General features: G+C 38.7%; 2 protein-coding genes across 14 annotated transcripts; one reads left to right on the top strand and one right to left on the bottom strand.

The window, feature by feature from the left end:
- Positions 1-25,852: 25,852 nt before the first annotated feature.
- TNIP1 (TNFAIP3 interacting protein 1) lies at positions 25,853-94,485 on the top strand. Of its 13 annotated transcripts, none has more exons than XM_087887512.1 (19): positions 34,116-34,225; positions 36,547-36,624; positions 56,748-56,924; positions 58,508-58,630; positions 65,382-65,470; positions 66,062-66,133; positions 76,222-76,413; positions 79,414-79,508; positions 82,740-82,830; positions 83,596-83,685; positions 84,379-84,444; positions 85,377-85,508; positions 87,011-87,139; positions 87,345-87,473; positions 88,381-88,506; positions 89,479-89,559; positions 90,638-90,829; positions 91,829-91,919; positions 93,163-94,485. In XM_087887512.1, exons 3-19 carry the CDS (start codon positions 56,786-56,788, stop codon positions 93,204-93,206), a joined length of 1,881 nt encoding a protein of 626 aa, XP_087743638.1. In that variant the 5' UTR covers positions 34,116-34,225; positions 36,547-36,624; positions 56,748-56,785; the 3' UTR covers positions 93,207-94,485. The 13 variants fall into 13 exon arrangements, with proteins under 13 accessions (XP_087743640.1, XP_087743635.1, XP_087743636.1 ...); XM_087887515.1 differs by having other exon boundaries at positions 34,131-34,225; positions 56,748-56,918; XM_087887508.1 differs by having other exon boundaries at positions 34,156-34,225; positions 56,748-56,918; positions 76,222-76,428.
- A 1,508-nt stretch (positions 94,486-95,993) lies between these two features.
- On the bottom strand, positions 95,994-107,454 carry GPX3 (glutathione peroxidase 3). The gene is made up of 6 exons (XM_034402255.3): positions 107,196-107,454; positions 104,024-104,116; positions 101,070-101,220; positions 99,653-99,770; positions 98,536-98,635; positions 95,994-97,680 (listed from the first exon to the last, which is right to left on the bottom strand). Exons 1-6 carry the CDS (start codon positions 107,280-107,282, stop codon positions 97,474-97,476), a joined length of 756 nt encoding a protein of 251 aa, XP_034258146.1. The 5' UTR covers positions 107,283-107,454; the 3' UTR covers positions 95,994-97,473.
- Between the last annotated feature and the right edge of the window lie 24,125 nt (positions 107,455-131,579).

The following is a 131,579-nucleotide window of genomic DNA, read 5'->3' as shown; positions in this document are numbered from 1 at the left end:
TAAAACAGTCATGGAGCAGAATTAGAACAACTAATTGTGGGCAGTTAAGAAGTTTGGTATATATAAATAAATACACCACTCCGGGCCCCTTTGTGAGGGAGATGAGTGGTTAAGAAGTTTTATATATAAATTCCACGTTAAAATATCCAGAATAGATTTTAAAATAAAATTGTAAGCATTTGTGATGTGAAATAATAACTATTTTTAATGGCATAGGACCCATGGTGGCGCAGTGGTTAGAATGCAGTATTGCAGGCTAATTCTGACGACTGCCAGCAGTTTGATTCTAACCAGCTCAAGGTTGACTCAGCCTTCCATCCTTCCGAGGTCAATAGAATGAGGACCCAGATAGTTGCGACAATAGGCTGACTCTGTAAACCACTTAGAGAGGGCTGTAAAGCACTATGGACTGATATATAAGTCTAGGTGCTATTAATATTGCTATTCATACACCGAGGAAAATCTTATGGAAGAATTCAATCTTTCTTTGATACTTATTTCACCTGAATGTAACAATCCATAAAGAATAAGAATTAGCAAATCTCATCAAATCTATGATGTCATTGGGATTGGAGTAGGTATAGTCAATCCTTTAAACTCATTTTCCCTATCTGAAAAATGGGTTTAATAACAACAGTCCCCGGGTGGATATGGAGGTCTGTATTTACATAGGTTCCTAAGAATAGTATTACTGTTCATAGGGCTGTTATGAGTAACCAGCAACTTTTGATACTTGAGTAACTCAGCTTCCTCATATCAGAAGCATCAAAGTTTGTTTTTTATCCCATCTTCTTTACTGGTCAGGCAAGCTGAATATTAATTATCAAAATGAGATATACAAGTTTTCTCAAATTAGGAAAGAGCCCTACCCCTCCAAAAAGAAAACCTTCTAAGGAGTTTAACTTTTCTTAGTTCTGCCCATAGTTAGAAGCAACAAACTCATTTGTCCACTGAGTTTATGCAAAAAAAAAAAATCATCTCTATATTAACTTGAATGTTTTTCTCTTCCTCACGATGATTTCCGCTCTCCAAAATAAAAGTAATAATAATACATTCAAAACCTGACCTATTTCTGGTTTTGACGAGAAAGAAAAAAGAAATCATACATAAATGGGATTGATGACAGGTTATTTATAATAGCTTCTCAGTAAAAAAAGTTACTAAACTAAAACTATTTGTTCCAAGGAGATTTTGAAGATAACTTGCCATGTCTGGCTTCTTTATATATCTTAACCCATAAAATAAAAGGAAGTGAAAACCAATGGAGTTGAATAGTTTAGAATAGAATAGAATAGAATAGAATAGAATAGAATAGAATAGAATAGAATAGAATAGAATAGAATAGAATAGAATAGAATAGAATAGAATAGAATAACAGAGTTGGAAAGGACCTTGGAGGTCTTCTAGTCCAACCCCCTGCCCAGGCAGGAAACCCTACACCCTACATCAGACAAATGGTTATCCAACATCTTAAAAATTTCCAGTGTTGGAGCATTTACAACTTCTGCAGGCAAGTTGTTCCACTGATTAATTGTCCTAACTGTCTGGAAATTTCTCCTTAGTTCTAAATTGCTTCTCTCTTTGATTAGTTTCCACCCATTGCTTCTTGTTCTATCCTCAGGTGCTTTGGAGAATAGCTTGACTCCCTCTTCTTTGTGGCAACCCATGAGATATTAGAACACTGCTAACATGTCTCCTCTAGTCCTTCTTTTCATTAAACTAGACATACCCAGTTCCTGCAACTGTTCTTCATATGTTTTAGCCTCCAGTCCCGTAATCAGTGGTGGGATTCAGCCAGTTCGCACCACTTCAGGAGAACCGGTTGTTAACTTTCTGAGCAGTTTGGTGAACTGGTTGTTGGAAGAAATCATTAGGGCAGAGAACCGGTTGTTAAATTATTTGAATCCCACCACTGCCCATTATCATCTCTGTTGCTCTTTGTACTCTTTCTAAAAACATCTTTTTTCCATCATGGTGACCAAAACTGAATGCAGTATTCCAAGTCTGGCCTTACCAAGGCATTATAAAGTGGTATTAACACTTCACATGATCTTGATTCTATCCCTCTGTTTATGCAGCCTAGAACTGTGTTGGCTTTTTTGGCATCTGCTGCACACTGCTGGCTTGTGATGGGTTAGGGATTGGGATGTTCTAATCCATAGCTATGGAGGTCTGCTGGGTGACCAGGACCACTCACTCCCTTTCAGCCTAAATATAATCAAATTTTGCAACAAGCCAGCCTCAAAAAAACAAACCTCATATCATGTATTGGTAAACTTTCCTGTTAGAAGGCAAGTGCAGAGTCTAGTGGATTCTGCAACAAAGCACAGCAAATGCTAAGAAGAAAAACATCATCAACAGGGGAAGTCCAAAAGACCCCAATGAACGCAATAGAAAAAGAGATGATATAACAGAAGCTGATGTGGGATTATCCTTGATGACACAAACACGTTACAAGAACTCAGTGCAGAGACCAACCTGGCAAAATGATGCCCATTGAAAGAGTCAGAAACACAGCGAACAACTGAAAAACAACAGCCCACAGAAACTAATGATGGCCCTAATACAACTATTCTCACACTTATCACATTTACTTCCGTCACTACTTGGGCTTTGTGGTTTAGAAGCTTTTATTTTTCTTCAAAAGGCCAACCAAACTGTAAACAAGTATTCTAGATGGTAGATTCAGTTTGGTGGGAGGACATAAAAGTTACTGAGTTCAATTTCTAATTCGAGGAGCATTTCATCCTATTTAAATCATTCCCTTCATAAGGAATGTTTAGTCAAAGCATCGTTGCACATTGCTAAATGTTTATGTTCTATACTTTAAGAAAGATTCCTATATAAAATCTTGAAAATTGGGTCCTTTAGACTAGGCATACTTTCATTTTTATTATTATATTTTGGGAAGCAGGATTACATTCAACCAGTGGTGAAATCCAAATTCTTTTACTACCGGTTCTGTGGGCGTGGCTTGGTGGGCATGGCTTGGTGGGCATGGCAGGGGAAGGATACTGCAAAATCCCCATTCCCTCCCCACTCCTGGGAGAAGGATATTGCAAAATCTCCATTCCCACTTCACTCGGGGGCCAGCCATAGGTGGTATTTGCCAGTTCTCCGAACTAAACTTTCTGCTACTGGTTCTCCAGAACCTGTCAGAACATGCTGGATTTTGCCCCTGCATTCAAACAACATCAGAGATACAAGTTAGTGGTGCACAACTCTTCTGGCTGTATCTGACCCTGTATCTGAGGGGTAAGATAAAATGGGTAGACTAGACCAGAATAAATACAAGCAATTGATTTCCCTTCTGTCACAGGAAAAATAAGGGCCTGGCATTATTGGAAAATAAGGGGCTCTGGAAGTCACACAAAGTTTTGAAAGCTGTATACAACCTTGGGGGTTCTGGTTGTTCATCCTAATGGAAATATGAAGTTTCGAAAGATGCTCTAATTAATTCATGAGCCACGAGCCAAACTTCAAAAGAAATACAGTCATTTATTAGGAGCACCATTTCGGCAATATTCAGATATATTTAGAACTAATCCCACGTAGATTTACGTTCCTCCATGATCCAGTCTCTCCCCTCCTCCCTGGCCATGTCATAAATCACATCCTCCAATTAACCACTTTGGCTGGCTGTGAAACCCAGAGCTCTCCTATTGATTGCAGTAGAAAGGCATCTGTGGAATGTAATTTCAGTTACAGTTAGGGAAATTTCAATCAGCTCTATCAGTTCCCCCTCCCTCCTGCTCAGGGCAACTTGAAAGCTTTGCAAGTTGACAGTAAGGGTTAGCGAAGGAAAGTCTTCAGACCCTCACATCCAACCTAGTTTCTATATATATCAATGTCCTACTTAAACAGTGAGTAGGGGGACATGTGAATGATACCACCAATGTGCTATGCTTATGTAATATGGGATATTATTCTCTCCCATCGGTTCTAATTTATACTCTAAATAATTATCTGAGGGAATTTGAAAGATGGCAGCCTGGCTCATACTTTGCACTAATCCAACACACGACTTATTGGGTTCTGTTTGTTTTGTGAATTCAAACATCGTGGTTTGCAAAAACTATAATTTATGGCTTAGAGTGATGAATGAAGGTGGCCAAGTGTTAATTCAGTAAAGCATAATTAAACAAATCAGTGAACAAAACGAATGTCTAAGGTTGAATGGAGATTTGAACCATTGAATTTGCGCTTAACAAGGAAACATAATGTTTTTATTCTGTGGAGGTTTAATAAAATCAAGTGAAATAAAAATGAATCTTTATTTTAATGACTTTGTGATTCAGCTTGATTCTGAAGTTTAATTAAAGTTAAAACTACCTAGTACAATAATAGGAGACCTATTCCAATTTTATATTTCTCCAGTTGCTTTTCTTTTTAGCTGATCTCTGATTTCAGATATACACTTCCTAATGCTTTTCTTTATCCACTCACCCCACTTCAAGAATGTATACAATGTATAATATATACAGTTAGGTTAGACTTATATTTACTATCATTATTCCAAATGGACATTAAGGAGTTACTCTTCGCTTCTGAGGATTATTCTGACCTATTCAAAATTGCCAGATGACTTCACGCCAGTGATCTATTTCTGTATCCCTTAAAGATTTTAAAAAAGGATCCAAGAGCTAGATGCATTTTCCACACTCAATTATACAGGCGGTGTGAATAAACATGACATGCTTGAACCCAAAATATCATTCAATCAAAGTGTGGAAAACTTTATTTTTAGAAGGATCACATAAAATTAAAACAAAATTCACAAAATTCTTAATTCACAGAAGACAACCTTTATTCTTAAAAGAACAATTGTTTATTATATTCTCTGATCTTGAAAAATTGATAGTCCAAATTTAATTCACAGGAAAAAACCCAAAGGGAAAATGCTGAGAGATCAGTCTGAATAGGCACACAAATCAATTGATCACATCTTCCCAATAATGTTGCACACATCTTGTTTCAGTCATGCTACATTCATTGTTTCTTTTTTTTCTTGAAAAAAGTTTTTATTATTTTTTTTAAAACATAAACATAAAACACATCTTTTCCAAAACGAAGCATTGATTCGGTCACAGATTAATACAAATCACTAACAAATCTTAATTTTCAATTAACACAACTTAATATTTTACTCAGTTATTTCCCTCAATTCTATCTATTTAACTGTGCCATTATCCCAAAAACCCGTTACTTAAATCTTAAAACCTAAACAAATATCATTCCATTTTTCTCTTTCTTTTTACTTAGATGGATATATTTTAAAAATATAAATCATTACAATTATTATAAGCATTCAAAAAATATTTAATTCCAACATAATCATTTTATTTTTACTATTAAACTAAACATTATCATCTTTGTTTCTGTTATTAAACCCAATTTATTTATTTTAAACCCAGCATAATCATTTCATTTTTACTATTACTCCCCGCAAAATCCTCATTATTTTGCTGTCCTACCCATCATAATCGTTTTTATTTTTTGGCTGTTACACAGCATAACCATTTTTGTTTTTTTGGCTGTTAAACACAGCATGGTCATTTTTGTTTTTTGGCTGTTATACAGCATATCCATTTTTGTTTTTTGGCTGTTAGACGCAGCATAACCATGTTTGTTTTTTGGCTGTTAAATACAGCATAATCATAGTTAGTTTAATTATTAATCCCTACATAAGCCTTTCTTTGTTGTTTCCATCCATCTATACATTGCTTATTTCCAGTTAATCATATTTATCTTTATCCTTTTTCATGACAATTTAATATTGAGACATAGTTCTTACTTAAAACATACCTTTGCATATATTTATAAATCTCTTTTAATATGCTTAATTTCTCTTATATTTGTATAAAAACCTCCTTTTTATTATTACTATCCATCTACACATTATTTTATTTTTAATCACGTTGTTTTAATCTTCTTTTTTCTTTTTCCAGCCATGTATTCCTTATTTCTTCATTTCCTCACCTGCTGGCATATATTTCCTTCCATTTTCAAAATCTTTGAATTTGTCCTCCATATGTCATATTAAATCTTTTTCTTATTTTTATTCTGGATAAAATGCATCAAGTTCCCTTCTCTTGAGCCTGCACTAGATCCTTCTTTTATTCCTGAGCCAGTTTTTAAAATTATTGTTATTTCAGTTATAGGAGTTCCATTATAATTTCCTTTTCTTTTCACCAAAGTCAAACTGTCTGCAGACAAGAAAAAAAATCTCCTCCGCAAAATCCCTGGGCTGTTATCTGTAAAGCTCAAAATTTTCCATAACAAAGGCGAGTTACAATGTTACTTTTTAAACCAGAAGGTGTCCCTCTACAATCCACATTTTCCATTAGTCATGCAAGTATCTATTTTGCTGCAATTATGTAACAGTCCAATTTATTTCTTCTTCTTCTTCTTTTAATTTTAAAAATATCAAGTCTTTTTTTTTAAAGATCCAATTCAAATTTTAAAGTATCCAGTCTTTTCACCATGTCTCGGTATTTGATTCCATTAGTTCTATTCAAGAGTTAGTTGTTTATCGGGTCTTTGTCTCTTTAAATTTGCATTTTAAACTTTCCATAGGCCCTTTGTTGTTCAGCTGCTGTTTTATGGCTAGGGGTCTGATAGTTAGTAATATTGCTCTAGACGTTGTTACAAGCCTGGGTTGGTTGTCAGTCACCCGGCTTCAAAAGGCTCTGTTTCAATCCACTTTCCTCCAGCACATCTCTTAGCTCAGTTGTCCCAGCTTCGTGGTAGTTGCCATGGCTGCCTCCCCCGCTGCCAACTCACAGAGGATTCCCTCTGACTTCCGAGGAACTTGCCTGTTCCTCTTGGTCATCGGAGGTGTCCCTCCTTTTTCCCCATCTCTGCAGGACGGTTCTAGTCCGAAGACCCATTGGCAGAGGTTCGGAAGCCGGGGGTTTTGTGGCACTCATCAGAGCCCGTTATTTCCCCAACTGTCTCGCCGCGACGCCAAACCGGAAGCTCCACTACATTCATTGTTTTTTGATGTCTGTCTGTCTATCTATCTATCTATCCACTCATTATGTCAAACATTATCCACTTTTATCCTCTTGTGGGATGCATAAGTAACTATTCTGGTATAGCTACTGTTGGAAATAATTACTTTTAGGGGTGACATTTGGGTATCTTTTTTTTTTTTTTTTTTGCTTTTCCTGAAGCCCACAAGGGTCATAGTGCCAACTCTAAAATTCAGAAAAGCATCTTCCTTAGCTCATTGTAGCCTGACCAAGAGTTGTAGAAGAGGATGGAAGCAACAAAAAATAATGGCTTAATATTTAGAAGAGGTGATGACACCAAAAGAGAGAAAGGAAGGAAGGAAGGAAGACTAGTTATGAGGCAACAAAATAATGTTCTAAGTGATTTGCACAGGAAAAACTACATTTGCTAAAGTTCAGAAGCTAAGAGATGCATACAGAGCTGTATTGCATGGTTTTGTCTCAGTCCAGTGAAATATCCAGGAAAAACAAAACTGTGTTTCAAAAATTGCGACATTTTGGGAAAAAAATACAACCCAAATAAGTCTAACAGAGATTGAATCCAGATGTCTGGCGCTTAGTTATTTAGCAGAATAACAAAAGTATTTCACATCCTCTTTTACTACCGTCTGATTCCTGAAAAAAATTTGGCTTTCAGCTTCATGTTGTACTTTTGTAGACATTTTTGCTTTGTTTCTACACAATAGAAGCTAGTACTAAACTTCTAAATAATAAACTTTTTATTATTCTCCCCTCAAGTGAACTAAAATTATTGTACTTATATTTTGGAGGAGGAGGAGGAGGACTAAAGAGAAAAAAGGATGAGGAAATATGTGTGGAAATCTTTGATGCTAGATTCTAAACACAAATCTCAGCCCAAAAAAACTCCCAAAACTCTACATACAAGATACAAGAACAATTATTTGGGGGGCAGAATCGAAAACCTAATATAGTTGGAATGTTGACCAAACCAGACACCTTATTAAGTTGTTGGAATTTTTTTTTTATAAAAACTGCAGGATAGATATTATTGAAATATTTGCTGCAAACTACCCTGTTTTCCCCCAAAATAAGACATCCCCTGATAATAAGCCCAATCGGGCTTTTGAGCACATGGCAATAAGGCCAAGTGCTTATTTCAGGGTTCAAAAAAATATAAGACAGGGTCTTATTTTCAGGGAAACACGGTAGAAATGTATTATTTCTACAGGTAGGTAGCAATGTCCATACACAGCATTACCTCTGATTACTGTTTCTTTTCTTTTCAGATTTCAGATTCCATCATTCATTCATTCATGTATACATACTGGTAGTCCTTGACTTACAACAGTTCATTTAGTGACTTATGACCATTTTTCACACTTATGACCATTGCAGCATCCCCATGGTCATGTGATTTACCTTCGGATGCTTGACAATTGGTTCATATTTATGACGATTTCAGTGTCCTGGGGTACATGTGATCCCATTTTGCGACCTTATGACAAGGAAAATCAGTGGGGAAGCCAGATTCACTTAACAACTGTGTTACTAATTTAACAACTGCAATGATTCACTTAACAACTTGGCAAGAAAAATCATGAAATGGGGCAAAACTCACTGAACAAATTTCTCACTCAGCAACCTAAATTCTGGGCTCAATTCTGGGTGTAAATTAAAGATTATCCATACTGTTTCCCAAAGGTAATTTATAAGAATACAGTAATTTAATCTAGAAAAAGAAACATCTGATTTTATCTAAGAGAAAGTAAAAACTAAAGAACATATGTTCCTTAATAATGAAAAATTAAACAGTATCAGAATGGAGAAAAAAAATACAACAGACTACATCTGGGTAGGGCTACATCAACAGACTGCCTGTCAACCACCCCTATCTAAAAGTAATAGTCCATCCCCACATAATAAACATTTAGTCTCAGTTTGCCACCCTATGAACAGATTTGATTTCTGTTATCTCAACTGAGGCAAAAAGCCAAAGAACATACAAACTGTAGTCTTGAGCATTTTTCTTGATTACTTAAAACAGATAATTTCATGCATGTGAAAATATGTGTTTTAATTACCTACATAGGTGGTGTAGAATTTCTGATTCACTAATCACAAAATGAGACTACTATCTATATAAATTCTTTGGAATAAGTTCTAAAGAACTCAGCAGGTTTCACTGCTAAGTATATATACATAAGCGTGTGCTGCAACTCCCTACGAAACCATTCTGCCTATTTCCACAGCTATTTACAGTTCATTTCACCAGAGTCATTCTGTTGCCATTCTTTGTCTCTGCCCTCATTTGGGAATGGGGAAACACAGGAAAGTCATCAGAAAATCTTTGTAGAGGATGAGGGTTTAGAACAAAGATTGCTGTGGAATCTGACTAGAAAAAGGTCTCTTTGCTCCCAGTCATGCCGGAGGCGGGGAGATTTCAATAGCTTTTCCACGTTCTAATTTAAGAAGCATTCAAGCCTTTTAACCTGCCTCAGGGCTTTGCTATGAACCTGCTCACCCTGACAAGGGCATTCCAGTCAATGAATGTAATTGTTGGACCCAGAGGGCTCCATCTTTCATACTGAGATAAAAACAAAAGCTAAAAGATCATAAGGAGGATTGACTTCTGGATGAACTGATCTGTCAGGTCAGATTATTGACCTGGTGAATAGTCCTTTGGAATGATCTAGAATTCTGAATTCATAAGTAGGCATTTCTCAGTAAACAAACAGTGGGAAAATATGGTGTCCGTTGACATATTTCTCAAGGACTAATCTCAGAATGAACAGAATAACAGAGTTGGAGGGCACCTTGGAGATCTTCTAGTCCAATCCCTTGCTCAAGCAGACTCTATACAGGGGTGTCAAACTCAAGGCCCAAGAGGCAGATCTGTCCCGCGGGGTGCTTAGATCTGGCCAGCGGGGCCACCCTGGAAACAGTGAAGGACCAGCCCGCATGCCCCTGTCAGCAAAAACAGAGCTCGCAAGGGCTGCGCACAGCCCTCCCGAGCTCCATTTTCACTGGCAGACTGTTGCAGGAGGCTGTCCTGGCCAAAAGCAGAGCTCACAAGGGCTGTGCATGGCCCCCTTGAACTCTGTTTTTGCTGGCAGAGGGTTACAGGAGGCCATCACAATTGAAAATGGAGCTCGGGAGCTTGTTTTCACTGGCAGAGCGCTCAAGCCACCACAGGTGTCCCCGACACGAGTGACATCATGCTGGCCATGCCCCCCTGCCCCCCCCAAGATCAAACACAATCCTGATACGGCCCTCAATGAAATTGAGTTTGATACACCTGCTCTACACACTCAGAATAGTCCCTCAATAGTTTATCAACAGAAAAATTCAATATTTCTTATCCACTCAGCAGCATGACATAATTTATCTAATCTTTTTGTTGCTTCCCTTTACTTGTTTTATTAATAATTAAGTAGAGAAACCACTGTAAAAGCAAAAGGAAAGGGAAAGGGAAAGGGAAAGGGAAAGGGTACATATGCATACATAAAAATACACACATAACATTTAATCCCTAACTCAACTATCTTGTTATTGATTTTTTGTTGTTAATATTAATATTATTAGTTCACAAACTTCATACAAAGGTTAAAGCTGAAATAAAAATTCAAGCAATGAGATACAGTAATGAAAATAAAACCAAAATAAAATTGTACATTATAGGAAAAAGCATTCAGTTTGCTCTCCTCTCCTACATTTTCCCTTTTTTTCTCTTGTTTTTCTTCCTCTGGCCATTAGCTACTACTTAAATATTTTTATATGCTTTAAACATCACTTATCTAATCTTAACATAAGCAGAAGGCCTGCTCCTTGAGATTTAATTAGTAGTGTACTTGTACACATACGTACACAAACTTACAACTCTTTCACGCAACTAAACATGTATAGAATTGAAACAACTTAAGTATCAACAATATTCCTGCAAGGATTAAAAAAGAGGATTCGTTTTCTGGCCCTTTCGCCATACGTGGCCTTTGAGGTTGCATTCGAAAGAGCAAAAGGATCAGGACAATAGCTACATTTAATTTGATTTATAGTTTAAATTCGATTAACTTAAACATAATTGATGTGTTTAGTCTCTGTTAATATATAAAATAATTTAATGCCTTAAAGTGGCAACTGCCAGGACAAATGGTTTGCCATTACCTGCTTCTAAAGAGAGAATATCTGATCCAAGCTCCCCTAGATGATTTTGTTACCAGATCTTGGGGTCTCTTAGTTTCTAGCCTGGTAACTTAACACTACACCAAATTGAAATACTATGTTCCATTAGTACTGATTAAAAACAAATTGTCAATTAAATTAGTGGACCAGAGGAATGCTGTCGATATAATTTACTTGGACTTCAGTAAAGCATTTGATAAAGTAGACCATAACCTACTACTAGATAAAGTAGAAAAATGTGGGTTAGACAGCATTACCACCAGATGGATTTGTAACTGGCTGACCAACCACACTCAACATGTAGTCCTCAATGGAACTGCATCTACATGGAGGAAAGTCTTCAGTGGAGTACCCGAGGGTTCTGTTTTAGGCCCAGTGCTCTTCAACATCTTCGTCAATGACTTGGATGAGGGGATAGATGGGGAACTCATCAAATTTGCAGATGACACCAAGCTGGCAGGAATAGCCAACACTCCAGAAGATAGGCTCAAGATACAGAAGGATCTTGACAGACTTGAACATTGGGCGCTTTCTAACAAAATGAAATTCAACAGTGAAAAAAGCAAGGTTCTACATTTAGGGACGAAAACCAAAATGCACAGGTACCGTATATGTGGTACCTTGCTCAATAGTAGTAACTGTGAGAGGGATCTTGGAGTCCTAGTGGACAACCATTTAGATATGAGCCAGCAGTGTGCAACAGCTGCCAAAAAAGCCAACACAGTTCTGGGCTGCATAAACAGATGGATAGAATCAAGATCACGTGAAGTGTTAATGCCATTTTATAATGCCTTGGTAAGGCCACACTTGGAATATTGCATTCAATTTTGGTCGCCACAATGTAAAAAAGATGTTGAGACTCTAGAAAGAGTGCAGAGAAGAGCAACAAAGATGATTAGGGGACTGGAGGCTAAAACATATGAAGAACGGTTGCAGGAACTGGGTATGTCTAGTTTGAAGAGAAGGACTAGGGGAGACATGATAGCAGTGTTCCAATATCTCAGGGGTTGCCACAAAGAAGAGGGAGTCAAAGTATTCTTCAAAGCACCTGAGGGTAGAACAAGAAGCAATGAGTGGAAACTAATCAAGGAGAGAAGCAACTTAGAACTAAGGAGAAATTTCCAGATGGTTTGAACAATTAATCAGTGGAACAACTTGCCTCCAGAAGTTGTGAATGCTCCAACACTGGAAATTTTTAAGAAGATGTTGGATAACCATTTGTCTGAAGTGGTGTAGGGTTTCCTGCCTGGGCAGGGGGTTGGACTAGAAGACTTCCAAGGTCCCTTCCAACTCCGTTATTCTATTCTATTCTATTCTATTCTATTCTATTCTATTCTATTCTATTCTATTCTATTCTATTCTATTCTATTCTATTCTATTCTATTCTAAATTGACAACATTCCTCTACTATCTTTTACTGCTGCAACATGGAAGTGGGGCTGTAGTACCAAAAATGTTTGACTGACGTATTGCCCTTTTTACACGTATCCCATGTACAATGCACATTAAAAAGGGATGGGGCTTCAATTACATAGTAGCAGCCACACCTTGACTGTTTCGACTCAGCTACGGACAGCCATTAACCTTTTGCTTCCAGCAGTCCCATTTGAGCCATGGTGGCACAGTGGTTAGAATGTAGTACTGCAGGCTAATTCTGCTGCCTGCCGGCTGCCTGTCATTTGGCAGTTCGAATCTCACCAGGCTCAAGGTTGACTCAGCTTTCCATTCTTCCGAGGTCGGTAAAATGAGGAGCCAGATTCTTGGGGGTAAGATGCTGACTCTGTAAGCCACTTAGAGTGGGCTGTAAAGCATTGTGAAGCAGTACTTAAGTGCTATTGCTATTGTTATTGATTGCAGCAAGAAAGCTATTAAGTAAACACCCAGCTTTGAATCCCACAAATGAACTCTGACTTGGATTATGATGCTATAATGACAAATTTTTGATCCCAATTCAATGCACAAAGCTATTACACCTCTGCCAACTGAACAGCTGTTATGTAAAACAGGACTTTTCGTCGGGCCCTAAAAACTTACTTTTTTCAGTTAGCCGGTCTGTCTTGATTTTAGGGTTGGTTTTTAAAATTTTGATACTGATTTTAAATTGACAAATTTTAAATTATGGGCCAAATTTATTAATTATTTTAAATCTGTTTTTAATTGTAATGTTATGTATAAATGTTTTTATTTTGGCTGTTCACCGCCCTGAGTCCGAAAGGAGAAGGGCGGTATAGAAGTTTGAATAAAAAAAATAAAAAATAAAAAATAAAAAAATAAAATAAAAAAAAGACCCAGCTGGGTAATATTTAGAAGGGCAAACACTTAGTGCTACCACAGACTGACAGAGCTCTCCTTCTACAAGGTCTCAAGTTAGTCTAGTTTGCATTATTTTTGTATTCTAGTTTGTACTATTTATATAAAATCAGTTGTTTGTTTTAAAGCTGGAAGTGGCCTTGGTACTTTCATGGAATAAAGTATATTTCTACTTTTGACTACCCATGATGTAGAAGTAAGGTTGAGCCTTGATTCCTTGATCTTCAGATAATGGCATAAGCAACTAGTAGGTTAGTTTCAGAGCAAAGGATTAGGCCGATGCTTCTTCCTGAGGCATGACTTAGATTGATGATGAGTTACTGGATGATTTTCAGATATAGGCCAATTTCCCACTGCGTGACTTTGAATGTCAGCCAACCAGGCATTGCTAAGGTGATGCAAAACTTGTCCTCACTGCTCTTATTGCAGGACCACAATGATTGTAAGATAATTTGAGAATGTGCTGGAAATTACGAGCAGGGATCCTGCCTTAGACAACTAATCTGGGGCAGGCATTGCTCTGCAGCTTCTAATGATCCAGAAGAGCTTTCCCATTCTGTGTGATCCTTGTACGGTTTCTCAGTGTCACCTTCCCTGGTTTCCCCTTTGTTTTTTGGGGGTCCTTTTTGTTCTCCAGTGCCGCAGGGCCACCTTTGACTGTGAAAAAGATTCAGGCTTGCTCAAATGTACTCGGATTAACCCTGAGTATATGATTTGCATACACAGTAGAGATCTCAATGTTCTGGAAATCCCCTTTCCTGACCAAAACTTCCTCCCTGGACTCAGAAAGCGTCATCATTTTGTTTCACTGCTTTCTTTCAGTGCAAAGTAATGCAACAGAGAGGTCTGAAGGGGTAAACAAAGAGCCCCCCAGATGTCAGAAAGGAGAATGTCCTGGGAAATTTTCAGAGCTACCCTTTGTACCCATTCTTGGCCAGCAACTAGTTTTCCTGCCTTGTTGCCTCTTGCTTCGAGCCTTGCTTTATAGAAGACAGCTTTTCCCTCAGTCTCTTTTTTAATCATATTGAGCAGGGAGAAGTGATCTCCCATCCTACTACATGCTGCACAGTAGTGGGATTCAAATTCTGTCACTACCAGTTTGCTCATGGGCGCATGCATGCTTGTGCATGCACTGAGACATCTGGGTGGGTGGGAAGAGCCTCCTGCCATCGCCGCTACCGGTTTGCCCAATCCAGGGCGAACCGGTAGCAACCCACCACTAATGCTGCACGTATATTTATATTTATATTATTATTCATATGTACATGCATAGCTTTCTTTGCTGAGAATTTACTGGACACTGCTGATTTATCAAAATATTCAAGAACAGTAATGCATTGGGCACCCTATTAATAGGCTGATCTTATTTACAGCTTGAATATGAAAACTTCCTGGACTTCCTTGAACTCACTGGGACTGATTTCCAAGTAAACACTTCGAGATTCAGGGATATTGTGGGTTTTCTACATGCACTGAATAGTGGTTAAAGGAGAACCAATAAGACCCAGGTTCCAATCCACTCGCAACCATAAAAGGCTCACTGGATAACTGGACCAGTCATCCCTGTGACATCAAACCTACCACACAGGATTGTTGCTGTGTGGAAAACGGGAGAGGAGAACACTACGTATTCTACCCTCAGCGCCCAAACAAAAAGCAGGGCATAATTTTTAATAAGTAAACACGTCTCTTCCTCTCTCTCCCTCTCTCCCTCTCTTTCTTTCTTTTTCTCCATGTTTGTTTTTAATGTTGTCTTCCAGGTTTTCAAGAACTGACTTATAGACATTGTAATTTATTTTGTAGTTAGAATATTAGCCTAGTAAAACACTACCAAGATTTTTCAGGGCTTTCTTGCTTTTAATCAGTAATTTCTTGGTAGTGCTTTACTACGCTAATATTCTACTTACAAACTAAATTTCTGTTTCTTTACTTATTTGATTCATATGCAATTCACCCCAGCCTTCCAAGGCATTCAAGGAGGGAGGGAGGAAGGGAAGGGAAGGGAAGGGAAGGGAAGGGAAGGGAAGGAAGGAAGGAAGGAAGGAAGGAAGGAAGGAAGGAAGGAAGGAAGGAAGGAAGGAAGGAACTGAGCAATCACTATTTTCAGATAGATAGCTGCAAAGTGTCTTTTTCCTCTAGAATAATTCTGGATCTAATCTAACCCTAATTCTAAATCTAGGAAACACAAATATTACCCATTTGAAAGCAAGCACCAGTTGAGCTTCCAATAACACAAACAGGCATCTGTAAACAGCGCAGACAAACATTCCCAGCAGCATCTGTAGCAAATTCCAGTAATGGCAAAAGAATGACATGCATACAATAAGATTTCCAGGCACATATTACCCTTATCTACTTGTGTCTTAATGTCAAGTGCAATGTATCATTTGCGTGATGATATCAGACATCATATTTTTGCTGCCTTCCTGCAGATGTGCACGTTCATATTCAAGATCACCGAATGAACATTAATTGCCTTTGAGTTGGGTTAAACATTGTGTCATACTGATTGTGTGGGATGATGATTTACAGCAGGAATAGGGAAGTATGGATCTTCCAGTCTTTCTCATCTCTGGTTGGAGTTGATTAGGTTTTTGGTCCAGAGATATCTGAAAAGCTACAGATTTTAAGAATGAAAAATTGGGAGTTTAATATATTTGGAATGAATTCCTTTATAGCTGATTTGCATGATTCTAAATCTCATTCTAGAGAGACGTGCTGGCTCAGTGGCTAAGACACTGAGCTCGTCAATCGAAAGGTTGGCAGTTCAGCGGTTTGAATCCCTAGTGCTGTGTAACGGGATGAGCTCCCATTACTTGTCCCAGCTTCTGCCAACCTAGCAGTTCGAAAGCAGGTAAAAAATGCAAGTAGAAAAATAGGGACCACCTTTGGTGGGAAGGTAACAGCGTTCCGTGCGCCTTTGGCGTTTAGTCATGCCGGCCACATGACCACGGAGACGTCTTCGGACAGCGCTGGCTCTTTGTCTTTGAAATGGAGATGAGTACTGCCTCCTAGAGTTGGGAACGACTAGCACATATGTGCGAGGGGAACCTTTACCTTTACCTAAATCTCATTAGCGATAGTTATGAGTGCAGAACTGAACGGTGAGGGTTTATTCCAGTCTCAGTTATCAAAAAAGCAAAATTACTTGTGGATAGTCACTGGAACAGGGCCTTCATAACTGTATGTTAATTATTCAAAGCTGGTACAGACACAGTATTCCCTGACCTTGAGATATAGATCCAGATCTGATTTTGTGAGGGCCCTGGTACTTCCTGAGCTTGGTTGTTTTCTTATAGACGTTTCATTAGCAAACTAGGTAACAACATCACTGATCAAATCATCACGTTGCTACCTAGTTAGGTAATGAAACGTCTACAAGAAGACAACCACTCTCAGAGAGCACTAAGGATCCCACAGTTCAATCTGGAACTACAGATATTCTCTTAGATCTGATTTTGAACAAGACAACCATTTTCTCTAAAACATATAAATGCTCCTAGCTCTTATGGGAAGGTCTATCTTATCCTGTCACCTAAGAACTGGATTTTTGTATCAGCAGACCCTGCTATGGCATGAAGCAGTCTGATCTGTGTCTGTCCACCTTGCACTATGCTTTGCACTACTTTCTTTTCCTGTCATCAAGGCTTCAGAATGGCCTATAAAATACCATGGGGACAGAATCTGGGTTCGTATCTGCCAGTGTTCCCATTTTACTGAAGATGAATTTTGACGTTGGATGACAATTCAATACATATATACTGTACACAGAGACATCTAGGGAGATTCTCAGTCATCCAGGTCATGATTGTCCCAAAGGTGTTTTTCCAAGAGGCAAGTCCAGTTGTCCAGTTGCCTCTTGAAAAAGCACCTTTGGGATGTACACAGAGACACACATCTTGACTGTGAGAAGAGAAAGTCTTCTCCCTGTCCTCCAAATCAGAAGTGGGACTGATTATAGAATGGGAATGTGATGAGGCTTCTCTTCTTCCTATAATGACTTTGGGTTGATATCACATGAGAAAGTGATGCACTGTCATGGCCTCCTCAGAGCCCAGTTTGGGGGAGGAGGAGGAGCAGTTGGAACTGGGACTCTCCGACAGGGAAGGCATGCCAGAGGCTGAGGACGATGTTGTCCCGGGATCCTCAGGCATTGAGGGAGATGTTTTGCCTTGACCATCTGGCTCATAACATGCACATATGTACGCATATGTGCAGTCCCTTCATCCTGTATATCTTCCAGACCAAAGATCTTAGCCAGTCCATACTAAGAATGATGCTCTAGAAGGCCTGTGAACTGGGCAGTATCACATTTTGCCTTTGGACAGATAGTGATTTGGGCACAGATCAATAGAAGACATTTTATACATTTTTATGTATAAAACTTATTTCCCATTTGCTTATACAACATCTTTACTTTTCAGTTGCATTCACATCATATCCTAAGCTTCGTTAGCATTAACTGATGGATTATTTTTCTTTCTTTTTTTTCATAGTTTATGATATTTTTTTGTTTGTCCAATTTATATGGCCACCCCTCTCAGTGAGAAACTCTGAGAAATGAGCAGAATTAAAATAGAATAAGAACAATAACAAGCATTATAAAAATAAAAAATATAGGCAGCCAAGAAAGAACAGTCCAAATAATGAACAAAACCAAGAAACAAATCCCTGCACATATAGTACTTGGGGCCTTAGGCCCAGGCACATTATAGTTTAATATACTATATTTTGAAAATTCAAAAAATTAATGCCCTAATCAAGTTGAACATTTAATACAAACATAATTTTTAGGTTCCCCTTGTACTATTTATAGTGCTCTCTGAATTTTGTTGATTTGGAAAGAAAGCTAGAAGCAAATGTTTTTGCAACATATCTATCTAAAAAGAGACTCACACACGTGATATTGTAGATAAAAGTTCAGTCTTGGGCCCAGTACTCTTCAAATTTGCAGATGACACCAAGCTGGGGGAACTGCAAACGCTTTGGAAGAAAGACTGAAGTTTCAGAAGGAGCTTGACAGACTTGAGCATTGGGCCCTATCCAACAAGAAGCAGTTGAGCGGTGAGAAAAGTAAGATCCTGCACTTAGGCAGGAAAAACCAAATGTATAGATATAGAATAGGTGGTACCTGATTCAACAGTAGTATCTGTGAGAGGGATCTAGTGGATCACCATTAAAGTATGAGCTGGTAGTGTGCTACAACTGCCCAAAAAGCCAATGCAGTCCTAGGTTGCATCAAAGGAGGGATATCGTCAAGACAACAAGAAGTGATAGTAATGTTTTACACTGCATTTGTGTGACCACACTTGGAATATTGGACACCATGCTACAAAAAAAAATAATGTTGAGACTCTGGAAAATGTGCAGAGAAGAGCAACAAGGATCTGGAGGTTAAATTGTATGATGAATGATTGAGGGACCTAGGTATGTCTAATTTATTGAAGAGAAGGATCATGGGGACATGAAAACTATCTTCCAGTAGGAAGAGCAACCCTTGAAGGGCTGTCATAAAGAAGGGGGGATTGATTTATTCTCTCGGACAGGACAAGAACTAATGAGTGGAAGTTTATCAAAGAGAGATACAGCCTAGAAGTAAGGAGAAATCTTCTGACAGTGAGAACACTGTCAATGGAATGGTTTGCCTCTTGTGGCTGTAGGTGCTCCATCACTAGAGGTTTTCAAAAATAGACTGGACAACCATTTGATTGGGATGGTATGAGACTCCTGCCTTGAGCGGGACTTGGATTAGAAGACCTCCAAAGTCCTTTCCAGCCCTATGATTCTGTCTTCTATATTCTAAGTTTTGGGTTAATTATTTAATTTTTCTGATTGTTACTTTGAAAGTTGAAGGAATAGTCTGCTGATAAATAATGAATAATTTCCTGATATTGCATTTTATTCAAATATTTCACATGATTCAGTGGGGACAGATTTAATGTTTTCGTCCAGTAATAGCAAAGCAAATAGTATCCTAGTTGTTGATTCATGCTTGACTCCTGCTGACACTACATATCCTTGTAGTTTTCTTGGAAATGATGTGGAAGTTACTTTACATTTCCTTCTTCTGAATTATTTTTCCTGCTTCCCCTCCAATTCTAATATTTCTTAGAAATACTTAATCTGGTCTGGCACACCTTAGCTCTCTTGACATCAGTCAAGATCTGCTGGATCCTACTATACATTAACACAAATTTTTCATTTCCATAGTTGCACACATGGCTTAAAGTAGCTGCCAATATGCATTCCCCATCCAATCATTTTAGATCTCGGGCTTAAAAGTGTAGAGTTTGATGAAATAGCCCTATTTATAGTTCCTTAGATGCTGATGGAGGAACCTGTAAGAATATACCGACTGAAGCTTAAATCTAGTTCTATAACCGAAAAGGCTTTCCCAACTGTTCTCCAGGTATTCCCAGAAAGGCTGACTGCATGGCCAGACTTAGGAAACTGAAGTCTCAGATGGCAGGAATTTCTGGTTACTGACACCTCAGTATATCTGGGGTGGAACAAAATGTCGCAGAAAGTTAACAAAGGTTTCCTTTGGGATGAAAAAGTGCTTAGTCAAGAGCTGTGTTTCTCAATCTTGGCAAGTTAAAGATGTGTGGACTTCAACTCCCACAATTCCCCAGTCATACCTCAAGTTGCCAAGGTTGAGAAACATTAGAGGATACCAAAAAGCAGTATTACTGTCAGTATTCAGTCGGAGCTACATATCCTGCATTGCAATAAGGTTCAAGCAAACCTTTATTAAGTCTTTGATCTTCATATCTTAGCAACGGAAGGCACAAGAACAAATCACCCACCTCTATTGACAACTCTGTGCTTAGAAAATGAGTTATCTGAAACTCTCATAACTTTTGCCTGAGAAATATAAATGATTTTAGATTAAATTACTGTACTCTTATAAATTACCTTTGGGAAAGAGTATGGGTAATCCTTAATTTACACCCATAATTGAGCCCAAAATTTCTATTGCTAACAAAGTAGTTATTAAGTACATTTTGCCTCATTTTACAACTTTTCATGCCACAGTTGTTAAGTGAATCACAGCAGTTGCTAAGTTAGTAACATGGTTGTTAAGTGAACCTGGCTTTCCCATGAACTTTGCTCAGAAGGCCACAAAATATGATCACATGACCTCAGGACACTGCAACCATCTTAAATACATGCCAGTTGTCAAGTGTCTAAATTTTGATCACGTGACCACGGGGATGCTGCAATGGTTATAAGAATAGCAGGGATGAAATCCAGCAGGTTCTGACAGGTTCTGGAGAACCGGTAGCGGAAATTTTGAGTAGTTCGGAGAACCGGCAAATACCACCTCTGGCTGGCACAGAGTGGGGTGGGAATGGAGATTTTGCAATATCCTTCTCCCAGGAGAGGGGTGGGAATGGGGATTTTGCAGTATCCTTCCCCTGACGTGGGATGGGAATGGAGATTTTGCAATATCCTTCTCCTGCCACACCCACCAAGCCACGCCCACAGAACTAATAGTAAAAAAAATGAATTCTATCACTGGTTATAAGTCATTTTTTTCAGCATCATTGTACCTTTGAATGGTCACAGAGCAAATGGTTGTAAACTGAGGACTACCTCTATAACCAACTTGTGAAGAGTCTTGAAGTACTTCTTGCATGAAGAGAAAAATCACAGATTTCATAAATCAGGGGAAAAATATTAGTTCATCAAAAATGATCTCAAAAAAGAAATGTCATAATGCTTTTCTATAGTTGGACAGTAAAGATACTCTTGAAATACTGTCATTACCATGTTTCTAAAGCAAAGATCAGCAGATCAGTTAAAGTACTAAAAAGGGCAAACTAAAATAATCAGCAAGACTTGACTAATTCCCCATGAGAAAGTAATGGCATTTGTGCTATTTAAATTTAGAAAAAAAAGATGTGCAAGGAGCTTGACAGAAATATTTAACATTATGCATACAACAAAGACAATAGACACATTTCTCTTTTATAGCACTATAACAATTGCTCATCCAGCAAAGCTGAACAATGGAAGAGAATAAAGTACTATTCGTAACAGATAGTTTAAACCAGTGTTTCTCAACCACTGTAACATCGGTAGACTTCAGCTCCCAGAATTCTCCAACCAGCTTGCTAGGTGGCTCAGTGGCTAAGACACTGAGCTTGTTGATCAGAAAGGTTGGCAGTTCGGTGGTTCGAATCCCTAGTATCTCTTGCGTGAGCAGGGGTTGGACTAGATGACCTCCAAGGTCCCTTCCAATGCTGTTACTGTTACTTTACTTGTTGAACTATGGAATTCATTGCCGCATGATACAATAATGGCCAACCATATCTATTCTTAAACTGAACTATTAGGCAAAATCCAGATGGCTGTTAGATGTCAGCAATGAGTTAGATTTCCTGTACAGTATCTCTTTCCTGCCATCTAGTGCTTTAGCAGGACACCTGACCTTGTAAGGAAATGGAGGTTCATACTCTTTTCCTGGAAGCCCTCAGTGTCATCACACCTCAGCTCTCCCAGCCTATATGTTGTGGGTTACTAGTTGTATCTGTGTCACCTCTTCTTCATGGAATGCCTCTATTCACCATCCTTCCTCATAAACCTGCTGTGCAAAGAGAATTAAGACCTCCTTATCCTAGGACAAGGGACACAGTGGCTCAGTGGCTAAGACGCTGAGCTTGTTGATCCAAAGGTCGGCAGTTCAGCAGTTCGAATCCCTAGTGCCACGTAACGGGGTGAACTCCTGATATTTGTCCCAGCTTCTGCCAACCTAGCAATTCGAAAGCACCTAAAAATGCAAGTAGAAAAATAGGGACCACCTTTGGTGGGAAGGGAACAGTGTTCCGGGTGCCTTTGGCGTTTAGTCATGCTAGCCACATGACCACAGAGATGTCTTTGGATAGCGCTGGCTCTTCAGCTTTGAAACGGAGATGAGCACCGCTCCCTAGAGTCAGGAACAACTAGCACATATGTGCAAAGGGAACCTTTACCTTTTTATCCTAGGACAAGTAAAACAAAAAAATGAAATAAATTCCACAGCACCATACTGTATTTTTGTCCTTTGTATTGAAATGTGTAACTGGGTAAATCAGTTCTAAGTTGCACAAAAACCATACAATACCAAGCTTAGGTAGAGACAATTATAGTTACCAGAGACAGTAATATCTTAACCTACAGAACTACAAACTACATGAAACATGTTAGCTAATTTCTTCTTCTAGACAATGAACCAATGTCTGAATGGATCAGACATTCCCTGTGCCAATCCTGTAAATACCATCTTTAATTGGACTTTGGAGAGGATCTTAGCTTGGCATCTCCATATCCTTCACAACAAATCTTGGATCTTTTCTCCAAGTTTCCAAATGAGCAAAACCTTTTCTATCTGGAAAAAAAAGTACCAAAATCTTTTTTTTTAGCTGCATGCTAAAGTCAGCATGTTGAGCCTCAGCTAGGGTTGGCAGGCTGGCTTGGCCTGTCACTACAAATGGTCAACTGGAATTCTGTAGCCAATATTTAACACCTACTGTATTTTCAACAGCCAATTTCATGGAAGGGAGAATTTTCAGTGGCGCCTATTCATAGGAATAGCTCATTGGAAGCACTCAAGTGGTCATTTACTCCCATTTTGCTGGTGGCCTTGTAGTGATTTCTGGCTGATTCCTGAGAGGAAATACTCAATAACCCCGGTTGTAGGATGACTTTTGTTTTTGGCTTTTTTAGAAAAACAAATTGAGACATGCTTTTTCCAGGAAAAATATGCAGGCATTAAAAATAAACCAACAACAGATTACATCTGAATACAGTATTTTTCCCCCTGAAGACAGGCATAACCTATTTGAATTTCAGTGATCCACAAAATAACTTTCCCTTGCAATACACAGCAGCTTGATGGTTGGAGTGAGCCGAATTACAAAAAAATATGACAGAGAAACAATTGTGAACGTTGATATATCTTGTTCCTTTCAATTTTATTCCCTAACATATTCCTGCCAGGAGCCCCATTTTTGCCTAGAACTTTCTTCAGGCATAATTCATAGGGGTCATTAATGGAGAAGGAAAAATTCATCCTACCAGGTCAGATAGGTGAGGCATGCTTCTAGTTCCTTCCCCTAAATACTGCCTGATGGGAGCTAGGAAATAGCTCTTCATTATGGCAGCCCCTGCCCTATGAAACACCCCACCCCTCAGAACTTCTACAGGCCTCTGCCCTCCCAGCCTTCCATAAAGCTTTGGCTTTTCTCCACACCCTGGTATAAGCTGTAATGATAGCATGTTAGAACAGATAGGCACTAGGATTTTGTTGTTTTTAATGTTTTAGTTTGTTGAGTATTGTTGTTGTTATTGTTGTTGTTAGTTGCGAAGTCGTGTCCAACCCATTGCGACCCCATGGACAATGTTCCTCCAGGCCTTCCTGTCCTCTACCATCCTCTGGAGTCCATTTAAGCTTATGCCAACTGCTTCGGTGACTCCATCCAGCCACCTCATTCTCTATCGTCCACTTCTTCTTTTGCCCTCAATTGTTCCCAGCATTAGGCTCTTCTCCAGTGAGTCGGTCCTTCTCATTAGATGGCCAAAGTATTTGAGTTTCATCTTCAGGATCTGGCCTTCTAAAGAGCAGTTAGGGTTGATCTCCTCTAGGACTGATGGGTTTGATCGCTTTGCAATCCAAGGGACTCGCAGCACCATAGTTCAAGACCACAATTGTTTGGCGCTCAGCCTTTCTTATGATCCAACTTCACAGCCATACATTGCAACTGGGTTATTATTATTATTTACTAAATTTATTTGCTGCCTATGTCACAGTGGAACTACTCTAGGCGGCTTACAACAATAAAAAAAATGAAAAGAGTATAAACAGAACTGAAGTAAAATAATAAAAAAATAAAATAAACAATTAAGAACACAATAGGAATGCAGGCCATTCTCAATTTACAATAGTTCAGTTAGTGACCATTCAAAGTTACAACAACACTGAAAAAAGTGACTTATGACCGTTTTTCACACTTACAACCTTTGTAGCATCCCCATATTCATGTGATCATCTTTTGCAACCTTCTCACAAGCAAAATCAATGGAGATGCCAGATTCACTTAACAATAACTAACTTATCAATTGCGGTGATTCACTTAACAACTGTAGCAAGACAGGTTGTAAAATGGGGCAAAACTCACTTAATAAATGTCTCACTTAACTACAGAAGTGTTGGGCTCAATTGTGGTCATAAGTTTAGGACTACCTGTCCATCAATATGATAACCAAAAAGGTGAACAGGTGGAGAGTAGAGAGCAACGGGAGGGGATGGAGTCTGCCATCAATCCATCACTACCTCCAGTGTGCTCCCCAGGCCCCCCTCCCATTTAGTCCCCAGGCCAACAGGCAAGCTCTAGGCTCTAGGCTCTAGAGTTATATTTATAAAATGATTTTATATATCTCTTAATTTTTTATTGGAAGCTGGCCAGAATTGGTTAAAAGATGGGCAGCTATAAAAATGTTTTTAAAAATTGCAATGCAGTGTAATGCAATACAGCCAATCCAGCAAAGAGTGAACCCAGGGTGAACCCATATCTGAAGGATATGGTTAAAAAAAAAATCACACATATAAAAGTTTTAATTATATTGTTGCAGCTGCCATCTTGACTTTTATTGCCATGGCATACAAATCTCTCCAGCTGAGCCTGAAACATTGTTCAAGGCCACCCAGCGAAAAACACAAGTAAAAGGAGAGCTAATCACATGTTTACAACACTGCCTTTCAGATCATTTATCCTTTAAAAACTCTGGTTTCTACAGAATTCTTTTGCTTTTGCTGTTCTTATTGAATCTTTCGTTTCTCCGCAGTGTGGCAATTTTCTGTCAGAGTCCACATGATGCAAAGCTCATAAAGCACCATTTACACAATATTGTCACCCTTGAGTCAAACATGATTTTTCCAATTAGCTTATGATTTCTGGTTCTGCAGGATGTACCAAGTTGTAAATTGGCAATACAGCTTGGGTTCACATAATCTGATAAGCTAAAGTATGATTATTCTGCGCCCAGAGTGTCATATAAACTGAGCTAATAGGAGGAACATCAGTCACTCAGTTTCGCTAGGGAAGAAATAGTAACATACTGTAAAGACTAAACTGATTCTCGCTGCTTGTTTAGATTCCCCCCTCCCCCCAGTTTCTATTGTTTGGACCACAAGTTTCGGGTTTGATATCACATGTAGACATTTCTTTGGTACTCAAGAAAAAAAAACGCAACAAAAAGCCAGTTTCCTAGCAAATAAACATGGGATTCCATCTACCAAATATATTTTCTCAGTGAACTGATTATTCACGTAGCAGTGACGTACTTCAGCATCCCCCCTCTGGCTACAGGGGAGCCCTTTAAATTATCTTTGGATCCTTTTCAAAACCACCAGAAAAGCTGTCTAGGGCCTCCTTCACGGGGAATTCCCCATCTCCAAGCTAAAAGTAAGCCTGGGTGTGCCTTTCTTTCTGCAGTTGATTAAAACATCCTGGAAGGCTCTTTTCGACCCTCTCTCTGGTTTGCCTGAGTGAGTAGTCAACAGGAAAACTTTTGCTACAGATTTTTGAATTTATGGGAGTTTGGGGCAAGATTTGGTTTGGGTATAACAGAGAGATTGCACTTCCCTTAAATTAGGATTTCCATGTTTAGGACTGCCTGATAGAAAACCGAAAGAAAGCAATGTTTACCGATTTCAGCATTCTAGGAGAAAAGAAGAAACTTTGGTTAGCGTAGCTAAAATAAGTTTTCTAAAATAGAGGCAGAAGAAATTCAAATAAAGGTTTGGATAATGGCAGGGCTTGCATTAAACACAATAAAAAAGTGGTATATAATCGTTAGGGGAAAAATGCTCTAGAGTACTCAGAGAGAAGGCACTTTATATAAAGTTATCTTTTAAGGAATATAAAATAGGAGAATTTATTTAACAAAATGCTGGAGAAGAAACCCTGAAAGTATGCTTCTGAAAGTGACTGCAGAGACTGAGCTACTAGATGGGCTATTTTTAGTGGCATGGCTGCATAAGAATAAGCATAGCTTTGCTGGATGGCATTGTCTTTAAAGTATAAATAAATTATAAATTCCTTTAAAGAACAAAAGAAAACACTTCCATCCTTCCGAGGTGGGTAAAATGAGGACCCAAATTGTTGGGAGAAATATAACCACTTAGAGAGGGCTGTAAAGCACTGTAAAGCAGTATAAGTGTTATTGCTATTGCTATCGTGCACTTTGTCAGCCAAAATGGAGGCTTGGAGGGGCGGATCTGTCCCTCCGACGCCTCGTTTAGATCTGCACAGTCCTCACCTGGCACTGCACAGGTCTCAAAGGAACTCCGTTTTGGCCAGCAAACTTCCGGACAAGGCCTAAACAGAGCATCGGAGGGGTGCGCACAGCTGAGAGGTTGGAGAAGAGACAGCTTGCTAGATCTTCACATGGTAAGTGACCTGGTGCTGTAGGTTGGGGGGACGGAAAGCAATTGTGGGGAGCATGAAGTATTTCAGTGGGTCAGGGAGGCCTTGGGTTATCTTAAGCAGGTGGTCTGTTCCATCACTAGCCCCCCCCCATGGCCTTCCCTACCCTGAAATATCTCATGTTCACTTAATGAGCCATGCATTCTATTAGCGAATGTGTGGGCAAAAGGAGGGAGTGATTGCGTTCAAGGTACAAGATTCACTCCCACGAATCCTCGGGTTACGAATGGAATGGGCAGGCTGAATTCTCTTGCATCTCATAAACCCAATATCTCCTGACCAGAACCATTTAGTACTGTTGTTTTTTTAATAGTAATTTTGTTAAAAAGTACAACTGCAGCAATAAGAAACTAATCAACAAATGTTCTCTTCTTCTTATATCTCCTTATCTATAAACAAATCCTTTAAAATCCTTGTCATTTCAGTCCTGATTAGCAAAAGCTCATTAAGAGGTTACCAGAGATAACAAGTCTATTTTAATTCTGATAAAATAAGCCAACTTTATATTCCTTCCTTTTTCTTCTAATAATCTTGATAGTTTCTTCAAATAATGTGTTAAAACAATTTCTTTTCAGTTTTTCTTTGTCCCTTTTTATAAAATTTTAATAGGCCTGTTCTGAAAATCCAATGTAGGAAGGTTATCCAGGCCACACTCTTGATTTGTTTATCCCTTTTAATTATTAAAACATCACCTAGTCTCTTTTGTATGTCCAGTGTAGCATCTTTTTCTGTATCATTCCTGTAGCTTGTCATTTTAAAATCCACTTTCAGATCAGCTTCAGCCTTGTCTAATAGAACCTGTTCCTTTCCATAACATCTTTTAAACATAGTCTATATATAGAGGAAGACACTTTTAAAATTAACTTCTGTGTCTACTGTTCAAGAATATTCTTCAATATGTCAAATGTTAAAATATTTTGCTCCATTCTGTGTAAATCAAATTTAAGTGTTCTTCTCATTTAATTGTAACTTTAGTTCCCTCTAGTTCCCTCCATAAGTATCTTCAACTTATGATCTGTAGTTTAATGACCATTTGAAGTTACATCTTAGAAAGGGTGTTTTATGCCCTGTAAAGTACTTCCAAGTATTGGAATGTCACCTTGCCCCCCATACAGATGGACCACATGAGATACACGTAGGAGGAGAACTTTTCTAAGCCAAATATGTACCTTAAGGGTAGGATCTCCATTGGTAGCCTAAGTTTACACCAACCCCAGATCTCTTGTGAGATTTTTTTTTCTCCATTGACTAAACTAAAGATACCGTTTAAAATGGTGAATAAACCTGATTGAGATTCTTATACTGGTAATCATCAGTTTTTCCCCAACTTTGTATTATGCTTGAGATTTCTTGCTTGATTCAGAATTAAGCCCAACTGAAGAGCTTAATTCTGAAGAGCTTCCTTTCCTGAAGGAAAAAAAAGAGTCAGCTTTAAATTTAATAAACCCTTACAATGAGTTAAGTATTTTCTTAGATGCATTTCTCTCATTTAAACAGGTTGCTTTAATGTTCCTACAAAATATATAGATATATAATGAAGGCAAATTCAGGTCAGATCTTATGAAATTATACAGCTGTTTTCACAATAAACCAAGCCAGTGAGCACACCTGTCATTGCTTCATGGAAGCATCTGATACAGAGATGTACAACCTTGGACCCTTAGCCTAATTTCTAAAACCCTGACCAGCCTGCTGAACAGGGAGGGAAGAAAAATGAGAGGGGTGGGTCACAAAAAGGAAACAGCCACCTGGCTCCACCTGCCAATAACATCAGTCCCATTTTCTACCATTGTGACTCTCCGGATAGATTATGAAATTCTCATCCCTGTTTTACAACATTCACAACATGTGATGCTTCTGGTATAAAGTTTCCCACTTGTTAAAATTCAAGAAAGAAATCCCAAGAATTCTAGATCTACCAGAGGGCAATGCAACTTGTGATCCCAGGTGCAAGGTACATACACAAAAATACTGTAGATTGTCCTTAATGTGAGCTCACATGAAATAACAATTTTAATAATTACAATCCTACAATATTAGTAATTATGTCAAGATTTGGTGTTCTCAGCTACATTCTCACAAGACTGCAGAGCAGAACTCTAAACTTTCATGAGATTTTGTGATCTTATGAGATTTTTTTTTATTTTTTTTCAAAAAAATAATTCCTGACTAATGCTGGCATTCCAACAGGCATAGCAGCATATGCATGATGTCACCCAAAAACAATGTGTCATCAACCTGGTTATGTCATGGCTTTAAAAAATTGCTGTGATGATTTCATGGTCCACATCAGTGGAGAAATACAAAATGCTGGCAGAACACATAAGGGTATTGAGGACTCTTTCAGAATAACAAGACTATAGAATTTATCTCCTAGTACTGTGATGGCGAACCTATGGCACAAGTGCCACAGATGGCACGCAAAGCCATATGGGTGGGCATGCAAGCGTTGCCCTAGGTCAGCTCTGGCGGTCATGCGTGTGCTAGCCAGCTGATTTTCAGACCTTCCGGAAGTTGGCAAATGGGCCATTTCTGGCCACCAGAGGGCATCTGCGGGATGGGGAAGTCTGTTTTTGCCCTCCCCAGGCTCCTAGGAAGGCTCTGGAGCCTGGGGAGAGTGAAAAACGGGCCTTCCGGTCCCACCGTACCATTGCATGCCAAAAGCTGGGGGAGTGCAGGGGGGTCATGTGCGCATGTGCGGTGGGGGGGTGAGGCGCATTGAATTATGGGTGCAGGCACATGTGTGCATGACACACACACACCCATGCTCCCCCCGTTTTTGGCACACAATGGCAAAAAGGTTAGCCATCACTGTCTTAGTACAATGACCATGAGGGATGCGGTGGCTCAGTGGCTAAGATGCTGAGCTTGTTGATCGAAAGGTCGGCAGTTCAGTGGTTCGAATCCCTAATGGCACGTAATGGGGTGAGCTCCCGTTACTTGTCCCAGCTTCTGCCAACCTAGCAGTTTGAAAGCACATAAAAATGCAAGTAGAAAAATAGGGACCACCTTTGTTGGGAAGGTAACAGTGTTCCATGTACCTTTGGCGTTTAGTCATGCCGGCCACATGACCACGGAGACTTCTTCGGACAGTGTTGGCTCTTCGGCTTTGAAACGGAGATGAGCACCACCCCCTAGAGTCAGAAACCACTAGCACATGTATGTGAGGGGACCTTTACCTTTACCTTACAATGACCATGGCACTAGGGGTTCATAATTAAACACCATTTTCATGAGCCTCCTCTCATGGGAAATTGTTGAAAGTTCTGTAGGGAAGGTCAGAATAACAAAATACTAAGCTTACAAGCTTAGTAGTTTCACAAATGATTTGCAGTGACATCTACATATTTGCATGAACAAACATATTACTAAAAAATAAAACTGAGTTTATTGAAATTTAGTCCCAAATACATGGATTTCAAACTAGAATAAAAGAATTAGAATAAAAGAAAAATCCTGCTATTAAAGATATTTATCTTCATTAAAAAAAATCGGTATTAACATGTTTAATTACAGGAAACCATGCTTCTGACAATATCTGTGACAACTTACCTATCTTTTCATTCCTTCATTTCCCATCCATATCAACTAGATTTTTTAAAAAAAATATTCCATCTTTATTGTTTTTATAAATAACTTAAGGTGGCGAAGATATTTAATGCTCCTTTTTCCTCCTATTTTCCTACAAGAAGCCTGTGAAATGAATAGGACTGAGAGTGAGTGAGTGACTGGTTCATAGTCACCAAGCCAGCATTTCCTTTTGAGGGCTAGCATGTTTGAGCTACAAAGCTCTGGGTGACCACTAGATGGCCACTAAGACATATGTACAAAAACTCTAGATCTTTGCTGCCATCTGGATGTTTGCAGCCCAGATCTGTTAGTCCTACTTTTCTTTTTCCCAGGAACTCATTGTGACATTGCAAATGTTTATTTTTTCAAATGGAATTATCTTTTCCTCCAAATTTTCCCCTGCAATGGCTCCCTTTTTCACCTGTTCTGTTTAGCATCTTTTTGACATAGCCAAATTAACATCACTTTAATTCTGGATTGGGTTGCACTATCCCAGACAGACCTGGTTTGTAACTTGGGGTTCTCCTGGACACACAACTCCTGCTCGATAAGCAGGTGAAGTTGTGGCTAGGACAGCCTTTCCACAACTTTGTGTTGTGCGCCAGTTGAGCCTTTTTTTGGATTGGGAATTCCTGACCTCAGTCACTCAAGATCTGGTCATCTCGTGCTTGGACTATTGCAATACATTCTACATGGGGCTACCCTTGAAGAGTATCCGGAAGCTTCAGCTGGTGCAAAATGCAGGTTCATTGGCGGTTCTTGAGGTTCCTAGGGTGGCCCATGTTACATTGCTGTTGTAGATGACCAGGCTGAGCTTGAGGGTGAGGTCAAATACAACATCCGTTTGGAGTCTCTACACAACTGTGAGAGACCGAAGTTCAGCCTTCTTTGCTTCAGGGTCCAATTCAAGGTGTTGATTATCACATTTAAGGCCCTAAATGGTATGGGTCCAGGCTATCTCAGAAACCAGGTCACCTTGATGGGGTTAGCTTGCCCCACCCATGCTGGCAGAAGGGACATGCTGCAGATGCCATCAGCCAAAGAATTTCCACTGGCAAGTTCCAGAAGAGCCTTTTCTGCTGCGGCAGAGCAACTCTAGAACATCTTGTCCCCCGAGGTCAGATCTGCTCCCACCCTTTCAGCCTTCAAAAAAGCCTTGAAGACATGGCTATGTCAATTAGCCTGGGTCCCTTAATGGAGATGTAACACATTGGGGGTGACTAACGGACAGGGGTGGGCTGCTGGAGGTTCAAAGGGTTTCTGTTGTGGTCTGCCAGCAGCCCGTGGAGCTAGCAGCGGAGTCAGACAGCGAGGAGGCTGGGGAGGACCATGGGCCAGTCCTGGAGTCTGGGGAAGGCCCGGACGAGGGCTCTGGGTCGGAGGCAGAGCTGGGTCCAGGGCCATCAGGGAGTGACGTGCAGGCTCCGGAGCCTCCAGAGTCGAACAGCAGAGAGGCAGAAGAACAGGAGGAGCTTGTTCCTAGTGCACACTTGCGCAGAGCTTCCAGAAGGCAAGAGCAGCTAAAGCAAAAAAGACAACTCGGGAGTAAGGCCAGGAGATGATTGGCCCCTCCCATAAGGCTTAAAAGAGCAGCAAGGGCTCTTGCACTCTTTGTAGGAAAGCAATGTTGCTAAATCTGTTTTCCAGTCGGCGTCTCGTTTCTGAATTTTGTGGGGCTTTGCTAAGGCCTTTGGCAGGGTGCCAAAGAAGATAAAGGTTTGTGATAACCCCCTGGACCTTTTCTGTTTTGGAATTAATTTGGACTAAACTGGGAATGAAGTAATTCTCAGCTGTTATAATAAAATAGTTTTGTTTGAGAATAATTGGGTCCTGTAATGACTGAGCTGAGGTCACAACAGGTTCCAGAGAACCCCTAGCTAAGATTCTGTGCAGTTCAGAGAACCCCCAAATCCCACTCCTGGCTGGCCCCGTCCACCCCCTCCCACATAGCCCAGTTTGGATGCAGTTAAATGCAGGGTGCGCGCGGAGGCTCGGGGAGGGCGAAAAGGAAAGCCTCTGGAGGCCAGGGAGGGCAAAAATGCCCCCTCCCCCACCATGGTGCAGGAGGCTGGCTAGGCCATGCCCACCCAGCAACCAGGCAGAGAACCCCTTTTTGAAGCCCACCCCTGCTAATGGAGTATAAACACCCTGCCTCCTCCCTGTGTATACTTTGCTCTCTTTCCGCCCCCTCCCCTCTATCCTGCTTAGCTTTATTTTAACCGAATTTCTAAATTTAAGATCTTTATTGTTTTAACGTTTTACACTGCATTTTATTCAATGTTTGTAAGCCACCTAGGATTGCCTGTGGCGAGACGGGCAGCATACAAGTTCAATGAATAAACAAACATAGCCAAAAAATGTTGGGTGCTTTCAGATAAGGCTTTTATTTTATAACCGTCTTACCACATTCAGAGAATTTGATATGGAAGTCTGAATACAGCCAACTTCCATTTGCTGTTCTCCGAAGTCCTTTTATTGCTTTTGTTTTTTTCCTTGCAGGGAAAAATCCATTAGGAAGGGCCAAGTGAAATTACCGCGAAATGTTTTTTGACAATTAGCATTAGCAGTCACATATCTGGAAACAATCCTTCTTGTATATTATATTTTAGAAGCTGTGGGTACCTTAGGTGACCAGAAGCTGTGGGTACCTTAGGGGGAACACTTTTGAACAAAACCCCCATAATATTAAGTCAGATAATGGCATTTTGACAGATGCAGATTTTACCACCATGAGCATTTGCTTTAAAAAAAAGTACAGAAGTCTACTCCCTATGCAGTCAGTCACACTGCTGTCCCACTTTTTCCTGCCTTCAGCATTTGTACAGATAATTTTTTAAAAATGCATGTCCCTCCCCATTATCAATTCCATGTTGAAGTGGTGCTGAGCTATAGCAATATAACTAGTTGTATAATACTTGAACAAACAAACGAATAAAAATTCCCTGAATATAATTGACGAGCAAGGTTGTTCTGCAACACCAAGCTGCTGTAAGCTATGTTTTTTAAAAAATAATCATGATCTTAGCCCATATTTAACCGACTGGAGATTTCACACAAAATCCCCCCCACTTTTGTAAAAAAAAAAAAAAAAAAGAAACATTGCATTTATTTTGCACATTCACTCTAGCAAGAGGAGGAAATCATCTGGTTGCTATTTTGTCATGGCTCTTCAGTTTGCTGCCTCCCTAACTGATCAAATCCCACTGCAATCGATCATAAACGCTTTGCAAAACGAACGCGGTGCTCTATTTCGGGAAGGGCACACGGAGCACGGGAAAAACAGACTGAAACGTAAAACTGAGGAAACTTCACAACCCCCAAGGGAAAGATCTGCGAGGAACGCACCACAAAGGGCAAGCAACCATATTTCTTGTTTATGCAAGAAGAGCTCCCAGGCTTAGCGTTGAAGGGCGGACTCGGGGTATTAACGTCAGAAGGGCATACTGTTGACTCGCGGAACCGAAGCGCGCCCTAAGACGTTTACCAAGCCATCTGGGCTTCCCCGCTACGGTTCCCCTCTTTTGTGCCTCTGCCGGCGACGGAGGGGAAAGTTTGCTGATTAGCTGAGCGGCTTGTCAATCACGCTTTGGGAAATTCCAAAAAGGGCGGATCTGAGTCAATGTTCCTTCTGGGCAGAGGAGAGGAAGTAAAAGCAATGCCCGTGATGCAAAGGTTTGGAGGTCCCGGAGCTGTTTGGACCTCGATCCGTACAGTTTTTAGCAGGTAGGACTAGCTCACCTCTTCCCCTCTCCCTGCAGGAACTCGAACTCATTGCTTCTCTTTTAAACAGAAGGAGGAGGTGGGAAGGATGGAATCCCGGGTGCTTTCGGTACGTGTCCGAGATGCTCTATGTATGGCACGGCTTTTTCAAAAAAAAAATATATATATATACATATATATATATATATATATATATATGTATGTATGTATGTATATATATATGTGTGTCTGTGTATGTATATATGTGTGTGTGTGTGTATATATATATATATATATATATATGTATATATGTATGTATATGTATATATATGTGTGTGTATATACATATGTGCGTATTTGTATATGTATATATGTATATATGTGTGTGTGTGTGTATCTCACACTTATGGGTACTTTAGGATTTGGGAATAAAGGTGAGACAAGATCAGCTCAGAATAGGATAAACAAGAGTATCGCTGTAAGGGATGCAGGCACAGGCAGGTCTGAATTCTCTCATTTGGACCACTTTCTGGTGAACGACATTTCTTAGTCTCACTTCGTATTGCAGGTAATAAACAGTGATCTTGTAACTGTATTGAGTTTGGGGGGGGGTTATCAGGAAAAAAAGGAGGGGATGTTGTTCCCTTTGATGTTGAACGTAGAGTCTTTTAAAAAAAATATCCTTGTCCAAGTGCACAACCAAAATTCTGTTGTCATATTTTTCTTTGCTGTTAATAGGTCAGATCTCCAGTATGTGGCAACTCTTTTGAGATGCATGAGTGGAAAGATCACATCAGATTATGGTGTCATGTAAATGAATTAAATTACTGACTCATTTGCTAAGCACTGTTCTTGTTTGGGAGCAACTGATGTGTCTGACATCTGGGGCCCAATTCTTTTCATATACACCTATTTGTTCACATTAAAATATGTAGATTCCCAGATAAACATGCACAGGATTTTAACGTTTTTTAAAAAATGTGCTCACAGTATTTTTATTCTACTGTCTTCCATAGATTACAGGTTTGGATATGTGGGAAATATTTTATTTTCTCTTTCCCAGACTGAGTTAGATCCATGTAATTAATGTTAAAATATGATTGGCTGGCTTGTGGCTAGCATGCTTAGTAGGATGGGTGAGTCCAATTGATTGTGTTCATTATATAAACAGTGGTTCAAGTTAATTGTTGGTTGATCAACACATCATGGTCACAGTTGGTGAATAGCTACTAGTGAGCAGGGAATTAAAGCTAAATCTCATTAGTAAAAATAACATCTCCTTCAAATTGAAGGAAGGGCATGGATCTAGCCTCAGACTGGGAAACTGGAAAACAATGTAAGCAGGTACATCTTCAAATATCCTTGGTAACAATATGGTAGTGATTTGCTACTAGAGTATTATGAGGCTTAAATATGATTAGATTTTTTGTTTTTGGTGGTGGTGGTGGTAGGGAAGAATAGTCCAGCATTAGTTAATTTCCATCATCTGCTATAACAAATTTCCAATTATTTTTCGGTTGTGTTATTTTGGTTTGTCAGTTCAATTTCTCATTCTCTATTTCTCAGAATCAGGGAGAATAAGCATAATCACACATTTTCCTATAGGTAGTCCTCAATTTACAACAGTTCATTTAGTGATCATTCAAAGTTACAACAGCACTGAAAAAGTGACTTACGACCATTTTTCACACTTGTAACCGTTGCAGCATCCCCATCCATGGTCACATGATCAAAATTCAGATGCTTGGCAATTGTCAAATATTTATGACAGTGGCAATGCCCAGGATCATACGATCACCTTTTGTGACCTTCTGACAAGCAAAGTCAATGGGGAATCCAGATTCACTTAAAACCATGTTACTAACCTAACAACTGCAGTGATTCACTTAACAAATGTGGCAAGAAAGGTAGTAAAATGGGGCAAAACTCACTTAACAACTATCTTGTTTAGCAACAGAAAATTTGTGATCATAAGTCGACTACCTGTATTGTTTTTTGTTGGCATCATACAGTAGGCACATTTATGTTCAGCAATAGAGTTGTGATACAGCCATTAAAGTGAAAGGCTATATTAAAAAAAATCAACTGAAATCATCACCATTGGCCTGTGTACTGAGTATTAAGATCAAGAGAGAGAAGTAGATTTATGAGAAAGTGTTGTTATGTGGCATATCCCCAGTTTGGTTTCTGTTACTCCATATGCAAAATAACATTGCAGTACATATAGGCAGTAACCTCCACATATGACCATAATGGAGACTGCCCATTACAGATGTATATTGTGATAGTCATAAAAGAAGTTGGTCATGTGACCAACCTGGTTTTATTTATTTATTTTTTTGCAGTCGTCGTAAGTGCAAACCCGGCAATCGCAAGTGTGAGCCTATTGTTTGCTATGGATGTGATTTTGCAAAAAACTGGAAGTAAGTGTTGGGTTTTGGCAAAACCATGGTAAAAACAGTCACATGACTGTGGGATGCTGCAAATGGCCAGGATTGTGGTTGTGTTGCTGAGTGCCCAAAGTGTGATTATGATGGTGGGATGGGTGGGGGTGACCATTAGATTCAGAGTCAAGTCCCCTTTTTCAGGCAGGTGGTACCTTGAATAATTGCTAAGCAACCAATCATAAGTTGAGAACAATCTCTATATGTGTTGGCTTCTACATGAACTAGAATCTGCATTATCAAGTTCTTGGCTCACGTAGAAGCCAAGGTACATGCACTGCATGTGGAAGGTTTTTCTCTCGCACACATCAGTGCTAAACATGCTGATATTGCTTGAGTGATGTTTGGTTGTGCACAGAGCTTTTTTTAAAGAATGTGTGATGGAATTGCTCCATTGTCCTAATAGAATCTCCCAGAATCCATTTAATTTGTCCGTAGATTAGTTTATTTGATTTTGTTGTTGGTGAGCCTAGCCATTGTGGTTTATTCAGTAGCCTGTGGTTAAACTATGGTTTAGTATTTATATGAGCCAAGTCACCAGCTCCTTATGATAACCTTTAGGTGAACTCCTGTATTGGTTACCTGCACTGGAAGTGGTTAGGCTCTCATAGAGTTCCAGGACTCCCTCTGCAGCCTTGAAATACAGAACTGCTTGAGTAATTTTAACCAAAGTGTAAGAAGAAAAGTCAGGGTGAAACCAAATAATTTAGATTTTGCCCTTACTTGTTTATCTGTGTATGTATGTACAGGTAGTCCTCGACCTATGACCACAATTGAGCCCCAAATTTTTGTTGCTAAGCAAGACAGTTGTTAAGTGAGTTTTGCCCCATTTTACGACCTTTTTGCCACAGTTGTTAAGTGAATCACTGCGGCCGTTAAGTAACGCAGTTGTTAAATGAATCTGGCTTCCCCATTGATGTTGCTTGTTAGAAGGTTGCAAAAGGCGATCACATGACCCTGGGACACTGCAACCATCATAAATATGAGTCAGTTGCCAAGTGGCTGAAATTGATCACGTGACCACAGGGCTGCTGCAACGGTCGTTTTTTCAATGCCATTGTAACTTCAAACGGTCATTGAATGAACTGTTGTAAGCCAAGGACCACCTATTCTCACATATTCTATAGGGGTGTGTGTATATGTATTCAGGAGCAATCTAGGCAATAGTGTAGCAATGGTTTGAAGGTAACCATTAACCCACTTCCTAGAAGCCAGGGTACACAGACTGTTTATTATAAACTTTAGTCTATTTTATAATAAGCTTGGAGAATGAGAGGTGCTCTGGGCACAAGAAGAGAGATGGTTTTAAAATTGTGCTGTGTCTGTTTTCTTATTACAAAAAGGAGATGGTTCCAGACATCTATGTACAAAAAAACCCGAGTCATTCAGCATATGGAGTTCTGATCTAATCACTCCTCCTTGAGATGCACTGTCTGTCAGGGTTCCAAGTAATACTCCCAGGATAAATAAAGACTCTGAGGCAAGCAGATTCCTCAAAGAGCTGGTTCATTGGAAATATCATATTGGCACAGGCTAGTGAAAACCGACTTTAAAGGTTCCCGCAGTTTTCACCGAATTAAAAGTAAAAGTTTTTCCCCTTCCCCAAACAATCAGTCACATGGTCCAATCATGATGCCATCTGGTTGCCTGGTAATATCACTCCTCCTCTCTCTGACCTGGTGTGAGAATGTCCTTGGTTCCCAGGAGAAATATTATTTTTTTTTGGCATATATATTTTATTGATATTTTTTCTTTAATAAACATTCTCCCCCCTCCCTAATCCTCAGCTCCATTGTGGCAACACTGAAGCCTGGAAATGGCCTCTCTCAGGCCAGCTTCAGGGTTGATACTGTCTCTACTCTATACCAATTTAATGCTTATTTGGTGCCAGCTCTGGATACATGTTTTCTTTCCCAAGAAAGAAAACATGTGGTTCTTATCTGTGGATAAATGATTTGGACGTTTATCCATTATTCATTAACATTCATCTCTGTTTTCTGGATCATTGGGACAGGCAGAGCAAACAGGTCATGATATGCCCCTCCCCTTTTGTTAATTTTTAAAAAAATTGATGGCATTCATGTTCTATGAATCATGATCTGATGGCTTCCCCTGAAATAGTCTGGCCTAGAATTGGCCTCTCTTTCCTGGAAACAATTCTTGGGTCTTTTTCATACCTTTGGGGACATATGCCAAACTATTATAGCAGTGTGTGTTCTGATACTTTATTTATCGTTCATTTATTGTTTAAAATTATATAGATACATACACACACACACACACACACACACACACACAGATATACATATACAGATATGATTCTGGGTGGGCTTAGAAACAGAACAAATGTAAACATTGGCAAAACAGAACAATACAGTAAGAAAAAGGAAAATGTATATATAAAAGTATGTAAAAACCTCCTGACCTTCCACAAGAGATTGAAGACCTGGCTCTGCCATTTGGTTTGAAGTCCCAATGGGGAACTATCATGCTGGGTGGAGGTGGTTGATGGACTAATAGTGGTACATTCTGCTCTCTTCCTTCCCATCTTTTGGTTATGATTGTATTGCCTGTATTAGGTGGTAGAGAGTCAGAAATAGTGGCTGATCTACTGTAATTCACCCAATGCCTTTTAGTAGCTTCTGTAATCTTATCTCAAAAGATATACCGCATGAATCTTTTATTTGCCATCACTCTACCCATCTACCCCCGCTCAGTTTTCTAACACTAAGGAGAAAAATCCCCCTGTAGCTGCCTTGTATTTTGTATTATGTGTAGTGCTGCTGACAGTGGGTGGTAGTAATCCTGTTATGGAGGCTGCAGTGTCATTTAAGTGGGCGAAGCAGAGAATAGGTGGGCAGAATTACTTTGTGGTTTCTTCTTTTGCACCTGCAGACATGGCTGTCTCATGACCTTAGTGTGAGGGGGAGTGTTTCGTCTTGAAAGTGCCAAGGTGTATGTCTCTTTCCAAATAAGTTCCCTCTCAGCTTTTTTTTTTTAAAGTCATCATTAATTCTAGCTACAGTTGTCACGGCACCAAGCTGATCCTGACTGATATAAAAAAAAAACAACAACTGAGAAGAATTTGAATGAAAATCTACTAGAAAACCCCAGCACTCTTGAATTAGACCGAGAAGTTGAAAAGAAGCATCCCGCCAAAAAAAAAAAAAAAAAAAAAGTGGTAATGAACTGGGCCTTCTACCAGGACCAATTCTATCAAGACTCGAACACTTCAGATCAGTGTTTCTCAACCTCAGCAATCTTAAGATGTCTGGACTTCAATGTCCAGAATTCTGGGAAGTGGTGGCTGAGGAATTCTGGACATTGAAGTCCTGTCATTGTAGATATGCTATGGTTGAAAAACATTGCTATAGGAAATTAAACAGATGTATGTATTCCAGAAATCCAAAAATGAAGCTATAAATAGAAAACTTAATAATGTAACAGAGAAAATGATAAAAAATAGGACAGGAAAGGACTCATTTTATTGGCATTTCAGTAAAATAAATATCAGTGAAACTAAATGAGGGAAGATTTGCAACTGGCACAATGGAAAACTTTGTCACATAAATCACTGTTAAACTGTGAAATTCACTGTCATAGTTACGGTAATGGTAGTTTGGATAGTTTTAAAAGAGACTGGACAGATTCATGGAAAATCAGGATATCAGTGGTGTTTAATACTGATAGCTATTTACTATTTCCTAAATTGTAGGCAGCATATGATAAACACTGCCTGTTGGAAGGTGACTGGAATGGAGGATCACCTGGTAGTCCAGTTTGGTGAGCTTCACTGGTGAGCTTCCCAAAGAATCTAGTTGGATATTATGCAACACTGCCCTATATTATGTTACTCTGTAGGATAAGCCAACAGGGCTTTTACATGGAAGTCTTTTCTGTCTATGGCAGAGGTGGGCAACTGTAGCAACTTTACAACCTGTGGAATTTTGGGCCCCACTTCAAGATAATAACTTTGACCCATAATGAGTTTGATCTTTGAGGCCTATTAAGGCATGGGATAAACACCACTGCTGCGTGAAAGCCTTTTTGGTAATAATGGTGTATTGCAGGTGGTGCAGATTTTATATATATATATTTCTGTAGCATATTTTATGTGAGTTTATTTTATTTGTTGCTGTGAATGCTGTTTTTGCCACTATTGCAATGCTGTTTAAATTTGGTATTTGGTTGGCATATAATTACTGTAGGTCAATATATTTTCAGCCTGCTGTTGGAAGTATATTCTAAGGATTTTAGAGGTGTGCTCTCTCTCCCTCCCTCTTTCTCTCTTTAACTACCCATCTCCCTCACAAAGGGGATCTGGGTGGTGTACATTTTAATCAATACAACAAAACATTACAAACTGAATAAGATAAAAAATGTAAAACAACATTAAAATTGCATAAAATGGAAATTTCCAAGATGGAGGTCTAAGAGTTGGGGGAGGGTTTCTCAATCAGCCTCAGCTGTGTGAGCCCCTGTATTCCCCTCACAAGGCTACACAGCCAAGTTTTGCCCCCACTGCGGGAGGCCAAGAGATTGGGGTTTTTCCTCACGTCTGAGGGCAAGATGTTTCACAAAATATGGGCAGTGGAGAAAAGGTCCTCTTCCTTGACCCCACCAGTTGAAGTTTTCTGACGAATGCGGTCTGCAGCATGCCTTCCCTGCCTGAACAAGTGGGACAAACTGGTAATGGGGCAAAGGTAACCTGGCCCTATGCCATGTAGTATACTCACATACTACATCTCAGGTATGAGAGCTAATGTACTAAGTGGGCTTATTTCCAAGTTATTATGAATAGGAATACAGTAGAAATCCTTATTAGTTTCAATGGAAGGCATTTAGTCATCTGACTGGCATTCCCATGGAAACTTAAAGTGCATTCATTAGCTGCATTGCACAGTTCATAGTTCAGGATGTTATATCAGTTACAGAAGCATACTAGATGAATCAAAATCACTACTAATCAAGTTAATGATTTCTATATACTTTGATTAAATTCCACATGAAAGGAGAGAGATATTCATTTATTACTGAAAAACAAAGTATATTTTCCTTTCAGATGTGGTCTCCTGATCTCTTCATTCTCCTGCAGATTAAGTACTTACAGAAATAAGCATAACGAAAAGCAGTTGTTATCTATAGCATTGCACTGTAAATCAATCTAAATTTTACCCTGAGAGTCTTCATGATATTTTGCAGGAGGGTATCTAAAAAGTTACTGTATATAAGAGCCATGGTGCCACAGTGGTTAGAATGCAGCATTGCAGGCTAATTCTACTGACTGCCGACTGCCAGAAATTTGGCAGTTTGATTCTAACCGGCTCAAGGTTGACTCAGCCTTCCAGCCTTTTGAGGTCGGTAAAATGAGGACCCAGATTGTTGGGGGCAATATGCTGACTCTGGAAATTGCTCAGAGAGGGCTGTAAAGCACCATGAAATGGTATATATATATATATATAAGTATTGCTATATATCTAGTAAATTAAAACTTGTCCTGTAAACTTTATACAAATGCTTACAGAGATATATGTCCTTTATTAACAATATGAGCATCATTTTGAAGTTATCCCCATATTTATGAGAACAATCATATATCAGAATAAGGTTACGCAATCTTAGTGACCCCTAGATAGAGTTTATCTAGCTACTAGTAGCCTATTAAGTATCTCTGTCTGCTTGACTGGTATGTGAATAATGTGATTGTTTGGGGTTTTAAATTCAGAGTGATGGTTCCTTCTTCATTTCCCAAAGATCTATTTTCTAATGATGGTAGTTAATAATGGAATTATAAGGTTATCAAGAGAAGAAGGGCTGGAAGAACATTGTCCATGGGGTTGCGATGGGTCGGACACGACTTTGCAACTGACAACAACAAGGTTATCAAATAGCTTAATTGTAATTAGGATATTTTTAGTTCCTGCAAATTACTACCCCAGCAGGCCATTATTACTAAAATAATTTACAATATATTGTTCTCATTGTAGTTAAGACTGTAGAATTTGCTGCTCAGTGAGATACTTGGAACGTTTGGTGTTCAGGTAGTTCAGTCAGTTGTAATAAAAGGAGAAAATGAATATTGCATTAATATAGATTTGATACTTGATTATCTTGTGGGATTCAGTTACTAATCTGGTACAATCTGTACAGTATTTGCTGATTTCCTCCCTCAAACCCCCCGCCCCCCCGCTCCTCCAGATCATTAAAGGATGGCAACTTCATCATTCAGTGTTCATGCCACATCGTTTCAAACTGGGGTAATTGTAAGGTGTCAGTTGTTATGTTTGGCAGTTGTCTGCTACAAACCTAATCCCCAAAAGTTCTCTGAGTCAGCGATTCTTCAAAAGAAAATATCCTATTATGGAAAATGTTATCTATCCTCCAAGATTAGATTCTTCAAAAGAAAATATCCTATTATGGAAAATGTTATCTATCCTCCAAGATTAGTGCACTTAATATTCTCTGTGCATGCAAACATAAACTGACTATATTTCTTGATCAATTTCCAGTCAGCTGCTGGGAATCTCCAGAAATAGATAGATTACTCATGAACCAATGACTCTTTCTCATTGCTTTGATATGCCTTCTGTTTCATTATCAGCTGAACCTCAATCTATACTCTCCTCCCGGATCTGCTTTTTCAGCTCGGCAAAGTGGGATTACAGTGATTAATATATCATGTGTCAAGCAGATAAAAGGGTTCTTATGTCATCTGCTCCAGGAGGCTGTTGTTGGGGTGGTTGTGTTGAATTGATATAAAGCAAGAAGAATGCAGTTGTGTTTTCCCTTGAAAGTTTGTATGGGATTTGAAGGCAGGGATTTACTTTAGGCTGAGAATATCCACAGCAATGTTTCTCAACTTTGGCAACTTTAGATGTGTGGATTTCAACCCCTAGAATTCCCCAGCCAGCATGAAATCTCATTCTGGAAGTTCAGCTAACTTTATTTTCAATTGGTTACAATTCAGCAAAAAGAAAAATGTTTGTTCTAGTTTCAGCCAAACTCAGATCCCATAGTTAAATGCTCTTCTTTTTAATATTTCTCTGTGCAACATATCCCATCTGCTTACTGGTTCCTGATCTTCTCAGTGCCTTCCTTTCCCACAACCTTCAGCTATTGACATCAGTATTCTTGTCTTTTGCTCACTCTTACCCTCTGAATCACTTATTCCCAAAACATCCCCATATCAGTCCATATCTAGAATATAATGCTCCCATTTCATTCTCTGTACAATTTTAAACACCCAAAACATACATACTGTATTTCAGTTCAGTCATAGACCATGCAAAACCAGCTGTGTCGTGCATGGACTGGTTCACGTATTGAACATTTTGCATGTACCTGTTTCTAAAACATATATTTTGTAAACTGTTTTGAAGACTGTTTTGTAAACTGTCAGATGCCAGCTTCTTTGTTACCAGTGAAAAGATCCATGTCCCTAGTAGGTCACGAGATTGCTATTATTAAAAAACTAGAGTTTCCATTATTACATTGATAAATTGTAATTCACTTGCTGAAATTTTCGTAACCCCATCCTTTTCATTTCAATAAACCTTGCTAAAGAAAAGTGTGATGATCTTGCCTGAAAAGAATTCCATATTTTTTGGAGTATAAGACACACCTTTTTACCCCCTAAAAGGGGGTGAAAATTTAGGTGCGTCTTATACACCAAATGTAGCCCCGCCCACCCACTGGCCCCCACCCTTTGGCCTGTGTAGTTACCTCCTTGCAAGCAAACAGCAAGAAAAAACAGCTCCTTTCAGCTTCAGCACAGGCTAATTAGCACAAGTTGATTAGATGGCCTCCTGACTCTCAGCTGATTTGCTCTCAGCTGTTTTGGGCAGGGCTGTGCTGCTTGCTGCAAAGATGTAAATTGCTGGAGCAGATTTTTTCCCCCTTGTGCTAATCAAGCTATGCTGAAAACGAAACTGAAAGTAAAGCAGGCTGTTTACTGCAATGAGGCAAAATTAGGCAGAGGGAGATTTCTTTTTCTTCTTTTTCCTCACCAGAAAAGGTAGGTGCAAACAATGGGAAATTTAAGGCAAAAGAGGAGAGTTCAAGATTTTAAAACACAAAAGAAAAAAAAGGAGAAAGAAAAAGGCAAAAATAAAAATGGGAAGGAGAAAAAGAAAGAGAAAGATGCTATACATATTTATAATTGAAATATGAATAGTAGTAAGAAATAAATGGGAAATCATGATTGTAAAAATGAAATGAATAATAATTGGAATATTTGTCTTTGTATTTTTGAAATCTAGACAATGATAAGTTTTTATTTTTTTATTTTTTTTAGAAATATGAATAAGTATAAACTGTAACAATTGAAATACCTTTAATGGTATATGGTGGTGAAAGTAAAAAGGATTAAGTTGTAGCTTGGATAACAGCTAGAACATTTTTAAATTTAATTAGGGAAATTGTAATGATTGAAATATTTTTAATTATATATTGTGATGAAAGTAGAAATGATTAAGTTGTGATTTGGAGGATTATATGGTTATTGGGAGAGTTTAAGATGTGAAAATGAGTAACATAAAGGGAAAGCTCTATTTAACTAGGGAATTGTAATAATTGAGATACTATTAATTGTATATTATGTTGAAAGCAGAAATGGTTAAGTTGTGGTTTGGAGGAATTTATGGGGGAAACTATTTGGTTTATTATTATTGGTAAATTAATTGATTTGTAAGAAATTGGATTGCATGGAAATAATTGGAATATTCATGTTCATATTGATTAATATACAAAAAAGATAATTATATAACTAATTGATTTATATTAAAATGTTGAATTTGTATTAAACAATTGTAATATTACATAATTAACCAATGTGAGGATGGATATAAAAATAGATGACAATGAGAAGAAATATAATATAGAATAGAAGGGAAAAATTGAATTTGATTAAGATTAGAGATGAGGATGAAGGGTAATGTTGTTTTTTTAAAAAAATAGATGAATAAATATGGCAAAAAGGAAATATAGAAATTGTAAATTTAATTGAAATGATTAAACACTGTTTAAATTTGTGAACTGGCCAAATACTCTGTTCAAAGAAAATACATTGTATGTTTGTATGTGTGTTTGCCTAAAAAATAAAAAAAACTTTTTATAAAACAAAACAAAACAAAAAAGGTAGGTGCATCTTATACTCCGGTGCGTCTTATACTCCAAAAAATACAGTACTTTCATTCAGGCAGCTGCTAAGGAGCCTGAAGTATCTTATTAGAAATTCAGTATTTTATGGATTAAGGTGGGGAGACATTTGTGCTCATTTTTCTTTTTGGAAACTTCAGTTCTCAAAGAAGCTTTTTTAATATTCAGGATTTAAATTTATACTGTTAAATTTATTTAATTTCTCTCTGGGATTAGTGAATAGTAAGTTTTCCTCACTGGAATTTGCCTTCATGTGCCATCTTGAAATTGGCACATTTAATATCCTTGGAAAATGTTGAGGCCTAACCAGCTTGGCAAGTCCGGAATTTCCCCTCCTACTCTATTAGCTACAGGAGAGGTGTGGTATGTAGTAACAAGCCAACTCCAATTTGATCCTGATGAACGTTGGGAATCCAGATTTGGAAAGAACAAGGTGATTTTTCTGCAGCAAACCTGGGAGAAGTTTGTAACTAAGATCAGTTAGTAAGATTTGAGGTTGAATATTTGATATTTGAGTGGTTGCAATAAGTAATATTTGCCCAAAAGAACAATGGTATTTTCATCTTCATTTTAATGTCTAAATATGGGCCAGTAAAACCCTAAATGTCTCAGAATCTTCTTTTTTGTTAGAGGATTTAACAAACTAGGTGTTATGACCCAGGTCACCTAGGCAGTGGCAGGCTTGGATAGAGTCCTTTATTGCTCTGCTACTTTCATGACAAATGGCCCTACAATGGATGGTAAAGCTGCATCCTTAACTTCCCTGAAGACAGCCACCCACAGTCAGTGCAACTCAATCCCACAAATATAAGCCAATAACCACCAAAGCTAATTCACAAAGGAAGAGAAGAAGTCCAAAAACAAGGTGCAAGTCCACAAGGCAAGGTCTGTAAGTCGTACTCAAGATTCAAGGTCCACAAGGCAAGGTCCAGAGTCCATAAGGCAGAAACACAATTCAAATCAGGATTTTTTCAAGGCTGGGGAAGTATAAGATGAAGTAAAATAATTGTTCCTAACAAAGAACTCTTCCCCCCCAGCTTCTGCTTAAATCAGACCAAGCCAGGTATTCCTTGTGAGGAAGGGCGGGGCGGCCTCCGTGCCAGCAGCCTCGCAGGCCTCCTTTGAACTTGCCTCCACTCCACTCTCCTTGCCCTCAGATTGAGTGGGGGAGGAAGCTGTTCCTCATCGAATTGAGATCTAACCAATTTCATTGTATATATGATGTACAATGGCAATAAAGGCTATACTATACTATCTGCTGCTCTCAACACCATTTCCTGTCTGCAGCTGATCCTCCCACAGGCAGCTCCCTGTTCAGTTGATCACCTCCCCCAATGCTGGAGGGGCCTTGGATAGCATCGACCTCAGTCCCTGAACTCTCCAAACATTCCAGAGAAGATGTGCCATCCCCATTGGATAGTCCCAGTTCCAACTCCTCCTCCTGCTCTGAACTGGAATCTTGACGGGACCATGACACTAGGATACAAAATAGAGCTATTATGGTTATTGCGCTTACCAAAACAGTACTGGAGTGGTGACACTCTGAGTGTGATATTCAGAAATATGAGAGGTCATTAAATAAATTGACATCTTGATCTCCCAAAATCTCCGAAAGGTGCTTCTTGGATGAGAAGCGAAATGTCTTTAAGAAAAAAACAAAGTCTAGTTGCCTTCTGAAAAAGCGTTTTTGGAATAACCATGACCTGGATAACTGAGAATCTCCATAGACATCTTCCAAAATGGGAATCCATTTTGCCGTATATGGATGGCATATAAACTACCATTATTTAATGGATACTGGATATCTTTACATCTTTTTAAAAAAGAAACTGTTGGGCTCAGTAAATTGTTGTAGATAGAGCTTTCATGGATCTCTCTCTCTCTCTCTCTCTCTCTCTCTCTCTCTCTCTCTCTCTCTCTCTCTCTCTCTCTCTCTCCTCTCTCTCTCTCTCTTCTCTCTCTTCTCTCTCCTGAATCTCTAGTCAGTCTCGTTGAATGGCACTACTAAGGTTTGGAGCGAGAGAGAGAAATACTTGATATCTACCTTGTCTATGCCATGAATGATTTTATACACTTTGATCATGCTCTTCCTTGGTTGTCTTTTTTCTCATACATATTTTTTTCAAGCTATCTAATTATTTTTGTTGCCTTCTTTGGCTCTCCCCCCCTCTCTATTATTTTCTCAAGTGCAATAATTAGAATTGCAACTCTACCATATATTTTGTAAAACCCTTTCCTCATGATTCCTAGCATGGCGCTTGCCCTTTTCACAGCTGCTGCACATCAAATTGACATGTTCTTTGAGGTATCTACTATGAACCCAAGATCTTTTTTCTGAGTAGTGATAAACAATGCAGACACCACCGAGTTGTATGTCAAGTAGAGCTTTTTAAGTTTGTAGCAGTTGACCATTATTTCTTTGTTGTTTTGGTAATCCTTCAGCCATTTTAAAGAGCTACTTCTGGAATCCTTCACAACCACTGTGATTTTTTTCATCCCGAGCAAAATTATCTGCAAAGTTGGACAACTCACTGTTAGGTGGAAAGTACACATCTTAGTGAACTTATTGTGCTTTTAAATAATACGTGCTAGTACAGCAATATCTATCTCTCACCTAGGTATCTTCTTAGTTGTTTGGTGACATCTACAGGATCTCACTGCAAGATACTCTTATTTTCAATTTATTGCTATATCAATGATTTATAATTTTTTAATAAATGGGAATACAGTGTATGTATTTTAGTATGTTCTGTAGATGTGAACCCTTTAAGTGCATAAAACTTACCAGAAAATTAAGGCAGAGCAGTGAAAGCAAATCTTTTTTTTTTTGTAAATTTTTTTTAAATTTTTTCCAACATAAACATAAAACAGAAATTTTTTTCCAGTCTTGGTCCAGTCACAAATGGGTACACTAATTTAACAAATGTAAAACAAACAATTTTAATATAAATTTCAACATCTTAATTAATCTTTCTATTATCTCATCATACATCCTAATCTTCTACTAAAACAGATCTCCTTTTTATATTCAATTATAAATTCAATTATAAATCGAAGTTCAAAACCGCTTTATCTAAATTTTTTATCTCTTGCTCCTTTTAGCATCAACATTAAACACAAAAACAATCTATTCTATTAATCTATATATTTACCTTACAATTTTATCACCACAAATCTTAATTTCAAAATATATACAACTCAATTTTTATTTCAATTTATTAATCAAGATTTCTTTCTATTTTTCTCATTTTCTAAACCAATCTATCCTGTTATATTCTTAAACTTTTACACAGAAATCTCAAAATTTACCATTTCATTTTAATTATCCCCCAACATTTTCTTTTTCACCCCTTATTAATAATTATTCTTCAATACGTTCTCATTCTCCTCCATTACTCCACCTATTCTGTGGCTGATTTCCAGCATAGCATATTTTGGCTGAGTTTTCAGCATATTATCCTCCTTAACTCCCCCTTTTATTTGGCTGATTAACAGCATTTTTTAGTTGGCTGATTAACAGCATTTTCCTCCTTGACTCCACCTATTATTTGGCTGATTAACAGCATTCTCCTCCTCTACTCCACCTATTATTTGGCTGATTTCCAGCATTTCATAATTTGGCTGATTTATCAGCATATTCTCCTCCATTAACTCCAACTTCTATTCTACTAACCTATTAAAAATTTATTTTTCCACATATTATCTTTTAATCCACTATCTCAACTATACTCTTCCAGGGTGTATCCCCATTTATTTCTTAATATTAATCATTCCCAATTATAATTTCCATCTGTGTACCTTAATATATCATCTAAAATCATTAACAATTAATCATAATTATCATCCACCACTTTGTTATCAAATTAAAACTAGAGTATGTTACAACAAATTATGCTTTTATGAACATATCACTTTTAGCCACCTTGACTTCCCATTTCTATTTTTATAATATTTCTATCTTTATTTACCATGAACACTTATTTTTATTTAAAGTTCATTTAAGTTTTGTACCATTTAAACAATTAAACATCCAAACATTGCTATCCAATTTATCTGTTTTGCTTCTTCTTTTCCTTATCTGTCCATGTGCATTTCAATTTAAAGTCAATACTTCCACGCTTAAAACTCTGCATATCCTTTTAATTCCATTATAAAGTCTGCTTCCAGTAAAACATCAGTTTCTCAACTTCTGTTGCTGCGCCAAAACTTCTGTTGCTGCACTAGTTAGTTAAAAGTTTATTAAACATTGTATTTCTTCTTTCTTTGTAAAACCATCAAACGACAGAATAGGAATCTCTCAAGTTCAAAAAACCATAGTTCTTTTCAAAGTAATCCACAATATGTAGCAAGTCAAATAGGTTCTTTTCAGGGAAAGCAAATTTCCACAATGAGCACTTTCACTTAGTCACAGTTTCAATCGCCATTTTGTAACATTTATGTAGCAATCCGTTTGATCTCTTTGTCCGTTTGATCTCTTTATCTGGCTTTTAAAGGTGGCAAATCCTTAGTTCACTTTCTTCTTTTCCAGTTCTCAGTTTTAAGAAAACAGTTCAAATATCCAGCTTATTTAGTTAATAAGCAATTCCCTCCAATCAATCAGTGGTGAAATACAGTTCTTAAAGGGTTTAAAACTTCTTTCCCTCCCCCCCCAAATCTTCAAGCCCCTCCAATCTTCAGCCGCTAAGTAAGGCTGAGAGTCTTATTTATAAATATCTTCATTAGCGCGTTGTTTCTCGCCTGGCCTGGTGTCACTCACCCGGCTCCAAAGCGCTTCGTCCTTTCTTCCTTCCTCCTGCACTTTGCTTATCCCGATTTGTCGCAGTCTTGAGGCAGCTGCCATGGCTGCCGTCCCCCGCTGCTGACTTAGAGGGTTGCCTCCGGCCTCCGAGGAACTTGCCTGTTCCTCTCGGCTACCCAGGGTAGGTCCGCAGACCTGTCAGCGGCGGTTAGCCAGACGGGGTTTTGGCAAGGCTCATCAGAGCCCCGCCATTTCCCCATCTGTATCGCCGCGACGCCAAATGGGAAGTCTTAAGCAGTGAAAGCAAATCTGTCATCAGCCTAATAGTGTAGTTGCTAAATATTTGAATTTGAGTGCTTCATCTTTGCTTTTGCTTTGTATAGTAACATTTATTTGTACAGCAATTAAAACCAGCAGGATATTCTCTTGATAAGTTGGCTATCAAGAAAGAAAGAAAGTACTGCACTACAGAACTGAACTGATAATGTAGAAATTTGCTTTGCTTTTACTGTTATGTGTACAATTCATGATGAGGTTTTGACATCTTTTAGAAGAATTGATAACACCTCTCCCCCCACCCACTTTCTATAATATTTTAATATCTTTATATTTGCAAGCACATATATTTAATATTCTTTATAAGGAAGTCAGTCCTTCAGAAACTACCCTGAAATATTCTTCTGAAGCTGGAGCTCATTGAATAGCATAAAGAAAAGGGTTTGATCTCTGCACCAAATACATGCTGATACAAACCAAATACATAGGTTTAGACCAGGGCTGAAATGCTCCCGTATCGGACCGGATCGCCCGGTCCGGTAGCGATCTTGGCCGTTGGTTCAGCGATTCGGTAGCGATGGTGGAGCAAAGCTCCGCCCACCTGCCCGGGTGTCATTACTTCCTGGTTTTAACCAGGAAGTAATCTGTTTTTTACCTTCTGCGCATGCGCAGAAGATTTTGCGCATGTGCAGAAGGTCTGCGCATGCACATGACGTGTGTGCGCTTCTAAACCGGTAAGGAAGGTAAGTAGATTTCAGCCCTGGTTTAGACCTGGGACACAGGTAAATTTTGTAGTCAAGAACTCAAGGTATCAGTAGGAATTTCTCACTCTTTTCTTAGTGCCCCAGGAAGATGCAAGTTGGTAAGTGAAGTTCACTGAAGTAACTGTGCTAAATGAAGAAGATTTAGGTTTGTTTTGTTAGTTTCTGAAATCTCTCTTCTCTAGGGGGGAAATCCCATTCTCTCTGAGCCACCCAAAATTTAATTGCTATTCTAGTTGTTGATTCTGTCAGGTTTCAACTCTTAGCTGGAAAATCCCCAGCATTCCTGAATCCTAATAGGCGGGTTATGTAAACTGGGAAATGCCTCTGAAGTAAAGTTCTTGGATGCCGTCATTCGGTGACAGAGGTTGCTTGCTAATTGTGCTTTCTGAAAATCATTTTTCTAATGGTCCCATTTTTCCAGTTTCTCCTTTTGTGATCTGGGTAGACTAGCATAGCAGTCTGGTTGTTTTTTTGTTTTGTTTTGTTTTGTTATATCCCTAGTAAAAGACATTCATTGTTGAAGGCCTATTTTGTTTTATTTGCTTGTTTTTTTTTGAGGCCGAGCAGACAGTGGCACCCCTTAACTGCATGTACACACAAAGACACACCAGAGGCCACAGTATGAAAGGCCAGTTTGGATGTGAGTAAGCCAAAATAAGGAAAGTTGGTGGCCCACCAAGCCTTGTCTTTATGCAGAAGGGACTTGGTCTGGGGCTTAGGAAGAGCAATTAGGAATTTTTGCTTACGTCTACATCTTCAACCACCTGAGGCAACCACTACAGTCTGTCTAAAGTTAGTGTCCACTTTTCATATTTTGCAATTCAAGAATTGAAACCAAGTTTTGTATTCTGTTCCAATAGTGGCCACCCTATTGCTATGAGGGAGCAGAACTACTTTTTTTAAAAAAATTGATTTATATGCCGCCCTTTTCCGGAGACTCAGGGCGGCTTACAATGTGTTAAGCAATAGCCTTCATACTTTTGTATATTTTTACAAAGTCAGCTTATTGCCCCCACAAACTGGGTCCTCAATTTACCTACCTTAGAAAGGATGGAAGGCTGAGTCAACCTTGAGCCTGGTGAGATTCAAACTTACAGTAATTGCAGACAGCTGGAGTTAGATTACAATGCATTAGTCTGCTGAGCTATCCAGGCTCCATACTTACAGTATGTAGCATTTTGCTCCCAGCATTTGATGCTCAGAGTTTCATCTTTCTTTCCTTCTGTCTCCAAGATTGAGAGGAAATGGAAGAATTTATGAGTCTGGGGAGCCTTTTTCTATCCCCATCCAATTAATTGCCCCATTTCCATTATCTGGTTTGCTTTGCTTATTAGAAGCTAAGTGTCTCTTGAAGGAACTCAATGTGTTTTTTGAAGAATATAGTCTAGCTTAGCACATAGTGAGCACTTAACCAATTGTATGCTATTCCGGAAACCAGGATTAAGACTGGAATTTTGCAAGGATTGAATTTTGCCAGTACCTAGTATTGCTGAATATTTTTCAAATAATCGCTGGTGGAAAACTTCGTGGAGGATTACGGTAGTTTAATTTGCTGTACTGTAAAAACCAGCTCAACTACTTATTGTAAATATTATTTATGCACATTACTTATAAATTGTATTAATTAGCTCTTTGTTTTGATTTTCATTAAATGTATGACTAGTCAGTTACATAAAATAGTTTTTTCAACAACCCTAACTAAAAACTCTGCATGGATTGGAAAAAAGTATCAGTGATATAGAACAGGTGCCATTTGCATCCTTGTAGTCATCTGTCACGGGAGTCCTTATTATAAGTACCTGGATTTGCATGAAATTACAAAGCACAAAAGCATGTAGGTATTCTCAGAGGGAAGAAAATTTTAGAACCTTTTTGTAATTGGCTGCTTTTGTAACAGTTTCATAGAGATGTTTAGGTTACAAATTCAGCTGAGATTGCCATACTTTTCAGAAGTTCAAAGGATCACTAACTGATCTAAAGATAATTTTCGGAGGTAATACATATGAAGTTAAGCCAATATTTTTAAAATGAGGCATTCCCAATGTAAATATTAGTGATCTGAGACTCTGACCTGAAACAGAACTGCACACTTAAATAATAAAAAATACTCCTGTATGGGAACTTGCTGTTGAATATACTGTAATGTAAAATGTGTACTCAAAGAACAATTTATTGGAGAAGAAATGCTAAAGACCTTGATGGGATTTATTTCAAATATAGTTGCATAGAATTGCTCATTAAACAACTTTCCTTAATCTGATGTCCTCTAGAATGTACCTATTGGACTACAAGTCCCATCATCTCCAGCTAACAAAGTTGCTGTCTATATTTGACTTAATCCAGCATAATGGATGAATTATATGCAACATTGACTTCTTTTTGTTTTGAGATTATAGAAGGAAGGAGCGTGGAGGATTTTATCAGAACAAGGTAGAAAGAAAAGTCATGATGATTATATATTATTTCAGTTGGAGGCAACTTAATTGCTGAGGACATGAGTGGGAAGTATGTTTTGTTTTCAGATTTTGTGGCTTTCCCACTGCATCTAATTACTCAATGTGAAAAGAGAATGCTGAACTGAATGGACCTTTAGTCTTATCCAGCATTATATTTCTTACAATTTTATCATTACATGACATGTTCTACTCCAACTAAAGCTTCTTAAACACATACCCGGGCCCCTGCCATAATTCAATGCAGATTAGATTGAAAAAGGGTTCAGATTTCTTAGAGCATTATTTTTGAGGTTCGGTGCCAAGACCTTTAATCTGTAATGTATTTTCGAAGACATTCCTACATCATTTCCCAGGTATCTGAAAATGTTACAGGTATACTGCTTAATTCCTGCGAGTCCCTTGGACTGCAAGGCGATCAAACCGGTCAGTCCTAGAGGAGATCAACCCTGACTGCTCTTTAGAAGGCCAGATCCTGAAGATGAAACTCAAAATACTTTGGCCACCTAATGAGAAGGAAGGACTCACTGGAGAAGAGCCTAATGCTGGGAACGATTGAGGGCAAAAGAAGAATGGGACGACAGAGAATGAGGTGGCTGGATGGAGTCACTGAAGCAGTGAGCTTAAATGGACTCCAGAGGATGGTAGAGGACAGGAAGGCCTGGAGGAACGTTGTCCATGGGGTCACAATGGATCGGACACGACTTCGCAACTTAACAACAACAACAAAAAAAAATACTGCTTAATAATGATTTTTGAGTTAGAAGTATTTGATAATTTAATGCTGATTACTGTCTCTGTGTCACAGTTGCCTGCCCTGAGAATAACAGCTTACATGGAGAATGTGCAAATCAGAAGTATAAATGCAGAATGCAAATTTATTTTTGTAAATAAATCAGAATGGAAAAAGTATGTAATCTGAAACATTGAGCAACATGTGATAGCACGAATGTGAACAATGTAATTCAAAGCCTGTGTAAAAAACGTATGTGGGGAAAAACCTCTAGAGTTCTCAAGAAGTGAGTAGGAGGGCATTGGTGAAACGTCAGGAATTAAAAGCTTGGATCTCCTCAATTGCAGTTGTTTCTTGAGAATTGTCATTCGTCCTAATATGCTAGAATGACTGGAATCGGGAGGTGACCAATGTCAGAAAAATTGAATCAAGGGAGATGCATGGGACATAGCACATTTGGTCGCAAGACTCTTTGGACTTTCCAAAATCTACTTCAGCAATAAAATTTAGATCAGGGTTGCATGTCACAAATGCTGGAATGGACTAATGGTGTCTAAATATTGGCCTTATATATTTCTTAGTAACTTAGAAAAAGTATTTTTTCCTGTTTCTACAGAAGCTACTTATCTATTTGTGATTCACTTACTTTTTTGTGGCTGGTATTGATCAATGGTTGATTTGTTCATACCTGATAACACACATATTTTAAATTCCAATTTAGGTCTCTTTCGTGAACGATTTTTATCAAGTGAGATTTATTCTATGACTGCCTTGGTCCACCTGCCATCAGTTCTTTTTGCTATGTGACCAGCCCATTTCCATTTCAATTCTTTTACTCTTTTGATGATATTGTATACTTTCGTTTGTTCTTTAATCCATGTGCAGGTCTTTCTATCTGGTCTTGTAATGCTGAGCATGTATTTCTCCATGGCTCCTTGCATCATTTGTAGCTTTTGTATTGATTCTCAGTTACTGTTCTCTAAATTTCCTGTTAATCCCTACGGATAAAAATTATCAAATTCTATATGGAGAAAGGCAGAAAAATGTCAACACCCCCCCCACCCCCGGGGACTGTTTGGTTATTACAGAGATTTCCTAACCACATTATGTCCATACCTCATTGATCTAGATCAGGGGTATCAAGCTGGTGGCCCATGGGCCGGATGCATCATGCGCAGGCCACACCCACCTCAGCTCTGTGAAGGGAAAAAATGGTGCAAAAGGTCACGTGACGGCAATGTGACACTGGAAGTTTGACACCCATGATCTAGATCAGCAGTCCTCAAACTTTTTAAACAGGGGGCCAATTCATGGTCCCTCAGTCTGTTGGAGGCCAGACCTGCTGGGTGGGTGTGGCTAGGTGGGTGTGGCTAGGTAGTCGTGTGACTGGGTGGGCATGGCTAGGTGGTCATGTGACTGAGTGGGCATGGCCAATTTGGCAGTCCATTAAACAATACACACAAATTAAACTTTAATTTTTTATGCTCCTGGGGGTGACTGGGGGGGGAGGGACTTCTATTTGTGTGTGTCCCTCCCTTCCTCCCTCTCTCTCTCTCTATGGAGGCTGGGGAGGCTAAAACGGGCGCATTTTTGGCCTCCCAGGGCCTCCGTGCGTCCCATTTGTGGCCTCAGCCTCCAGAAGGCAGGTGCGGGCTGGCAGGAAGGTGGGGCAATGTGGGCGGGGTATCCTCGTGGTCCCGCGTGGGCTGGATTAAAGGCTTCAGCGGGCCATATCAGGCCTGCAGGCTGTAGTTTGAGGACCTCTGATCTAGATGGTTGTCACTGAACAAGAAATTGATATCTAGAAAAATGTAATCTAAATTCAGATTATTTGTTTCTATTAAAGGCCTAGTCTACAGGCAGGATATTATTGGTGACTGTTGATACACCGACTGAAACTGTCCCATGCTGTTAAGTATTTCAACCTTCTTAGATGATTCTCTTCGGGAATGCTAACTTTTTCTTGTTGTTTTTCACATCAGGCAGAAATACCTGGAAATTCAGTAATTAATTTGCAGTCATGGAAAGCAAGGGGCCTTATCGAATCTATGATCCTGGTGGGGGAACACAGGAACAAGCATCTGCTGCCTTTGAACGGCTAATGGAAGAAAATGCAAAACTTAAGGAGAAAATGCAGGGGATTAAATCTCTAGGTAACGGTGAGCATGAAAATGAAGCACAATTGACTCCTTGTTATTATTGTTGATGACTTTGGAATCCCATCATATGTGTGACAACCTAGAGAAAAACAGCTTTTTATCTAGTTCTTATCAGTAAACCCCTCAAATCCGCAACTTCATAAAAGTTAAGTTGGAGCATAAGAGGCCCTTTACCGGTAGGTGCATCTGTTTGGTTGGGTGGAATTATTGTAGAAAATAAGCAGGAGTGGTCTGACAGCAAATGTAATTCAAGTAAGAAGAAAAGTAACTTAAGTGCAATTTGTAATCTTAATATTTGCATTATAAAGGGGTACATTTCTCTCCCCCCCCCACCACTCATCAGTTGATTTATGGGCTGCAATTGGTCAGTTTTTGTAGGCAAAAGAGGATAAAAATCACCTCTGATAGCAGCAGAAGGTATGAAGTTATTTTCTTCTCCTTCACAGTGGAAGAGAAGCCTAGTCTCAAGTAGAAATAGTATATATATAGCTTAAGAAGGAAGACAGCAGCTTCTGCAACTACATGTTTTCCTTTTTCGTACCAATACAAAATAACATTGTTTGCACTTTATATTACAAATTGAAGAGTTGTATGATATCAGCCAGACATTTTAAATACGATGTTGCACATAAACTGGGCATGATAAATTCTCTGGATTGAGACATACATGACCTACATATTTAATGCTTTCATTGCCATTAGCACTTCTGAATGAAAAGAAATGGAAGCATCTTCATAGGCTTCTGTTTCTGTTGATATTCCTGCCTTCTTACCTCACCCTACAGAGCCACATGTACTTTTAGAGAGCCAGTTTGATGTAGTGGTTAAGAGGCTGGCCTAGAAACGAGGAGACTATGAATTTTAGTCCCGCCTTAGTCATGAAAGCCAGCTGGATGACCTCTCTCTCAGCCCAATCCACCTCACGGGGGCGGGGGGGGTTGTCGTGGGGAAAATAGGAGGAATAAGGAGTACTGTATTATATATGTTTACCACCTTGAGTTACTTATAAGATAATAAAGGCAGGATCAGAATCGAATAAATAAATAAATAATCAAATCTCAGTCTAAAGCATTAAAGCTGAATTATGGATATACATGAATGAGGCACTTGTGTAAAGTGAAAAGGTTATCTTTTTCCTACATAGAGATACTTGCTTAATTAACTACCTTGTCAGTGTACAAACATTTGACTGTTTTGCTGAGAAGTGAGGATCATCTCTATCAGGGGTGGGTTCTACTTACCTTTACTACCGGTTCGCAATGGGATCGCATGCACGTGCTTGCTTCGCTCGCGCATGTGCCTTGCTTCTGCACATGTGCTGATCACCGATGATGATATCTGGGGCGGTGGGTGGGGCCTCCTGCTGGTTTTACTACCGGTTCTTGTGAACCGGTCCGAACCGGGGGCAACCCACCACTGATCTCTATGTAGAAAAGGATAAGCTATCAAATATTCATTGGATTAAAATGCAGTACAATGGGGCGAGCATTGTAAACTGGGCTACAAATATGATGTGTTGCTAGAAAAAAAAGATCTGAGTGTGGGTCAGGAAGCTCCGAATGATACCCTTTCTGTTTTGCCAGGAGAGTTATTAGAAGAGTCTCAGTTAGAAGCGTCCAGATTACGTCAAAAAGTGGAAGACCTTGTGAAGGACAACGAAATGCTAAGATCAGCCTCCTCTTTTGAGAAATTTGAAGAAATAGCAGGTATGAGAATATTAGAACAAATATGGGAATGTCCCCTAAATTCATGCATTAATGTGCAAGAGAAAGGGAATGGAATTTGAAAAAAGATCGGAAAAAAAGAGAAGTTTTGAGTGGGGCAGGAAAAATAAATCTGCAATTGTGCCTTTGCCTGTTCTGGCAGATAAATCGGATATAGTAAAATACACTTGAATCTACACTGTGACATATGAAAAGCATTCACACGAATAGGAAAGCTTATATAAAATGAACTCAGCTCTTCTAACAGTTCCGTGTTTTCACCTTTATGAATACAGTGGAATTGAATTATAGCTGTAGGAACAGAGCAATGGAAACTGTCCTAGGTTTTATCCAGTGGAGGAAAAAAATCTTAAAAAGTAAGAGATGAGAAAAACCCTTAGGTTGAAGGGTTAATGCCACCGGGAGTGACCAAGTTGCTAAATCGATGAATAGTTTATTTATTTTGATTTATTTAAAAGATTTCTGTGGCCATCTATTTGAAAAAAAACAAAACAACTCTGGGTGGCGCCCAATGGCAATAAAAAGCAAAAAATGATAATAATTTAAAAATTCCAATAACCAACAACAAACCCAACCCAATAAATGCAATAAACACAAAAAGCAAATGTCTGATGTCCCCAGTCTTTCTCCTCCAATGCAGCCATCACCACCATCTTCAGGTTAGACCTCATAATGGAGGTGAGGATGGCAACATTTCCCTGAACAGGGCAGGGCAACAGAAGTTACGTGGGGGGAGGTGGTTCACATCTAGCATATAGATTCTTGTAATCAGCACCATGAATTGCACTTGAGAACATCCTGGCACCCAATGCAGCAATTGTGTAAGATAACAGTGCTGAGATTTCCTGGTAGCCACATTGGCTGCTATTTGAGATCAGCTGAAGTTTTTGTGGGCATCCCCATGTAGAGCAAATAATAATCCAATTGTGAATAACTTGGAGCATCTGCACTCAAATGTCAATAAGTGACAAGTTGCTTTACTTTCATTGTTTTGAAACTTTATAAAGCAACGGAGTACGCTTAATCTTTGAAATGATGCATTTTCTCTTACTGCATTGCTGAAGCCACAAAACTCTCTCTTCTGTTCTTAAGAAAAGGAAAGAAGCTGACATTGTCAAGACAGGTTCTGCCTATCCGAGATGGAAGGGAATAGATCACTCCAATTTGGCCTTTCAATTTTATCTCTTTTCATAAATGCAATGTCTCCTGTTTCTGCATCAGTTCAGATTTTTTAAAAGTACATGAACATCCACATTTACATGCTAGATAAACATACATTTAAAAACAAAGTTCTAATTATGTACTTCATTATAATTCACATACTTAATTTGGAAAGTGCAAATCGGTCTGATAGATGGATTCTACAAGTGTTCTTCATTCTATGCCACTATGCCGGGTTCTGAAGAGTTCTAGAGTAGTTGAGAATTCACCTGAGTTTCTGCAATAAACCAAATTATTTGTTTGACTGATTGATATCAGTCTAATCAAACCTCTGGCCAGAGAATAAAGATAAAAAAACCCAGTAGAATAAGTATAAATAATAACAACAGAATAAGCAACAGAAACACAGTAATAGGACAGTAACAGCCAAAGACAATCAAACTCTATTCATGTAAAGCCATGTCAGAAAAAAAACAGAATGACCAGTTCGCCCAGCCTACAAGAGCCATAAACTGGAGTTTATCCACATCTTCAAGGCTTTATAAAATGTCATCAGGCTTGGGGTTAAATTAATTTGGAGTGGGAGCCTAATGGGAGAGAATAATATATCTATGGTTCTAGATGAGTAACAATTGAGACATCTTCTGTATCTTGGCATTACCGATTGTAGTATGTGCTGTACCTGTGAATTAATTCTTAATTGCAATATTAATTTGTATGATGAAATACTGTGACCTAGTAGGTTAACCAGAATTTTGAGTGAACTGCCTGTGAACAGGGAATACCATTGAGTTGTCCAATTTAATTTTTCTCTTACTTGAAATGTCTAGGCTTTCATGAGCTTATTTAGGTTCCTTAATATCTTTTTGCCCTTCTTGTTATTCTCCAAAACCTTTGCATGCCACACTCTATCGATGCTGGAGTCTTGAAAATGTTAAGTGTCAACTACTTCTATCTATTGTTGAACTTTAATTCTTCTTGCTTTCCAGTTGATATAATCGGCTTTCTTGATGTTCAAGGAAAGCCTTGCCTACTTGCTCTTCTGTTTTGCTTTTAGAAGACCTTCTTAGGTCTTTTTCAGTTTCTGCAATCAAGGTAATGTTGGCATATCTCAGATTATTGACATTCCTTCCAGCAAAGATTTTTACTCCAACCTAGTACTTCCTAGTACTGTAGTCTATATGTTGTATTCAGTATATAAATGGAACAAATATGGTGATAGAATGCAATCCTGTTTGACTCAGAATTTTGTTCTCATGGTGACTTCCTAGTCATTGCAGAGATTTCTTATCAGGAAAGGATATTGAGGTATACTCATTGCTTTGAAGGACTGCTAAAGTCTTGGATGATTAACACTATCAAAAACTTTTGAATAAAACAGAAATAGAGCTCCTTTTGATATTCTCTTGCTGTTTCCATTAAAACAGTCAATATTATTATAAAGTTTCATATTTCCTTGTTTGTTTTTTTAACCTGCTAGTTTAATTGTCACTTCTCTCTCAATACAGGATGCTGCGGACTCTGATCTCATTTGTAGAATTTTCAACAGAATCTTTCTGCCACGTATTAAGGCTATTCTTATTAACACAGTTAATAATTATTAATTATATATAAAATGATCCTTTATCTATATGCTCTAATTAGGAGATAAAACTCCCTTTTTAAGGATTTGAATCTTTCCCAGTCTTTGATGGGTGCTTTCCCAGTCTTTGGTGGTCCATGGTGCTTTTCTTGATCTTTAATGTTTCCACACCAGCCTTCTTCAAGAGCTCTATGGGGATCCATCCTTGAGGCTCTTCAATTTGCCAGTTGTTTCATATTCCATCTCATTTCCTCCTCAAGCACCATTGGTTCCTCCTCACATTCTTCTTTCTCTAATACATTGTCATCTTAGTTGATCTTTTTGTACAGGTTTTCTGGATATTTCTTCCAACTTTTTCATCTTATGTTCCATCATTAATTCATTTGATGTTCTTTATGACTTGTGTTTTTCTGATTTTCTTAAATAGGTCCCTTGTTCTTCCCATTCTATTATTTTATTCTATTTGTCTATAGTCTGAATTTGTATATACATCGTTATTTCTTCTCACCTGTCACTGGTAGTTTGTATTAGGTTCTCTATTTTCTCTAGATCTGCTTTGGCATTTGCCTTCTTTTCTTAGCCATTTCTATTACCTTGTTTGATAGCCAGCGCATTAGTTGTTTTCTTCTGGCTTTTAATATTTATTTTTTTAGCTTTCTCTTTTACAATTATTTTAACTAACTCCAACAAATCCTTGAGTTTTCTGTCAACTAGGTGCAACCCTTTGAATCTGTTTCTCATCTCAATCTTATATTCTTCTGCAATGGGTTTGTAGTATGTATCCCACTGAAAACAGAGTCTTCTCTAGTTTTTTTCAGACTGGTGTATTTCTATGACTAGAGCGGATGATCTAATTCACAGTCAGCATCCAACATATTTTGCAATTCAGTATAGTTATTTTCCATCTGTTGTTACATAAAATATATTCTGTTGATTATAGTGTTGCCCATTTGGAGATAATCCAGATTAAGAGCTGTCTTTTGTTGTTGAAAAGTAATGTATTAAGGGACATACATCCTATTTTTTATATGGAAAACTATTAGTCATTGTTCTGCATCATTGCAGGTTCCTATTCTGAATCTTCCAATTGTATTGCATATAGTTCCTCTTCAATTTTTACATTAAAACTGACTCTCAGAACCATCAGAAATTCATTGACTCGAAAAGGCTGGAAGAACAGGCTGGGAATTTATATTAAACATTACAACCAGTCCAGATTAATTAATATTCAAAATGTGATCCCCCCCTCCACTTCTACAGCATTTTGTTTTTTTCCCACCCCTTATATGTTACTTTCTTTTGATCTGGAAATTCTGAATGTCTATGGAGGTTCTCAGTCATCCAAGTTATATATGTCCCAAAGGTGCTTTTTCAAAAAGCAACTAGACTTTGTTTTTTTCTTGAAAAAGTTTCACTTCTCATCCAAGAAGTTTCTTCAGTTGTGATTGAATGGAAAAAGATAGAAAGATTTATATTCCTTGAAATCATCTGGTCTTTAGCACTCATTCTGAGAGTTGTTGAGACCACTTGGATGTTCATCTGTGCCCTAAGGGTCACTTTAATAGTGTAAGTGGTGTGGAATCTTCTTGGAACTGCTGAAAGGATTGTGTTGTAAACAGGAGATAAGTGATGTCATATCCCTCCCCTCAGTTGAGAGAGGGCTGTTCAATCTGAATATAGATGGCCTGTTTGACCCTTCTTTTGGAAGTCCTGAAACTTGGCAGAGAATTATATTCCTGAGATATTACTGGTTTATGTATTGTGATATTTTTCTTTTGAGATTGGAAACCTCTTTTGCTACATATTGGGCTTGAGTTACTGTAATTCCTTTAGAAACCATAAGTAAGCCAGAAAAAAATCAGGTTTATAAAGATAAAGGTAAAGGTTTCACCCGTCCAGACATTTCTGACACTAGGGGGCGGTGCTCATTTCTGTTTCTTAACCGAGGGAGCCAGCATTGTCTGAAGACACTTATGTGGTCCTGTGGTCAGCATGACTAGTCCGAGGCGCACAGAACACTGTTATCTTCCCACTGAAATGGTACCTATTTATCTATTCACATTTGCATGCTTTTGAATTGCTAGGTAGGCAGAAGCTGAGGCAAGTAACAGAATAGTAGAGTTGGAAAGGACCTTGGAAGTCTTCTAGTCCAACCCTCTGCTCAAGCAGGAGACCCTATAGCATTCCAGACAAGTGGCTGTCTAGTCTCTTCTTACAAGCCTCCAGTGATGGAGCATCCACAACTTCTGAAGGCAAACCATTCCACTGAACAATCATTCTCATTGTTAGGAAATTTCTCCTTAGTTCTAGGTTGCTTCTCTTCTTGATTAGTCAAGTAACGAGAGCTCATCTTGTTGTACAGCACTCAGGTGCCAAACCCAGGCATGAACAGGGAAAAGTCAGCTGATGACAGCCTATTGGAGGAACAAAGGTGAAAGCTGGAAGGAATAGAGTTCAGAATGGAGGTGAGAGCAGCCTTCCGAGTCTAAGAGAAACCTCCTGGGAGGTGACCTGAAGATTGGAGCTAGAGCCTGAACAGAAAATGAAGCCACCCTTTAAGGTCATAAGGGAAAGTTGAAGCAGGGAGATCTGGCCAAAGGACATTTCTAGCAATATTTGAAATATTTGAAACCTTTATCCAAGGAGCTAGCAGTAGCAGGAGGAAGTGGAGCTAGTGGAAGATTGCTATACATAAATTATCCTTAGTTGTGAGAGACTGACTAAAGGTTAGGAAAATCTCATCTGAGGAAACCACAGTTGAAAGATCAAGTGGTTGGGGAAGATTCCTTATGCATTAGAAAACATAACAAAATGTATGGATTGAAGTAATCTTTGGCTTCTGGTAGAAAATCAAATCCTTATGTAAGCCCTTAATATATATCCCATAGTAAGTATCTTCCTTTTGTTCTATATGTAAACTGTTCTTATGGTGATGTCAGTACTATGTATGTGCCTTATATAAAATAAAAACAGAGTTTTTTATTTTATATAAGGCACACTGTGTTTTTTTGCTTAGAGTAGTTAAACATTTTATGGTTGAGGGAGTGGTCCCTAATGGTAAGGTTGTTTTAACTTTGTTAAACATTGTATCAGAGAATGCTATAAATCCAAGCCTATATTTTCTTGAAAAAACAAAACCAGTCAAGTGTCCACATGGTTTTGTCATGGGATTAAAGGAAACATATCTTACATGGTTTAATTGAGTACTTTTAATAACTGTTGGAGATGTAATTTACAGTTTTCTGCCTTGGGCATCAAAATAACTGAAACCAGATCTCTAGAAAGACACATAGTATGATAGAGATTTGCTTAAAGGCTAAAATGCATGACTAAAATGATAGATCCAAATGAAAAGGCTCACGGGGAAGCCTCGGTTAATCTTAGAAAATGTAATAATTAGTGTACAATTTATTTCAATAGAGAGTACATACTTGTATTTTAAGTAACTTTTAAAATATGTAAAAGGTTTTCAAACCACGATAATTATCTCCTTTTGAAAGATAAATTAACAGCAAATGGAAAAGCTGAGGAATAATTTTGATCTTTCAATATTACAGCATGCTAAGCCCAGGAGGAAAGGGGGGAAATTCCAGCTGACTTTGATCAAATGTCATTTATATACATTTGCATTGCACACAAATGTTGCCCTAGAGACAGCCACTTACACCATATGGGAAGATAATTTGACATGTGGATTTTTGTTACTCTTTAGGGCTTATTAGAACCTCTTAATAAGAAGGTGAAGAGGACTTTAGACTTGTTGGTATATCTGATTGGGCTTTTCTTAAACAAGGAATTGGTTAAGTGCAAATAATGGTCATGTTTGCTGTGAAACCTCAGAATTTATTTCCTGTAACTGCAGGCCATGGCTTTTTCATTCTGTCCAAATATCTATTTAGTCTCCCCGCCCCCTTTCTTTTTCTTCTCATTGTGCTTATTTCTGCTCACAGAATCAGGACTCCGAGGCTCACTAATTCACTCTTTTTATAGGTGAGATTCCAGAACTTTGCTCGTCCTCCGATGTTCCAGCTGAGGGTGAGAAGACCCTAGAAAAAACAGCACAGAAGCCATCTTCCAGTGTAAGAAATCAGTCTTGAGTATTTTTATAGCTATAACCACAAATAAATTAACCAAATGGTTATGTATACACAATAGTTGATGCCTCAATTTATTTGGGGGATGAAGTGAATTGGTTTGCTAGAATGCAGCGAAGATATAGCAGTTAATAATAATTTAGCTGGCAGGATTGGGGCAATTTATTTCACTGAATTAGATACCACATGACTTCTGTTATTCTGACTTGAAATTGACTCTAAGTGGCCAGAGCAGTGCTAAAGTACCTTTAGCAGAAGCATGAGGCTTACAGAAATATATAAAACTATGTAACTCTCCTATCCCAAAATCTCTGTCTTCAGGAGTTGTTGATAGTTATTTGGAAAAGCACAGGATGGGGAAATTGGGTAGCTAAGTCTTTTCTATATCCTGGTACACTGTGTGACTACCTTTAAGAGAAACACTCTGGTTAACAGATAAAGTTCTACTACAACATTTTGTTGTAGGTTGCTGTTTTTGTTATTTGTTCGAAGGCTATCTAACCATCGGTTTACATAATTTAAAACAAAACAAAGCATTTAAATGTGCTTTCTTCCCCCCTGTCTCTTTCTTTTAAGGGATCATCATCTGAATTTGAAATTGTTGGCAATGAAGATAAGAGGTCCTCTCAAGAGACTAGTAGGAAATCTGTAAGTAATGAAACATTTTTCAAAACTTCCTTGTGCAATTTTAGAAATGAAAATAGGGACAGGTAGTTATGGAGCAATTAACAGAAAAGAGGTTAACTTTGATATCTACCTGGAATTGATTGATCGATTACTTTAAAAAAAATAAATTATAACCCAATACTTAAGTGTATTGCATCATGTAGCATCTTGTAGGAAAAGGTTATGCTCATTCTTAATGATCTTAATAGTCTTAACATTTAACAGTGTCAGGCATTCTATCTAGAAACAATAGATGCATATGTGCATAAGTGTATGTGTGTGAAAAGGGGAAAATGTTCCTCTGTAGCCCATTGTTAAGATTCAAAATACTGCCCAAGTGCTTTTTGATCATTGGGGGAAAAGATACCTATGTTCCCATTCTTTTTTCCTTCATGGTGGACAAAGGGTGAGGACGAGGGAGATTCTTCAGTTTAAGGGAAAAGGTGATCAATTCTACGAATTATAGAAGTGGGAGGTGTAATGCGTTCATACATTATGTGCTCGGTTGCTCCATTCATTGCTGCTTTAGTTTCTTTAGTTTCTGTATGCTCTGTCTCCAAGGAGCTGGCTTTTTCTGTCTGGAACCATCAGCTGCTCATAACTGCTGTTGATATTTTTTTGCCCCCCAAAAGCACACAACTGCACAAATCATACATAAGGAGCCCTGGTGGTGCAGTGGTTGAAATGCAGTATTGCAGGCAAACTCTGTCTACAGCCTGGAGTTCGATCCTGACCGGCTCAAGATTGACTCAGCCTTCCATCCTTCTGAGGTCAATTAAATGAGAACCCAGATTGTTGGGGGGCGACATGCTGGCTCTGTAAACCACCCAAAGAGTGTTGTAAAGCATTATGAGTTACTATATAAGTTTAAGTGCTATTGCTATTGTTGTGTGCCAAAGGATTTCTTCATTTGGCCCTTTCCCAGATCAGATTTACAGAAACTGTTAGAAGTGTTAGTGTAAGAAAAATAATCTAAAGGTGATATTGTCAAGAGGGTTTTTTTTCTCCTTTCTTACTTATATATGCAAAACTGCTATCAGTTCAGCTATTTCCTTGTCTTCGGTAGCAATATATATTTACAAGCTTAGGCAATCAGCTAGCAGAATGGCAGGCAACATCACAGGCATAGAGCATAAAGCCTTTCTTTAAAAAGGTGGGGCAAGAACCAGTGTTGCTTGAATAAGTTTATGTCAACAATAAGCAGATCAAGCTCATTCTCCTCGCTGGAAAAACTGCCAAAAATTCATTGACTTGAAAAGGCAGGGAGACCAGACCAAGAATTTAAACTCTGGAGCCATCAGTACAGGGCTTTATTTCTGCATTTTCCATGAGCCTCCACCATATCCATGATGCTTGTGTTGTAAGCAAGTTCCTGGCTGAGGAGCTGAGTCTCTGGAGATTTGAGATTCTCTGTCATACCTGGGGTGAAGTCTGACAGCATGATGTGCCTCCTTCTCTTCTAAACAGTATGGGAAGAAAGCTTCTGCTTTCAACATTCGAGATTGAACAATGCCTGCAGATCCTGTTGTAACTCCATAAACACAAATCAGCTAACCAGTTCCTTGCTCCAGTATCAGAACTCAAGTTGCAACCCAACTGGATCAGTTAGCTCAGATGAGGCATTAGACAGTGGGACAGTTTCTGTGCCAATTCCAGACCAATATTTGTTCACTGTTGTTGCTGCTTCTGCTGCCATGGCAGAAATATCAGCAACCACTTTCCCTGACTGAAAAATCCTGGCAGATTTACTCTCTTCCTTTCCCAATGTGAATTGCACACAGAGTAACAGATCTGCAGGATTGAAATTGGTCTAAAGACCCTCTCGTTCAGGGGTGTCAAACTCAGTCATCACGGTGGCATCATGTGATGTATCAGGACTTTTTCCCCCTTCGCTAAACTGGGTGTGGGTGTGCCCAGTGCATGACGCATCCGGCCCATGGGCTGGGAGTTTGACATCCCTGCTGTAGTCCTCAGGGAAGCCAGTTAATCCAGTCTTGAGAAGTGACTGCTCCAACTCTTCTTAAAACTTCCAGAGATGAGAACCCACAACTTCCATAGGTAGACTATTCCACTGTTATACAAATCTTGTCCTTAAGAAGATTTTTTCTTCTTCTCAATATTAAAATAAGAATTAGATACCTGCAACCTATACCCATTTTCTTATCCTAATTTCTATGATTATCTTCCCCATGGTCCCTTTTTTAGCACACATCTATTCCTAAGAGTGGAGGATTTTGCTTTGGTCTGATTTCAAGTCAGATTTGTATTTGGTCTAATGATCTATCTTACGCCTGAAGCATCAGTTCTGCACTTATGGGAGGAAATGCCCTTTTGCAAGCCAAGCACTCAAGACCTGCAGAGCTGAGACTCTTGCCGGTTGACTCTTCTGGCCAAGGCTCATCACAGAGTGCACTGAATCTCCCCTTCTCACCACCAGCAAAGACTGCAACTTTATGTAGCATCCCCATTTCCTGTAATCTTGGGAAATTGGGCTGGCTTCAGACCCACAGTGTAGGACATCATTGATTCATCAGCATGCAAAACACATGGGTTACAAGGCCTCAAATGCTCACCACTCCGCATCAGGAACTTCTCCTCCCTCTCCTGCCAAAAATAGGGCCTAGTCTCATATGTTTTGAAAGGAAGAAGTACAGACTCTGCCCCCTTCTCCAATTTTGTGGCTACTGTCAATTGCTTTCCTAGAGCGCTGTTTCCTGAAAAACATAAGTATTCAGGGTAAGGGACAAAATTAGTTTGCCTGAGTTCATTGATGAGAACTCACAGTAAAGTTGTATCTTCCCCTCCATTTCCACTGATGGTTTCTCTTTGTTGAGAAAAAGACTGGGACTCCTGAATTCTGTAACCATTAGGGATTGTGATCTACTTCTTCCTACTTTTACACTCTTTGGACAACCCCAGAAAACATAGTTTTTATTATATTGGGTCTTGGGGAGTATATAGCTGGATTTGCGTGAAAGGTTACAAATATTTAACTATTATTGCTGCTTGTTGCAGGAAGTAATGTAAATTGAAATGTGGATTGGTCACTGCATCTTTGGCATTTAGAAATTATATTTTTAATTATTTTTTTAGAAATTCCATGTTTGAACTATTCATTTTTTTTGAAGATCCTGCTTCCAACACTGAACACCTTTGCAATTTTACTTTCTACACTAAACTAGAGATCCGCATCTTTATCTCCCAGTGTTAGATTATTAGGACATCTATATTTCCACAAAAATAATATAAATAACAATCTGGTAGATTAAAATATATTCTGTTTTGGGAGCTCCTCTCTTCAGCAGTATCCAGAAAATACATCATTTCCTCAGCTTTACCAGTTTTAATTATACATTTGATTTTAATTTTGCTGCACTAATCATACCGCTAACTAAATTTACCAAGGAGAGCCCTTTAAAATGGGGTTATGACTCTGAAATAGGGAGTCAGGCAGATGTCAAGGCCTATATTCTTTGCAGCACTTGTTCTGGCAAGCTTCTTGTGAACAAGCCAGCTAGATTGTTGCATTCCTTCCCCTCATACAGGGAGCTGGGGACAATGTTTCCTTGGACTACATATCAGATTTACATATGCCAAGTACATGTTTGGTGTTGTGGTTAAGGCACAAGGATAGAAACTGTGAGATGGGAGTTTCTAATCCTGGCAGCTGCATGACTTTGGACCTTTTTCCCAGACTGAGGAAGAAGGCAAAGGCAAATTATTTCTGAAAATCTTTCCCAGAGAACTGCAGGGACTTGTCCAGGCAATAGAATGTGGAGGCTATTTTGGTGAAAGCTGCCCTCTATCTAACTAAAATAACTTAGTTCATTCTATCTAGTGCCCCTCCCCCCAAATTACTTTATTCAGCAAATTTTCTGGAACCATGATTTGTCCAAGCATTTCATTTCTGGCAGAAACATGTGGTTCATAATTTGTTTTTGGAAAGCTGGGTTTTAGCTCTTAGACATAAAACTCCCTTAGCTCTGTCCATCATCTTCAATCAGACAGAGAAATTGAGAAGATAAACGTCATGCAATTGATGCAAGTTTGTAGTAAATATGAGTGCCTCCTTAATCTAATTAATTATTTTTCCAGGAATTGCCCTGCTGTTTTGCAGGGTCAGGAAAATTTATAGCTTCTTGATGAAGGCCCTGAGAGGTCCAGCATGCTAAATGAAACAAACAAAATGTCAAAAAGTTGTGATATTTATGTAGTTAGTTACCAAGCACATCTAAATTATATTAAAGTAACCAAATTACCTTCACAATCCCTAAAGCATGTCACAACTTTTGAGCACCCCTAATGTTTGAAGATTGAAAGTTGAAAAAAATTGACAAGCCCTAAATTGCTTACCTACACTTATATCTTTTCAACTTGAGATCTGAAGCATGGCACGATCCATACCACAGTGCCCTGATTTCTCAATGCTGTCCTACTGAATAGTAACATGCTGAAATAGGATATGATAAAGCTAGAGGACAAAAGCAACCAGTATGGTTATAATGATTGTTGACCATGAGTTGCAGTGAATGAAAGCCAAGGCCATTGCTTTGGACAGCCAATTTTCTACTAGCAATATTTTTAGGCTGGGATGGAAGATTAGTGTCTTAAATAATAATTTGGAAAAGTCCCATGTGTTTCTTCCTCAACAACATATGATGGCATACCATGTTCATAATCCTCAGCATGATCATAGCCTCCTCCTGTGCTTGGGAAGGCACAGGGTTCCTCCGGAACAATTGGGCTGTGGATTATTGGAAGAGAAAGCTACCAAGCACAGCCCTCTGCTGGTTCTCAGTCCTGTACATAAACAGAATAGCTTTTCTTCCTCCAAGGAGTAATTAGGATACAAGCAAACACTCAACCCTCCCCCCCAAAAATCCTAACAGACCTTCTGATGTTTACATTCTAAAATAAATGCATCCTGTTTAGGGATTTTAGTTTCCCTTTTATCTGCCATATTGCTCCAGTTTAAAACAAGACCTTCATGGTCTCTGTTAAGGAAATATGGAAGGATTCCTTGGATATAATTTATCATAGCTCTTTCTTAACAGTTACGAGTTCTTTATCCTGCCAGAGGTCTCATTTTTATTCTCAGAGGTCAGTTCCATTTACTTGGTATTGCTTGTGTATTTTTCAGGGCTCTTAAGCAGAGGAAAGGGGGAGCCTGTTTTTTTAAAACCTGAAATAGAGCAAGTCTCTTCATGCATTGCTACCGGGCCAGCATGGGCGAGGCTAGTTGAGCAGAAGGTTTAAAGAAACAACTATATTAACATAAAAATAAAACATACCCACTTTTTTGAAATCTGGAGTGGTGTGGAACTGGCAAGAAATCAACTTTGGAGTTACTAAGTTGGGTAAATAGCTATTGTAGGCCTGTCAGATATAATTGGGAGATTGCATTTCCAAACTTGCTGGTGTTTTCTTTGTCTTGTTGGCTGGGGTAGAAATGGACAAAGCAACTTTTCTCAGATACTTAGTTATGTTAAGCATACTGGCCTTTAGCTGGACATTTTGGTAATGACTGCAGAGCTCCTGATCCAAACACATAACAAATGCCAGGCAAACACATAGCTTTATTAATTATTATAAACAATTATAATTAATTATTGTAATAACAACCTTAATGGTGGCCCAGGAATGTTATAATCCACCCTTATGTTATATAATTCCATAAAGCAAGCAGAGATTGTTTATGTGTAGCTACATAGTGTATATGTGAGGGCACACACACACACACACACACACCTACAACATGTGTATTTTAAATCACAGTTGAATTCTCATGAGTAAATATTTCACCATTCTGACATTTTAAAAAAGGAACTCCCGGATTCTGGAACAGGAAGCAAGATTAGATACCAATGCAATTTTTAAAAACTGCACTAGATTTTTAATGATAATATGTTTGGAAATGTATGTGAATAGTTCATGTGGAAATACAGGAGCTTTAGAAGAGGTGAAAAAAATGATTCTTTTAGATTCATTCAAATAATGGAACACTGCTATAATATCACCCCTAGTCCTTCTTTTCAGTAGACTAGACGTACCCAATTCCACTATAACAATATATGTTATATCCTGTATAACAATATAAAAGTATAATAATATACTGTGAGATCTTGCCTGAGTTGAAAGTTCCCCCTGTTTTTAAAACAGCACAAATAATACTGTCATATATATTGCTGACTTGCACCTCCCTTCTCTAGCCATTCCTTTCGATGATACTAGATGACAAAAGTTGATGGGTTTTATGTGTAGCTTGAGGGTGTCATTGGCAATGTTGTAATAATGGGGGAAAGCTTACTTTAACACTGGTAAAGCTAAAAAGGATTTGAGCCTCTTTCACTCATGTACTGTGGATGAGCTGGAGGCCCAAAAGGCCTGGGGTCTCCGTAGAAAAAGAAATTGCTAGAGCATGTTTGCATCCATAATTAAATGTAAAGCAGAGAAAGGCCTTGGATTTTAGCTTGGTATTTCTGGAATCTCACAGGCTAAAACCATAAAAAGCATCTGTAATGAAGTTCTTATCAGGTGCTAGGCAATGGCATAAAAATGGTAAAGACTTCAGTTTCCATAGCAACAGAGTACCTAAATACTCTTTTCATTGTTGCATAATGTAGCTATGATATCTGGGGGGAAAAGATCCATGGGGCCTACATTTACAAATCTAGAGTTACATCTGTAATTTCCCTCACCTCATCCTGAAACCCCCTCCCCCCCGTAACTTAACTTGTTTGTTTCTTACATATAATGGTTGATTATTTGCCATACTGGCAGATTGCAGAAGTGTTAGTCTTGCACATCTTCAGGGCATGAGTTTGAGAAAAACTGCCCAGGGAGAAGTAGATAAAATCTAAAAAGAATCTGCTTTGAGTATAGTTATGTTCATTGAAAGTTCCTTATATTGTGATTTACAAGGCAATAAAGACCTTAGACTGCAAATAGATGTACAGGTTATGGTTCCTTCTTGAGGTCTTTTCCTCATGAATCATCTGCCAGACAAATGGGCAAAGTCTCTTGCAAGACTGGGCTTTTTTTCTCCCTGAACCAAGTTCATTGGGGCAGCCTCTGGAGGGGAGGAGATCATGAGTCAGCTATAGATGCTGAACAAAAGGTTGCATTTCCCTCCTTTTCACTTTCAAAGATTCCTTTTGCATGGGCTGCCCATGAGGTGGCAATCCAAGTTGGCTGTTCTTGCTGTTGAGCAAATGTGCTCAAAACTCTGAAGAGTGAACTGTAGCTTCCAATAGCAAAGGCTTTTGGCAGGCTTCCTAAAATTAAGGAGGTAAATTTAGGAGGGTCCATCTGTCAGTTATTATCTGAGCAACAAACCGCTTGCAATATTGAAATGGAAATGACTAATGCAACTACAAAATGAGATTCTGGAACTGGAGAGCAGAAGGTAGGAAAAGGCATTCTTAATATAGGAGAGAAGGTGAAATGTAAAATTTGTTACTACCGGTTCTGTGGGCGTGGCTTGGTGGGGGGGAATGTGACTGGGTGGGCGTAGCCAACTTTTTTTTTTAACTTTTAAAACCATTTTTCTACAACCTCTTCAGCCGAAGAGGTTGTAAAAAATTGCTTTTAAAAGCCTCTGATGATCCCAGCTGAGTTGCCTGATTATCAGAGACTGTTTTTTCTTTTAAAAACATTTTTTTACAACCTCTTCGGCTACAACCTCTAAGACGTTGTAGAAAAAAATGCTTTTAAAAGCCTCTGACAATGCCAGCTAGCCGCACGATCATCAGAGGCTTTTTATTTTACTTTTAAAAGCATTTTTTTCAGCTGAAGAGGTTGTAGAAAAAATGCTTTAAAAAAAAAGCCTCTGATGATTGCGCGGCTCAGCTGGGCATGGGGGGGGAGAGGGATTTTTGCTACTGGTTCTCTGAACCACCCGCCTCCATCGCTACTGGATCGGGCAATCCAGTCAGAACCGGGAGCATTTCACCCTTGGAGAGAAGCAACATTGGTCTAGATGTGGAAGGATCATCCACTAGAATGAAAGTAGTAGTGAAGTAGGATTCTGGATGTATTTCAAAGCAGTGGTGGCTACTTTTAAATCCCTGATGGTTTTTGCCCATTTCAGCAAGGTGGGCATGCTCCAGTCCCATCAGCAAAGCATTGTCACTTGGGGACATTTAGCAAGTGGACCTTTTCTCTCATGCTACCTGATTTAATGGAACAGCCCTCTTCCCATGCCGATATGACAGCTCCAATCCCTTCAGCTTTCAGGAAGGCTTGAAAGACCCAGCTCTTCTCTTCTCTAGGATCCGGGACCAGGATGTTAATGGGATGCTGGCATGGATGTGGCTGGAACCTCAAATTAAGGATTATTTTCAATGGTTTTGTATGTTTTGCTTCATGCTTTTACCTGTGTTGGGAAATTTCCTCTGCTGGAAATCTTGTTCTGAATCCTCCATATCCTTCATTTGGATGGGGAAAGTTTGAAGGAGGCATCTATATCACCTTGAGTAGAGGCGGACATTTTGTCAGAATGGGATTCCTCTTAAGAACCTCTGGTTATGCAGTGGCTTTTGTCTCCATTCAAGCAAATGCAATTAGAATTGTGCCTTTGCCCTCCCTCTTCAGTATGGGAACTTGGAGGCTGAGGAGTAGGGAGTTACAAGTAAGGGGTAAACAATTGTCTCCTTTCCCACTTCTAGCTTTGTTTGAGCATGCTGAATTGCTTTGATCAGGTCTGAGATTGCAGGGAATCTTATCTGGAAATGTAATTTGGAGCAGAGGTCATTAAAGGCTGTTACTTTTCCTGTGGCTCTTTAGGAAATTTGCTGAGGCAAAGAGTAGCATTCCAGCAGTGCGCAGTCAGAGTTAAGCTTTCTAGGAGTACATAGCACACCTAAGTTCTAGAATAAGTAATCTGTGATTCACATCACAAAACAGTCTGCCCATAAAAACCATTTTCCATCATCCTAAATGGGGAATGGATTATAGTTGCTCTATGAGGAGGGGGGAAAGTATTTTGGCATTGGGCTTGCAAACCAGTTTTGAAACCAAGCTCTGGATAGCTCAGTCACAAATGACAACCAAAATATATCCTAAAGACACCCTGCACAACAGTGGGAATTCCAAGCAACAATAATCCTTAAATGTCCAATTCAACTTCTACTCGGTCCTGAACTGAGAGGTTTTGGCACCTGTAGTGACTGTAGAGACTTTACCTAGATTGGTTGATTGGGAATCTGTAAACTGAATTTTCTTTATGGAAAGAGAGAAACTTTGCAACGTTCAATGGCAGTATGCCTGCCAGCTTCTTGAGTTTTTAAAAATTGTATAAGGAAAGTAAATGCTAACTTGTATGCATGGCAAACTGTCTGGGGAAAGCAGGAACAGGGAAATCATAAAGGAGTAAAAAAGGTTAAAAAAAAATCTGTAATGAGTCATTTTGTCAGAATATTACTGACAAAGGTAAGTATTATCCCACTGAATCACAACATCAATCCAGATGCACGTCTTCATTGAAGAGGGAAATATATGATAGCCTTAGATTTGTAATGTATTAAGAGACAAATCCCTCCTTTTTTGAAAAGTCCCCCTCCCTCCCAATCTCTTAAATTCAATTATTGTATAAATTGAAGATATGGAGAAATGCGGAGTCAGGAGAGTCTGGAGGATGTTCTATGTGATGGGCTTTCTACTTTGTGGGGAAAGAGACTATTTTGGAAAGGGGCTACAATAGATTTGATAGATTTATGCCTAGTACTGAAAAATGAATTTCCTCATAAAACACTGGGTTTTCTTCAGAGCAATCCTCAAATCGGACAATTTTCTCCACTTTAAGGGCTTTAAGGGGCAAAAAGCAGCTCTCTCTGTGAGTGTGTGAAAACATTTCTCATACAAAATTTAGAAGAAGCAGAAGATCTGTTTTTCTATCCCCCTGTAATGCTTTTCAGTTACCGTCCCATCGCAAACAAACAAAAAATGGCTTTTTAAACGTGCAGAATAGAATAACACCTGGTTATTTGAGGAATTTTCCAGGTCTAAGTTGAAGTAAAAAACGGCCAAATGCTTTGCTGATACCATTTTCTACTTTGGATCATTTTCTGCAGGACGTAGAGCCACTTCTGAACGAGGACACCAACCTTATGCTCCACCTTCAGCGCTTCGAGAACACACTCAGTCTTTTCGCTGAGGAGTCTGACAAAACGCAGCTTTTCGCCCATCTGGGGCGCATGGCTCTTGAGTTTAACCGCCTGGCCTCCAAAGTGCACAAGAACGAGCAGAGGACATCTATTCTTCAGGTCCGAGGGCTACTGGTAGATGTGCACAATTCATTTGTTTCTCTGTATTCCTGAGTTCTCATCTTTTTGTTTTTTCTCTCCCCCCTCCCCCCCAATCCCACTGAGTGGCCATAAGAGGCGGGGTACAGGCCATCTCGTAAAAATATTCCCTATGCACCCAATCATACTATACCATCCCAAATCAGCTGGTTTCATCATGCCTTTTATGGCCCTTTACCTTTTTTCCTCATTCTTTTATTTCTGTGACATCCTCAGTACTGCTCTCTCCCATCCATCTTTTGAGGAAATGAATAAAATCCTTTTGATTCAGTTTTATTGCTCCTATATTAAGCTTAGTTTTTCATTTGCCTATGCCCCTACCATGAGGCAGGGACTTTATTGCAAACTCTGTGACTGCTCAAAATCACGTTGTCATGCCTGGTGGCATTCCATTGTCCTAAAGCAATTCCTGCCATAAGAGCCGGAGTGGCGCAGTGATTAGAATGCAGTACTGCAGGCTACTTCTGCTGACTGTCGGCTGCCAGCAGTACAACAGTTTGATTCCCATCAGCTCAAGGTTGACTCGGCCTTCCATCCTGCTGAGGTTGTAAAATGAGGACCCAGATTGTTGGGGGCAATATGCTGATTCTGTAAACCGCTTAGAGAGTGCTGTAAAGCACTGTGAAGTGGTGTATAAGTCTAAATGCTATTGCTATTGCTAAGTAATCTCATTTAAAGACTCTGACCACAATTAGGAAGCATAAAGGTATCCTTTTGTTCATTCTTTCCTTCCTCAGTTTCCAACAAGGATGTAAAACTTTCAAGGGATATAAAATGTGGCCTTTATCAGGCAGATCTTAAAAAGCATTAAAAAAAAAAACACCTTTTCCTCCAGGCTACAAACTAATCAGTGAAACCTTTGGATAAAAAGAGGAAGAATATTTCCTTGGCAATGACATACACTTTCTATTAGTAAAATGGGCAGGAGCAATTGTGTCACCTCTGGAATTGAAGCTTATCCTTTTGTCTGAGAAATTTTCTCTGGGGCCTTTGGCTTTGTTCATATCACCTAACTTTAGCAATAACTACCAGTAGCCAATGGGGATGAAAAGAGCAAGCTAGGTCAGGGTAGGGCAAAAGAGATCTTTTCCCTTTGAAGTTAATGAAAAATTTTCTCTTATTATAAAAAGAGTTTTATGTATTTGGCAGGGATAGAATTCCATTTGGGATCCTGGAAAATACAGAAATTTTCTCTTCTCAGAGATGGATTGAACCTTGATCTTTCTTCCTATCCAAGTTTTCATGATTAGAGCAAACCAATATAGCATAAACTGTATACAGTTATATATACATGCAATTTCAACCATAGGTTTTAGCAAAATTTATATGAAATCACAACAGTCCATACCCGTTCAGTACATTCCCTCTAATATTAAGATAAAGTGTAGCATAAAGTGTACTTTTCAATAATTATTTGGAAGAACTGCTTGAGATCTTATATTCTCAAATTTTAAATGTTGATAAATAAACATACATGCATGCAGGACTTCTGTGCAATTCTTTAAAGCAGATTAATTTCCTATAGAAGCTGGGCTGCTTTCGTGAGGAACATAGAAATGCTGTACTTTCACGAGATCTGAAGCACTCCTGAATTTTTGAAGCATATACAATTTTAATATTTAAGTGATGGTGTCCAGTTAGGACTGAGAAGATCTAGTTCTTATCAGTTAGTTGTAAATGAAATTAGATTTCTCACTATTTCTCAGCTCCATTTTGAGCTTCTTGGGGATGAGGTGAGAACTGAAAGAATCCAGTTGGATATTTGTGTCAACATCTGAAAAAAGAGGTGGTGAGATTTGTGTTTAATTCAGACTAAAAGATAGATACCAAGAAAAAATAGTAGGCGGCCTCTTGCTGGAAGATTTTTGAAAATATTTAAACTATTCACTGTTTTCATCAGACCTAAACAAATCCATATCTCTGTACACTCCTACCCTCTACTTCTTTAGAAGCTCTGTTCTCCATGCTCTAAAGTTAAAATACAGTACATCAGGGGTGGGTTCTACTTATCTTTACTACCGGTTCACAACGGGTCCGTGTGCTCACACTCACTTCACTCGCATGCTTCTGTGCATGCGCAGGAGCCTCCCGCTAGTTTTACTACCAGTTCTTGCGAACCAGTCCAAACCGGGGGCAACCCACCACTGCAATACATGGCTACTAAGTCTTCTTAGTTTCAGTGCCTCCGTCAAATACTCTTCCCAAAGAGGCCATTTCATTGTAAGACCAATCGATAGACAGTTTTGTTCTTTCCAGCCTTTGGATGTTTTATTGTGTCACGGAGATGTTTTTAACTATAATCATATCTTTGCAATCTAGTAACTTTTCTGATTACTTGAGGTGCTTATTCCATTTATGTTTTTATTATGTATGTTATTCTGCTATTTTAAATTAGATGTATAGATGCAGATTGAAAAAGGCCATTTTGTTTGAGAAGTATTTTTATTTATGAAATAAAAACAATAGATGAAATATATGTGTGGTGGTACAGTGATTAGAATGCAGTATTGCAGGCTAGTTCTGTTGATTGGCAGCAGTTTGATCCTGATTTGGCTCAGCCTTCCATCCTTCCGAGGTTGGTAAAATGAGGCCCCAGATTGTTGGGGGCAATATCTGTAAATCACTCCAGAGTGCTATAAAGTACTCTGGAGTGGTATATAAGTCTAAGTGCTATTGCTATTACTATATGGTTCAGCAAACATTCAAATGGCCCTTGACAAATATGGTACAATACATAGCGCTTTCCCTCCCTCCCTCCCCCCTCTCTCTTTCTTTCCCCCTTCCTCCCTCTCCCTCTCTCTCTTTCTCTCTCTTTCCCCTCACTCCCTCTCCCTCTCTCTTTCTCTCTCTTTCCCCTCACTCCCTCTCCCTCTCTCTCTCTGTCTCTCTCTCTCTTTCCCCCTCCCTCCCTCCCTCTCTCTCCTGTATCTCTCTCTCAGTTTCTCTTTTTCTTTCAAACAGACATTGTGTGAACAGTTGCGGACTGAAAATGAGGAGCTGAGGACAAAGTTGGAAAGGGAACTAGAGCAAAGGAACGAGATATCAGAGAAACTAAGGTGGGTGAACATCAGCTGGGAAAGGAGTATGTTGGTGAGCAAGCATACAACTGGGAAAGGGGAAGAAGTCCCCTATCCCCTAGAAGTCCCATAGTAATGTTAGTGCTGCTACACATGTTGATTCTAGTATCAACTTTATTCTTTAATCTACTCTAATCTACCTGAACAGGAAGGAGCAGCAATGTGGCCAGTAGAAAAAGTTCCAATGGTGGGAAGCCCCAGAGAATTCTAAGGGAATTTCCATGGTGTAGAATGAGTCTAAACATTGGTCTAAAGCTATTTTCTTATTTAATGAAGGAAAGGTCAGAACACAGATAAGGTTTAGAAGATAATTATGAGGATCTTCCCTCTTGAATGCTAGTTTGCTCAGCTTGTGCAGGGTGGCATAAAACTATGCCCACAAATCCCAAACAAAAAGAGCCAAGCATTACTAATGGCCTGTTTGGGATCAGGGCATCCTACTTATCTTAGCCCAGAATGTTTTGTGAAAGATCAGAATAGCTCATGGAGAAATATTTTTCTTACTTCTCAATGAAGGTAGGTAGTGGCTCACGTGTTCTCTCTGACCAAAAAGAAATGGCCTTCCTTTCATAAGATTTATCATGATCTGTGAGATCTTTCAGGGGGAAAAAAAGCATTTTTGATTTGCAATTCTTTCAACAATTCTAATTGGGAACAGAGGCGCAAGGTTTATTTTCACAGTTGTGAATGTACTTGAGAATTTCTTCAAGAGCTTGATCCAGAGCATCACAGAACTTCCTTACTTTTGATGGAAACTATATGAAGATATTGTGTAATTTGCTTTTAGTCACACAGATATCATTTGTATCCTGCTGGCTTCAACTGGTAAAAGTGAAGCTTTTCTGAATATCCTACGTTCAATACCATGATTATTCCAGTTCAAACCTTATCTTTTAGCTAGAATTGTGGGTCTAATAATCGGATTTGCTTTTTAAAAAGCTATGTGTTTAATTCTCCATTAGATGGTGCCCTTGGTACCCAGTTCTGATATGAATTCTACACTCTGAACAACCTATGTTCTAGGATTGAGTTAGCTCTCAAGTAGGGGATAAGAGAACTATTTTGCACTGCCATAGATCCTGTTTATGTTATAATGTAGTCCATTAACTGCTTGGACAAGAATGGAAAAACTTGTCCTAGCTCAGTTTCTAAATCAAAATCAAACTCTTGTTTCAAATCAACATTCTTAGAATAATTGTAGCCTTAAATTCACAATATGGCATGCATATATGTTGAGTTACATATCTTATTTCATTTTTTTCTTTCTTAGATTTATATCCTGCCTTTCCAGCAGTAGCTTAAAATAGCATATATATGACATTTCTGATTTTTAAAAAATAATAATAAAAATGGAAAGAGCCTTGTTTTATTCTTTAGGTGGTAATAGAGCTGTCAAGCCTGAATTCGAATGGGGTATGGCATTATATCTAAATAAATGTGATGGATGCATTATTTGTAGCCTGACAAGAGCTGTTATAGACTAATGCAATAAGAATTGTGCTTTAAGTTACATTGAGACAAGCAAGGACAAAACCAAATGGAGATTTCATATTGAAAAATCAAGCCTATTAATTCTGTACTAATTTAGACTAGTAATTTCCCTAGAGTTGAAAAGAAATATATTTGGTTTTTTAACTAAATTGAAAAAAATGATGCAAGGGCAGCTCCCTAATTGACCTACCTGAAGGTTTGACATACAGAAGAAGAGAAGAATTAGGTAGTGTCTCAAAAATAAAAGCAAGCAAAGATCAGAAAGAATTTTTTTAAAAATAAAAATTTGATACTTTTAACATTGTCTGCTGAGCTCTGCTAAAGCGCAACTCATGATATCAAATGTAAACATTGGTTGACTATGTATATTTATGCACATGCATAGATGGTATATATGCTAATCCTTTTGTTGACTTAGTAGCAAATCTCATATCTTTCATAAGTGTCTTTCTTTCAAAAGTTGGATTGCTCCTGTTTAATAATTGATGTTAGGGTACTTGATCCCTATAGCTACCATTTAATACTGGGGAGGAGCCAAATCACAACATTCCATTTAAAAATAATTTCTGTAACATAATTATAGCATTTTCCCTCATTGATGTTATACTGAATCATGGTAACTCCTTGTAGATATTTTGAGCATGTGTTTGGCAATGCAAAATAGAAATCTAATAAATAGGATGGTGCTATTTTGAGGAGCTGTTCCATAATAAGCAATAGCACTTAGATTTATATATCGCTTTACAACGCTTTACAGCCCTCTCTAAGCGGTTTACAGAGTGAGCCAATTGCCCCCAACAATCTGGGTCCTCATTTTACGACCTCGGAAGGATGAAAGGTTAAGTCAACCTTGAGCCTGATGAGATTCGAACTGCCAAATTGCAGGCAGCCGTCAGGCAGCCAAAGTAGCTTGCAGTACTGCATTCTAACCACTGTGCCACCACGGCTCTTGATAGGGGGGAAAAAAATAAGTATATATTATTATAGTGATGTAAGAAAATAGGGCTAGATCAGACCAAAGGATTATCTCCTCCAGCATTCTATGTCCTCTAAATCAAGGGGCCCCAACCCGTGGACCGGCACTGGGCTGAGGCATGCTGGAAACCGGGCCACACAAACAAGCAAAGCCCCATCCATGGGATGCAGGCAGCATATGAAACCACGCCCCCTCCAGTCCACGGAAAAAAACTCTTTCCACGGAACTGGTCCGTGGTCAGGGCCGGATTTTCCTATAGGCTAACTAGGCTTCAGCCTAGGGCCTCAAGATCAAGAGGGGCCTACATTCAAATTGTTAGCAAAATTAAAATTACACTTTCACTATAGGTGAAAGGGCCTCATAAGTGGAATAGCCTAGGGCCTCTTTTCATCTAAATCCGGCCCTGTCCGTGGTGCCCAAAAGGTTGCGGGCACTATAAATATTCCACGTCAAAACTCATCAACAGGAAGTGAAGACTATATTCTTCTTCTCTCATAATTTTACACTGAATGGTATTTGGAGGCAGGTTGCCTGTGAATGTTAGCAGGCACTCAGTATAGTTCTCGTTATCCTCGGTGAAATGATCTAATTCAGTTAACAGTATACATTTTTGGTCCATTAGCTTTAAAGTAAATCTTATTCTGAATGACGGCTACTGTGACAGCTGCCTTTACATGCTTAACATGCTTTCCTTAAAATGTAATACTGTGTTTGATGATGATGATGATGTCTTTCTAATGTAGGTGTGAGAATCTGGAACTCAGAAAGATGGTGATGACGGGAAGTAAGGAAAGCGTGAAAGCAGAAAATATAGAATGTGCTGGCCAGCAACAGGTAAGAAGATTTTAGCCTAGATTGAACCACTATCCTGTGCCATATGCTGATAACATTTAGCCTCAAATTGCTTGAAGTTATCTCTCAATAATGTGAGCCTAGCTATATCTGAAAGTCAGCTTTACAGTAAAAGGGATAGATATTTTAAAAAAATCAAAAGTAACATGTATTTAAAACTGAAGGATGAACATAATCTAAACTTAAACATCAAATAATCATATTTTTTCATCTTTTGACACAATGGTGCAAGGGTGTGTGATTTAAATATAGAATTTATTTGGAATGTAGCATCTTTAATTTTAAGAAAAAAATGGTATAACATGTATTTACTAACTGTAGATGCAGACAGATTCAGGATCAACTCCCAATGGTTTACAATAAATAACAGATAACAAAATCAAAATCAAAGAATAATATCTTAAATTATAAAAAGGCTAAGACCATGCTACCAATCTCATCCCTACATTCCCTGGAATGAATCTCCAATAGAGAGAAATCTTTTACGCTCAGTAATTCTTGCTTTCAGAAACAGAAGATTTAAAGGGTATTTATGAGAGAAGCAGTCAAATGGCAACTTCTTTTAAGAGGTCACTGGTATTTTTAATCATCTCAGTTCTGTCATATGCAGAATGTTGGGGGAAAGGTGGCACTTAGTTGAACAGTACCTTTGTAGATTTTGAAAAAGGAGTCGTGGATACAACTTCTGAATATTGAGCTGGCTGCTTTGAATGATTTCTCAAGGTCTGATATGTGTCTGCCTTTTAGAAGGGAGCCACAGAGGAGCAAGCAGCAGGGAAGAGCATGTTGGGGGCAAGTGAGAAGAAAGTGAAGATACTCGAACATCAGCGCAATGAGGTAAGTCAAATACAACGGGTTTTTTTCCCCTTAGAATTATAAAGAGTTTATATCAGGTGATGGCTGCTACTAGATAAACAATAGAGGTTATTTACCTTCTACTCCAGAACTATTCTGAATGATTCTCCAGATTCCCAACCTGTCATGTTACCTGCTGTTCTTGCTTGTTTATTTATTATATTCCTAATCTAACCATCACCAGAGCTCTTCCTAAATGGGTCCTCCAGAGTATCCGCTCTGCTTGTATGTAATCCCTCTTCCTGTTCAGGAAAGCCTTGGAATAGACTAAGTGTGATAACTAGCAGATTTAGCAATAGGGGTGATACCGGAATGACCCCATTTGGAATATAGGGCTATATAGAGAGCTGAGGTGGTGCAGTGGTTAGAGTGCAGTACTGCAGGTTGCAGTTCGGTAGTTCAAATCTCACCAGGCTCAAGGTTGATTCAGCCTTCCATCCTTCCAAGGTGGGTAAAATGAGGACCCAGATTGTTGGGGGCAAGATGCTGACTCTGTATACCGCTTAGGGAGGGCTGTAAAAGCACTATGAAGCGGTATATAAGTCTAAGTGCTATTGCTATTGATTTAGAAAACAAAAGAAAGTTACGTTTCAGCCTTGTGACTGTTTGCATCAGAGGAGGAAGGCTGTAAGGGGGTGTGTTCAAAATAACATGATGCATTTTCTCTCTCTTTAGCTATTGGAGGTGAATAAACAATGGGACCACCATTTCCGGTCCATGAAGCACCAGTATGAGCAGAAGGTAGGCAGGACAGCTCTATCTGAGATGTTTTTGATAGCACAACACAAGATGAATGTGGCCTTGTTCTTATCCATATGAAGTAATACAGGAATGCTAGTTGAGTCATAAGTTGAGTCAACAGCGCTATCTGTTCGAAATCTGCTTTAAGATAATTCTCTTTTATTGGCCTGGGAAGATATAAACACTTCTGGGGATTTAAAGAAAAGAAAAGAAAATTACAGTTATCACAGCTGCTAACTATAGACTTAGAAAATATCAGTTCAATAATACCAATATGCAGTTTTGTGCTTTTTAAAAATTTAGTATCTTCATTTTTATAATAAACAATAATATAGACAGAACAAGATATTGCAGGTAGTCCTCAACTAACAACAGTTCATTTAGGGACAGTTCCAAGTTACAATGGCGCTATCAAAATTCAGATGCTTGGCAACTGGTTCTTACTTATGACCGTTGCTGTGTCCCAAGGTCATGTAATCACCTTTTGCAGTCTTTTGACAAGTAAAGTCAATGGGGAAGACAGATTCACTTAACATTTATATTAACTTAACAACTGCAGTGATTCACTTAATGATTATAGCAAGAAAGGTTGTAAAATGAGGCAAAACTCATTTAACAAATGTCTCACTTAACAACAGAAATTTTGGGCTCAATTGTGGCCTTAAGTCAAGGATTACTTGCACTGTAATATATCATAGGATCTTTGCCAAAATAGTCAGAAGCAATTTTATGCATTTATTCCCCAAATTGCATATTTAATGCAGGAATGCCATGTAATAAGAGCCTGATTTAAAATTATATATTGTAGTATATACCTCCAGTATACACTGTACCTCCATATTTTGTTTTGTTCCTTTGGGCAATGTAGCCTTTAAAGTGGCTTTAAAATGTATGATGGTGTTTTGCATTTTTAAAAATTTCCATCCTGACAGATTACAGATCTACGGCAGAAATTTGCTGACTCCCAAAAGGCCCTAGCGGAATTGGAGACAGAACGGGAGCAGAAACAGAGGGATTTTGACCGCAAGCTTCTCTTGGCAAAATCCAAAATTGAAGAAGAAGAGGTATAGTCCAAAATCCCACTTGGAAAATCCCACATTTACATTTCTGCCTAAAACAGTAGTGTTTACATCAGATTTAAATCTAAATGACAGACAGGTAGCATTAAAAGCATTTTTTTAAATTCCTGTTTTCAGTTCCTCTGTAGTAACTCACTGTGAGAATGTGTCTTAAATCCTTATAAATACCAAGATGCAAATAACAAAGCTGTCATTAAGAGATCATTGGTAGAAAGGGGTGACAGAATCAGTCATTTCTATATCTTCTACAGGTAGTCTTCAATTTACAACCATTTGTTTAGTGACTGTTAAATTTCAAACCTTTATTGTCAATGCACAACATGTGTACAATGAGATTGGCTGAGCCTCCCTTAGTGCATCCCCCCCACACACAATACCTTTCAATAACTCACAGTGAAAGAAAAAAAAATCCCTAATCTAGTAAATCATACTAACAAACACACAATCCTTTATACATATATGTGCATTACATTACATTATAATATATTGCGCCAATATGAGCATGTTGCACGTTGCGCCGGCCCTGCAAATCTATCATACTACATACTTACAATGTTATGTGGCATTCAGGAGTCTTGACAGCCCACGGATAAAAGTGGTTCTCAGTAACTAAAGTTACCACAGCACTGAAAACAGTGGCTTATGATTCTTTTTCAAGCTTACGACTATATTGGGCACGTACACAAAATTCAGACGCTTGACAACTGGGATTTATTTATGACGAGTTGTGGTGCCCCCGGGTCAAGTGATCCCTTTTGACAAACAAAGTCAATGGAGAAGCCAGGTTCACTTAACAACCGCGCCGATTCTCTTAACAACCAAGTGGCAAGAAAGGTTGTAAAATGGAGCAAAACTCACTTATCAAATGTCTCCCTTAGCAGCAGAAATGTTGGGCTCGGTTGTGGTCGTAAGTCGAGGACTACCTGTATAGGCCTCAGTTCATTAGGCCTTGTAGGGAGGAGCAACACCTAAAGAACTGGAAAGGCCCGCTCTCTGGTGGACAAAAGAGGCTTTTGCTGTTCAAATTCTACAGTGCTGTAGCTACCAAAAAAAAAAAAAAATCCATGTGAGCTCTTTTACTTTTGGATTTGATTTCTGAATGTTCTCCTCTTTGTATTTTCTGGAAGGTGCTTTACTCTGTTGGGGCCTGCTCTCTTTCTTTCCATCAGTGTTCCTATTTCTATGTGTGGTTGAGGACACAAATGAGACACCCAGTTACCTTTTTTAGCAGTTTTTCTATGGGAGGGAGATATTTGAGAATGACGGTTATGACAGCCAGTTGCATTTGACAGGTATTGAAACTTCAAGGGCTTTTTGGTATAAACTAACATGCTCTTGAAGGTAGACCCTGTCCTCAATCCCCTCTCGTTTCTTCTGAAGTGGCTTTAGAGACAGGAGAGGAGATTCATTGTTCCACACCTGATGGGAATGGAAAGCTGTTTCTCCTTTTATACATCTTCCTCTCCCTCCCTTCCACTCTATTCAAGGCAGAAAAAGAGAGACTCGGTGGGGAGGTGAAGGAGCTCAAGCACAAGGTGAAGTTCCTTCAGGATCAATTGGTGCCAGTCACAAGGCAAAGAGAGTACCAGGAGAAGGAGATTGTCCGACTAAATGAGGTGGGTATACCTTATTAAAGAATTTAGAGGATTTGTACCTGGTTCCTCTTCTGGTTTTTTTTTAAAGCTGTGTGAATCTTCACCTCCCGCCTTGAGATGATGGTCTTTCCAAGGCAGTAGAATGATTCTATATCTTTTGCCATTGCTACAAAGAATAAATGTTATGCCAGGAAAGGTTTCTTACAGTCCCTTTGTCTTTCCTCAGGCCCTAGAAGAGATTCTGAACTTACAAGCACCTCCTCATTCTCCTTCAGCCTTGAAAAACCCTACTGCTCCCAGGCCAAGTCTCCGGCACCAGGAAGTGATGACCCAGAACGAGCTTCTGAAACAGCAAGTAAGCACCCTCAGTTTGTGATTCACTCAAGTGTAATGATTCCCTTAACAACGGTGGCAAAAAAGATCATAAAATCGCATGTGACTCATTTAACAACTGTCCTGTTTAGCAATGGAAATTCCGGTTTCCAATTCTGGTTATAAGTCAAGGACTATCTGTATTAATACTGTACTAGTTTCACTGGTGGATCTCATTAATTGACAATCAGTATCAGAAATAACATTGTTAATTGCTTTAAGTGCCATTTTGAAAAGTTGCATGTGTTGCATCAGTTGGAAAGTTGAAAACATTTTATCTTTAAAAATATTTTTTTAAATTAATGACATTAATTTAATTATTGTATTCACAACATTGGTTTTTCCCTTTCCCTTTCCCTTTCCCTTTCCCTTTCCCTTTCCCTTTCCCTTTCCCTCTCCTTTGTCCTTTCCTTTCCTTTCCTTTCCTTTCCTTTCCTTTCCTTCCCTTTCCTTCCCTTCCCTTCCCTTCCCTTCCCTTCCCTTCCCTTCCCTTCCCTTCCCTTCCCTCTCCCTCTCCCTCTCCCTGTCCCTCTCCCTCTCCTTCGTCCTTTCCTTTCCTTTCCTTTCCTTTCCTTTCCTTTCCTTTCCTTTCCTTTCCTTTCCTTTCCTTTCCCCTTCCCTTTCCCTTTCCCTTTCCCTTTCCCTTTCCCTTTCCCCTTTCCTTTCCCTTTCCGTATCTTGGGAAAATAGGCTAAAAATGGTTTAAATCAGTGTTATGTGAATTTAGGAGGAAATTTCCTTTGTCAGATGACCACATGCTTTACAAAACTTATGGCACAGGTTTTGAATTTAGGCTTCTGCATTTTGTGTTTTCCTGAAATATGTAGAACATTTAAATTTGGTGGCCTAAGTGTCTGATCCTAGGATTTAAGTCTCTTTTTTTCTTCCAGGTGAAGATTTTTGAGGAGGATTTCCAGCGGGAGCGGAGTGACAGGGAAAGGATGAATGAAGAAAAAGAGGAGCTGAAGAAGCAGCTAGAAAAACTTCAGAAGCAGATGACCCTGACTAATAATCAGGTAGGAAACCAAAACAATGATTCTAAGTTTGGAAGCTCTGGTGATCTAAATTTAATCTCTTCTATAGAATCCCTTCAAGATGGCTTTTATGGGAGAAATGAAATCTAAATCATTGGCCCCGATTCATGCAAAATTCCACTCTGTTGGGTATTCTAAACTAAATACCTTTTGTTTTTCTTATTGTGATATGCTTACCAGAATCTCCAGATAACCAAGACATTGTCTTCTGAGCAATTACGAGTTGCTTTTGGTGTCTTCCCCTATTTCTTGGTCCTTTCAAGCATTCTCCCCTTCCTTCTTTATATTTTCTCTTGCTCTCCATTCCCCTCCTAATCCTAGCCACAATCTTTGAAGGTTTATGGATAGGCTTGTCTATCCAAATCCTCTCTCCCAATATCCTTCTCCTATGTAATAGCTGCTCTCGTAAATGAATGCATCTCACGAGTTATTGTTTGATTATGTAGTTCTCCTCTGCCACTTGTTTTATTCTTAAAGAAATTGAAAAAAAAATGCCCTTAAGGGCATGCTTGGGCAGCTTTTTAAAAAGAGGTTTTAAATGGAACTAGAAAAGGCAGGTCAGTAAATAGGGTTAAAAGGTGTTTAAATACTTGCTTTGCAAAGCTCTTGAACCCACAAGACTTTGTACTCGCTGATTAAAGAAAATGGTTCTTTTTGTCAGTGCCCAGGACAGTTTCATGTATTCTTGTACTAGTCTTGTCTCTTGGGTTACTATCCAATTTCACTTGCTCCCTATGAAAATACTCTCCCTATCTTCCAAGAGGTATAGAATAAAAATAACTGTGTCACTGAGTTATTGATCCACAATGGGCATCCAGAATCTAGTTTGGCTAAACTGCAGATTTGAGCAGAATATTTCTATTGATCTGCTTGTTCTCAATGCTAGATTGCAATGCTCATGGAAGTCTATATTCTTTTTTTTCCTTTTCCTCCCCCTCCTCTTTCTCACAACAGCTGCGAATCGTTAAAGAGGACTACCATAAAGAGAAGGACGAAAAGGATAAGTTTAAGAAACTGCTTAAACAGCACAAACAGGTATGGTATACTGTACTATGGAAATGCAAATGCCAGCTGGCTTAATATTATGGCTTTCCAATACTGAATATATGTCATAGTCGCTTGACATGGTCTATCAGTTCTGCATATTGCATTGTAGTAAAATCATATCTGAAGTCAGGCTGGGCTGATCTAAAGACACCTCCCTTAACTTGTGCACTGCCCAGAAATGTGGACCTCAATTTTCAGAATTGTCCCAGTTTCTCTGGCCATTGCTAAAATTCTAGGAATTGAAGTCCAGCACATTTGGAGAGTGTCCTGTTTTAAGAATAGCTCCCAGTGACCAGTAAGATCCCACAGAGTTGGTCTCCTCAGAGTCCCGTCAGCTAAACAATGCCAGCTGGCGGGCCCGCGGGGGAGGGCCTTCTCTGTGGCTGCCCCAGCTCTCTGGAACCAGTTACCTCCTGAGGTCCAGACCATCCCCACCCTACTGGCCTTCCGAAAAGCGGTGAAGACCTGGCTTTTCTGGCAGGCCTGGGGCCGTTGATCTCGCTCTTGTGATCTGGCGAGATCCGGCCATGAATGGTGTGAATGGGTTTTAATTGTTTTTAATGGTTTAACTTTTAATGTTTTATATATGGTTTTTAAATGCATTGTAAGCTGCCTTGAGTCTTCGGAGAAAGGCGGCATACAAGTTGAACAAATAAATAAATAAATTTATTGAAGTTTGTTTTATATAGTGAAATGGTGCAGTTTAAATTACAGCCAAGATCAGGTCTAACTTTCCCCCCCCTTGTTTTGGTCCTATAGCATTGAGAGAGTACTCTTCCCCCCACCTCTCAATATCTCTGTGTCTGTCGGTCTATCATCTGTTAATAGAAGGGTGTGCACATTTATATGCTGCCTATTCTAGTGACTATTTTTTTTCTTCCTTATCCTAGGTTGAATATTGCACAGGGGACATAATGTTTCTTTAGCTGGTTTTAAAAAGGGATAAAAAAGGAACAGGCCAAGCCAAAACAATCTGCTTCGATTAGGTTGATAAATCATTAGCCTTTATAAACTGGGATTTCCACAAAGGTCCTTCATTTTCAACTTTCTGCTTTCTCTCTTGCAGCATTCGGGTGACAGGTTGCATCCCGAGCCACAGCCAGGACAAATCACCCCAGTCTGCCCCATGTACCCATTTCAGTACTCTCCTCCAGTCCAACCCCACGCTTATCATGGTTTTGAGGAGTGGCAGATCCGGTACCCACCACCAGCGGCAAATGAGCATCCTCCAGTTCAGAATTATCATCGTGTCCCACATGTGAGTTAATAAAATGTGAAGAATCAGAGTAAGGAACTAGAAGCAATAAGAACAGCATGCTCAAAATTACCAGACATTTTCTTCTGTTCAAAAAATAAAAATAAATGGATAGAATTGGAATTCTCAGGTTCTCTGCCAAAATTTGTGTACAAGGAAACACAAAAATGTAAACTTTCTTATTCAACAATTGATGCTTTCTTCTATTTGCTGCCATTCATTATGAAGAGCTGGGAAGTTTCTAGTAGAAAATATACAGCAGAGATGTTCCAATTCAGTTCTGTTATGAGATTGAAACATCCCTCTTCTGATTTAAAAAATCCCATCTTTAAGCATAAAGCAGTTGTCTGACCTACTTATTTGTCCATTTTGGCTGAGTGATATTCAGTCCTTCTCATGAGTTCCAGGAAGCATAAAACAGCCAATTTCCCACGTAAAAAAATATTTTTCATGCTTGAAATAAGGCATTTCATGCTCAAAAGAGCGGTGGAGGATTGAATTTGAAAAAAATTCAAATTGAAATGAATTACAGCTAGTCCTCAACTTATGAACATAAATGAGCCTGGAAATACAGTTGTAAGTCATGGCTGTCATTAAGTGGGTCACCAGATGACCGCACCTGATGATATGACTTTATGATTGCTAATTTTTTTGCAGCGGTCGTTGAGAAAATGTTGCAGTCATAAAGTGAACCCATTTTAAACAAACACCAGAACCCAGCAAAACCCCCTGAAAATTGGGGTCACATGACTGTGGGATGCAGCAAACAGCTGTAAACATGAGCCACTTGCTAAGTGCCAAAAATGTGATGATATAATCATTAGGAAGGGGAAGGGGATTGGGACTATCAGAACTTCAAAATCATAAGTAGCTCTGTGAAGGTCTGTTGTAACTTTGAAGGGTTGCTAGGTGACCAGTCATTAAGTGAAGACTACCTGTACATATCCCTACTATACGGTATAGTATAGTATTTTTATTTTTATTTTTCTCTGCTTCTTATAGCCAGATATTACCTGGTTTCCGGCATGTGTCATAGCACACAATCAGAACACACAAGGAGGGGACGGTGTGAAACAGTTTACCAAGGAATCTGGTAAGAGCTTTCTATTTCTTGCATGGCAGATTAGAATATCTTTTTTGGTGCTGCTGAATCCTAGCTCTTATTTTTAGGATCCATTCCAGGGGTGAAATGCTACCGGTTCGCACCGGTTCAGGCGAAACGGTAGCAGCAGCGGTGCTAGGCTCCATTTGGACATTGTTACTTCCTGGTTTTAACCAGGAAGTAACCTGTTTTTTACGTTTTGTGCATGCGCAAAAGGCTTTGTGCATGCGCAGAGGGTCCAAAATTGCATGTGATGTGCACACGTGTGTGAGCGGAGCTAGCACACGTGCATAGCGCGCGCACTTCCAAACCGGTAGGGAAGGTAAGTAGATTCCACCCCTGATCCATTCGCTTGTAAAATGGATTCACGTGGGAAATTTTGGCATGACCGTGATTTGTGAATCGTTTGGAGAGTCTTCACGACTCTGTTAAATAAAATCATTATGAGTCTGTCTTTCACACGTTTCCTTGATTTGATCTCAGGGTGCTCCGAGTTCATTCTAGTTTGGTTGGGTGTTTAAATCTGGAGAGAGGAGAGCCATCACTTGCAATTCTGAGTATATACTTTTCTGCTCTTTTATAGCTACAGTGAGTTCTTTAATGTGCGCTTTCACATACAAACAAAGGCATTCCAATTTTTCTGTATGTTAGTTATTGTATATCAGTCAATACATTCTGAATTCCAAAGCTAGCTTTGGAAACGAAAATGTTTAACAAACAAGAGTGAGGATTTGGGTGGCAAATCCATTTCACCTGGAATGCCTTGGCTAGGAGAATTAGAAATTGGTAACACAGGTAATCCTCAATTTCTGACCACAATTGACCCCCAAATTTCTGTTGTTAAGTGAGACATTTGTTAAATGAGTTTTGCCCCATTTTACGACCTTTCTTGCCACAGTTGTTAAGTGAATCACTGAAGTTGTTAAGTTAGTAACCCGGTTGTTAAATGAACCTGGCTTCCCCATTGACTTCACTTGTCAGAAGGTCCCAAAAGGGGATCACGTGACCCCAGGACTCAGCAACCGTCGTAAACAATAAACCAGTTGCCAAGCAACTGAATTTTTGATCACGTGACCATGGGGAGGCCGCAAAGGTTGTAACTCTGAAAAATGGTTGTAAGTCACTTTTTTCGGTGCTGTTGTAACTTTAAACGATCACTAAATGAATTGTTGTAAGTCGAGGACTACCTGTGCAAGATTTGAAAACTATTTTAATACGTATGTTTGCTTTTCAGACCCTACAGGTCTCGGGTTACCTAAAGCTCAAAGACCCGTTTAACTTTGTGGTGAAATGTGTAAGCTGCAGAAGCAAAACAACATCATGTGTTAATCCATCTCAACACCTTTACTTCTGGACATTGGTTGCATTTATTTGTGTATAAAAAAAGATCCACGCCACTTGGATGCTTGAGAATAATAAGCAGGATTTTCTGAAACTGAACCAAGAAGCAACTGTGACCTACAGGTTTTGGGAAATCTCTCTTTTTGAAATCTCCAGGTCTTGTTTACTCTTGGCATTTGATCCACAACTTTTTTTCTCCTACATTCAAGGATTCAGCTGTAAGAGAACAACCGTTGAGTCCCAGCAGTGAAGACTAGGAATTCTGAATTAACAGGACCTATGTTGAGCTGATTCTCTTACAGTCAGGCAGCTGTATATCGGGGCGAGATGTGGCATTTGTTGGCTGTGGAAGCATGCTTTGGGCCTGTACAAGTTTGGGATTCAGTGTTCGCCCAAGGACAGAGAAAAAAAAATCTTCCTGTGTTTGTCTAAATAATGTATAGGAATAAAAATGAAAGATACTTTTCCTACACTGAATGAAATATATATATTTCACACGCACATTAAAATTGTCAATAAATATTTTAACCCCAGTGAATGTTAATTTGAGTTGAAAACTGTTTAATACTGCTTTAATTGCCTCTCAGCTACTCCTAAAGTATGGCAGCCTTTTTTGCTCCCTCTTAATTGGAATAATATATCATTTATCATCGCATGCATGTTGCTTAATAGAATTATATCTGTTTATTTAAACTGCTCAGTAGAAAATGGCTTCAGATTTCACTTCCCTGGTTCTGTTTCGTCCCATTCCTAGTTACTATTGAACCTAACTGGTGGACTAGATAGGTTTGTTCCCTGATCTAAAAATTCAGTTCTAATTTCCTTTTGTTAGTGATAGGTTATCTTTGGCCCTCCCATGATTTAAATGGGAGACAGCTATGAAGAATGATCTTTTTTTTTCAGATTACTGATCCCTTGGAGCACTCATATGAAATGCTGAACCAGCCAAGCATTTTTCAAAGTGTGTAGCACTAGAAGTGACATAAATTGCTTGTTACAATTACATGCTCCTCTAAAACTATATATGCTCATTTGAAAATAGAATTCATGTTCGCCGGTAAGCACATAATTGAGAAATAAATTGAGTGTTTTCTTTTTCTTTACGAAATAAAGGGAAGGAAAAATAATTTCAGAATGTTCACAGTGCAAAGAAAAATGCAGTGTTTGAAGAATCTGTAAAAATCTCTTTAAATAAAAACGTTTTCACTGAGTTTAATTTTTGTCACAGGTCTTTCAATTATTATAGAATAAATTGTAGGAAGATGTGAAAGAAGAGATACAATAGGAAGTTTGGTCCATCTACAGCAGGGGTGTCAAATTCAATTTCATTGAGGGCCGCATCAAGGTTGTGTTTAACCTCGGAGGGCCGGGGTGGGGGCTGGGCGTGGCCATGGTGGGTGTGACACGGGACTACACCTCCACACACATGGTTTTATACACTTGGGCCTGGAAGGCCTCTTGGAGCACTCCGGTGGCCAAAACCAGTTGCGGGGGAGCCATGTGCAGCCCTTCCGCGACCCATTTTTGCAAGCAGAGGCACCGCGGGCCAGTTCTTTGCTGTTTCCAGGCCGGCCCTGCAGGCCAGATCTAAGCACCCCATGGGCCACATTTGGCCCACGGGCCTTGAATTTGACACCTCTGGTCTACAGTCTAAATGGAGACATCTTTATAAAACATTTTGAGAAATTCTAAGTATAAGCTGTCACTGTATTTATGCAGGCCAATATTTTAGCAACTGTATTCTGGTTTCAAAAAAGCTTTGAAAAATTGTGTAAAATTATCTTAACTATATTCAGTTGAATAAAATACAAGTTTTCCTGGGCAGTGCCTGGAGTTCTGTATCTGAGTTTTGCTCTTCTGAAATATTTTCTTTTGTAGCATGCTTGTTTTTATTGAATACCTTTCAAATTGCTATGAAAGGAGACCGAGGTATGTGGTATGCCACCCAAACTATTCCCTACAATGTTGGTAAAGGGGGAAAAAGTGTTCACGCACAGCTGGATCTTTTCTTCTTTTTGAATGTGGATATTATGAAAATAAATTCAGGGGAAAGCACTGCTGCCTTTTCTACCCTTAAGAATTCATGCTTGAAATCATGGAGAATATATTTAGCTTAATATAGTGTCTATCACACATGTGCTTTTGGTGCATGGCATTCTGGCTCCAACATTGTGAGCTATAAACCTAGAAATCCTCTATTCAACCATGCAAACATGAGTGCTTACAGATCTGAGCTATCAAAATCCAGAAAAACCTCTAGAAGGCAGAAAAAAAGTGCAACAGACAATTAAATTTTTCATGTCATTTAGCCCATATACAGCAGTCTTTTTCAGCTTCTGCCATTGAATATAGAATCATCGCCTATATATCTTATATATGTGTATGAAAGATACATGGAACAACTTGCCTCCAGAAGTTGTGAATGCTCCAACACTGGAAGTTTTTAAGAAGAGATTGGATAGCCATTTGTCTGAAGTGGTGTAGGGTTTCCTGCCTAAACTGGGGGTTGGACTAGAAGACCTCCAAGGTCCCTTCCAAGTTCCAACCCTGTTATTCTATTCTAAAGTTAGTGTATAACTGTATGCACACATGGCCTTTCCAAGAAGCAATGTGATCTATCCGATACGCTCAAACCTAAAATCTCGATTCTTTCATAATATGAAAATGACGAAAGTAGTAAAATGGAGGTTTGATCTGTATTGAAAGAGAGTCTCACAACAGAAGTGCACTGAGAATTTGCTTTTTTTATTAGACAGAAGATGTGGAGGTTAGAGAGCCTGGGATCTTGGGATTAAAAGGAAGAAATACATCTCTGCAAAGGTTGTAGTGAAGTAGCTGAATGCACTAAAGAACTACTCCACTGCCTTGCAGTCTTAGGCCAGGTCCCACTCGTAAGGAGTTTTCAGACCTAACCGTCATTCTGATGCATTTTCCTTGCCCCAAAATCCTTTGCCCCTCTTTCCTCCACTGTCAGAAAGAGAGTCATTTAAGAAATTCCAGTTCATAAATTCTCCAGATGGGGTCTCTATTCTACATTTTGAGGAAGGGAGGTAAACTTTACTTATCCAGAGATGCCAAAAGTATTAAATCCATCTATATTGGAGGGCTCATCTTATTTTCAGTAGAACTGGGTGTAACCCAGATAGTTAGTAAGGATCGCAGAAAGGGGGTCAAAGGGTGAGGACATGATTGTATTGCAGATGCAATTTCTGTTTCTTAACAAGTAACAAATCTGTAGCCTTTAAGGTGTCATAAGAGACTTGGTTATGTGCCTGAATTCTGATTAATTTTTTTTTTTGCTAGAACCAAAATAACATTGCAATTTAAAACAACAAAATTAAGTGAGAAACCCTTAATGAACATAGTACTTAATGTTCATCCAATGTTAGAAATGTGTTTAAATTGCTAAAAATAAACTAGATTAACTTTAATACTGTGACACAATTGGCCAATGTATAGCTTGTATTTTTTTTAAAAAAAAATCTTAATTTTGTTTTCCCAAAGATGCTTTTTTAAGAGGCAACTTGACCTTCTCTTTTTTCTTTGAAGACATTTCGCTTCTCATTCAAGAAGCTTCTTCAGCTCTGAAGAAGCTTCTTGGATGAGAAGTGAAACATCTTCAAAGAAAAAACAGAAAGTCCAGTTGCCTCTTGAAAAATCACCTTTGGGACAACCATAACCTGGATGACTGAGAATCTCCATAGACATCTTAATTTTGTTGTTTTTAAAATTTGTACAGTATAATCTGCATCAATATGTTAATAAGGAAAGGGAGAAATAGTCTTCACTTTTCTTTAGTATCATAATATACTAGAGATGCAAAACCAAAATATTATCTTGGTCTTGTTACTCATGCTCAAGTAACGGATGTTTGAAGCATTATCAGAATTTACTAAAATGGTTTCCCAATACATATTGGAGCCATCCTGTGGAAATTAAAGCTTTCGTTGAGTAAACTGAGATCAACATGCTTTTATAAAGTTATGCTTGAAAGTACGTTAGTTAAGAATTTTGATATTAGTATTTAGAATTATTAGTATGTAAATTGGCACTATGTAAGGTAAATTCTAACAACCTTATTTTAGCTTCGAATAAAGGATATTTGGATGTTCGGTTGTTTGACAGAAGAAAATAAATATGTCTGGATATGTCTGCAGCCTGTCTCCCCCCCCCCCCCATGAATCTATCTTCATTTGTATGGAGTCTATCCATTTGTGTTTTTCCTCATGTATCTTATGATATCATTCTTTACAGTGGAAACATTTGTCCGGTGAAACCACCTCATCACAGGCTTTCCTTGAGGATCAACCAAAAATTTCTCAAAGTTCCACTTAATGTCATGGATCTTCATAGGTGCCCAGAAGAGTCTCGCCGGGTCACCAAAAGTTTCCACAACTGGTGGACAGGAGTTCTATCAGGGAAAATAAAGTTAAATTTTGTTAGTGTTTTTAGAATTAGAATTGTATTTTTTTTCCCCATCTTTAATCTAATGGCTGTAGGGTTGGTAGCATGGAGAGAGACAGAGAAATTTAGGAAACTGGGAACAAAATCTATAAAACAGCATACTTTATTTCAATGACATCTGAATTTCTAAGAGGCTTATAGTCAATGTTTATTATGAAGTTACCAATACAGGAAAATATTTGTAGCTCAGGGTTAAAATGAGGAGTCCTTGGTACTCTCTGAGCTTGGTTGTTTTCTTGCAGACATTTTATTACCCATACAAGGTAACATCATCAGAGATGTTACCTAGTTTGGGTAATGGGATGTCTGCAAGAAAATAACCAAGCTCAGAGAGTACCGATGACCCCTTATTATGGAGTTATATATTCTATTCCAAGCTGATTTGTTATAGCATTGTAGAATGATCCTTAAAATCCAGTTATCCCTCACTTTCTAAGCAATTCCATCTTAATTTTTGTTTGCATAAATAACACATATATTTTGGGCTCAACATTGCTCTGTCTTTAATAAGATTTTCTGCTGCATTAAGACTTCCAATTATCACAAGGGAGAAAGATAATTTTTTTGCTATTTGTCTGCAGCTCTACAGTATCACAACACCCAGAAGATTTTCCATCCCTCCAGAGGAAATTTTTTGGGAGAAATAAATCAAAATATTGGGGAAATTTTGATCTATCCACATGCCTACAGGAACATTGCATAAGTAGGCGAAATTTTTAAGATTGAGGCATTAGAAGTTTGTCCCTAATATCTTCCAAATCTTATTGTCCATCATTGGTGAAACAGTGCAGCCAATACAAACCTTCAGGAAGGTGTAAATTTTATGTTCATTTTCCCCATTTACATCGATTTTTTGAAAGAGTTGGAAATTGGGGACAAAGCCTCCCCCTGGTCTGACATATCTGGAACAAAGAAGAACATTAATAGAACCTTTCAGAGAGAATGCAGCAAGAAATGGCCTGCTCTCTTCTGAGGAGAACTTCTCACTTCTATATTAGACCTGATCATTTGCCACCAAGGGCCCTTGTATCTGGCTGTGCAGCTATTAATATGACTTTTTAAAAATCATTGCTTGGAGAAAAGTTCAAAGTTGCATGGGTAAGACACATGCAGCGCCCATCCTTTTATGTCACAACCCTTGTAGCTCCAACAACGCACAGTATTGAAACTGTTGGCAAACTGCTGAATGTAAGTGTTCTTTGGGGGTAGTAAAGAAGATGTCAAACAAAACTGACACATTTGGCATTATGCATTTAATCCATGCAAAGTTGAGGAAATTCCTAAAAATACAATCTGTGAAAATATCAGGTCATCATTCTACTAATTCAAATCTTCAAGCATCCCCAAAACTACCCTATGTAAATGTGGCCCATGGATACCAAATTCTAATCTATTCTGGGATGAAAAGTTTCATTGGTTGCCCAATTTTCATTAAGATGCAGAAAGGATAAATGTAATGGCTGGTTCCAGACTGATAAAAGAATAAGGAGGCCATTTGTTTAATTAACTAGCTGCAGGCCAAGTTATTAGTGAAAATACTAAGTGGCTTTCTAGTGTACTAGGAAAGTAGTTCAAAAGAAAACAGAGAAGTTTCCACCTTAACTTTTCGAATACACTGATTTTCGATGGGAACAAATTCATTTGCCAGAATCCTACTAGTAACTCCATCTCTTTCTTCTCAATAAGTTTTGTGGAAGAGACTGAGACATATGTTTGTAGAATAATCATTTCTGGCTTTAGGAACAGGTCAAAGAGCCTAACAATGGGAAAGACTTAGGCTACCCAAATTCAAGCCCATTAAAGAATAAATGGCAAAGCCACAGAAGGAGACAGCAATCTAGCTGTTGGGAAGGCTGGCAACGCTAGCATAATCTTATATGAGTAGTATAACCAGGAAGGCATTTCTTGCATAAACTCACTTTATTCCTTGAAGGATTTCAGAATTCTGTCCAGGTTCTTGTTTTCCAAATTGATTGCATGGGAAGCCTAGGATGACCAGTCGGTCAATTCCCAGTGAAGTTTGTAGTGCATTCAGTTCTGTTAGATAAAGCAATAGGATAGTTCAGCAATAGGACTGTACTTTGAACATCCTATCAGGTAATGAACATTCTATTGAGCTTGCTGAACTTTCTGTAAGGTATTTCACACAGCCACCATCTTTGCCTTCTTAATTTGAAATGACTTTTTTTTTTAAATCACAGCATAGGGCCTAGCAGCTCTTTTTCTCCTTTACCAGACAAATCTTCATGGTGGCTGTAAAGGAGAGGCCTAAATAGGCAGTAAAGAGATGATCCATTCCTTTCTTGTTCTTTCTCAAGGAAGAAAACTTTAAAAACTTTTATCTGACCATCATCTGGTCAGCCATGGTGGCACAGTGGTTAGAATGCAGTACAGCAGGCTACTTCTGCTGTCTGCCGGCTGCCTGCAATTTGGCAGTTTGTTTCTCACTGGCTCAAAGTTGACTCATCCTTCCATCCTTCCGAGGTCGGTAAAATGAGGACCCAGATAGTTGGGGGTAAGATGCTGACTCTGTAAGCCACTTAGAGAGGGCTGTATATACCCCACTGTGAAGGGGTATATACTGTAAGTCCAAGTGCTATTGCTATATAGAACAAGCAACAAAACCTTCTGTTGGAGGTTGGGGGATGGACTGGTTCTGCACCACAGTGGCCCAATGACTGTAGTATGGAGGAGATCCATAACACCAAGAAGGGGGATGAGATAGAAGTTCCTGTTGCTGAGAAATTACATACCTGCAGCTCTAGAGAAAACACCATGATGAAAATATTTTTGTAGCCTTTTCTTTGGAGCAAAAGGCTAAACTAGGAGATGACTGGCTTGGTTTCCCAAGCTCTGGAATGAAGGAATGGCAGGAAACATCCTTGATCTGAGATCAGTACAACCGCCATTCTGAAGCAGCCTAAACTGGGACAAGTCCGTTGTCATGACTTTTAATATATAAGATACACCCCTAAACCTTAGATGGCTTAATACAGTATAGTTTCATTGCCATGTTTTTCCTTCACAGTACTCCATGAAATGTAATGTTGTGGAGACCTTGAAAATAGCCATCACCCATGTTGATGTACATGGATATACCACAGTAGTTACCAGAAGTCAAATTCAACTTGAGGAAGCCTTTATTCTAACTCTCAGCCTTCAATGACCAATCAAATCTGGACTATGGGATGCAATTATTAAATACTTCTGAGCATTTCCAATTCCATCTGGATGTAGATGCAAAGTTGCTGGAGTTTTGCCTAGACATCCAACACCTGCTTACTTTAGCAAGAGATTGTGTTAGAGTGTACTTCTCTTCCTAGCTCAAGTTCTTACCAAGATATTGTGCTGTGAGTCCTCAGAAAGTGGCCACATTTACAAAGAGGATATACTTCCCCACATAATTCCGGAAGGCGATGTAATCACCAGTTATAGAGAGAGCCCCATAATCATGGGCTGATCCTTGAACTGAGTCATAGCAATCCACCTGGAAGACAGTACAAGACATAATAGTCCTACTTCCATGAGCTCTAACATGTGGTCCAGATTCCCACACCAACTCCAGTTCAGTTTAATAGCTTGTCTATAACCCAAACTGAAATGGAATAGGCTGTTCAATTTCATCAGAAGCTTTCATCAGTAGGAAAAGCAATGTGTTGAGGTAATACCTCAATATATGTTTCCAATAATACTAATAAGATCTTCTCCTTGCAAGACAGTGAACGTGTAAAGGGCAAGAAGCATAACCCAGAAGCAAGTGGATCAGTGGTGGGTTTCAAATTATTTTTACTACCGGTTCTGTGGGTGTGGCTTGGTGAGCGTGGCATGGCTTGGTGGGCGTGGCTTGGTGGGCGTGGCAGGAGAAGGTTACTGCAAAATCCCCATTTCCTCCCGATCAGCTGGGACTTGGGAGGCAGAGAATAGATGGGGGCGGGGCCAGTCAGAATTTTTACTACCGGTTCTCCGAACTACTCAAAATTTCCACTACCGGTTCTGCAGAACGGGTCAGAACCTGCTGAAACCCACCTCTGAAGTGGATATAAGGAACATTTCAACTTAAAGGACGAAGAAAGAGGCCACAACCTCTCTCTTCCATGGAACTACTTCAGGAGGTTTCCAGTACTAAGTCAGAGGTTTAGAATAACAGAGTTGGAAGGGACCTTGGAGGTCCTCTAGTCCAACCCCCTGTTCAGGCAGGAAACCCTACACCATTTCAGACAAATGGTTGTCCAATCTCTTCTTAAAAATTTCCAGTGCTGGAGCATTCATGATGTCACATTTAACTTACCAGCTATATATGTAGGATCCATGGAAAGAAAAAAGAAAAGAAGAACCTTACATCAGCTTTCCTCTACTAGAGAAAAGTGTTAAACCATAACTCTCACCCATAATTCCCAGGAACCACTGTCATTATGGGAGCTGAAGTCCAATGTATTCGGAGTGTGTCAAATTGAGGGCAAACCATTCTGTCTTTAAAACAGCTCAATGCTTTGAAGCATAGCTGCCTGCTACGTGTAACTACAGCTAAATGTAACTATAGGTTTGGAAGGCCAGTAGAAATAATAGGAACAGAACTGCATTTTTTTTTCTTGTGTCCTTTCTCTTCACCAAAAATAGTGGCATTTTGTTCCCATTAAAACGTTTCCTTTGACAAATTGTACAGCAGCCATGCACACAAATCTTTGTTCCATTTCATGCACCTTTTTGTTTTCCTTTTACCAAATTGGCAAAATAGTTATAAACATGTTCCAAAATGAATGACTAATTTGCAATTTGAGATACCGAAAAACTGGAACTGATACATTCTTACCCTTAGCAGTGTAAAAAAACTGCTTGAAAAGATGAAGGTGAAGCCTTTTCACCAACATGGCATACTTTACTTTTTGAAGTTTTGATTGTTAGGAAGACATTAAAATCTCTGGGAAACATTTGTGGGGACTGCATGTTTAACCTCAGAGGAATTTCATAATTTAAAGAAATATATTAATAGTATGAAAATTCAGAGGCTTTGGATTATTCCAGGTAGTTACATTCAAAAAATTTTTTAAAAATTAATACATGCTGGACAAATACCATATAGTTTTAATAAATAAGGATTAAAGTCATGAGATTGCTTAACATGCTAAAATTGAATATTAATTTAACCTGTAGTTCCTTATTGTGCATAGTGCTTGCACTAATGTATGCAATATCCCATGACATCTAGGCTTCACATTGATGCATCTGGTATGTCCAGAATCAGACTATAAAAAAGCTAGAGTACAAAGTCTGGTTTCTACACTTCTAAAATAATATCCATTTTGGGGGCAATGTCATGGTAAAGTGTTGGACGTCTAAGCAAGCTTCAGCTAAAGAATAACTTGACAACATTCATTTTCTCTTTACTCAGTCTTTGTAGTTTAACAGGCAATGTACCAGTCAGTAAATTACACAAATTAAGAAATTATAAACCTACATTACTTCAAGTCTCTTGTTCAGAATATTTTATTTCAATTTTATTTAGTTTAGTAAACTTTTTGATTTGGGAGAGAGATTTTGGCCTTTGACACTGAACAGCAAACTGAAATAACGTACTGTAAGTTGCAATTTCATACTATTGCCCTGACCTAATTGTTTTTAGAGAAAGAAAAGGCACAGGTGAAAAAGTATCAAGAAATAAGATTTCCTATTTTACTCTAGCAAAGATGCCAACAAGACAGAATTTCATTTTTTCTCTCTCTGTGTGCCACTATTCTCTCTCTCCCTCTCCCCACCTTCTCTCCCTCTCTCCCTCCCTCCCTCTCTTCAAACAATGTAAAGCAAGATGGATTTTGCTTTCATTGAGTTAAAGTAAAACATGTAGAAAAAAGTCTGAATTGGTAAATTTCCAGGATTCTAGGAAGAACTCTTTCCTTCCCCCCCACAGATCAATGGAGATTTGCAAATCAGATTCAGATCTGAAATGTGACAAAAATAATTTTAAAAATGTGAATTAACCTAAGTATAGAAATCTTTTAAAATATGCAAACCCCCCAGAACCCATAAAATATGCAATGTGAAAAAACAGTCATCATAACTATTTTTCTTTGAGTTTCTAGTTTCTATTCTGTCTTTGAGTGTATGAATAGTGTATGAATAGTGAGCCTATTTCAAAGCCACAGCCTACTATCCTATATATTGTGCTCAAGATGTTAAAGAAAGAGTTGGTAACTACATTCTTCTCTAAATGGAGCATCCAGTACTCCAGAATATACAAGTAGGCTAAAGTAGATTGTTCATTTAAGGAATCAGCAAACATTAGACGATCCTACCTTGGCTCGATCTGGGATCGGTTGAGAATTAGGAGCATGCGGGCAGGATCTTGCTTCCTCATATTGATGAGATAACTGAAGTCCTGTCAAAATCTAATTCAGAACCAAAGAAATAAGGCAATTTGGTAGCAAATCATGTACATATTAAGAGCAATTTTAATGCATTAGCATTTCCTGTGTGTGAGAGGGTGCATATTATATTATCTCTAACGTCCATACCATCACCGTTCTAGACACGTTTACTAATTTTTTCTGACTAATAGCTATAAGAAATTGTAATTCATGATAGACAGATTATGAAACTAAATTCCATTGAGACCCTCAATATTTATTCCCAACTGAGTGTGTAGGTTAGACTCTACCATGAGTTGCACGCTCATCTTTGTACACTCAGGGGTAATGTCATTATTGTATATCATGTGTACATCCACCCAACTTTGGTGCCACCCAGAGAGGCAGATTGGAAGAAATTTGGGAAAGTACAGCACCAATGCCTGGAAAACAGCAACCTGGATCAAAGAAGGCTGGTTAGCCCCACAGTTCTTCTTCTCACTCTTCTTTATGAAACAATACTTTGGTTTTTTAAAAAAAAATTCAGGTGACAAAAAAACAGGCTCACAATTATTAGAAGAAGGAAAACACGTTATACATATAGTCCTTGACTTACAACAGTTCATTTAGGGACCTTTCAAAATTACAACGGCATTGAAAACAGTGACATATGACAATTTTTCACATTTATGACCATTGCAACATCCTCATAGTCACATGATCAGAATTCAGACGCTTGGAAACTGACTCATATTTATGACAGTTGCAGTGTCATGTGATCACCTTTTGTCATCTTCCTACAGACTAATTCAATGGGGAAGCCAGATTCACTTGACAACCATGTTATTAACTTATGAACTGCAGTGATTCACTTAACAACTGTGGCAGGAAAGGTTGTAAAATGGGGCAAAATTCAGTTTAAAAAATGTCTCGCTTAGCAACAGAAATGCTGAGTGGAATTGCAGTCGTAAGTCAAGGACTAGCTGTATATATAAAGGTATGCCATAGATTTGGAAAGGTTTCCATTTATATCCCAGAGAAGTAAAAATCATGTTTTCAGTCCAATTCTAAGTACTTGAAGCAATTGGGAAAAAAATCCAAGTAATTCAGGAAAAGTATGCTGTAACCAACGTGTTATCCTTGAAGGTGCCACAAAACTTTGGAGTTGTTACTTCTGTTTTCACATAAATTTTACTGCTTAAAAGTGGAGCCAGAATCTTATTAAAGAATGGTTTCCACACTGATTAAATACATGTTTATGTACTCTGAGAATGCAATATTTTACCTGCCAGTTTATGTACTCTGAGAATATAATATTTCACTTGCCAGAAGACTGGCTGAGGAATTCTGGGAGTTGAAGTCCGCACATATTAAAATTACTGAGTTTGAGAAACACTAGTTTACATGATAGATTGACCATTAAACTTCCTCTGTCAGCATTGGCAGCTTTCACTGCTCTTCTGACCTCAGCACAATCGCAATGTTTGCCAGAGTTTGCCTGTGTAAATACACAGCTCTTGGTGTAACCAAGTCCTTTGAGGATGATCTTGTCCACTGTGCTAAATACAGGTGGCCACGTAGAAGAATTGTTCCACCATATTTGTGTTGCTAATTGCAGCGCACTCCTGGAACAGTTTTTTTTTCCCCCTGGGCTAATATTTGCCTCACCAGAAAGCTCTGTAGTTCTGAGTTCCTTTATTATTTCCAGGGTTTCCCTTTCTCTGCTTGGACAGGTAGAATAGAATAGAATTATTTATTGGCCAAGTGTGATTGGACACGCAAGGAATTTGTCTTGGTGCATACGCTCTCGGAGTACATAAAAGAAAAGATACATCGTCAAGAATCATAAAGTACAACACTTAATGTTAGTCATAGGGAAACAGTCAATATAAATCTTAAGGATACCAGCAACAAGGTTACAGTCATACAGTCATAAGTGGGAGGAGATGGGTGATAGGAACGATGAGAAGATTAATAGAAGTGCAGACTTAGTAAATAGTTTGACAGTGTTGAGGGAATTATTTGTTTAGCAGAGTGATAGCGTTTGGGAAAAAACTGTTCTTGTGTCTAGTTGTTCTGGTGTGCAGTGCTCTATAGCGTTGTTTTGAGGGTAGGAGTGGAAACAGTTTATGTCCAGGATGCGAGGGGTCTGTAAATATTTTCACAGCCCTGTTTTTGACTTGTGCAGTACACAGGTCCTCAATGGAAAAAAGGTTGGTAGTAATTGTTTTTTCTGCAGTTCTAATTATCCTCTGAAGGGCAAAGCCATTGAGAAAGATGCGTCCATCTTTTCTTTCCCATCGTCGTTAATATCATGCTGAATTGTACTTTCGAAAGAAAAAAAAATGACTTCATTCATGTCACAACCACCCTGCGGGGTAGAGAGCTAGCCCTTCACATTACACAAAAGTGTATTTGCAGTTCAGGTTTACCTGGTGCCCAGCTCAGCAGTATCAGCAGAGCCTTAATCCTAAATGAAATTTACAAGATTGCCTTTATTTCATCAGGCGGAAAAATGTGCACATATCTTCCGTCTTGTTGAAACAAGCCTGCTGAGGTCACAAATTGCTTTCATTGTAGCCAACAGATAAAAATTTCAGGGGTGAAAGGACGGCACGCTAAACTATTGCTAGGCAAACACCCTCATTACCTTTCACTGGTTGTTGGGAAGCTCCTGGTTCATGCTGGGAGAAATAACCCTCTTTATCCTTTGATGTAGTCTGACAGTAGAGGTTCAAACGTGGGTCTTATCGTAATAAATAAATGCCCCCCCCCCATATACACTTTGTTACAATAGATAATACAATAACAATGCTGAAATAAAATAATGCCAGTTGGCTAAACTAAATTGGGATTCATTTCAGTCTTTCTCTTTCTAATAGCGTGATTCTGGAGGAGTGGATTTGGCCCTCGTTTAACCAGTTCGGATTGACTGCTAGTAGCTATAGATTCCTAAGATGTCTGCATCATTACTCTGATCACAAATATTGTAAACCTCTGGCTCTGCAGGCAAACACTGTCTGACATGAAACCAGAAAGCATCACCTGTCTGGTCTGATGATATCCTTCTTCTACACAATTCAAACACCTCCCTCCTTGAAACAGCGCTACGGTGTCTTACCTTCTGTTGTGCCTGTCCCAGGCTGGGCTGAAATAAACTAGCCAAGAGCAAGGAGAGAATCCAGGCTCCTTTCAGTCTGCCCTTCATGGTTGGAAAGCAAGAGGGACAGGGCTCCTGCACCCCTGCCCGGCCTCACTTCCACAAAAATCTGTGTTGCCGCTTGCTGTAGATGCTCTTTGTGTTTCTCCCTCTTTCTCTCTGTGTCAACACATTATCACCTTCCAGCTCAACAGCTAGTATAAAAAGGATGAAGCTAAGTGCGGGTAGCCAATCATCAAGCAGCAGGGACGAGGGCTGGTCCTTTTGATATTAACTATGTGGCTTCTGGGCTTCAGCATTTCTCAAAGTCTGAGGTGACAACTGTTGCCTGGATCCTTAAGATTAAATTCCTGTAAATTGGCATTAATGCTTCATTCAACAAGTGGTACTGGATTAAAGAGAAAATCAGAGCATATTCCAAAGGGTCATTTAGAATAATATGGCTCTGTGATTTGATGGCAGAAGAAAATCACATCCTGGATCTCTCCTGCTGTAACTGAATACAGGTAGTCCTCGACTTACGAGCACAACTGAGTCCAACATTTCTGTTGCTAAGCGAGACATTTGTTAAGTGAATTTTGCTCCATTTTATGACCTTTCTTGACACATTTGTTAAGTGAATCACTGAAGTTGTTAAGTTAGTAATACAGTTGTTAAATGAATCTGGCTTCGCTATTGACTTTGTCAGAAAGGTGATCACGTGACACTGCAACCATCATAAATATGTGTCAGTTGCCAAGCATCTGAATTTTGATCATGTGAGCATGGGGATGCTGCAAAGGTCGTAACTGTGAAAAATGGTCGTAAGTCACTTTTTTCAGCACCATTGTAATTTTTAACGCTCACTATATGAACTGTTGTAAGTCAAGGACTACTGTGTTATATATCTCTTAAGTAGGAATACGCACCATTGAATTCAGTGGAACTGTTACTGAGGAGAATTGTACAGAATCTATGAGTAATATTTTTATTCTCACACTTTTTTCTTAATTAAAAATCAGGTTTGCATTTAGATACACCCAGTGGTGGGTTGCCCCCAGTTTGCACCAGATATATAGAACCAGTAGTAAAACTGGCAGGAGGCTCCGCCCACTGACCCCAACATCATCAAAACACTTCAGTCCAGTATTCCTTAACAAGGCTTGGCTGCAGTAGTGCGAATTGTAGTTCAAAATATCTAAAAAAGACTAAGTTTGGGGAAGGAGGGGGATTTGTTGAAAGTCAATAAGATGTAGTGGATATTGGAGCAGGTTGGAGGAACCTGAAAGTCTCTTTCAGCCATGGAAGTTCATTTGGTGACTTTGAGTTATTCTTGTCAGCCCAACCTGTCTCACAGGATTTTTGTTATAAAGAAATTTGTTGCAGGGATGCTATATTTGTTGCCTTGAAGCAGGAAATAATTCTAATAAACAAAAAAGAACTAGATCAAGTCATAGAATTTACATCTAAATTGCCATTTCAAGTGGCATAATTCACAAAAACAAATCTAGAAATCCTTTAGGCACGACCAATAGATTTCCTATCAAATTCCACAATGTTCCAGGACAACAGTGTGAATTCTAGCCTTATAGTTGGAATTTAACTGTAATTAAAGTGCTCAGAAAGATGCTCATCACACAGTCTAGTGATCAATACCACATATCTTTTTTCCATTATAAAATTAAGGAATTGTTGGAAGGAAAATCCATCTGGTTCAATTCCAATCCAGGAGAAAGCCACTGGAAACAAAATGGAGGCTGGAGGCTGATTGAAAAAAAGGTCCATTTATTGGTGAACAGAACCATAAAAGTTCTGGGGCAGCTGACAAAATGAAGTTGAGAGTGGGTGGGTTTGATACCTTCTTGGGGCTTTGTATTTGAGCTTCCTGTTCCTGTGCAAGAACATGTCATATAATATTCTATTGGATGTTGTCAGATTCCTATGGGGGTAAGGTAGGGGTTATGTAGGGGTCATAGCTGGCTCTATAGGCAAAAGAGAAAATGCAAATCCTAGGTGCTTGTCTGAGTTAATCTGGTCAACCTCTGTCTTATTGTTTATCTGAGCTCCCAGGTTTCTGTGACTTTGAAGTTTGGTCTGCTCCGGGAGTGGCGCAATGATGGGGCTTGTGTTCTGAAAGGGTGTTGGGAAATTTCTATTGTAGCTAATGGCTTTTGTCCTCTGTTGGATCTTGGGTGAGGAGCTGCTTTCTAACCCTACCATTCTGCCAAGGAGTTTCGAAATATACTGTCTTGAATGGATTTCTGCCTGCAGTATTTGCTTTGCTTATGAATAGAACTATCTAGATACTTGTCTTTCTCTTTCAATAAGCTCTTTATCTCTTAAGTGCTGGCATCTGCTGTAGGCTATTAAGAAAGACTTGGGGGCTGCTTTCTGCCTCTAAAACGTATTTTTCCATTTCTCCTTTAGGAAAATATAATATTCTGACTTTTTAAAAAATATTTCCCAAAATATTTCATTCTTCTGAGGTGGGGAGGGGCTTCCCACAGAATCATAGAATTGGAAGAGATCATTGAGTCCAACCTCTCAGAAATCCACATCGCAAGAAATGTGCACAGTCTCTTCCTTTTACTTGTTTTTTTTTTTAATCTCTAAAATTCAAATAGAATGTGCCTTCCTGTATCTTAAAACAATTGTTCTCTGTCCTGCTCTCTGGAATGAAAGGGAACAGGTTTTGGCCTATTTTTGTGTGACATTCTGTCAGATCTAACAATCTCTTGGAGACATTGGTTCACCGGGCCTTATGGAAACCTTTAGAGGAACACAAAAATAGGCCAGGATGATTTATCATGCTATTCATAGATGCAGAAGTAAAACAAACACCTGTTTGCCATATACATCCAAAGCTTGGAATGAAGGTTTAACTTCCATCCCTCTTAATGGTCTTGCTTAATGTCCCTACCTCTGTTCTGCTTCTATCAGTATGGAATCAGTTACCTTAATAAACATTATGAAGAAGAGAAGGATATAATTTAATTCATTGTTTTCTCAGTTTTGAGTACATACTTTCCCGCATTTATCCAATAGAAGAAAACCTATTTAACTGTTTCTCATGAACAGGACTTAACAGTGACAATAGAACAACTCCTGGAAAAAAAAGAATAATGCAATGGAGATTGCCAGGAAAGCAATGGTGAACTGAAGACAATTCCGCTGAGAGCAGAGCTGATGACCACTGTGGAACGAAGAGCCAATGAATGGCTTCTGAGAATTCCTCTCTGGACAAGAGAGGACTCAGGATGACTCGCATGCATTCCATGCAGTAACTCCCTGGGAAAATACTGCAAGATAGTGGTTTAAGGCAATGGTGAAATTCAAATTTTTTTACTACTGGTTCTGTGGGCATGGCTTGGTGGATATGGTGTGGCTTGGTGGGCGTGGTTTGGTGGGCGTGGCAGGGGAAGGATACTGCAAAATCCCCATTCCCACCCCACTCTGGGGCCAGTCAGAGGTGGTATTTGCCAGTTCTCCGAACTCAAAATTTCCGCTACCGGTCCTCCAGAACCTGTCAGTACCTGCTGGATTTCACCCCTTGTTTAAGGGTCTCGGAACTGAGGGATCACTATCTTGCTCCAAGCCCCATCTGGTGCTTTTATGGATACAGGATTCACATCAGTGGTGGGATTCAAGTAATTTAACAATCGGTTCTCTGCCCTAATAATTTCTCCCAACAACCAGTTTGCCAAACTGCTCAGAAAGTTAACAACCGGTTCTCCTGAAGTGGTGCGAACTGGCTGAATCCCACCACTGATTCACATGCTTCCTTTCTTAATCACTTCTGGAAATTGCTTGCTAACTGGTTTTTGGTTATTAAGAACCTTCCAAATGGCAAACTTCACTACATTCTGTGAGTCTCTTCCTTAGTGAAAGAAGTTTTATGCATGTTCACGGACTTAAAAATTCTTATTTTGGAATAAACAGGAAAAAGGTGATTAGAGCGCTGATTTTGGAAAGCTATAAACAAACTATGGGGATGGATCTGAAATAAGATTTTGAAAAATTAAAATAATTCTTCCTGTGGGAAAAGTGGTAGTTTAGAATTCTATTGAAAAAAAATAAAGATTTTGAAATTATATTTTCCTGTGAGAAAATGCTGTTATTAGTGAAAAAAGCCCAAGATAAGATTGGACTTTGAAGGTTGTACGCTAGTGGTAACAGTCAGAAATGAAGATTAAGTAAAGCAGAAGAGACCCATTAATATAGAATAGGGTACAATATAATTTTGAATGAATTTAAGGATACATGGTGTAGGAAGTTAGCACCCACCCCTCTCCTGGAAGAGTGAAATATTTTAGGAAATATGAAAAAGGCAGAATATTATATTTCCCTGTATGAGAAATATGAGAAGCATATTTTACAGACAAAGCAGCTCCCACCTTCCTGCCCCCCACCCTTTGTCAATGGGCCATTAAGGCCTGGGCCAGTCTATTCTACATAACAAAGATCTACCTCCTTCAGGCAGAAACCATAGTAGGAATTGCGGAAGATCCAACAAAGATAGCCCTCTACACAATAGCAACAGAAACTAACACAATGGGACCCATCTAGCCGAGGCTCACCACATGGCACCTGGGAAGATTGCATCAGCCAGCAAGACCCCCCACCCCCTGGGAGTCTGACAACCAATCAGGATACTCTTTTGGGGCCCCAAGAAATGCAGAGCCAGAGAGAGCATAAAAACCCGAGGATTTACTGTATCTGCCCCTTTTCTGTTCAGGAACTCAAGCCATGTGATCCTGTCCACCATTAAACCATCTTTCCAAGCAGTCTCCATGTTTCCAGTGTCTGTTTCCCCACTTGGAGCAGAACCTAGAAGGATGTTTCTTCCAACAATGGGAACAATGCACTCAGAAGTTACTCTTAAGATTGTCTGCTATCATAAAACTGGATTTAAAAGATATTATAGAAGGGGAACACATTTTACTGGATAAACAGAAGTTGAGGCTGATTTAAATTGAATTTAAAAATGACAGGTTGCAAGAATAATATAGATAAATAAGTTACACTGGATATTTAAATTAAATTGGCTAATTTCTTAATAATTAAAAGGAATATACAAATAGCAAGCCACAAGAGTGACTGGGATAACTTTCTTATTGTGGATTTACAAAAGAGATATCTCAAAGGTTTGAAGGGTATTTTGGAAAGAAATGAAGAAAAAAAGTGAAAAGAAATCAAAAGCTGTTATTTTCACAATTAAGTGAATTGTTCTATTAAGTACTGAAAATCTTTAGCAGAAGCCAATGAAATGAATACTCTTCCTTCCCAAATTCCCTACTTGATAAACCTGATCTACTTCCCTCTGCCCTCCCCTGTGCCCAAAATTGGCAGGACAATAAAATTAAAATATGATTGTACTCATAGAAAGGAATAATTTGTTCTAGAAGCACGCTCTGCTCCATAAAGCTTATTATTAATCAGGAAAACATTTACATTTCTTGATGGAAGATACCCGGGGCAGTGAAAAACATGATTTCTGTAGTCATTTGAATATTTGCATAAAACAAGAAAAAATTTATAATAAATTACACAGGAAATTAACGGAATTAGAGGGCAAAAAAGACTATACATATATTCTAATATCTGTGTGCTTTTTCTGTGTTTCAGCAATGAAAAAGACCAAGCTTGGCTGGAGGATTGATTTTTTTTTTCATGTCATCTTTCTTAATTATTTTTTATTTCCAGGATTACTTTTCTTGAATTTAAAATAAGAATTTTGATTATATCCGTGCATATATTTATACAATTTTTCTTACATTGTCAATGCCAGTTCTCAAAGATGTGCAAGCTCATTTAAGACCTGAAAATGTATCACCTTTCAAATTTTATTATTGCACATCTGCCATTGTCACTGACACATTCAATGCACCTAAAAAAACCACTAAAAATTTAGTCAACTCTGAATTAACTAAAATTATAGAATCATAGAATTGGAAGACTTCATAGAATTTTCTCTGTGAGATCCCCCCCGCAACATTCCTGTAATTTAAATCGGTTATCCTGCCCTCTGAGAGGATTCAGAATAGGTTTTGGCCTTCGTTTCAAGTAGTTGGGAACTAGTATCCTATTCCTCTTTTTCTTTATTCTCAAAGCTAAACGTTCTCTGTTCACTTTCTCTTTGTTGGACTCCTGTTCATCTTTGCCCTTCTCTGAATCCTTCCATGTATCTGTAAACTTTCTTTAATGCTGTATTCAGAACAATGCTCATGGTACAATCTAACCAATCTTGAATAAAGTCAAACAGTGACTTCCGGTGATTTGAAAATTTTCTCTCTGTTGATGGAACCCAAACCTGCATTTTTGCAACTATTTGTAAGTAATGGCTATTCCAAAGTCTGTTTCATAAGTACTATTGTCAAGTCAGGTTTCCTACATTCCACCTATTCATTTGGTTTCATTTGATTTCTGTTTCTAAGTGCATTTATTTGTTATATTTCATTATTTTAGCAATAGCACTTAGACTTATATACTGCTTTACAGTGCTTTATAGCCCTCTCTAAGCAGTTTACAGAATCAGCATATTGTCCCCAACAATCTGGGTCCTCATTTTACCCACCTTGGAAGGATGGAAGGCTGAGTCAACCTTGAGATTTGAACTGCTGAACTGCAGCTAGCAGTCAGCTGAAGTAGCCTGCAGTACTGCACTCTAACCACTGCACCACCTTGGCTCATAATAAATTTTAATTCATGCCACTTTTCTAACCTACCATTCTGATATTTATTTTTTATTAGACCATCTGCATCCTATTGGGTCATTCTTCTTTTCACGTATAACCCTAACCCTGTGCCATTTACTATCCCCTCTTGGGTGAACCCTGGTGAAGTAGCGTTCTCCTCCTCCTGCTCCTCAGCTAACCTATGGAGCTCCCTGCCATTTTGTTGGGGGAGGAGGGAAAAGGGAGCTGTCAACCATGAGGAAACCTGCATCCATCCTTCCCATTCTTGTGTGTCACCAAAGGCCCCCTCTGTACAGGGAGGAAGAGGGCTCTTCAGTTGATCTGAGTCACTCCCTCCTTCCCTCCTTCCCCTACGGGTCACTGCCATTAAGAGATTTCAGATATCAGTCTCTTTGAGTATAATTTTAAGGCTTGTTCTGCATTATTTTAATTATCCTGTCACACAGCTCACATTCAACAAGTTTGCTAATTAGAATGTTTCATACTGTTATGAAAACTAGATATATTACACAAAGTCTCACAATCTATTGAAAAAATTGTCTAATTGAAAAACAAATTAAGGTTATTCCAGCAAAAATGTTCTTGATGAATTAATATTAATTGTTGATAATTATGACATCATTTTCAAAGTGCTCAAAATTCCTTTCCTTCTAATCTATTTTAGATTCTTCACAGGTATTCAAGTTAGATTGACTGGTTCACTGGCTCCTTTTGTTTTTGTTTTGGAAATGCAGATTTCTCCAGGATCTCAAAGAGGTCCAGCTGGGCTATAAATTCTCTTGGAATATGTTTTTCTGGTACTGGAGACATAAACCCATTTTAAGATAATTATGGATTCTCTTTTGCAAATTTCTGCCACACTGAAATTTTAATTCTGCTTTTCACAAATAATATAATGAAATAGGGATTTTCAGAGAAGACATAAAAGTAGTCCCACTTTTTTTTGTTATTTGTCAGCTTTTTGCCATTTTTGTATAGTGATTTTTTCCCCTTACTTTTATCTTAAATATCTGAAACCTCTTCCCCATCTTCTTGTTTTTAGTGTTGTTTCTCAACCTGAAATCTTTCTGTGTTTTAGCATTTATGAGACGTTTATTCATCCATCCATCCATCCATCATCCATCCATCCATCCACATTTCTACACTGCCCATTTCACCAAAGTGACTCTGGGCAACTTACAATAAAAAACATATCATAATATAAAAGCATGTATAAGAACAAAGTTAAAAACAAGATTTAAAGGGTAGGGTTACAGTATTAAAACTTTAAAAATTTCAGAGGTGGGATGGGTGAACACCATCATGATACCAATCATCCCCATGATTGCATGTCACTCTTTGATTCTCTCCCCCCCCCATGCCAAATGGCAGAGCAAAGTCTTGCACTCTTTCTGAAAGACAGAAGAATGGAGGGGAGGGGGCACTTCCCACCAAGGGCAAGGCATTTTGTCTAATATTTTGGGATCAGTGGTGAGTTTCACTTTGCTACCGGTTCGCTCGCGCATGTTTGCTCGCTTCGCGCACCCATCCACCACTTCTGCGCATGCGCAGAAGCTTCTGCACATGCGCAGTGCGTATTTGATGACATCCAGGCAGGTGGGTGGAGCCTCCACCACTGCTACTGCCGGTTTGCTCGAACCAGGGCGAACCGGTAGCAACCCACCACTGTCTGGGATCCTCTTCTGTAACAATCCTAATTTTCTTTCCTCTTCCTTTTGGAAGTTTTCAGATCTTCATTAAGCTTTCTACAAATTGTTATCTTCTGATTGCATTTTTTTTCCATTGAAAAAAATACTGTTTTTGAAACTCCATTCATAAGAATGGTAAATTTGAACTCAGGTAACCATGACCTTTTTCTTCAGTGCAGAAACTTCAAGTGGATGTCTCATTTGAGCACAGGAAAAAAACCATGAATTCATAGCAACCATGAATTCTAGCAAAAATGACAGGCTGATGAAAGCTTGCTCCAGGCGTTCTGAAAAACAGCAAGATTCTACTTGCAGCCACAGCAAATGAGTGGGAGGTAATTAACCCTGTCCCTGTGTATTATCTTTAATGTGCAGAGACAACTACTTGTAGTCGGCAGTTTCTGCTAGCCTGATCAACTTTAGCATAATTAAATATTGTAAAAGAATAGGCCTTAATATAGGACTATAGGAATTTCCTGTAATTTCAGTGGTATTCTCTTTTGTGTGTACAAATGGCTATCCCAGCATGTTGTCCAAACTCAGCCAGTGTGATTAGGTAATAATAGAATAACAAAGTTGGAAGTGACATTGGCAGTCATCTAGTCCAAGCCTCTGCTCAAGATAGAACAATCTAGAAAGAGTGAGACTGCAGTTATGCCTTATGGGTGAACCAGAACTGATTACCCAAAGTTCAGGACTTAAAGAAAATTAAAATAGCAGCAAAATCCAAAGCAATAGGCCAGAAGCTCCACAATGATATATGTGTGTTAAGAAAGACAGAGATTTGTTCAGATTAGAATAATCAAGTTTTCTTTTCCTTTTTTGGTTCAACATGTTGTGATTGTTGTTTTAACCCATGGTTTAGAATTTATTACACAAACCCAGCCATTTTAAAATTGTTCATGGCCTAGTACAATGGACAAATCAAGCCAGGAGATGAACTGAAAGCTTTATAAGTTTTAAATCTTTTGTGAAGGGTATGAAGGTAACTTCCTAGTAGTGATGTGTTGACAGAGACAGAGATAAGCCTTGAGTACTAGCTTGTTAATATACACCTTGGATAAGATTACACAGTGAATTAATACTAATCAGGTTAGTTTTCCATTTCAGCATAAAATAATTGTCCTCTGGCTATATAATGAGGGAGCTTAAACTGGTGCCTCAGATCATGTACCACTGATAAGGTGATTTAAGTGTTTTTGCAACCTGGGGTTGTATTTTGTGTGTGTGTGAGATATTAACGCTGAAAACAATGAACAAATTGTCACTAGTTATATCATTTGCTATCAAGGAGAAAATTCCATCCTTTGTATATTTTCAGTGCTGATATACAGTAAACATAGAAATTTTATCCTAATAATTCAATATACCTGGCTAAATTCCACTAATGCCCTGAGATCTCTCCCCCCTCTTTTTTATCTGAAATCAAATGTCAGGGTTTTAGATTTATTTCACTAAATCTTTTAGTGAAATAAAAATACTGATTTCATTAATCAGAATACAATGCTCTTTTCTATGGCTATGCTCATATATTATTGGATGCTTTCATTCTTCATTGCACTGCCCTATAAATTATAACTATGATATGGAAAAAGATGATTTACTTGATATACAATTGAAACCAGTTCTGATGTCTGAAAAGGACATAGAAATATCAAACCATAAGAATAATTTGCATAACTCTCTTTTACTGGATTTACAAAAGAGATCTGTTAAAATTTTATAGGATTTGCTAAAAAGAGACAAAGAGATTGAAAAAAAAATAAAATTTGGGAATATTATTTGAAGAGATTAAAAGCCAAGATTGTTAAAGTTTGGGAAGGAACATAGCACTGACTTATTTGATGAAGATTAAAATGGATATATAGTTATTTCTGATAGCCCTTACTACACTTTTGCTCACTAGGAACAAATTATGAGGTTTTATGTTTCTGTTACAGTCAAGAGATGAGGTATGGGAAAAAGTAACCATTTTAAAGAGATGGTAATAAACTATCAAAATGTTTTTTATTTGTAAAGATGAAAAAGAAAGTTACTTCTTTACATTTTTCTTTTTTTCTTCTATTTGCTTCTTTTTTATTTTTTACATTTTCAATTTCATTTTGTATTTCTGGTAGTTTGTATTAATTTTTATTTTTTTAAAACTCTAATCTTCAATAAAATTATCTTTAAAAAATGAAAGCAGTATCAATCAATATGCCTATTGTTGTGAAACATTTTTAATGCCCTCAGTGTGCCAAATACATAAGATATAGAAGTTCTATTTTGCAGTAGATCATCTCACTTAAGAAGAGTGGCCCTATTTCACGATTCTTCCAAACTGTTGTGTTCAAGTAGAAAATAACACACCCAAATTCAAATCCAACTATTATTTTTGAAAACATTGTTAATTAAGACTGTTGACAACAGCTACAGTTCTTTCAAAACTATATGAGATCTATATTGCACCAAAAGGTATAACTAATGCACAGAATCCATGTTGATGTCTGTTCCATTTCCTTTCCCGATCACACACCTGTGGATGATTGATCATTCATTCATTCATTCATTCATTTTCTATAATCTATAGCCACCCACCTCAACTAATAACTCTGGGTGGCATATAATTCTAATGTAAATTTAATATATATTTCATGTATATAATTAATGTACATAATATAAGTTTTGCCTCCCCTTCTGATACTCAAAATTCCATAGACATGGAACATACTATGTTTACTTTGGGTTCTACCAGTTAAGGAATGCACATTGCACCATATATGATGCTTTTTGAGCTATACATTATAATTCTATGACTAGTGAGACGTTTCCCCTGTTCTTCTTGTTTCCTCACATTGCTTAATAGTAGCCACCCCTTTTTATAGAAGGACCAGGATAAAGTGACCTAATACAGATGTTGATCAAGGGTGAAGAGGAAGAGGTAGCCTAGGATTCAACAACAGCTAATGAGATTTGCTAAGTTTGCATGAAATTGTTTGTGGGCACTGCAAATTAATGTATGGCACAGCAGACACCAAAGAAAATACCCAACAGCTCTGTTGCTAAATGCCTTTGAGCAGTGGTGGAATTCAATTTTTTTTACTACCAGTTCTGTGCTTGGTGGGCATGGTGTGACTTGTTGGGCGTGGCATGGTGGGCATGGCAGGGGAAAGATACTGCAAAATCTCCATTCCCACCACACTCCAGGGGAAGGATACTGCAAAATTCCCATTCCCTCCCCACTCCCGGGGGAAGGATACTGCAAAATCTCCATTCCCACCCCACTCTGGGGCCAGCCAGAGGTGGTATTTGCTGGTTCTCCGAACTACTCAAAATTTCCGCTACCAGTTCTCCAGAACCTGTCAGAACCTGCTGAATAGCACCCCTGCCTTTGAGGTATGGTTTCTGTTCACCACACCAAGGATCCGAGATCCTCCTGCCAGGTTTCCAAATTTGGAGTGCTCAAAAACCATTTACTTTTCTCCTTATAGCCACATTTTATATATACATTAGAAATAAACCAAATTGTGTAAAGATGTCATCTGACGGAAGGAATGAAAGAGGACAGCACAGAACTTCTTGTCTGAGTCTAGCTGCATAATTAGCCATCAACATGTAATAAATGCTTCTTGGAAGCGCTTGGGAAAAAAAAGGTAAATGCTTCGCACAATGTAAAATTAACAGAGTCTGCATGTATTTCCTCCTACTCACAGCAATTAGATAGTGTGGCATTGGATCCTGTTATCAAAAGGAACAGAAGAATTTCTAAAGGCCTGGTAGACAGATAAAGGGCTGGCAGAGAGACAGAATGAGATAGCAAAATGGTCAGATGACTTACTGTTTTAAGGTTGACTGTCCCATCAGCCAGTGAACTGTTAACACAACCTTTCCAGCTTTTTATCTGGCCTTTTATAAGGTTGGAGAGCTAACTTAAATTGAAGTAAACAAAAATCAATTTCACTTTAATAATCAACCATTAGTCTTGCCTCACAAACCAACAGTACCTTTCAGTCCTGTCCTAAAAATGGAGGTGTGCATCCTGATGGCCCAGAATGACATGACCTTCACCTTGATTTTATAATACTCTGTGGTAATAAGGCCTCCAATTTCCCCATGGTTTACTGCAAAAAGGGTTCCTGGTTTTTTTCCCTACCTTGTTCTAAGCTTTAGAGTTTCTTTCACATTTCTTTCTGTGCTTTAGAATTTGCTTTATTGTTGCCCGATGCAAAAGTTTTGTTTTTCAGGCAAACACCTCTCCAGATGCCTGCACTTCATGCTATAAAAAGCCCTATGTGAGGAATTCCATCGTGATCGCTTTCTTTGGGACTTAACTGAAGGGAGGAAAGTCAAGGAGGCTGCAGATCACTGAAAAGATGACTGGATAAAGACAATGACAGATTCCCTTAGCACCTTAATAAGATATAGGTAATTCTCAACTTACAACAGTTTGTTTAGTGACAGTTTAAAGTTGCAACAGCACTGAGAAAAGTGACTTGTGACCGTTTTTCCACAGTTACGACCTTTGCAGCATCCCCATGATCTTGTGATCAAAATTCAGATGCTTGGCCACTGATTCATATTTATGATGATTGCAATGTCCTGGAGTTATCTGATCCCCTTTTGCAACCTTCTAACAAGCAAAGTCAATGGGGAAGCCAGATTCACTTAACAACCAGCTAATCAATTGCAGTAATTCACTTAACAACTGTGGCAAGAAAGGTCGTAAAATGGGGCTAAAACTTACTTAACAAATGTCTCACTTAACAACAGACATTTTGGGCTCAATTGAGGTCGTAAGTGGAGAACTACTTGTATACGCCAGTATCTGCACCCCACTCATGAATGTTACATCTAAATTTTATTCTGTTTTAGATCACACTGTAGGCTGACATCACCTGCATTTTAATATGACTCTGGATCCATTTCTTTGGGTGGCAGATGCCTATGTCTGGAAATGGCAAGAAGAGGAAGCAATGATAGAAGTGAAAAACCTGTAATTAAAGGTTGCAAGAGAGGATGAGGTCCCTACTTCTACTCCATGCAGACATTTGAAGGGTGTTTACCTACCGTACTTAATAATATAATGGATGGGTGGAAAACAGAACCTGCTAATGAAATACCAAAACTGAAATGCTGACAAAGAATGTTATAATTCATGCTTTAAGAAACGACACCAACAATGCATTTCAGCTAAACTCCTTTATTTTTATTAGGAAGATAACTGCAGACGAATAAGAAGGAATCTCTATGCATATAGCAGTGATTCTCTCACCTCCAAAAAGCGAGTGACTTGACACACATACCTGTATATTATACTCGATCTTGTAATTAAGTTTAGAGGCATCACACATTGATTCTCAAGCTATTCTGTGCAAAAATGAAAAGCAATGAACTTTTTATAGACTTCATATTAAAAAACAACAACACAGACTGATGCAATACTCCCCACACCCTCACCCAGTTGGGTGGGGGGGAGTACCTTCTCTACCAGGTCACAAATGTGTGCACACATGCGCAAAGGCTGAAATTCATAGCAAAAAAGGGAAGTCATGACGTCTGCGCAGGTGGTGGGACTTCATGCAGTCAGCCCTACCGTATCGCGTGATCCAGATAGAACCGGCTGAATTTCACCCCTGCCCCCCCACTTCGTACACCAGCATGCCCTTGGATTAAAGAACTCTGCAAAATAAATTCTATTAGGATGAAGCAAAAAATGCCCTTTGCATTAATATCAATAAGTTCTTGTATTGGTTCATAAATTAAACAAACGGAAAATGAGATGCTGTTCCGAGATATGCTAATTCAGTTTCTTACATGTTTTTTTATCATGATATGTCACAATACAAAACCAGCTGGATTCTCAGTGAGGGTCATTTGCACTGGCCTGTTAAAAGCAGCTTTATAAATGGACTGCTCCCTATAGAGGTAGTTCTCGGATTACGATGGCAATTGGGTCTGGGATTGCCATCGTTAAGCGATGCTGTTACAAAGCACAATGTCACGTGACCACATTGCTTAGTGATGGCCATCCCGGCAGTCCCAGTTGTCATTGTAATTCCAAGACCACACAGTTTGTTAAGCAGGAAGAAGTGTGAGTCCCAGTCAAAGAGTATGGGGAGGATGTATTGGTACCGGAGGGGAGGTGGGGGTACCATGGATGGTCAGATGGTTACAGAGTGTTGTGGCCCATCAGCTACCAACAGAGCTAACAGCATAGTCAGACGAGGAGGTGGAGGGAATGCCTGGGCCAGCTTCAGAGCCTTTGGAAGGCTCTGATAAGGAAACAGCATCAGAGGCAGAGGCAGAGCCAGGGCCTTCCGTCCTCCCCCAGGTGGAGAGGCAGCTGTCTTTGGGGCCTCAGCTGAGTGAAGGAGAGGAACAGATGGGACCCATCCCAGATGTGCGTATGTGCAGAGAGGAAAGGAGAGGAGAGCAAAGGAAAATAATAAGTTGGCTCTCAAGCAAAAGCAGACATAGATGCTAGCCAGCCCCTCCCTGGCTGGGAAATAAATAGTAGGGGTTTGGGAGTGGCTGGTTGTCACAGACAGAAGTTTGCTTTTAGGATACAGCAAGCAATTCGGATTTCTTGGCCAGGTCTGTTTATCCACATGAATAAAAGACTGCTCCTACCCTGTTTGTAAAGGGGTTTGTTTTTACTCGCAAGTAAATGGCTTATCATTACTTGCTAAGACTGGGTCAGAACAGAGTACCAGATCTCTGGGGCTCCTCAGGAGGAAAAGCAGCAGGAGCAATTTACCCAAGCAACTTGCAACCTTCTTTCCTGATTTCCCCGTTGACTTTGCTTGTGGCAATTATGTGACGCTGCAATCATTATAAGTGTGAGTTACTGAGTGTCTAAATCACAATCACATCATCTTGGGACGTTCTGTGATGGACAGAAAGACCAGTCGTGAGTACCCCTTGTTCAGCACCATCATAAACTTTGAACGGTTGCTGACTGAGTGGTTGTAACCCAAGGACTACCTATAATCCTTCTGCTCCCTTATATCCCAAGCTATAAGGATTAAAAACCAAGCGCCATGACCTTGACAGTAAGCATTATGAGGAATGATTTAAAAAAACTGAATATGAACCAAGGAAGATACAACAACAGTCTTCAAATATTTGAAGTGCTGTCATGTAAAAGAGAAGTAGATTTGTTCTCTATTATAACAGAGGAAACAGAACAAACATTAAAATTACAAGGAAGAACCTTCAGGCAAGAACTGGAAGAACTTCCTGGCTCTATGAGCTATCAGCCTGTGGAACAGGCTGCTGTATTAGTTCTTCACTGGAGGTTTTCAAGCAGGGTAATCATCTGTTAATGATGCTACAGCAGATCCCACACTGAGCAGGAATTTGGATTAGAAGACTTCTAAGACCTTTCCACGTGATGATTCTGTGAATATTGGATCTGCTGTGCTGATAAATACTATTTAGAGGAGAAATGATCCACACAACAACATAAGCCTAACATAATATATTTGCTTGTGTATTAATTTATTTCATCTATATCCCACCTTTAAAATGAAACAAGCATAAGATTTTATCACTGACTATTCTTCAAACCCAACTAAGGGGCATAAGAATGACCTTGGACAGAATTCAACTAGTAACTAATTTATCAAATGGATTTCAAACTAGATAGAATCATGACACTGAAACACTGTTGAAATATATTTTGAAGAAACTTCTCAGCTGATGAAAGCACCATCTAAAGGCTGTTCAGCATAATCATTTTGTTGTTGATCAATTATGTGCCATCAAATTGTTTTGGATTCCTAGAAATCACATAGACAGAATTTATCCATGTCAATCTACCTTTAACTTGTTCTTTCAGATCAATGCATGCCTCACCACTGTACTGTAACTGAGTCTATCCGCCTTGCTGCTAGTTGTCATCTTTTTTCTCCTTCTACCTTTCTCAGCCTCCTTCAGTGAGCTAGGTCTTCACATAAGAAACAGGATAATTTGAACTTGATCATCTGTGTTTCGAGTGAGAATTATGGGTTGAATCATTTTATTGTACATCAAAATATTCCAGAAACCAGAAAAATAAAATAAATAAATAAACATTCCATTGTCCAGATAACATATGATCAAGAAACGGTGTCCTCTTTTCCCTCCCCTGACTTTCTCTGCTTTGTCCTTAGAAACATACACCCTTCCTACAGTATTTCAATCATATATTCTTGGCCACCTCTTCTGCCACCACCATTCAGATATCAACTTCCAGAGGGCTTAAGTTCATGGTGTAAATAATCGGCGGCTGATTGAACTGATTGCTTGCCAGCTCACTCCCATCTAGCTGACTTCTGAAAGGCTTTCTTTTACAATGTAAGTATTCAGGTCTTCACTAACAGATTCCAAAGGGGTTGTGTTGTGTTTTACAGTGGACAATGGCTGAGGGAGAAGCAAAGGAAACTATTAGCAATTATTTTTTTTTGTCTTGCTATAGAAGGGGTAAAGGGCTTTTGTCACTTTCAGGACCCACAAATGTGCAACAGGAAGGATTTGGTTTCTGGGAACTTGAGTTAAATTACCTGGACGATGAATTCTTGTACAAGATGGATTACGCTGCACAAAGAATGGAACCATAGCAAACTTGGTCAAGAGGGATTTAAGGTGGGAGTCAGAAACCCAGGTTGCACAAAAGGAATGCAAAACAAGAAAGAGGGTGACTATACTCAGGCCTTTTTAAAAAATTGATTTGTAATTTTTCAAACTGATTTTGGTTTCTATAGATTCTTGCTTGAGAAATAAAGAGTTCCGCATGAGTTTGGACACCTATCCTGGAAAAGCACCATATTCATCCCAAGGCAAGCTAGCAAGCAAGCAGAGGTGTGCTTTCCTGTTTCCATATCATAGCTGTTCTCCAATGCAAGATAATATTTGTAGTTGAACTATGGGGTCAATAACAATAGCACTTAGACTTATATACTGCTCCACAGTGCTTTATCGGATTCTCTTAGTGGTTTACAGAGCCAACGTATTGGCCTCAACAATCTAGGTCCTCATTTTATTGACCTCGAAAGGATGGAAGGGTGAGTTAACCCTTGAGCTGGTCAGAATCAAACTCCTGGCTGTGGGCTGATTTAGCCTACAATACTGCATTCTAACCATTGCGCCACCATGGCTTCTAGTTCATTGGTACTCTCTGAGCTTGGTTATTTTCTGGCAGACTTTTTATTACTGAACTAGATAATATCACCAGTGCCAGAAGGAACTGGAGTTTGCTTTCATTTTATCTACTTGCCCTGTCAGTGTTGGTGAGAGTGGTCTTGATGGTTCCTTGATTGGGCTGTTGTTTGCTTCTTGATTATTAATCTAATGTTAATCTTAGTGTTACTCTCTGCTCATCTGAGTGTTGATTGCTAGTGAGATTAAGACAACTCAGACAAATTGGCCATCAACAAGCACGTAGACATAAACAACATTTACATACCATTCAAAAGAGACAATCAAAAATCCAAAAAGGAAAGAAAAACACCAAAACAGTTCCTCACCTGCAATCAATACCCAGTTCAATCCTCACATTCAACTGCAGGAATAGAGGCAAAAAACCATGATCCTACAAAAACAGGGCTTTTTTGGAATGCTTATCCATGTTACATTTCACCCACTCCTACCAGCCCTACAAGGGCTGATATAACAGGGACAGGAAGTGGTGGGAGGTTGGCTCCCATCAACTCTACTTCTGGCATCAACCCTGAGTCATCACAGTTTGGGGTGGGGGGAACTAAACAGTGACAGCCATCTAGCCATTTGCCTGGAGCAGCTGATTTATGCCAATCCTGCATTAGCGTGAAGTTCTTTTTTCGGCATAAGAGAGCTTTCCAACTGGTTGTGCATGACCCTGGAATTCATTGAACTTGGTGCAAATGTCTCACATATTTTTCCTCCTTGTTCCCACACTGCACATTGTTTCATTAGCACTGTGGTTAGCAATTAGCTGTATGGCTACATTATTCATTGAGCTTTTTGTTTTCCATTTGAAAGAACTCTCTGTCTCTAGGACAAAAAGAAAGTGTTTAAGATCATAACTCATAACCACAGGCTGCCATGTCAGCCTGTTCTATTATTTCATAGGTGTGGTTATGAACACATCAACATGACTTGACTAATATTCTTCCTGAAAGTCTTGTGTGCTAATGGGAATGCTGGATTTAGTGTTCATTATGTGTGATATATGCTCTGAGAAGCTTTTGCTGTAAGCTCTAAGGCCTGCAACAAACACAACATTTAGATCCACTCTGTTTTTTCATTCTTCCTTCACCCAATTTGCCCCATCAGGCAAGAAATCTGGGTGTGATCATGAAGTCATTTTTCCCATTAAACCTAAAAATTTTTTGAAAAACTGAAAGCCAAGCTCTGTAAGATACTGTAAACTTCGGTTTCTTCAGACGTAAACTTAGCAAAATGTATTTTTAAGTAGATAGGTTGATTGAGACTTTGTAACCACTTTAGCAGCAAACATTCTGTTATTTTATTTTATTTATTGGCTGATTAGTGAATTTCTTGGGCTCGGACAAAATTATCTTTAAGAATCCAATTCTTTCAAGCATAAGGAACGCCTTGAAAGACCTGTCACAAAGACGGCATTTATTAGATGAGGATTTCTTTCTTGATAATAACAAGGTGCCACATGACATCCTTAAGTAGCACCAGGAAAAACTTGGCTTTTGTGGGCTAGGATCTGCTTCATGTAACATTTGAAGAATACTCTTCAGATGTCAGGAGCGCATACACAGAAGTATAGAGGAGGAAAATTCTGATGAAAATGTTCATATCACTACCTGTACTCATACCCATTGTGCCATTTCCTTGTGGAAAAAGCAAGGTGTAGAAAAAGAGCAAGTAGTAGTGAGTTAAAATAATGAAAAACAATATTAATAGCAATAAATTGGGTAAAATCACAAACAGGATTGGAATGGAAATGCTGAATGGCCAAATCAACAGGAGACATCCGGATGACGCCTACAAATAACTGGACTTTTTACAATTGGAGAACATATAGCATGGACAAGTTGAAAATGTGATTAGTAAAAAAATATATTCAGAGATTGAGAAAATTGCAAAAAATAAGCACACCCATCCATACCTTTGATATGATGCACTACCAGCATTATTCACCAAACACAAACTGAACTGGATAGTTTGGACTGAAAAGCAAGAAAATTAATGATGTGTATTATAACCCTGTAGTATTATTGATAGATTATACCTGCCCTGCATAAATAGAGGCAGAGGTTTATTTCAAGTCAAACCAATTGTTGAGGAAGAACATCATGCGTTGGCTGATTATGTAAAAGACAGCCATGAACAAACATCGCTGCAAGTTAAATATTGGAACTTACTGAGTGTACAGGAAACAAAACTTTAATATCGAAATAAAGTAATGAAAACAAAAGCAGAATGCTAGCAAAGAAAAACATTAAATGGTTAATTTCTGCAAAAGATCTTTGCAAAGGGGAAAGTGGAGCTCATTAAAAAAGAAGCTGATGGCTTGATTTTGGCTGTGCAAGAACAAGCTATTTGAAGGAATGCAATCAAAGCCAGAATTTAAAAAAAAAAATCAATTGTGCAGATTGTGTAAAGCAAAAGAGACAGTGGATCATATATTCAGGTCGTACAAGACAATCACACAAACTGATCATAATCAATAACATAAAAGAGTAACCAAAATGATTCAGTGGAACATTTCTAAAACTTACTGTGTACCAGTAATGAAAACTTGGTGGGAACATAGAACTGAAAAGGTAGTTGAAAAGAAGCAGGTAGTTGCCAGTAGTTATCAGAACATTTGGTGCCATACATCATCATCATCATCATCATCAATATTTAAAGTCTTGATAGTGGATGTGGCAGTGCCTGGAGACAGCAGAATAGAAGAGAAAGAACTGGTGAAGATAACAAAATACAAATACCTACAAATAGAAATAGAATTACTGTGGCAAAGACAAGCAAGAGTAGTACCAATATTAATAGGTGCCTTGGGTGCAATCCCAAAACAACTGGAGCATCATTTGAACACCATAAGCATTGACAAATTTGCCATCAGTCAATTACAAAAGACGGCTTTACTTGGAACAGCTTCCATCCTGCGACAATATCTGTAACACCGTCAAACATCCAGATTTGCCTATCCCAGATCCTTGATAAGGATTTAATAGGCAGACAAAAATGGCAAACCCAGTCTGAACATCTGGCTGACTGTGCAATTATTATTATTATTATTATTATTATTATTATTATTATTATTATTATTATTATTATTATACGTATCAACCATCAGTGCCAGTCAATGATATTTGTGATACATTTTTAAATGTTTAGTTGACTGAGTTTCATGTTTAATGAATAAAAGAGATGACAATATTAATAATAATACCAGTTTAATGAAAAGAAGGATGAGGGATGACATGATAGCAGTGTTCCAATATTCGAGGGGCTGCCACAAAGAAGAGGGAGTTTTCCAAAGCACCTGAGGGCAGGACAAGAAGCAATGGGTGGAAACTAATCAAGGAGAGAAGATATAGGGTGTCCTGCTTGAGCAGGGGGTTGGAGTAGAAGACCCACAAGCCAAGGTCCTTTCCAACTCTGTTATTCTGTTACTAAAAGTAATGGAAAAGAATGGAAAAGAAAAAGAAATCTAATTAAAACAAGACCAGTAGATCTGTATAGATAAGGAACCTACATAATGCCTGATCAGGGTTTTGTGAAACACTGGCTATGCATAATATAGGCAGACCCAGATGCCCTTTCTCTCCTGTCACCAAAATTAAAAGGCCATGGAGGGAGGGATGCAAGCCTATAGAAGCCAAAAGTGGGCAATTGTTGGCCAGATCCCAGGCACTGGCTATCGCAAAGGCTGCATCATCAACAGGATGTGGCAGATTATATAGCTCAAACTATACCAAAGGGAGAGGGAGAACCAGTTTAAAACTAGAGCAAATAAATTGGAATGAATTATTGCCTTTGTATATTAATAAAGAAGAGACAGGATCTCTCCTTCCTTCTCTGTCTCTCTAACTGTTTACTATAGGATTATAACTATGGCCTCTTTTGAAGACTATTTTCATGTATTACAAAATTGACTATTGCATCTAACAATGATGCATTATGTTGTTCCATATAAAGTGTGATTTCTCTGATGGATCTGTTTGGCATTGTCAGAAGGGCATTCATAGGAAGCAGCAAATGAATCAAGCACACGTGTACAAATTTTAAGGACTGAGAGACACAGAAAATAAGCAGGAAAATATGGCAGCTGTATAAAGGCTATTTCTTTGATCAGTAGGGAAGAATATTTTGTAGCCTGAAAGTCAAGGCAAAATGGCTGAACCCCAAGATGGATCAAGAAGAGTTGCTTTAAGATAAGTAAAGTCCCTGGAACAACTCCAAAGTTTCAGCACACATAGACAATAACAACACAACAACATTTATGTTGTCTTAAAATAGAATTCATTGCCATTGTTAATCATCAACTCGACCAGTTTTCAAAAAGCATCATGTTTATGGCTTTTGCCACTAAATTGGAAAGAGATTAAACTATTTTGTATGGCCAGGATCTGCAGATGGGCAGAAGAACGAGAACAGAAGCAGTTCTTTTTTCTATATTTTTCTCTCGTTATAATTTGAATGGATCACTGCTTTGCTGAAAACTTACTCTGCAATTCTGTTTTTTAATCTTTGAAATTCAATTTGATGGGGGAAATCATTTTTTTAAATTGTAGCATTTTATTCACAGAAGAAGAAAAAAACAGATTACACGCTTTTGATAATATGGGTTCCGTGTTTGGGAAGGAAAGAACCACTCCTATTTTGTCTCCAGCTTTCCTGGCTTCACTTAAATCCCAGGAGAAGCTGTTGTCTCTCCATCAGCTTTGAGGTCATCTAGTTTGGTTTGAGAAAGCCCCATGAATGATCCCATGCATGCAGCATGACAGAGAGACAACAACAAAAAAGCTGCAGAACTCTCTGCTATCTGCAACAACTCCATAATAATTTGAAAGCATCCTGGAACAGAGTTGGGAAACCAGGTATAATGCAGAAGGAAGGAAAACCTGGGGATCTGAAGCAGAGGTGGGTTTCAGCAAGTTCTGACCAGTTCTGGAGAACCAGTAGCGGAAATATTGAGTAGTTTGGAGAACCGGTAGTAAAAATTCTGACTGGCCCCAATCCCATCTATTCTCTGCCTCCCAAATCCCAGCTGATCAGGATGAAATGCGGATTTTGCAGTAACCTTGCCCTGGATTGGGGAGGGAATGGAAATTTTACAGTATCCTTCCCCTGGAGTGGGGTGGGACTGGAGATTTTACGGTATCTTTCCCCTGCCACCCCCACCAAGCCATGCCATGCCACGCCCACCAAGGCACACCGTCAGAACTGGTAATAAAAATTTTTGAAACCCACCACTGATCTGAAGGCAGATTTCTGCATAGTATCAAATTATATGACTTCTAGTGCCTTAAGTATGTAGGTACAAGGAATATTTTTGGAGAGTTTACTGCATGTGGACTCTTGTACAATTTCTCTAAAACCACCAAGTTTTTGAGCTCTAATAAAACTGAGTGAGTCAGAAAGTGCTAATATATTACAGCATTAACCCAAGAATTGGGTGGTTGCTGATATTACCATCTTAGTCATATGAACTTGATAAGTAAATAAATAAATCTTCATTAGCAAACCCTTTTTTATGTCAAAAGAATGACTAGTCAGAGAAATGAATTATTTGAGCACCTCTTAGTGTTGCTACAAAAGCTTGTTGAAAACACTTGACCACATAAGTCAAGTTTTGGTTTTGGTTTTTTTTCAAGGCGCTTTTGGCGGTTAGCTTTTTAATGTTTTTTTTCCCCTTATTGGATTTTTCTTTGTTTTGTAGGTGGAGAACAAATGCTTTCATATAATTTAAGGTTTTAATATTTGCTATAAATTACACAAGGCTTTGAAGTGTGAAAGTCCAAATATTATAAATCAAACAAATAAGAAATAAAAAAGGCAATTTATCAGTGTGGGAATATAAATCTTTACCTTCCTAAATTCTTCAAGACAGAGGTGTACATATTTTTTTTTGGATCTGGGCCATACAAAACTTTTGATGGTAAGCAAAAATCCCAATGCAAAAGGAGACACTGTAGGAGGAGAGACACGTTAGGTGGCGGGAAGAGGGCAGAAATAGAAACAAAATAACAGAGTTGGAAGGGACCTTGGAGGTCTTCTAGTTCAACCCCCTGCCCAGGCAGGAAACCCTACACCACTTCAGACAAATGGTTATCCAACATCTTCTTTAAAATTTCCAGTGTTGGAGCATTCACAACTTCTGCAGGCAAGTTGTTCCACTTATTAATTGTTCTAAGTGTCAGGAAAATTCTCCTTAGTTCTAAGTTACTTTTCTTCTTAATTAGTTTCCACCCATTGCTTCTTGTCCTGCCCTCAGGTGCTTTGAAGAATAGTTTGGCTCCCTCTTCTTTGTGGCAGCCCCTGAGATATTGGAACACTGCTAACATGTCTCCCCTAGTCCTTCTCTTCATTAAACTAGACATACCCAGTTCCTGCAACTGTTCTTCATATGTTTTAGCCTCCATCCCTCTCATCCTCTTTGTTGCTCTTCTCTGCACTCTTTCTAGAGTTTCAACATCTTTCTTACATTGTGGCATCCAAAACTGAATGCAATATTCCAAGTGTGGCCTTACCAAGGCATTATAAAGTGGTATTAACACTTCATGTGATCTTGAGTCTATCCCTCTGTTTATGAGCTCAGAACTGTGTTCGCTTTTTTGGCAGCTGCTGCACACTGTTGGCTCACATCTAAATGGTTGTCCACTAGGACTCCAAGATCACTCTCACAGTTACTACTATTGAGCAAGGTACCACATATACGGTTCCTGTGCATTTTGTTTTTCTTCCCTAAATGTAGAACCTTACTTTTTTCACTGTTGAATTTCAATTTGTTAGATAGCACCCAATGTTCAAGTCTGTCAAGATCCTTCTGTATCTTGAGC

Source organism: Pantherophis guttatus, chromosome 2 (assembly GCF_059756535.1).
Source record: "Pantherophis guttatus breed Tessera chromosome 2, ASM5975653v1, whole genome shotgun sequence".
NCBI lineage: Eukaryota > Metazoa > Chordata > Lepidosauria > Squamata > Colubridae > Pantherophis > Pantherophis guttatus.
Note: the sequence above shows the minus strand (reverse complement) of the source record. Positions and strands in the feature narration are given on the sequence as shown.

Coding starts and splice junctions, on each gene's coding strand:
- TNIP1 (XM_087887507.1), top strand. CDS start 56,786: ATGGAAAGCAAGGGGCCTTATCGAATCTATGATCCTGGTGGGGGAACA. Junction 76,429..79,413: donor TTCAGGTCCGAGGGCTACTG/GTAGATGTGCAC, acceptor TCTTTCAAACAG/ACATTGTGTGAACAGTTGCG. Junction 87,474..88,380: donor ACGAGCTTCTGAAACAGCAA/GTAAGCACCCTC, acceptor TTTTTCTTCCAG/GTGAAGATTTTTGAGGAGGA.